Source organism: Eublepharis macularius, chromosome 16 (genome assembly GCF_028583425.1).
Source record: "Eublepharis macularius isolate TG4126 chromosome 16, MPM_Emac_v1.0, whole genome shotgun sequence".
Lineage (NCBI taxonomy): Eukaryota > Metazoa > Chordata > Lepidosauria > Squamata > Eublepharidae > Eublepharis > Eublepharis macularius.
Genome location: NC_072805.1, coordinates 42,262,314 through 42,381,077, shown reverse-complemented (window position 1 = coordinate 42,381,077; position 118,764 = coordinate 42,262,314). Strand labels below are relative to the sequence as shown.

At 44.5% G+C, this 118,764-nt stretch overlaps 1 protein-coding gene across 1 annotated transcript; it reads right to left on the bottom strand.

Annotated features, from left to right (window-relative positions):
• Window positions 1-21,316: 21,316 nt before the first annotated feature.
• On the bottom strand, window positions 21,317-79,947 carry MMP2 (matrix metallopeptidase 2). The gene is made up of 13 exons (XM_055000368.1): window positions 79,582-79,947; window positions 75,264-75,490; window positions 70,641-70,789; window positions 67,433-67,561; window positions 66,248-66,421; window positions 56,550-56,723; window positions 55,168-55,341; window positions 52,526-52,681; window positions 51,865-51,994; window positions 46,654-46,790; window positions 42,150-42,309; window positions 38,630-38,739; window positions 21,317-23,029 (listed from the first exon to the last, which is right to left on the bottom strand). The coding sequence occupies exons 1-13, from the start codon at window positions 79,777-79,779 to the stop codon at window positions 22,926-22,928; spliced, it is 2,022 nt and encodes a 673-aa protein (XP_054856343.1). The 5' UTR covers window positions 79,780-79,947; the 3' UTR covers window positions 21,317-22,925.
• Window positions 79,948-118,764: the final 38,817 nt, after the last annotated feature.

The following is a 118,764-nucleotide window of genomic DNA, read 5'->3' as shown; positions in this document are numbered from 1 at the left end:
AACTCTGTATTGGATTCCAGCTAGTTGCAATATTGGCAAATTGCAATGCACCCTATCCCGTCGTTAATTGAAATGCCTTTGAAACTGACTGTAGTGACTCACCCTGTGTAACCCCCTTGAGTCTCAGAGAAAAAGGCGGGCTATAAATAAATAAATAAAAATAAATGGATAAGTGTAAGTGAAGGGTTGACCCTGTGGCTCTCTCTTGCTACCTTTTCCTTCCAAGAGAGAATGACTTTTTCCCCCCTCCAATGGAAATAGACTTCCTCAGATGGAGAAAAATCTTGCTTTGTTGAAGGAAGTCTGTCTCTGGAAGAGTCATAAAATCCAACCCTAGGAGTCCTGGAAAGGGTTGCCAAACTCAAGGTAGTGGCTGGAGGTCTCCTGGAATTGGAACTGATCTCCAGGCCAGAGAGATCAGTTCCCCTGGAGAAAATGGCTGCTTGGGAGAGTAGATGTTATGGCATTATACCCCACTGAGGTCCCTCCCCAAATCTTACCCTGTCCAGGCTCCACCCCTGAAATCTCCAGGAATATCCCAACCTGGAGCTGACAATCCTAGTCCAAGTTGTTGGGGGATAGGAGAACAGAATGGGGAAATTGCTTCTTATCTGATTCCTTTTAAAGGTGTTAAAGTCTGGCCTTTTGTTGTTTTTAACATCAAGCCTACCGCTAGGTAAGCAGATGGCAGCTGCAGCCAGGGTTTCCTTTTTCCAGGCTGGGAAAAGGATGCATGCCCTGGTTATATCTAGATTAGATTACTGCAATGTGCTCTACTTGGGGCTGCCCTTGAAAAGTATTTGGAAACTTCAGTTGGTGCAGAATGCTGCAGCCAAGATGTTGATTGGAGTGAGTTATAGGGTCCATATCACTCCAGTCTTGGCCCATCCACACTGGCTCTTGATCTGGGCACAATTCAAGGTGCTAGTGCCAATCTTTAAAGCCACCTGCAGTTTGAGATCAACATACCTGAAGGACCTCTTACGCCCCTTTGAACCTACCAGGCCACTAAGATCGTTTTCAAAGGTCCTATGTCGAGGGCCTCTGCCTTCTGAGATTAGGCAGTTTGCCATATAAAAATTCTGGACCTCATTCTCCAAAGAGACACACCCATCCCCTTCTGTTGCGATCTTTTGCCAGCCGGTGAAGTAGTTTTTGATTAGTCTCGTGCACCTGCCCTGATCTTCCTTCTTGCCCTGCATTTAATCACGGTTTTTTATCTAACAGAAACCTTTCAAAAACAAAATCCAACGGGAGGCTGCTGAATTGGAATTCATATGCAAATTTGACTCTGTCAAGCTGGGACTGAATAGGGACTATGAATGGTTATTATCACATTATCACAGGTAACAGTTTTCCTTTACAGAGGCATGGTCTGGGGGAGCCCAGTGACGCCTGGTGTGGGCTTTCGGGGACCACAGTTCTCCTTGTCAGATGCATCTGGCAGGGAGAGCTGTGGTTATCGAAGGCTTATACTACATAGGAATTTGATGCTTTTACTGCTGCAAACTAACACGGCAAACTGACTCCACACCAAAAGGAGATGTTTACATTTACTAGCAAAGGAATGTTTTGGTTGCCTCCCCGCTAATTGCATCCTGTCCCCTTCTGATATATGTCTCCTTCTCTCCCCTATCTCCCCTCCTCTTCTGTATTTGACCAGTTTGGATCATGCATCTGATGAAGAGAACTTGATTCTCAAAAGCTTATGCTACAGTAAAATTGGTTAGTCTTAAAGGTGCTACTGGACTCTTTTTGATTTTGCTACTACAGACTAACACGGCTAACTCCTCTGGACTTTACTGTACTGTATGTGTATTTTAACTTGGTTTTTATTATTTGAACAATGAGGTTTTTTATTTGGTTTTAAAGAAGTGTTTTTTATCATGCATGTTTTTAATCTGGCTGCCTTGGTGGCCCAGATGAGGGCAAAAAAAATGTTGGGAAACAAATAATAAATTTTCTGAAAGAAGAATTTTCCTCTCTCTCATCCTTTCTTTTATTGTTTTTAACATACAGCCTGATTCTGAGTTACAAAAGCTTGCACAATATGCTGAGTTTTATGATTGGTCACAGTAACACAAGATTTTTCATTCTCATTATCATGATTTTGACTGAGGCAACTCTGGTGCGATACTCCAGGAGAAACCCCACAGATATCAATAGACTGGAGAAGTTCCATTGCATCTATAAGATGTCGGCTTGTAGACTGAGGGCCAAGCTACACATGACGAATGACACTTGAACAGCAAGTGGATTGAGTGGAGGGCAAGTGAACAGGGAGAAATACACTTGCTGTTCAAGTGTCATTCGTCATGTGTAGCTTGGCCCTCAGAATAGCTGGAACAGAATCCACGATGGGAAAATTTAGTCTTAGCAATTGTGTCATTGGTGCCCCATAGGGCCTGACTGTGGAACAGAAGTCCATGGGTCCAATGGAGGGCCAGCAAGCAAGTTTTAGATTTGCATTTGAAGCGCTCCATTGGTGCATTGTTATCTCACCGTTCCTCCAGGATAATGTCTATTGTTCTCACCGCCCCATTTAATCCTCCCAACAACCTTGTGAGGTAGGCTAGACTGAGAGAGATTGATTAACACAAGGTCACCCAAGAAGTTTCATGGCAAGGAGGGACACAACAACAACAACAACAACACTTATAATATCACTCTTCTAGACAGATTAGTGCCTCACCCAGAGCGGTGAACAAGTTAGTGTTATTATTATCCCCACAATACAGCCAGGGAGCTGGGGCTGAGAGAAGTGGCTTCCCCAAGGCCACCTGCTGAGCTCATGGCAGTCATGGGATTCGAACCAGCAGACTGTTGATTCACAGCTGAACCACTTAACCACTGTGCTATAGCGGCTCTCTTAAACCTGGGTTCGCCGACTCTTAGTTCAACAATGCTCTAAGTGTTACACCAAAGTGGGTGTCTATTATTCATTAGAAGCAGGGACAACCCAAGGATCTTTGACCCTCTAGATGAATAACTTTGCTGCCGCTGCTCCATGTTGCAGGGAAGCCACAGCCTGCCCTTTTCCCCGACACACTACCACTCATGGCACCCTCAGTGTGGCTTTTGCTGTGGTGTCGCACCTCCCAACAGCAGCAAGGTACTGCCATAGGCAGGGTACTGCCCTTGCCGATGGGCCCACTCCCTAGTAGAAGGGAAGGAAAGAGGGCTGCAGCTGGCCCACTGGAAGGAGGGAAAGAACAGGCTCACCAAGGACCACCCACTGGGGCCGGCGTCACCTCCTATGGATGCTACTGGCAATAGAAGACCACGACACGGTTGCCAGCCTTCAGTTGGTAGCTGGGGATATCCCAGAATCACAACTGATCTCCAGGCAACAGAGATTAGTTCTGCTGGAGAAAATGGCTGCTATGAAGAGTGAACTCGGAAATATAGGAACGTTTAAACATTGCTGGTGGGAATGCCCCCGAATAGAACCTTTTTGGAATGATATATTATGTTATATAAAAGAAATAACGGGCTACAAAATCCCCCTTGATCCAAAGATCATATTCTTGAATGTATGGGATACTTTCGAAATTCCACAAATAAGAAAAGATCTAATTAGCAACCTTTTGGTTGTAGCTAAGAACTTGCTAGCTTTACACTGGAAATCAAAGACGGTTCCCACAGCAGAAAAATGGTTAGAAAAAATATGGGACCACTATATACAAGAAAAAATACATGACGAATTATACCAGAGTGAACACTATTTGAAAGAAACTGATTTTATTGCAAAATGGTTACCATTCATTGAATTCATTTCCAATACAAATCACTCTCCACCTAAGCATTTACTTTTTGTTACTCAGATTTGAAGCAACGACTATCAAATAATTGAAAAAAAAAATGCTAGTTGTCTTTGTTTTAACTATATTGGCATGACGTTTATTGTATATAGTTCACTAAGACTTTGTTGTTGTTCTATTTTACTTCTGTACATTGTTTTTGTTTGTTTGTTTGGTTTAAAAAAATAAAAGAAAAAAATAATAATGAAAAAAAAAAGAGTGAACTCTATAGCATTATACCCCACTTAGGCTCCTCCCCTCCCAAATCCCACCCTCTCCAGGCTCCACTCCCTAAATCTCTAGAAATTTCCCAACCTGGGCCTGGCAACTCTAGACCACGATGGTGTTGCTAGACAAAGTGGCAATAGGGTTGCCAGCCTCCAGGTGGTGGCTGGAGGTCTCCTGGGATTACAGCTAATCTCCAGGTGACAGAGATCAGTTGCCCTGGAGAAAATGGCAGCCTTAGAAGGTGGACCCTATAGCATTATACCCATTGAGGTAGCCCCCCTCCTCAAATCACACCCTTCCCAGGCTCCACCCCCAAAATCTTCAAGAATTTCCCAACCTGGAGCTGGCAACCCCAGATGGCAGCAGAATTCTCTTGGGTGCCTCTCAACCTCTGGTGCCCTTGGAAATTGCCTAGTTGCACCTGACGGACAGGCTAGACCGGATTGGAAATATTGGAAGGATGCTGCATCTAAACAGGAGTCCTCATAAGACTATTTAAGTACAGAGGAGTTAGCCGTGTTAGTCTGTAGTAGCAAAATCAAAAAGAGTCCAGTAGCACCTTTAAGACTAACTAACTTTATTGTAGCATAAGCTTTCGAGAATCACAGTTCTCGAACTGCATCTGACGAAGAGAACTGTGGCTCTCGAAAATTTATGCTACAATAAAGTTGGTTAGTCTTAAAGGTGCTACTGGACTCTTTTTGATTTTGCTATTTAAGTACGTAGTCTAAAGGTACCAGACTACACCGCTGAGCCAAGCACTCAAATGCCCATTCAAAATAATATGATGATGATGATGATGATAGTAATAAACAACATTTGATTTATATACTACCCTTCAGGTCAACCTCATGCCCACTCAGAGCAGTTTTCAAAGTATGTCATTATTATCCCCACAATAATCACCCTGTGAGGTGGGTGGGGCTGAGAGAGCTCTGAGAGAGCTGTGACTGACTCAAGGCCACCCAGCTGGCTTCAAGCAGAAGAGTGGAGAATCAAACCCAGTTCTCCATATTAGAGTCCCATTGCTCTTAACCACTACACCAAACTGGCTCTCAAAATACGGTGTCTCGGTGTACACAGTAGTGACTTTTTTGGCTGGAAATATAAAGGTTGGTGAGTATCTTACCAGAACCTCCCCATTGGAAACCTATCCACTTTCTCCTTTCTCTAAGGATGAACATTGCTTGGTATTAACTGGAGTGTGGTCAGTTCTATGTGGAGAACCAAAAGGGATAACTTTACTTTTGGTTGATCACAGAAAAGTCTTAATGCAAGAGGACCTTACTGTGGAATCCGGTTTGCCCTCCTTCAAGCTACAGGAAGGACTTTATGTCACCTGTCTTTTCTCTTGTATTCAATGAGGTGAGGGATTCTAGGTATTCCAAAGATGGTATATCAGTTCATTGCTTTTAAAAAGGCAGTACTTTCACAGGCAGTGAATTCCAGAAAAACAGGAATGGTTTTGTGCAAGGAAAAGCCCACCTTGGTTGCGGGAACAGTTATCTCAGAATACTGGATGGTGTCATTTTTGGAACACAACCCAACTTTTAGATATATTTTGATGTTTTTAGGGATTTTCTCCATGTTTTCAAGAGCGATAGCTATCATATCTGTGTCTGTAGAGCAGAACCACAAGTGACAAAAGGCACAGATTGGACACTTGTCAGCTTCCCTCAAGTTTTGATGGGAAATGTAGGCAGCTTGGCGGAATGTTGGACACGTGACAGTTGAAAAGTCCATTGGACAGCAGTCAGAGAGCGAAGCTGCGAGACCAGGATGCCTACATTTCCCATCAAAACTTGAGGGAAGCTGACAAGTGTCCAATCTGTGCCTTTTGTCACTTGTGGTTCTGCTCATAGTCTGATGTTCAAAATCACAGTGTTCTTTGGAGGCCAAAAAAGGACCCAACCATACATAAGCCAGGCTCTGCAAATGCAGTCCTCTTCCGTTTGAGCGATACAATACCTTGTGATTAGACATGGGCACAAACCCAAAAAAAGTAACAAACCCACGGTTCATGGTTTGGTGCTGCCAACGAACCCGAACTAACGAACCGTAACGAACATTTCCCATTGACGAACCTGTTTGTGGTTCGTGGGGCTCCGAACGGCCCCCATTGGACTTAGAGAGCCCATATTCACAGGGAGTGTTTAGCAGGCTCTCCTCCAGCCAGCACCGAAGTTTGGTCAAGATTGCAATAGGAATCTTGGTGTCTATCAGAGTCTGCAGGGATGAGATTGGAGTGTCCATGGCTACAGAACACCCCCTCCCCCCTCCCTTCCTCCGGGTGTCTTCTCCCATGTAACCAATTGTAACCAATTTGCAGCTCCATGGTTGGAAGGAAGACCTGCCAATCAAGGTAAGCAGGGCTTCAATTCAGGTTTCCAGTGCGACAGAAGGAGTGCAGATAGAGTTCAGGCATTCCCCCGGCTCCGTTTCTAAGGGAATTGATTGATGGTGCCTGACTGTCTGGCTTCATGAACCATGGACGACCGCAATGAACTGGGCTTCCAACGAATGCTGGTTCATTGGCCATGGACCCTAATGAACTGCCAGATCATGAACAGACGATCAGGCGGTTTGTGGGTTTTTTGCGTTCGTAATGCGGTTCATGCCCATGTCTACTTGTGATGCTTCCCTACCTTGTGGCCAAACATGGTTCTATTCTAGCAGCTATTAGCCAACTATGAACCCCAGGACTGACTGAAATTCTCTTCCTAAGAACCCTAAGGGAGTCGGCTCAGCTGTGTGAAATCCTCTGTCTTCCATGTAACTGCTTTTGGTTTTCTGCAGTTCTTTGGTAGGTGATGAAACAGTTGTGTCAAACCCCATGCCCCTTAGTTCAGTAGGTGAAGGGTGAAGTTTCCCCAAAATATGGATTTCTAAATCTAATTAAAAAATCTTCAGGGAGATGTAGGGGGGTGGGACAGCCAACGTATGGCAACCTGGTAGGGTTTTCAAGGCAACAAATGTTCAGCAGTCGTATGCTTTTGCCTTCCTCTACATAGCCAGATCTTTCTTGGAGGTCTCCCATCTAATTTACCAACAAAGACCAACCTTGCTTAGCTTCCAAGATCAGACAAGATTGGGTTAGTCTCAGCTATCCAGGTCAGGGCAGGTTTCTCCCCACACCGTCTCCCTCCCCCTCCCCCTCTCATCCTCTCCCCTCCCCCTCCCTCTCCCTCTCCCTCCCCCTCCCTCTCCCTCTCCCATGTTCACAGTTCTCTCCATGGAGTCATGAGGCATATGTTCATGCATGTATGATACTGGACCAGCTGGTCATGTGATAGAGAAAGCACATTTCTAGCTCAGGTTTTTCCTTGCCTTTCTTCTTCAAGAAACACTGTGAATGGGAACCACCTCAACAAATGTTAAGTTTAATCTTTTTTTTACAATTTTCTCATCTGAAGAGCGGTTATTGTGTGTGGTCCCATACTTTCCCAGCCGCGGAACTCTGCTGTAATGAATTAAGTCATATTTCCAATAATTTCTCCCATACTCTATCTTTAAAAACAAACAAATCCAAACTATTAATGAAACAGTTCCTGGAGTTAAGAAGGAAGAAAGGAGAGAAACCTACATACTGCTGCACTGGAAAGAAAAGCAGTCATAACACTTCTGCTGAATAACATCATTTCCTTTGTCTTATTGATGAAGAAATCAAAAAGAGTCCAGTAGCACCTTTAAGACTAACCAAGGTGCTACTGGACTCTTTTTGATTTTGCTACTACAGACTAACACGGCTAACTCCTCTGGATCTATGATGAAGAAATGTGAGAGATCCATTCTTTTAAAGCACCCATATAGCTGCTTTACAAATCAGCATCCAATTATTATGGGTTGTGTAATTGGATATAACTATGGGCCAAGCTACAAGTGACGAATGACACTTGAACAGCAAGTGTATTTCTCCCAGTTCACTTGCCCTCCACTCAATCCACTTGCCATTCAAGTGTCATTCGTCACTTGTAGCTTGGCCAAATCTCTCCAGCTCCTGAAGAACTGTCAATCAGATTTAAACATTCACAGTTTGGAGAAACTCACTGTACACCCACCGAAGCTAATCACATGGTGTTTGATAGACTTATTTCATCCCCCCCCCCAAAGAACTAGAGCAAGACAAAAAGGTACTTCTGCCCCATGTGTGTGTGTGGTGCCCTCAAGTCATAGTGGACTTATGACAGCCACTGGTGAGGTTTTCATGGCAAGAGACTAACAGAGGTGGTTTGCCATTGCCTGCCTCTTCAGCCCTGGTCTTCATTGGTCTCCCATCCAATTACTAACCAAGGCCAACCCTGCTTAGCTTCTGAGATTTAATGAGATCAGGCTCACCTGGGATATCCAGGTCAGCTTCTGCCCATAGTCTGGCCTTAATGGCATCAATGACCGTGGTTGCATAAAATATTACTTTCCCCCAATGTAGAAACATAGACCTGGAAGCAATCCTAAGGGTCATTTAGTCCAGCCCCTTGCAAAATGCAGAAAAAATCACAGTTATCTTCCCCCCTGACCCCCCCCCCCGAGTGACCCCTGCTCTGTGCTCAGAAGCAGAAAGCCTCAGGGATACCCAGCCAACCTGGCCTGGAGGAAAATTCCTTCCTGACTCTAAAGTGGGGATAGGTATTACTTTGGGCATATAAAAAGGGACCACGAGTGCTAAGCATCAGCTCATCCCTTGATGCACTCCCTCTCTTGACCTGTGTACAGATCAGAGAATCATCATAGCTGTCAGGTGACCATCTAACCTCTTCTTAAACACCTCCAAAGAAGCAGAGCCCACCACCTCCCGAGAAAGCCTGTCCCACTGAGGAATCTCTCTAACTGTAAGGAAGTTCTTCCTACTGTTTAGCTGAAAACGCTTTTGCTTTAATTTTAACCCATTGTTTCTGGTCGAACCTGCTGGGGCAACATATGCTGAGGACTATATTCTGTTCCAGCTATTTCAAGTCTACATTCCAACCTCTCAAGAATGCAGTTGACAGTGCAATCCTATGCTGTGTTACTTTAAATCAATGCATTTAGACTGGAGTATCTTGGTATCGAAATGCATCGGAATTTGTATGATTTTTTATACGTTGCTCATCAAAATGCATTTTACATCATCTGTGGACTGCTGCTGGCTAATGCCGCATGCAGAAGTAGGCTGTATTCACAGTAATGGTGGTGGAAAGTGCCCTCAAGTCATAACTGATTTATGGAGGCCCCTGTGGAGTTTTCAAGGCAAGAGATGAACAGAGGTGGTTTACCATTGCCTGTCCCTGCAGTCTTCTTTGGAGGTCTCCCATCCAATTATGAACCAAAGCTGATTCTGCTTAGCTTCTGAGATCTGACAAGATTGGGCTTGCCTAGGCTACCCAGGTCAGGGAAGTCACAGTAATAGCAATTTTCATAAAGAAACAAAACAAAAAACCCTTACAAGACTTTCTAGTGGCATAGAAGGGAAAATGGTAGCTGCAAGGCATAAACAGAAGAAAAATGGCACCAATGTGAGTAGGACCTTCAAAAATGTACACCTGCCTGTGCCAGACAGCATGCTAATGTGCTCGGTATGAATTGAGTTTACATGCCATTGCCATTCTGTTTCCCTTAAAACTGTGAGATGTTGACCAGTCCTCTGCACAGATTTTCTGTTTAAAAAGTTGATCCCCACCTGGTGGTTATAATGTCACAATACAATTATAGTCTGTAGCGAAAGCATGGACTTCCATGACTGCTAAAACCAGGGCTTTTTTTCTGGGAAAAGAGGTGGTGGAACTCAGCGGGTTGCCCTCATTGAAAATGGTCACATGGCTGGAGGCCCCACACCCTGATCTCCAGACAGAGGGGAGTTTAGATCTAAACTCCCCTCTGTCTGGAGATCAGGGGGCAGGGCCACCAGCCATGTGACCATTTTCAAGAGGTTCCGGAACTCCGTTCCCCCGCGTTCCCCCTGAAAAAAAGCCCTGGCTAAAACCACCATGCCCTCATTTATTTTATTTTGATTTACGTTATTTATAGTTCGTCTTTCTCACTGGGACTCAAGGCTGATTACATAAAATAAGTCAATATAAGCACCAGGATGGGACAGCCAGTAAATAGGGCAATAGGGTTTGAAATCAGGAACAAAGCAGAAATCTGCAACAGAACTGAAGCAAAGCATAACTTCTAAGAGTCTCTCTACACAATACATCTTACATGGGGACGCTCAAGTGTAGTGAGATGCAATGTTAGCCAGGAAGCGTAGTTTAAAAAGACAGAGCGGGTGGAGATTGCTCCTCGGAGGGTTTGTTAATTTCATCTTCCCCTCTGGAAGAGATCCAGAGGAGTTAGCCGTGTTAGTCTGTAGTAGCAAAATCAAAAAGAGTCCAGTAGCACCTTTAAGACTAACCGACTTTATTGTAGCATAAGCTTTCGAGAATCACAGTTCTCTTCATCAGATGCATCTGACGAAGATAACTGTGATTCTCGAAAGCTTATGCTACAATAAAGTTGGTTAGTCTTAAAGGTGCTACTGGACTCTTTTTGATTTTACCTCTGGAAGAGGAAGTGAAATTGACAGAGCCTTCAAGAAGGTGAAGATGAAATTAACAGATCCTCTGAGGAGCGATCTCTGACTCTTTTTAAACTATGCTTCCCTGCTAACATTGCATCTCCCTACACTTGAGCATCCCCGTGTAAGATGTCTCATACAGAGAGTCTCTAAGTGTCAGAAGCAAGATGAATAAGCATGGGGGACAGGACTCTTCCTTTGTATGTGTATGGGTGTAGAGATAGATTTATAGAATGCATAAAGGCAAAAAAAATTATATCAGCATATAGAAAAGGTAATTACAAACACATGCCATAATCATAAGAATAATTAAAAGAATATGAAACTCCTTCAAGTCAAATATAACAAAAATATATAGCATCATCTTAAGCAGGTCTATTCACAGTCCTGCTCAAGTCTACTGTATGGCGCTTTCTTCCAGAACATAATGTTCTTAGGATTGAAGATGCTCCCAAGCCTTTGCACCACAATAGAAAAAAATCCTGTTCTTTTCTTCTTGTTGCTACATAGACAATCTGATTGGCGGTACAACAGCATGCTGTCTGTTACTATAGGATCCCTGACTGGCTATACCATGGAGTGATATGACCTCACTTGCGAAGTGATCTTTGGTTGTCATGAAGGGATCATGTAGTGAGGAAGAAGAGGAACTGGCACCAGAGGACAGAGAAAACCGCCACTGTGAGCAGCTATGAAGAAAGTTGGGCAGTAGGGCAGACTTTATTATTTATTTATATATTAAGAACACTTCTATTCTGCCCCTTTAGAAACATGATCATAGTGGCTTTTGCAGTAAAAAAAATAAAATCATAAAATCATAAAACTGTAGACTCATCAAGATGAAAGCAATCCATAAAAACAGGGTAGTAAAAAAAAAAAAGCACTCAGCAGCCTAAAATGATACCCATAAAACAACAACAAATCTAGAAGCAGACTATAAAAAATCAGCTTTTAAAGACCCCCAAATTAAAATCCATGTAATATCTTCCATTAAGAACAGCCACAGTAACACAACACATTGGCTTGTGGCTAGATAAGGCTCTTCCTACAGGTTCCCTTTCAAAAGCAAACAAGAGTCCATTGATTGAATAAGGAAACTTTACTGCAGAAAAGGTCCATTATAGTCCACTGTCCTGAATAGGAGACTCAGGATGGTACACAGTCATTGTTACCAATGAAGGGCAAAGCATGAGGTACAGAGTAACAGTTCCCATCTGCATCAGCCTCCCCCCACAGTTCTCAAAACAACATCTTTCAGTCTTGGGAAGCTGCTCTCCTTCAAGGCCAATGCCTGGTGGAACGGTGTTAGACAAAACAGTCTCCTCCGGTGGGAAAGCTGCCTGGGAACTGGTGCACCTGCGGGGAAAGCACTTAGACACTAGAAACATTAGAAAAGCAAGGGCTAAACCCGAGACTTCTGGACAGAGCCCTTATGCAGGACAATCTCCCTACGTTGTTAGGTTGGATCCAACTTGCATGCGAAGTTGAAAATCGCATCTTGGAAGTCCGTTTGGTTGAACAACAACAACAAACGGGACAAAGAAGACCCTTGACTTTACAGAAGGGAGGACGGGGAGCTGGGTATGCCACCCGTGGAGCGAGAGATGCTAGATGGCAACAAGGGCTGTGTTTGCAATGCGGACAAGCCGGTCACTTTGCAGCACAATGCCCCTACCGGCCTGTGCAAAGACCTCCGCTTCAACTACGGCGCCCAACCCTTGCTCCATTTCCTACTCTCCAACGCCCGATTCCCGCGCCACGCGCGAACAGAGGTCGCGGCGCTTCCCAAAGGCCCGCCTCAGAGAGAGGACTGGAAGCGGAAGAAGTTATGGAATACGACCCCGCTTCCCCAAACGCAGAGGTAAATCCAGAAAGCCCCCAGTCGGGAAACGAGATGGATCTGTCGTAAAAGGGCCCAAACGACAGATCCGCCCCAAGCCCGTCCCTGCACGGAACCGGCCACCTGGGTCCGTCTTATTCATGCCAGTGACTTTACTTAACCCGGAGAGGAAGATGCACATCCGAGTGCAAGCCCTCATCGACTCGGGTTGCTCAAGAGACATTATTGCCCCGGCCCTAGTCAACGGACTAGTGCTACCAACTCGTGAATTGCAAAACCCAGTGATTTTTGAACAAATGGATGGCACCAATATGAACCCTGTGACCACTGAAACCATCCCAATAATCACCGGCATGGGCCAGCACTGGGAGAAAAGGTCTTTTGTCATCAGCTCCACTGCCAAATACCCGTTAATTTTAGGCAGCAAGTGGCTATGTGATCACAACCCCTACATAAATTGGGCAGAGGGGTGCATCACCTTCTCTTACTCCAACTGTAAAAACCACCGCTGGAACCAAAACTGGGGTAGTGATCCAACTCACACCAAGAAGGCTCTTCTCACCCAAGAAGAAATAAACCAAATTCCCGAACCATACTGGCCCTTTCTGAATGCCTTCTCCGAAGAGGAAGCTGATACTCTACCCCCGCACCGACGTACTGACTGTGCGGTGGAAATTGTACCTGGAGCCTCATTGCCCAAAGGACGACTCTATCCCATGAGTCTCCATGAACGAGAGGAGCTCCGAAAATTCATCGACACCAATCTTCAAAGAGGGTTCATCCGCCCAGCCAATAGCCCCCATGCCGCTCCGGTACTCTTCGTGAAGAAAAAAGATGGGGGACTTCGACTGTGCACGGACTTTAGAGGACTTAATGCTGTGTCTACCAACAACGCCTATCCCATCCCACTCATCCGAGATCTTCTCAACGTCGTGGCCCAAGGTAAGATCTTTACAAAATTAGACTTAAAAGATGCTTACTTCCACGTTCGTATCAGGGCGGGGGATGAGTGGAAAGCCGCATTTAATACACCCCTCGGACAGTATGAATATTTAGTTATGCCCTTTGGATTGGCGGGAGCCCCGTCTGTATTCATGTCCATGATAAATGAAGTTCTACACGAATTCCTCTATAAAGATGTAGTGGTGTACCTTGATGACGTATTAATTTATTCAGACTCGGAGGAGGAACACGTTCAAATGGTACAAAAAATCCTGTCCACTTTGATGAACAATAAACTTCCCATTAAGCTGTCCAAATGTGAATTCCACAAAACTGAACTCACTTACCTTGGGTACTGTATCTCCCAAGAGGGGTTAAAAATGGATCCAGCCAAAATACAAGCGATCCAAGAATGGCAAACTCCCACCACCCGCAAAGAAGTGCAGTCCTTCCTGGGCTTTGCCAACTTCTATAGAGACTTTATAGCAAACTTTGCTCAAATCACGCTCCCCTTAACCAAATTGTTACGGACGAAAAATAAAGGGGACCAGGCTAAAAAACCCTCCTCCAAAATACAGTGGACATCCGACTGCCAAACTGCTTTCGAATGCCTAAAAGAACAATTCGTAACGGAACCCATCCTCTGCCACCCCAACGAAAATTACCCTTTCGTAGTGCAAGTCGACGCCAGCAATGCGGCGATAGGAGGGGTATTATTGCAGAAGGGGGAGGATGGGAAGTTACGGCCTTGTGCATTCCTGTCAAGGAAATTTTCAGAGGCAGAAAAGGTCCATTATAGTCCACTGTCCTGAATAGGAGACTCAGGATGGTACACAGTCATTGTTACCAATGAAGGGCAAAGCATGAGGTACAGAGTAACAGTTCCCATCTGCATCAGCCTCCCCCCACAGTTCTCAAAACAACATCTTTCAGTCTTGGGAAGCTGCTCTCCTTCAAGGCCAATGCCTGGTGGAACGGTGTTAGACAAAACAGTCTCCTCTGGTGGGAAAGCTGCCTGGGAACTGGTGCACCTGCGGGGAAAGCACTTAGACACTAGAAACATTAGAAAATGGAGTCAGTACAGTTTAAATACACACTGGACCTGACAGCCGTTTCCACACGGCTCCCCGCTGCTCGTAACAACCTGGAATATCGTGAAAAAACGCGGAATATCGGGTTTTCTCATGCGAGATTTGTGCGACGTCACGTGACGTCATGCAAATCTCGCGTGAGAAAATGCGATCTTCCACGTTTTTCTCGCGATATTCCGGGTTGTTACGAGCAGCGGGGAGCCGTGTGGAAACGGCCATTGTGTACTTTTTTGAGTTCTCCATCAAGCTAGATGTTAAGAAGAAGGCAGAGAATCTTCCAGGCTTCTGTGTCTGCAACACTTGTAAGATATGTAGCTTACTTCATCGGGCACAGGGTATAGTTGAACTGGTATCAGTTCCCCAAATTCTTTTTCCTTTGGTTGAAATCTCCCTTTGTTTCAGCAGCTCAAATTCAGTACTTCTAAACCCGGGGGGAAGGGTTGTGCTTTGTAGCCTTATTGCTCCATAGCATTATCCAGAATCAAACCCCATGAAAATAACAACAAGAATAACACAACACATTGTGTAAGCTTTTGAGTTCTGCAGAACTCTTCATCAGGCTACGGTGTGTCTCTGCATCATAATGACTTCATTGGCCACAGGGCATAACTAGCTGGTATCAGATTGCACCCTGGTATGCTGATTGGCTATAAAAGATGGCCATATTATACCATGTAACCCCCTTTCTTTTGCCCATAAAAAAAATTGCTACAATAACTTTACTTAGGCACATATGACTCTTTTTAATGGTGCCATAACAGATCACAAAACTACTTTGCACAAATTTCTTGTCTTGTAAATTAGGTGAATTATACATATAAACTAGAGAAAATTCCTATTTGCTTGGGAGGAGAGTTTTAGTGGGGAGCTAATTGCTCTTGTTTTATGGGACTTGCAAAAGACCTGACAGCTGATTCTTATCTGAGAGTGATTTATGATCTGCAGAACTCATTACTAACTTGAGGATGAGGGAGGTCCATTCTCAGGGGGAGCCTCTTGCCCTTCGAGAGGCGGGGTCGTGTTATTCTTGGAGCAGTGGCGCTGGAACCCACAGCAAAGCTTTCCCTTGCTGGCAGAACTGCACACACATTTGTGTGCAACCAGAAACACACAGAATAAATCAGTTGTATATTATGGCTGTTTCACCCATGACATTTTCCTTGCACATGAGTGCAAGGAGGGAGAGAAATCCATATTCACAGTAATGTGCATAGAGCACATAAATACTTGTTTTACTACATAATCATTCCAGAAGAGAAGCTGTATTAGCTGGCTGCAGCAAAATTAAACAAGAGTCTTGTGGCTAGTCACTATTTATTTATATGCTTGCTTGCTTATTTCACTTACTTACTTACTCCATTTATACCTCACCTTTGTCCCCAATGGAGACCCAAGATGACTTATATCATTCTCCTCTCTGAAAACTTCTGCAAGGATCATCATAAGTCATAACAGCTTTGTTCTAATGCTTGGTGGATGTGCAAGATGGGTGTGACTATCTAATTTAGATTTTATTGTACTGATGCAGGGCTCATTTTGAGGGGGAACGCACAGGAACGCAGTTCCAGCAGTTCCCCAAAGAGGTCACATGACAGGTGGCCCTGCCCACCTGACTCTCAGCCATTTGGGGCCCCTTTTCAGCCTGGATTGGGGCTGAAATGGCTCGGATCGAGCCTCTGACGGGTGGTGAATCACTCTCCCACTCAGCAGCGGCCCAATCCTGACCATTTTGGGCCCCTTTTTGCCATTTCGGGCCCAATTTCAGCCCTGAATGGCCAGGATTGGGTCCAAAACAGCCAGGATAGGTGATGTCAGGGGGTGTGGCATACGCAAATCAGTTATGCCAATGACACACTTCCGGTGATGGCAAGGGGTGTGGCATATGCTAATGAGTTATGCTAATGAGTTCCTCCAGCTCTTTTTCTACGAAATGACCCCTGTACTGACTGATATGTTTTAATCTAATTTATGCTGTTTCTCTTGTATTTATTACCCCCTGTGATCCGCTCTGAGCCTGCTTGTGGAGAGAGCGGAATATAAATTGAATAAAATAAATGAGTTAGTGGCACTTTCCTCCACCACTACTGCTATGTTATCCATACAACAACCCTGTGCAGTAGGTTAGGCTGAGAGTATGTGACTGGTCCAATGTCACCCAGTGAGCTTTCATGGCAGAGTGGGAATTCGAACCCGGTTCTCCATAAAGGCTAGCAAATGCTTTAATTGTAACACAAGGTTTCATTGATTGCGGGCGTTATGTGCCATCAAGTTGCCTCCAACCTATGGTGACTCTGTGAATTAAAAACCTCCCAAACATCCTATCATTAACAGACTTGCTCAGATCCAGCAAACTAGAAGACGTGGCTTCTTTTATTGAGTCAAACCATCTCGTTTTAGGTCTTCCACTTTTCCTACTGCCTTCCACTTTTCCTAGCATTTTTGACTTTTCCAGAGAATCTTGTCTTCTCATGATGTGACCAAAGTACAATAACCTTAGTTTTGTCAGAGACCACTGTATCAGACTCTTGTCCACAAAAACTTATGTTAAAATAAAATGTGTTGGTTTATAAGGTGCCACAAGAGTCATGTTTGTCTTGCAGTGACAGCACGAGGTGGGACACTGAGATCTGGTTAGCTGAGACCATGTGGATTTCCTCCGTCTGATGGGTTTGGTCTCCTTGCACAGTTGGGAGAACTGGTGGAGGGTAACTTCTTGGTGCATTGCCCCGCTATTTGAATACTAGTTCTCAATTTTTAAAAATGAAAAGGAAATTTAGAAGGCAAAAGAAGATGTAAATTTTGACCACAGGGCTGCCAAGAAATGGCATGCTATCAAGTGTGTGCTGATCCATAAAAGAAGCCCAGACAAAAATTCATTGCTAAAAATCAGTACCAAGGAAGGCAAAGCAGCACTTTCTTTATCCTGCCTCTAAGTGGCACTGTTTGTCCATTTTCCTATGTCATGCCTGCTAAGAATTTGTTCCAACTATAGTCTTTTTATGCAACCATAAGAACGTAATATATACAAAACAGCCCTCACAGATTGGATCAAAGATTTCTAGGCTGTTAATCTAGTATTGATCCCCCCCTAGTGGACTTCAAAATGTCCCAGAGAAACCCATAAAAAGATGGTGAAAACAGCAGCGGTGCCCTGCTTTTTAGTTGTTGGAAAGTGATATTCAGAGGTATACTGCCTCGGAATGTGGAGGCTCCACATAGGTATCATGGCTAAGATCAGTTCATAGAGTTATATTCCACGACTGTCTCCTTGCCTCTTTTTAAAATCAATGGTCAACTCCACATGTGGTGGCAGTGAATTTCCGTAAATCAATCACGGGTCATGGGAGAAATACCTTCACTTGTCTGCCCATAGTCTGCTGTCATTCAGTAGTTTAAGTAGCTCCAGTTATGGGGGAAGAGGGAGAGTTATCTTATCTGTGCCGTGCATGATTTTATTAATTCCTAGAATGTCCATTAATGTCCAATTTACTGAACACGTTTTGACCTCAGGTGGTCCCCCAGAAGACTCTTACAACATCACTTTCCAGCCAGCAATGCCAGGATGTAATATACTTTGCCACAGCCCTTATGAACGGCTCTCTGGAGCTCATTCTAAAGTCCCTCAAGGACATTCCATAGGTGGAAGGCAGCAGTGGAAAATGCTCTCCCAGCTGAGCTTCAGATAATGTCAGTCCTAGGGTGGCAGTCCCTGGCAGTTAGATCCCCAAGCCCCTCACAGCAAGCAGACAGGTGCATTGGTTGAAGAAACTTTATTCAGAGATCTATTCAGTTCAGGTATGCACTCATAGGTAGAAGTTGACAGAAGTGATTATTCAAACAAAGGGACAACTGATTATAGGGGACGTTCTCCCGCCCTTTGCATTCAGGCGGGAACACCCAAAAAGTTACATGGGAACAAATTAGTTTAGTCTAGACAAAGTACAGAGTGGGATCATTCCCTCCTGTGAAAAAGATACATTTCAGTACACAGCTGCAGCTCCGGTCCAAGCCACTCAGAAGTGAAAGCACACATTTCTAAGAGATAACAAAGAGGCCACTTGCTCCTCTGAAAATTAATATTAGCAGTCAAGACACCCTCAGGTGACTTATATAAAATGCATAAGATACAGTAATTAACTTTGGCATTATATCAGCATGAGTTTGAGATGCAGTGTAAGATGCAGAACACAACAATGGCCCCTTCTGCTGATCAGACATTAGAGAGGAAGATGGAGAGGAAGATGTACTGACTGCAGTTTCCAAACTGTCTTCAAGGGCAGTCGCATGTAGATCATGTCATAGTAGTCAAGTCACTAAGGTATGTGCAGCTATGGCAAGGTTGCAGGTTTTTATTGTCGTGACTTTGGGATATTGTTGAAGGAAGGAAATAGAATTGTTCTGGACGATGACTGGTGGTGGAAAGTGGCATCGAGTCATAGCTGATTTGTGGCTGGCTACCCCTGCTAGGATTTTCAAGGCAATAGCAACCCTGATCGTCATTGGATATCTCCCATTCAATTACTATCCAAGGCTGACCCTGCTTAGCTTCCAAGATCTGATGAGATTGGACTTGCCTGGGCTATTCAGGCCAGGGCCCAGACAATAACTAACGGAATGAAATTTGGGGACAGTAAAGACAAGTTACTGTTAGTGTGATCCAGGGATGGATCATGTGTGTTTCTGCAGCTTTGGTGCAGCTTAAAGCCGATTTGCTCTCCTGGTTGAAAATTTGAAGATGTAGCAACTTTGATCATCAAGGGAGGGCTGAAACCCCAGCTTTGCAAAATGAAAAGACCTCTGATGTTAGAACAACTCTTTCGTCAGTTATGGCCAACTTCCAGGTCGATGCAAATTAAAATCATTATTCTTTTAAAGAGGGAGTTTATTTTGGCTCTGTGGACATTGTCTTTGGAGCCCAACAGGTTAGTCACTGTCTGGAACAACTCTGTCTCTTTCCTTCAACAATATCCTGAAGGCACTGTATTGAAAAAGAGCAAACAATTGGAAAGTTCATGGAAGCTCTGTTCTATTCTATCGACTTCTGTCTTTTTGTCAGTGGGATATTGAAGAGGTTTAGGAGGGGCCGTGGTGCTATCTTCTTTTTGCACCTCCCCCCCTCCTATTTGCATTCTTTAGGCTAGCTGGCATTAAAAACAGAAAAGGATTGTCTGGTGACCAGTTTTGGATCTTGTCCTGAAATAACTGCATTCAGATTCAGCTATAGCAGAACTTTCCATGTGACCTTAACCAAGGGTACAAATAAGATTAAGATCTCTTCTAGTCTTAACAATGTTCGAGGCAGTGTTGTATAGTGGTTGACATGTCTTATTAGGACCTGAGTGACCCAGATTCATTTTCCCTGTGTGCTTCTGCACTGGTGTGGCCCTCCAGGCATCATGGGAGCTGTGATTTCTCAGTGGTGTATACAACTATATTTTTAAAGTTCTTTCAAATCTAATTTGGTTCATGAAGTTCAGCCCAAAATGACTGTTTGAACTTGCCCTATCTGGGTGCCTATGGTGGGTCCCTGCTGGGAGAAAAGTGGGATAGAAGATTTCAAAATCAACCAGACAAGAGGGACTGGTTCACCTGGTCAAGGAAACTTTAAGTCTGGACTATTGAAGTAATTTTCAAGACATCTGATGTAGGAAAAGCTGTCCAGAACATACCACAAGGGATTGTTGCCTCCCTCCAATAGGCAATGCCTTTTTGCCTTTTGTTTTTGGTTTACTTTGGAGGAGTCCATTTTGGGGCTAACCTCCAGACGGTAGCTGGAGCTCTTCTGGAATTACAACTGATCTCCAGGCAACAGAGATCAGTTTGGCTGTTGTGGGTTTTCCGGGCTGTATTGCCGTGGTCTTGGCATTGTAGTTCCTGACGTTTTGCCAGCAGCTGTGGCTGGCATCTTCAGAGGTGTAGCACCAAAAGACAGAGATCTCTCAGTGATCTCTCTCAGAGATCTCTCAGTTTCCCTGGAGAAAATGGCTGCTATGAAGAATGATAATGATAATGATAATGATAATGATAATGTTCGATTTATATACCACCCTTCAGGACAACTTAATGCCCACTCAGAATGGTTTACTAAGTATGCCGCTATTATCACCACAACAAAACACTCTGTGACGTGGGTGGGGCTGAGAGAGCTGGAGAGAGCTGTGACTAGCCCAAGGTCACCCAGCTTGCTTCAAGCGGAGGAGTGGGGAATCAAACTCGGCTCTCCAGATTAGAGTCCCACGCTCTTAACCACTATACCAAACGGATTCTCCAGCATTATACCCACTGAGGTCCCTCCCCTCCCCAAACTTTACCTTCTCCAGGCTCCACCCCCCAAATCTCCAGGAATTTCCCAACCTGGGCCTGGCAGTGAGTAATCTTCACAACAGCCCAGTAGGGTATTCTTGTTTTCACATTGCAGATGGGGAATTGGAGCTGAGTGGTTTACCTTTGGCTGGCTGGTGGCTGTGATGAAATTTGAACCCACGGCCTCTTGTATCACAGCTCAGGCCCAACTGGATGTGATGTTAGAAAGTTCAAGATCTGATATTCCCAGCCTGTTAAAAGGCTAATAGAGGTGATGTGAGAGCTTGAGTGGGAAAAGGTCTGTGACAGCAAAGAATGGGATGGGGAGAGGGGAATATAGTAGATTCTTCCCACGTGTGATTTTACTGATTTGCTCCCTTTTCCCTGTGCTGTTACGTTGCAAAAAGAAAATGTGATAGCATCCACCCTGTTGATCTGAGGACTGATAAAGGTCTGGTTCTGACCAGCCACACTGTTACACCATCTCAGAGACTAAACACTGAGAACTAGGCCACAAGAAATGATCTCAGACACTCTGTAAATACTGATTATTTAAAATATTGACCGTCTGCAAAGAACCAACACTGTAATTTCTTTATTTATGCCACTGATGTTTCAGGTATGCAATTATTCCTCTTTAAAAAAAAAAATCTTTGTATGAACTTAACAATCCACCAGGTTCTAGAGTGAAAACCTTTTAAGTAGGAAAAGGCAAAAGTCTGCAACAAAAAAACACCTTGATATAGTTAAGAACGGGGTAAAAAAATAACACAAATTAAATGTCCAAATTTGGTATTTCTAAATAACATAATTGATCACTGGAGTTATGCCACCCACGTAAAACACGTTATGGTGGATAACAAAGTGCATGAAGCAAACTGCTGGCTTTGACTAAAGGTATTTCAAAGTACTTTAAAACAATACTTTTAATACAGTTCCTTGTCATGATCCCATCAAGTATCAACACTTCGGTCAAATCCCCAGGCAACCTGTGCCTTTCTGCATTGCTTTCTAAAGAAACTGACACAAAACCATCAAGGAAGGAATTACAAGGATGTACTAATTCAAAGTAAGAGGCTCAGTTCGGTAAACACCAAATGGAGGATGAATATATATGAAAGAGAGAAACTCAAGACATACACAAAACACCTAAATTATTGATTCTAAAGTTTCAGTTCTGAAAATGCAAGTTACATTTTCACTTTTGAGGATCCATTTGGAGGATATCCCGTTAGAACATCTGATTCTGGCAACTAAATCTGATTTTTGAAGCCAAAATCCAAACACATCAATTTTGGAATTAAGATTTTGTGTCTGGAATATTCACATTAGGAAGCAATAATTGTTTTTGCTCCTAAAATTCATGATTTTTTCTAGGGACTGAGCTACGCTACATAATCAACAGGTCTATGTGATGTAAGTATCGCAGGATAGTACCACTTCAGATTGCGCACAAATGTGTGACTGTACATTTGTATATACAAAAAGTCTCCCTGCATATACAAAGCTATCATGTTAGGTGGGAAAACTGAGCCTAATGTAACTTGCTTCCTGATAATGTGCATTTCAAATTTGCAGGGAGATTGTATTAATTTGAGGGTGAATTTAAAGTGTTGGACCCTCCTTCCACTTGAATAAGTCCCAGAGAAACAGAATCCCAGCTGTTCTTCAGCTAGCACCAATCTGTAGACAGGGAAAACTGAACGTTGCATGATATTTCAGGTTACTGAAGTAAACATCTTTTATTGTACGCCTAAAGGTTCCAAAAATCTTAAATTAAGCAACGGGGAGGAAAAAGTCCAATTATGTATCTGGTAGCCTCAGTCCTAAATACATTGACTTAAAATCAAAGTTCCTGGTTCAGATGAAACTGAGGGCCAAGCTACACATGACGAATGACACTTGAACGGCAAGTGGGTTGAGTGGAGGGCAAGTGAACAGGGAGAAATACACTTGCTGTTCAAGTGTCATTTGTCATGTGTAGCTTGGCCCTTACTCTCAAGTAAGTGTGCTTCATCACACAATTTAATACATAGTTGTGTAAAGAAATAGTAATTGAGCAACTTGACGCCAGTTCCAGACTGGCTCATCATGAATTAACATACAGATCTATCTCTAACTTCAGGCAAGACATAGGATTTGTACCCCAAAAAGTGTACATGATTTTGGTTATTAAGATGTTGATCAGTTCAGCAGCCCAGCCAATCAGATTTCACATTTCCAACTTTAACAATCTTCAGACTCTGGTCTTCCAGTTTGAGATAATACCAGTCCTTGAAGAAGTAGCTGAAACCTGCAATAAGAAAATAAGTCTTCAGTTTACATAAAATAAACTTGCTCGGGCAAGCTACTTGTTAGAAGAGAAGGGTTCAGCTCTGTCCCTTTCCTCAAGTTTCAGAGGGGGACAAACCAAAGAGTTAGAAAGATAGAGTGGTCAGGGCACTCTGTTTACTGTTTACTGCTCTGACTGTCCGTTGATATGTAGAGTGTTATTCACAGGATTTCCTCCTCCCGACTTCCTCCCTCTCTCTTCTTCTCTTCCTGGCATTGTTCCAGGCAACACCTCTTTCCTTCTCCTCCCTCCATCTTTGCAGCATGGATGAAGGCCTTGTCCTGCCCTCCATGTCCATCCTTAGACTAGATAGGTAGTTAGTATCTGTCTCTCCTTTCCTATCAGAGTATAGAGTTCCTACAATAAAGAACTCTTATTTTCTTTTCTAAATATAAGCAAGTGTATGCTTTTGTTATTTTCATTCATGCACACACACCAGCCAGCAGAACCATCTCACAACCACCTATAATCACGCTTCGTGCTAATGGCCCGAACATGAAATCCTTTAATTAGGTTCTGGGGCCTACATAACAATTTATTTATCACTATAGTGATAAGGGAGAGAACTTATTAATCACAGAGCTGAGCAGAGGCTGCTGAATTTTGGTCGACCTGCAAATAGTTTTCATGACCCAACCATTCTGTATAGGATTGCCTTTTCTGGCTGGGAAAGTTCCAGGAAATTTCTTGGGGGTTGATGGGCAACCCCCTGGACTTTGCCTTTGGGGAAAAGGTTTGACCAAAAAATAACAGTCCTGAATTTTCAGAACCCCTCCCCCCCCATACCCCAAAACCCAGCCCACACCTTTAACAAGCATTCCGAAAAATCAGGATAATGGAAACGGTGAAATCTAGATTCAAAATTATTACAAAAATGTTTGAAGTGTACACTCCTACCAAGCTTGCCATTTCGTCCCTGAAAGATGATCACTATAATCTGGAGATCTGGGACAATTCTTGGTTCCACCTGGAGGTTGGCAAACCTAACTCTTCACCATGTATCTCCATATATAACTTCAGCTTGCATTAGACATATGTGCATTAGACATAAGGGGGGGAAGCATTCTAAAGCTACTTCTGGACCAGAAGCAGAAACCAATTTAACAGTTTTGACTGCTCTACAAGGATTCTGGGAATTGTAGTTCTATACAAAGGCTGAAGACTTCTATCTAAGCATTAAGTTACTGTGAATCTACCCCTCTCCTGTTTCAATGGGGTTTAAGATTGAGAATATGGATCTAAATGTAAAGATTAAATCCAGTTGTTAATCTTTATTTTTTCCAAAGAAAGATCCTCGGTCATTCACGAGACACAGTAGAAAAGGAGCAGCGGTAATGATTACTCTAGGGATGTGCGTTTCGGCATTCTGAATGCCGAAAGAATGCCGAAACAAAAGTGTTTCGGCATTCTTCAAGAATCCCGAAACGTTTCGGGGAATGCCGAAACGTTTCGGGATTGCCGAAAGAAAAACCCGAAACGTTTCGGGATTCTTTCGGCATTCTTTCGGCATTCGAGAATCGCCATTTTGATTTTGCTAGCCGTTTGCCTTAGCAAGCGGCTAGCAAAATCCTGCTGGAAGCAAAGGCTTCCTGCAGGCTCTTAGAAGAGGGGAGGGGGGGAGAAGGAGTGAATCACTCACTCCTTCTGTCACCCCCCACCCCTCTTGCAAAGGAGGATAGGGAATCCTGCTTTGCCTTGCAAATGCAAGGTGCAAGCATTGCATTGCACTTTGCATTTGCAAAGCAGCAGAGATTCCCGCCAAAACTAACAGGTAGGGGAGGGGGAGCAGGAGGAGGGTGGCTCTTGGAGTGTGGGTGGGGAAAGGCAGGGGACTGGGGACTTTAGGAGTCACCAATCCCACTGCTGCATTCTCATGCCAGCCAATAGATTTAAATCTTTGGCTGAGGCTGCAGCAGGGGATTTAAATTTGGAGCAAGACTGTCTGGAACACTTCTGTTGCTGCTGCTGCTGAGCTGTGACCGAGAGAGGAGAAGAAGAGAGACTGCACCTGGAGCCTGGAGGACATCTGCCTGGAGGATCAACTGTGCTGGACATCCTGAGAGGACACCTGGTAGGCCTTTCTAAAATTTTTGTAAATTTTTTTGATGCCGGGCAATGTGCTGCTGTGGCCTGCCTCTGCAAAAAGGTGTTGCAGTTTATTCTTGGCATGGCCTGGGGGACAGGTTGGGCAGACAATGTTTGATGGTGGGGTGGGGGTTTCAGCATTGGTTGTTGTGCTTGCCTTCTTAAAGCTCGATCCACTGTTTTAAGATTAAAACAAGAGTGTGCCAGCTTTGGGCCTACACAGACCAGAAGCCTTTCTTCTGGCTGGCTCTCACAGTTGTGCTCCACAATCTGGAATGGTGTGGCTTGCTTTTCTGTGTCTGGTCCCCTGCTTGCAAGGATTCCCAACAGGCTCCGTCCTGATCAACTGTGCCAGCCTGTGGGCCACACACAGGTATGGCCTGGGGGACAGGTTGGGCAGACAATGTTTGATGGTGGGGGGGGGGGTTTCAGCATTGGTTGTTGTGCTTGCCTTCTTTAAGCTTGATCCACTGTTTTAAGATTAAAACAAGAGTGTGCCAGCTTTGGGCCCACACAGGCCAGAAGCCTTTCTTCTGGCTGGCTCTCACAGTTGTGCTTCACAATCTGGAATGGTGTGGCTTGCCTTTCTGTGTCTGGTCCCCTGCTTGCAAGGATTCCCAACAGGCTCCGTCCTGATCAACTGTGCCAGCCTGTGGGCCACACACAGGTATGGCCTGGGGGACAGGTTGGGCAGACAATGTTTGATGGTGGGGGGGGGGGTTTCAGCATTGGTTGTTGTGCTTGCCTTCTTTAAGCTTGATCCACTGTTTTAAGATTAAAACCAGAGTGTGCCAGCTTTGGGCCTACACAGGCCAGAAGCCTTTCTTCTGGCTGGCTCTCACAGTTGTGCCTCACAATCTGGAATGGTGTGGCTTGCCTTTCTGTGTCTGGTCCCCTGCTAGCAAGGATTCCCAACAGGCTCCGTCCTGATCAACTGTGCCAGCCTGTGGGCCACACACAGGTATGGCCTGGGGGACAGGTTGGGCAGACAATGTTTGATGGTGGGGGGGGGGGGTTCAGCATTGGTTGTTGTGCTTGCCTTCTTTAAGCTTGATCCACTGTTTGAAGATTAAAACCAGAGTGTGCCAGCTTCGGGCCTACACAGGCCAGAAGCCTTTCTTCTGGCTGGCTCTCACAGTTGTGCTTCACAATCTGGAATGGTGTGGCTTGCCTTTCTGTGTCTGGTCCCCTGCTAGCAAGGATTCCCAACAGGCTCCGTCCTGATCAACTGTGCCAGCCTGTGGGCCACACACAGGTATGGCCTGGGGGACAGGTTGGGCAGACAATCTTTGATGGTGGGGGGGGGGGTTTCAGCATTGGTTGTTGTGCTTGCCTTCTTTAAGCTTGATCCACTGTTTGAAGATTAAAACCAGAGTGTGCCAGCTTTGGGCCTACACAGGCCAGAAGCCTTTCTTCTGGCTGGCTCTCACAGTTGTGCTTCACAATCTGGAATGGTGTGGCTTGCCTTTCTGTGTCTGGTCCCCTGCTAGCAAGGATTCCCAACAGGCTCCGTCCTGATCAACTGTGCCAGCCTGTGGGCCACACACAGGTATGGCCTGGGGGACAGGTTGGGCAGACAATCTTTGATGGTGGGGGGGGGGGGGGTTCAGCATTGGTTGTTGTGCTTGCCTTCTTTAAGCTTGATCCACTGTTTGAAGATTAAAACCAGAGTGTGCCAGCTTTGGGCCTACACAGGCCAGAAGCCTTTCTTCTGGCTGGCTCTCACAGTTGTGCTTCACAATCTGGAATGGTGTGGCTTGCCTTTCTGTGTCTGGTCCCCTGCTAGCAAGGATTCCCAACAGGCTCCGTCCTGATCAACTGTGCCAGCCTGTGGGCCACACACAGGTATGGCCTGGGGGACAGGTTGGGCAGACAATCTTTGATGGTGGGGGGGGGGGGTTCAGCATTGGTTGTTGTGCTTGCCTTCTTTAAGCTTGATCCACTGTTTGAAGATTAAAACCAGAGTGTGCCAGCTTCGGGCCTACACAGGCCAGAAGCCTTTCTTCTGGCTGGCTCTCACAGTTGTGCTTCACAATCTGGAATGGTGTGGCTTGCCTTTCTGTGTCTGGTCCCCTGCTAGCAAGGATTCCCAACAGGCTCCGTCCTGATCAACTGTGCCAGCCTGTGGGCCACACACAGGTATGGCCTGGGGGACAGGTTGGGCAGACAATCTTTGATGGTGGGGGGGGGGGTTTCAGCATTGGTTGTTGTGCTTGCCTTCTTTAAGCTTGATCCACTGTTTGAAGATTAAAACCAGAGTGTGCCAGCTTTGGGCCTACACAGGCCAGAAGCCTTTCTTCTGGCTGGCTCTCACAGTTGTGCTTCACAATCTGGAATGGTGTGGCTTGCCTTTCTGTGTCTGGTCCCCTGCTAGCAAGGATTCCCAACAGGCTCCGTCCTGATCAACTGTGCCAGCCTGTGGGCCACACACAGGTATGGCCTGGGGGACAGGTTGGGCAGACAATCTTTGATGGTGGGGGGGGGGGTTCAGCATTGGTTGTTGTGCTTGCCTTCTTTAAGCTTGATCCACTGTTTTAAGATTAAAACCAGAGTGTGCCAGCTTCGGGCCTACACAGGCCAGAAGCCTTTCTTCTGGCTGGCTCTCACAGTTGTGCTTCACAATCTGGAATGGTGTGGCTTGCCTTTCTGTGTCTGGTCCCCTGCTAGCAAGGATTCCCAACAGGCTCCGTCCTGATCAACTGTGCCAGCCTGTGGGCCACACACAGGTATGGCCTGGGGGACAGGTTGGGCAGACAATCTTTGATGGTGGGGGGGGGGGGGGTTCAGCATTGGTTGTTGTGCTTGCCTTCTTTAAGCTTGATCCACTGTTTTAAGATTAAAACAAGAGTGTGCCAGCTTCGGGCCTACACAGGCCAGAAGCCTTTCTTCTGGCTGGCTCTCACAGTTGTGCTTCACAATCTGGAATGGTGTGGCTTGCTGTTCTGTGTCTGGTCCCCTGCTAGCAAGGATTCCCAACAGGCTCCGTCCTGATCAACTGTGCCAGCCTGTGGGCCACACACAGGTATGCTGCTTTGGCCAAGGTAACCCTTTTTGGTTGCTGGCCTGGCACTCACAGTTGTGCTCCACAATCTGGAATGGTGTGGCTTGCGTTTCTGTGTCTGGTCCCCTGCTTGCAAGGATTCCCAACAGGCTCCGTCCTGATCAACTGTGCCAGCCTTCGGCCCACACACAGGCCTGCTGCTCCGGCTTTGGTAACCCTTCCCGTTTGCTGGCCTGGCACTCACTGTTTTGCTTCACATTCAGGTTGTTTATCGTTGGTGGACCTCTTCTGGACTGGACTGCACTTGGTGGACATCGGCCTGCAGATCTCTGCGTGGAGGATCAACATTGCTGGACATCTGCACTGGTGGACTGGTAGGGTTGTTGTTAAATTTGGTTTTTGAGCTTATGTCTGCTGCTGTGCCTACCTGCGAGCATATGCTTTGGCTCTGTCTTTATGGCTTGGGCCGGGGGGGGGGGCATTTTCTGGTTGGGCAAGAGGATATTGTTTGGGGGTTAGGGGGGCCAGCATTGATCGCAGTGCCTGCTTTCTTTCATGTTTCATTTTTCAAGTTTGAGTGTGGGGTGGGCATGAACTGCTGTTTCACAGGACTAAAAAATGAGTGTGCCAGCTTCTGGCCTGCACAGGCCAGAAACTCTGCTGGGTGGATGTGTTTTGTTTTGCTGCTGGTTGGCCCTAGCCTTTAAGGGGGGGGGGCTGACTTGGCTTGTGCAACGGGGCCTTGAATTTTGGGGTTGCGTGTGCGGCGTGTGGTGTTGACTCTGCTAACATTTCCAATTTTCTTGACAGCATCGTGGAGGAGAGGAGGACCAGCTGCAAGACCGCCTGAACATCGCTGGACTGCAGGACTGGTGTTAGTGTGAGCGAGTCCGGGTTCACATTTGGGTGGCCTTGGGGGTGGGTTCTTGCTAGCTTGGGAGGGGGGAGGCTCATCTTCAAAACACCACATCCACACCCCACACCGACATACCACAGATACATCGGTCCCGCTAAATAGTGTCTCTTAGGTAGGTAGGCCAGTTGGTAGGTGATCAGTGGATAATTGCCCTCAACATAATTATTAGGGAAACCGAGCCTAGTTTTTTTTAAAAAACTAAATAGGGACTCAGCAGGGAAAGCATTAGTGAGTGAGTGTTAGGTTTGAATTCTATATATATATATATATATATATAAAAATTTGTAATAGCTGTCAATAGGCTTCCCATTAGTGCCCCCATAACTAGGGTTCCACTGCCCATCTCTGGCACACGTGGTGGTGCCAGGCCGGCCCGGGCATACTAGTGTGTGAGTGTTTAAGGCTTTGTCACCTGTTATTGGGGTTTAGGGCCAGCTCAATTCCAGAGGAATTCAGCTGATTGGCAGGCTCAGGTTCCCTGACATAAATAGGGTTGCTTAAAAAGGCACTTGATTGTTCATCTCCAAGTCACAGAGCCACTAGAAACACAGATTTATAGCAGGTTAGTTAGGTCTTGAAAACAAAGTTGACCTTTGTTTTCTAAATCTTTTCTGATTAGTTAGGGTTGAATTTGGGAGGGGAAAGTATGTCAGAGAGGAAAGCAGAGAGGGGACCCGGGGGAAAGGCTAGGGAGAAATCTAGAGGGGAGGAGGGGAGGGGGAGGGGGACTGCTGCGGCAGCCCCTCCATCTGAGCGGAGGAGGCCCTCCCCTGCGCTGCTGCCGTTCACCAGCCTGGCTTCTGGTGACAGGAAGAGGGTTCGCAAGACTCTCTTTCCTGAGGCAGCTGCTGGAGGGCCACCCCCAACCCGGGTGCGTGAGGCAGGGGCTGGCACTGGGCAGGGGCCTGCTGCTGAGGCTCCTCCTCCTCCAGTGGTTGCGAGCCAGCTGCTGGAGGAGGGGCAGCATGTGGTGTCTCCTGGGATGGGCGCGGAGCACATGACTTTCCCTGCGCTCCCGCTCACCCCAGGAACCCGGAGGATGTTGGAGGAACTGCCCGTGAGACCCCCCCTGGGGCGGTCCACCCCAGTTTCCTCTGAGGCCAGCAGCAGGCCTCTCGCGGCTGTGCAGGAGGAGAGGACGCGGGAGGAAGAGGCAGAGACTGTGGTGGAAGAGCCCACATCTCTGCCCCTTCAGCCTCGTCCATCCCCACCTGCCCGGCCGAGAGTGGGACACGGTGTGTCCGGCCAGAGCACCTCACAGGAGGTGCCGCAGGGTGGTCCCGAACGCGCTTCTCCTGGGAAGCGTGGGATGCCCTTTTCCTCCGAACTCTGGAAGCACTTCCAGACAACGGAGGATCCCCGAGCAGCCCTGTGCCTGCATTGTAGGCAGCGCGTCAGCCGTGGCAAAGATGTGTGGCATCTCTCCACGTCTGGGATGAGGTACCATATGAAGAGGCACCACCAGGCGGTGCTTCTTCGGGAGGAGGGTTCGAGTGGCGCCGCACGGCCGCCAGCTAGCCAGAAGGAGGCAGGCTCCTCTGGTGCTCTCCCCCCAAGGGTACCTGCAGGAAAGGGACGCCAAGCCTCTCTCCCGGAGATGCTTGGTATGCAGGGCGCTAGTGTGCCCAGAGAGGGGATCCGGAGGGCGAGCAGGCGCATCACGCGCCACATCGTCAACATGATAGCAGTGGATGGGCAACCGTATTCCGTAGTTGAAGACTTCGGCTTCTCAGGGCTGCTCCAAGATTGCTTTCCCTGGTACGCCGTCCCTGCTCGCACGTCGTTGAGCAGATCGGTGGTGCCCTCGTTTTACAGGGCTGCCAGGGATCATGTGAAGGCACAGCTGTCCCGGGTTGCCGGGAGAACTGTGCACTTCACATCGGACATCTGGACCTGCCCAAGTGTGCAGCAAGCGTACCTCTCGCTTACTGCTCACTGGTGGGAACCCGAGTCGGTTCTGGGTGGGGGCCGGGGGGAGGTGCCTAGCACAGCTAGACAGGGAAGGATGCGAGACCGCCAGGCCGGCTACTGCAAGGCCTTGCTTCACGCCGAGGTGCTCGACGTGTCCCACACGGCGGAGAACATCGCTGCCACCTTAAGGAGACAGTTGGACGAGTGGATAGGCCAGGGACCCGCCACCGTGGGATGCATGGTGACGGACGGTGGCAAGAACATGAGGGCAGCGGCGCATCTAGTGAGCCGAGAGAGCGTCTACTGTGCCGCTCACAAGCTTCACCTAGTGGTGAGAGATGCGCTGGGGTTGGGCTCCTCGAAGGAACCCGTGGATACCCGGACCCGTGAACTCCAGTTACTTGTCCAGAAATGTCGGAGGCTCACGGGTCACTTCTCGCGCAGCGTGAAGGCCACGCACGAACTGCGCCAGACACAGGTCAGGACAGGTGTGCCAGAGCACGCTCTGATCACTGACGTCAGCACTCGCTGGAACTCCACCTGCGCCATGCTTGAGCGCTTGGTGGATCAGCAGGCCGCACTCCACGCGTGGCTCTCCGAGCACCGCGGTGCGAGTCAGGTGGGTGAGTTCAACCGGGAGGATTGGCTCACCATCACCCAGACAGTGGAGGTCCTGAAGCCCTTCAAGGACTTCACTGTGGCGGTCTCGTCAGACACGGCGACCCTCGGTCTGGTCATTCCCCTGGTGCACACGCTCCAGAGGAATCTGGCCACCCTTGCAGACCGGGTCGCGCCCCGTGCTGACCTTGTTCCAGCGGTGCGCGCATTAGTGAGAAGGCTGCAGCAGGGCATAGCTGCCAGGCTAACTCCTCTCACTAAGGAAGAGTCATACATGTTGGCGACCATGTGTGACCCGCGCATAAAGGGCACTTTCGCCGAGCGGGACGGGAACCTCACCCAAGCCAGAGACGGGCTCTGCTCTTGGGTGAGGCGCAGGCAGGCCAAGAGGGGACGCCTGTCGACAGGGGGGACGCAAGAGGGGCCCTGCCGTGCGGGTCCCTCTGACGCCCCCTCTGCGCAGGCCCCCCCCGAGGCCACCACCGGAGTGCCGATGGAGATGGAGATGCTCCGGTGGGCCCTCGTCCCCTCTGGGGTCGTGAGGACCGTGAGAGAGGATCCGGCGGAGGCGATGGTCAGGGACTACCTCGCGGAGCCCTGCGAGTCGCTCTCCACCGATCCGCTCAGCTACTGGGCCAGGAAGGAGTCGGTCTGGCCGGACCTCTCCCTCGAGGCGCAGCGGCTGCTCTCATGCCCTCCGACGAGCGTGGAGAGCGAGCGCGTCTTTTCACATGCGGGCGACATTGTCGGCCCACATCGCACTCGCCTTCTCCCATGGAGAGTCGAGCAGTTGACCTTCCTGAAGGTCAACTCTCGCCTCTTCGATTTCTCAGGACTGGACTTCCAGAGTGACTGAGGTGAGCCCAACTTGTGGCCTGCATCCTCTATGAGTCCAATCCTTTGGAATCGCGCTCTCCCCTGTATAAAACCCTGTATATACAGTTAAAACCGGCCAGTAGAGGGAGGGTGGTTAGGAACCAGTGGCAAAGGGAAAACACCCAGCAATTTGAAAGCCCCCCCCCCCAGGGTATTCAAAACATCTCCCATCACTGAGACATACCCTGTGGGACCAAATTTATTATGAAAAATAATGCCCCAGAAACATGGATTGCTACTGGAGGGAGAAACAGGTTAGATAGGGATTGCTTAGGTGTTTTTATCAGATGAAATCATTGTAAAAAAAATTGTAGAAGAATTGTTGTACTGTTTTTTGAAAGTTGATGTTCTGTTCATGTAAAAAAAAGGAAAAAAAACCAAAAAAAAATGTTGTGATTATGTTTTTTAAAAGTTGATGTTCTGCTCATGTAAAAAAAAGGAAAAAAAACCCAAAAAAATGTTGTGATTATGTTTTTTAAAAGTTGATGTTCTGTTCATGTAAAAAAAAGGAAAAAAACCCAAAAAAAAATGTTGTGATTATGTTTTTTAAAAGTTGATTGAATGTTCATGTTTAAAAAAAAAAATTTGATGTTAATGTTGGGTTTGCATGGTTGGGGGATGCGGGAAGAGTGGTGGATGGGCACCGGCCAATGATGATCTCTCACAGATGTTCCCAGGTAAATTCTGAGGCTGGTGTGGGGGTGGGGGGAGACCTCTGCAGAACTGCTCCAGAAATACCATTGTCCAGTGCCTTGGAAGTGCCCAGTTCAGCTTTGTGTGTCTGAACTGAAAGCACAGCCACAGGAAATGACATAGGTTCTGCTGGACCCTGTTGCAGTGGTTCCCCCCCATTAAGTCGTTTTATGGAGGGAGAGTTGTATTAGGCTGGTAGTTATTATGATCATCTTCTGTTTCCATGCCCTGTTGTGCCCGCTCACTATGTAACCTGTTGTAATGTTCAAAACTTTACTGTTTGTCCATTTCAAAAAAAAAATTGTGTTTAAGATTCTCTGATGTGTAGTTAATTGTGTTGTGTTGTGCTATGAGGGACAATAAGTGTAATATGTTGTGATTTGTTGACCACTTGTAATTTGAAAATGAGAAAATAAAGGTTTTTTAAACTTAATGATTGTGTGTCTGTGTTCCCTTCTTTGATGGGAGGTTGGTTCCCAGCATAGGGAACAATGGGGCAGGCTGGCCAGCCTGTTCCTGGGGTACTCGGTGTGGGGCAGCTGAGGGTGGTTTTGGTTCTGAGAGGGGCTGAGTGGAGGATTTGGGTCTGTGTGTGGCAGCTGGGGTGGGGGAACTGGGTTTGTGTGGGGCTGTAAGGAGTGGACTATGGGGGATGAGAGCACTGGTCGTCCCTTTTGCCCAAGTAGGCCCCTGCTACTGTCCTGGTGTGGGCTTCCATGCCTCTATCAGTTGCTGGCCCTCCTTTGCCATCTTTTTCAGAAATTTTCCTAGGGCTGCCAAACTCCTGGTTGGGCTTGAGTTCAGGTTAGAGAGAGTAGTTCCCTACAGATAAACTGGCTGCTTCCAAGGGCAATCTCTTTAGAGGGCAAATGCGGACCATGGATTCTGGGGGAGATCCCTACTCAGATTTTCCTTTGCACAAGTCCCACCCCCAAATTGCCAGTAACTTCCAAGGCCAGAGTTTGCCACCCCAGAGAGATCCCGTTCCCACCCTCTTAGCCTTGGCATGAAAGTTGTAGCCCCCATGGAACGCTTCCAGGTTCCTGATTCCAAGCCCAATGACACCAATGTAAGACAATCCAGACCTCCATCAAAAATGGATTTTAAGTAGCAGTGGGATTGGGCTGCATTTCAGTCATTCACATATCTGGTTGTGTTCCCAAACATTTAGCTTATGGTTTTTTAAATCGGCGTATGGCACTTAAGGACACTTTTAAATGGTTCTAAAAACATATTTTTATTATGAAGTATTTAATGTGGCATTGATCAAGGGCAGGCCTTTTGGCCAAATGAGCAGTATCAGTACAGTAAAATTTAGACAAAGCTCATAGGAGGAAAAAGCATTCACACTGTGAAGTGGGAAGAAAGTTTCAATTTACATGTACCATGGACTCCGAAAAAGACATGTCCAGACCAAATCAGGCCTGCTTTCTCCCTTGAAGATATCAATTGATGATAGTGCTTATGTCACATCATGAGAAGACAAGGTTCACTAGAAAAGACAATAATGCTAAGAAAAATTGAAGGCAGTAGGGAAAAGAAGAATACCCTAGATGTGGTAGATTGACTTCGGTTTGCAATACATGGACAAGGTTTTTGGGATACTGTGGAGCTCAATATAATTCTAAAGTACACCACAAGTGATTTGAATGCATAAAACATACAGACACATACACATAAAATGTATATACCCCCTCCCCACCAAATTAAAGGTTTATCTTATGCCCCGGTTTTCTCCCCCATGGGAACCTAGAGTGGTTTACACATTGCTGTTCTCCCTTGATTTGTTTCACCCTCATCACAACCAGGCTAACAATAGACAGCTGCTCCATGCCTCACATTGGAGTGACTCCACCGATGGCCTTCTTAGTTGTATGAGGGGGTGGAGGGGGGGGGAGGAAGGAAACAACGCACTCCTGCCCACTCTATCTGGGGCCTAGGTTACCAAATTGCTTGGCCTTGGCAAGGAGCCAGTGGTGGGGCGGCACTGGTTCTGGGGCCCCGTCAAGAACATTTGTCCAGGGCCCCAAAATCACCTAGACTGCCTCTGGAAAACACAACACAATTGTTTACTTAGGCTGAGCCAAGAACATCCATCAAGCCTACAAGGCACAGAATCAGAGTCTGCCAGATTCTAGACCAACTCTCTAGCCATTGCACTACAGTGGATATCTAAAAATTGTTCATACCCCCACCAGCAACTTGAACATTTTTCTCCAAAAGGCACACAACTTGGCTGGGTCTCAAAAAGGACTATGATGCATGGGCCTGTCAATGCATACTGGTACTAAGGCTCTGGCCGGGGGGAGGGGGGCATTGTGCCAATGCCACCCTGGCTTTGGAAGGAGACAGTAAAATAGAAGAAATAATCTAGTTTCAGTGCCTCCCCCCCTTCTCTGTCTCTCTCTCTCTCTATAATGTGAGTGAAAACATTACTATACCATCACTGAAGCCTACAGGATACTTAGGGTCTGTTCACACACGCATGATCATTTAATGGCAATGCTCTGGCATGATGATGTCTGTTCTAGGAAGTGATGTGATCATCACACAAGGCTGGGGAGCACGCACAATTCACAGCAGGCAGATTTGGGCCACAAGGGATCCTGCTTTGGCCTGCAGGGCCCAAATCAGCCCACTGCAAAGCACAGGCATACTCTCAGGGCAGCCAGATGACATCAGTGACATCACGGCAGCAGCCCCTGGAGCGTACCTTGAAGGCTCATTCACTGACTTTCCCCCTTCGGGGTGATAGGTGAGAGTGGGGGATCCCCCACCAAGGGGAAACGGATCCCTAATTGTGTCTGAGGTTGTGGAAATCAAATGGGTCATATTGCTTCTGTCTTTGAGGGACTTACATGCACATTATATTTAACTCCAGATTTCTTGATTGTCAAGGAATGCATGTGGTGGGGGGTGGGGGGAAGGGTGGGAGAAGGGCCCCTGAGGGTGAGGGTGGCATTTGGCATGCAAAATGCCACCCCTGGCAAGACAAGCCTCTCCCAGCTGTCAGTGGTAGAGATGAGAGCAGAGCACCCACTTGGGGAGGCCATGAAATGGCCCCCCCAAGTGGGAGCAGGCTGAGCCTTGGTGGGGGGATGGGAGGAAGGGTGGGAGAAGGGCCCCAGAGGGTTGGGGGGGGGATTTTGATGCAGTGGTTCCCCCCCATTAAGTCATGTTATGGAGGGAGAGTTGTATTAGGCTGGTAGTTATTATGATCATCTTCTGTTTCCATGCCCTGTTGTGCCCGCTCACTATGTGACCTGTTGTAATGTTCAAAACTTTACTGTTTGTCCATTTCAAAAAAAAAATTGTGTTTAAGATTCTCTGATGTGTAGTTAATTGTGTTGTGTTGTGCTATGAGGGACAATAAGTGTAATATGTTGTGATTTGTTGACCACTTGTAATTTGAAAATGAGAAAATAAAGGTTTTTTAAACTTAATGATTGTGTGTCTGTGTTCCCTTCTTTGATGGGAGGTTGGTTCCCAGCATAGGGAACAATGGGGCAGGCTGGCCAGCCTTCTCTGCGGGTGGTGGGGGGGTCAGGGGGGTGGTTGTCTGTGTGCCAGGGCAGGTGCTCTTTCCCAGGGACGATTTGGCACTGCCACCATTGTGGCACCCCTTGTCTGTGCAGAACTGCCCTGGGAAAGAGAGTTTAGGGGTTCCCAAAAGGGGAGGGCAGGCCAGCCTGTTCCTGGGGTTATGGTGGGTGTGGGGCAGGTGGGGTTTGATTTGGGTCTGTGAGGGGCTACTGGGGGGATTTGGGTCTGTGTGTGGCAGCTGGGGGGGAATTGGGTTTGTGTGGGGCTGTGAAGGGTGGACTTTAGGGGCTGAGAGCACCTACTTGGGGAGGCCATGAAATGGCCCCCCCAAGTGGGAGCAGGCTGAGCCTTGGTGGGGGGTGGGAGGAGGGGTGGGAGAAGGGCCCCAGAGGGTTGGGGGGCATTTTGCATGCAAAATGCCACCCCTGGCAACACAAGCCTCCCCCAGCTGTCAGTGGTAGAGATTAGAGCACCTACTTGGGGAGGCCATGAAATGGCCCCCCCAAGTGGGAGCAGGCTGAGCCTTGGTGGGGGGTGGGAGGAGGGGTGGGAGAAGGGCCCCTGAGGGCTGGGGGGCATTTTGCATGCAAAATGCCACCCCTGGCAAAGGAAGCCTGCTTCTTCATTTTTTCCCCATAGGAAATAATGAAGAAGATGCTCCTTTATGGGAGGATGGGGGGACCTGCTTTGGGGGGCCATAACATGGCCCCCCAAAGTCCAATCTGTCTGAAACTTGGGTGGGTGTTAGAGAAGGGTTAGAGGAAGGTCCCCACCAATTTTGGGCTTATTTGGTGGGAAAATGCCTCCTCCAGGCGTCCTGAAAGACGGAGGCATTTTCCCAGCAAAAAAACCCGAAAGAATCCCGAAATAATGCCGAAATAATGCCGAATCCCGAATCCCGAAAGAGATTCTTGTTTCGGCATTCGGCTAATGCCGGTAGAGAATCTTGTTTCGGGTAATCCCGAAACAAGAAAGCCGAAAGTTTTTTCCTTGCACACCCCTAGATTACTCTTCTGGAGACAAGTAATTCAGACAGCCCACAAAAGTTCACGAAAGGATACACTTCCTAAATTTTCTTATAGCAGTGGGATATTTTAATTGAAGGGAAAAACCTATTGTGGCTGTAAGCAACATGGCTGCCAAGTCAACTACCTATTTGGTAAACACTACGAAAAACTATGTCCTTCGACATTTATATAATAACCTTGGGCTTATATATCACTCTTCAGAACAGACTAGAGATGGGTACGGACCAAAATATGAATAAAAATTAAGCATGAACCAGGCCAGTTCATAGTTCGCAAACCACGGTTCGTCAGATCCCATTTTTGATGCACTGCCATGAACTTTTAGGCTGGTTCGTTTGGTTCGTTTTTTGGTTTGTCACTGCAGACAGCCTGGTGCCAATCAATCAGTTTCTTAGGCAACAGGGGATGGACTTCCTGCAGACCTTCTGCTGCCTTGGAAGTGACCATCTGCTGACCCGGAAGTGACAATTTTCTGACCTAGATGTGATATTTTCACAAACCAAATGAACCGGTTTGCAAACTTGGGGCAGGTTCGTGAAAGTTCATGAAATTTGACGAACCATGAACCACATGGTCCGTTTTTTCCAGTTCATGCCCATCTCTATAACAGACTACTGCCGCACTAGGAGTGATTAACAAGTCAATGTCATCATTATCCCCACAACAGACACCCTGTGAGGTCAGTGGGGCTGAGAGAGCTCTGAGAAGCTGTGACTGACCCAAGGTCACCTAGTTGGCTTCAAGCGGAGGAGTGGGGAATCAAACCTGGTTCTTCAGATTAGAGGCCTGCCACTCTTAACCACTACACCAAACTGGCTCTCATGTATCAGGCTGGAGTAAAAGATCAGGGGGGTTGTCCTCCATATATAAAATGGCAGCTGCCAACTTACCTGTTCCGCTCACATCAAGAACAGCATCTAAACTATCTGGGACACCATTCCAAGCATCTGCAATTAATTTGGGGAAACCAGGATCCATTTTCTTCTTTACTTCATTGTACCTGTAAAAGATTTTTTTTAAAAAAATCCAATGTCATCATTGTACAGATTTTGAAACACGTTTCCAAACAGCCATCACGCCAAAATTGTACATAGAGATTCAATAATAATAATAATAATAATAATAATAATAATAATAATAATAATAATAATAATAAAATTGATATATATACTCCCCTTCAGGACAATTTAACACCCACTCAGAATGGTTTACAAAATATGTTATTACTATCCCCACAACAAATACCCTGTGAGGTGGGTGGGGCTGAGAGAGCTCTGAGAGAGTTGTGACTGAGCCAACCTGAGATATGCCAATAAAGGCTTTGTTGTTGTTGTTGTTGTTGACTGAGCCAAGGTCACTCTGCTGGCTTCAAGTGGAGGAGTGGGGAATCAAACCTGGCTCTCCAGATTAGAGTACAGCGCTCTTAACCACTACACCAAACTGGCTCTAATGATGAATGAATGAGAGAACCAGTTATAGAGAGAGAGACTCTTTTTTTGCTTGAGGCCTCAAAGCAGAGGTTGGACAGCCATCTACCAGGAGTGCTCTAGATTGGGATCTCCTGTAAGTGCCCTGCTGACCCTAAAACCATACACATATAATACAAAATGGCTGCCATGCACAAATAGGGCTGTTGAAAATAAAGCCTAAGAGATGGCCATTGAAAGTAAAGCCTATTTTCAAGTAAATGTGTGCATGTATCTTTAAATGCTTGGTGTGAGATAGGTGAAGAGTGGGGTTGAAAGAGAGGGATGAGTGAGTGATATGATTGGTTGATGACTGAAAGTGTGGGCGGAGTGAATGCAGTTTAGACTCAGAGGAGTTAGCCGTGTTAGTCTGTAGTAGCAAAATCAAAAAGAGTCCAGTAGCACCTTTAAGACTAACCAATTTTATTATAGCATAAGCTTTTGAGAATCAAGTTCTCTTCATCAGATGCCTGATGTTTTGATCAGGCATCTGATGAAGAGAACTTGATTCTCGAAAGCTTATGCTATAATAAAATTGGTTAGTCTTAAAGGTGCTACTGGACTCTTTTTGATTTTGCAGTTTAGACTGAGAGCGAGACCACAAGTGACGCCTGACACAGGTTGGACACTTGTCAGCTTCCCTCAAGTTTTGATGGGAAATGTAGGCAGCTTGGCGGAATGTTGGACAAGTGACAGTTGAAAAGTCCATTGGACAGCAGTCAGAGAGTCAAGCTGCAAGACCAGGACGCCTACATTTCCCATCAAAACTTGAGGGAAGCTGACTAGTGTCCAACCTGTGTCAGGCGTCACTTGTGGTCCCGCTCTGAGAGTGGAGAGAGCAACGTTTCAGTCAGAAGAAAGCAGGCCAGCTGTGTGCAGCCTGAGCAGTTTAAGCATTTCTGTGAAAAATATTCAGTGAGGAAAAGAGAGGCTAGCTGTGTGCTGCCTAAGTAACTTTGAGCACGTCTGTGAGAAATGTTGAGTCAAAGAAAGAGGCTAACTGTGTGTGAAGCCTTAGAAGAGATCTGTGTGAATGAGTTTAAATGAAATAACTTTAAGATCCGAGAACTACTTTTATGAAACCAACACGCTTCTTGAGAAAATAAAAGTTTATTTTGTTTTTGTTAAAAAAAAGAAAAAGTAAAGCCTATGAGCTGGTCTGGGCTGAATTCTCAATTGTCCAATAGGAAAGTGTAGAAAATGGCAATATGAGTGACTGAAGGCTTGCAATGAACACCAGCTGTGTGGGCTTTTGAAAGGATTAGACACATTTATGGAGGATAGGTCTACCAAAGGTCTGAAAACAGAACTTCCATATACTGTCATGATCTGCCTTGGCCTGCCTAGATGTAGAATGATTCTTCAGAAGGAGGAGGAGGAGCCGGGTCAAGTCTCGACATTTTCAGAACTAGCCAATACACTTGAATGAACTGAGACCAAATAAAAGGAGATAATAACAAGAATAATAACATTCGATTTATATACCGCCCTTCAGGATGACTTAATACCCACTCAGAGTGGTTTACAAAGTATGTCATTATTCACAACAACAATCACCTTGTGTGGTGGGTGGGGCTAAGAGAGCTCCGAGAAGCTGTGACTGACTCATGGTCACCCAGCTGGCTTCAAGTGGAGGAGTGGAGAATCAAACCTGGTTCTCCAGATTAGAGTCCTGCTGCTCTTAACCTCTACACCAAACTGGCTCCTGTCCTACAATTCTTATGCAGAGTTTGCATAGCTTTGCATAAGATTGCATTGTTATTCTTTTGGCTAAATCGTGTTTTGATCTGTGTTTCTCCAAAACATACCAATTTCCCTCACTGCCAGGCACTTTGGCGTCTCTTCTTTGTTTCTTCTATGTCCATCTGTGTGTGCTCATACATCAGCGGGTGGTGGCTCATAAAAGTCCTGCTACAATGCACTTTCACACTTAAATATAAGATTTGAAATGGCAGCAAGAGCCTGTTTGGTCATGCAAATCAGGGCCAAGAGAGACACAGTGGTGGACTTATGTGATTAGAACCAGGCTTTGTTATTTGGCTCTGAAAAAATAACTGCGGAGGAGGATTGGAGGAGGATACAAGGACTGCATCTCTGGGAAAGGAGTAATATTTCTTCCCCACATACCATTCCTCTATTAAAATATGGCTTCCCTGGCTGACATTTTCCTAGGTAAGGAAAATGGACCTATAGTATCTTGCTGGATGAGGAAGCCACTGAATTTTCTCTTCATTGTTATTGAATCCCAAACTCATGGCAGCCCAACATGGAGAAGGTTGTCTATGTGCCAGAACTAAGCACTGATTGCATACATGCATGCCATCAAGTCACAACTGACTTAATGGCAACCCCTGCTGGGGCTGCCAAGGCAAGTGAGAAGCAGAGGTGGTTTGCCATTGCCTTCTTTTGCAGAGTCTTTCTTGGTGGTCTCCTATCCAAGTACTGACTGGGGTTAACCCTGATTAGCTTCCAAGATCTGACGAAATAAGATTATACCATGCCTAGAGATGGGCACGAACCAAAATACAAACAAAAATTCATGACGAACCAGGCCAGTTCGTGGTTCACAAATCAGCAGTTCATCAGATCCCTTCTCTGACCAGCCATCACAAACTTTAGGCTGGTTTGTTTGGTTCATTTTGTGGTTTGTCACTGCAAACAGCCTGGTGCCAATCAATCAGTTTCCTAGGCAACAGGGGATGGACTTCCTACAGACCCGGAAGTGACCTTCTGCTGGCATGGAAATGATGATTTTCTGACCTGGATGGGACATTTTCATGAACCAAATGAACCAGTTTGCGAACCGAGAGCAGGTTTGTGAAATTTCATGGTTTGTGGTTCGTGAAATCTGACGAACCACGAACCACATGGTTCATGCTCATCTCTAACCATGCCTTTTTCTCACCAAGGCATTGATATACTGAAACAACAACCAACATCTTACCTCCAAAATTTGTCTCCTACAAAAATGTAAGTCTTCTTGTTTTTGCTCCAGTTGAAAGCTGCATTGACCTGTTGCACGTCAGGAGGCAGTCCCAAGCTAGTCAGCCTCTTTGGATAACCTCTCTCCAAAGTGCTAGCTGAATAGACCCAATATTCATTTCCTACGAAAACAAGGCATCAGGCAATAATCATATCCTGGTTAGCAATGAGTCAGATGGAAAGAAAATATTTTCCTAGATTAGAGGTTCTCAAATTCCATCACTGCAAAAACCAGGAGAGAAATGATAACTGTGAGCTTGATCCAGGGGTTGCTCCTCCAAAAGAAAGTGGCTCCTTACTGTAGCCGTTTTGGTTCTTGGATTTATTAATGGTTGCATCCCACCAGGGGTCATTTCGCAGAAAAAGAGCTGGAGGAACTCATTAGCATAACTCATTAGTACAACTCATTAGCATATGTCACGCCCCTTGACATCACCAGAAGTGTATCATGAGCATAACTGATTTGCATATGCCACACACTCTGACATCACCTATCCTGGCTGTTTTGGACCCAATCCTGGCCATTCAGGGCCAAAATTGGGCTCAAAATGACCGAAAGTGGCCATTTGGGGCCCTTTGGGGACTGGTTTGGGGCTGAAACGGCCCGGATCGGGTCAGTGCTGGGCAGGGGAGGGTTCCCCCACCTGGCTCCGATATGATCCAGGCTGTTTCGGCCCCAATCCAGGCCGAAAGTCAGGTGGGCGGATGAGGGATGATTTTTTAAAGAGGTTAAAAAAATAGATATACAAGGGAAACGGCAATTTCTTTTTAAAATCATGCATGAGCAACCCCCCCTTCTAAACTGCATATCAAAGGATATTCAGAATTTGGTTATGGGAAAAGTGAAAGGTGACATTCTCTTAAAAATATTTTTGTTGTAGAAGTTAACACATTATAGATTAAACTTTTTGCTCCTGAGCGAACCAGGAAGACAACACCATCGGGCTGTGTAACAATGTACATGTGTGAAAGTTGACTGTGCTTTTCCAAAATGTGATCATTTTAAAGCTAACTCATGAATTCCCCTTTTAGAGTCTCTCTACACGAGACACTTCGGCCCATGTTGGTCAAGTGCAGGGAGATGCAATGTTAGCCGGGAAGCATAGTTTTAAAAGATAGAGCCAGCAGAGATCACTCCTCAGAGGGTTTGTTAACTTCATCTTTGCCTCCTTTAAAGCTCTGTCAGTTTTACCTCTCCAGTCTAAAACTGTGTGGGATTGCAACCAGAGGGCAGCCAGGAATGGAAATGGGCTAGAGCTGCCTTCCAGAGCCAGGGTTGGACCTGGAGAGGTTATAATGGGCATTTCGCACCCCCTTCACTCAGCTCCAGTGTATAGTTAACCCTTTGCCCTGCCACTGGCTCTGTTTTTTTCAAACTACCCTTCCTAGTTAACGCTGCATCTCCCAACACGTGTTCTTCACATGTCAGATGTCTCGTGTAGAGAGACTCTTAGAGGGAGGGCTTTCGAATCACTTGGAATTTGAACTGTGGGAGTTTTCATTAGAGAGAATATCAGGCCACTTTGCCTGTTGACCTTTTTAGCAATTTGCATTGTTTGGAATTTTTCTTATAGTGGACTAATTACATTTCTACGGAAAACAACATTGGAGCCTTTTTTCTCCCAATAGTCCCTAGCTGGGGTGGGGGGACTGGAGAGGGAAGAGAATGTAATGCTTGGACAGACAAACGAGGTGTTTTGGCTGCATTCACTTTATCATGTAATCCAAACTTAGCTGCCATTCAGACATGTGGGATTCATTATCCATCTTTTCTCCGCCCTTTAAAGAAATCACACAGCAGCGTGCAGCCATAGTCACTTTCTTTTTAGTGTGGCTGGAGATGTTTAGTCATGTTTCAGTGGACAGATTTTGCTGGTTATTTAAAACATGGAAAACAACTTCCCAGCTCTGATACCCCAGCCAAGGCAGCTGCAAGAAATTCATGTAAACACACACACACACACACACACACACACACACACACACACACACACACACACACACACACACACACACGGTGCTTTAATGGGCAGCAACTTCTTTTCTTTCTGTTTTCATTGCTGTTTCATTGCTGCAATGTTAGATTCTTGGAGAGAATGTGGTTTTGGATTTTGCAAATAACAAGTGCCCACTGAGGGCCAAGCTACAAGTGATGAATGACAGTTGAATGGCAAGTGGATTGAGTGGAGGGCAAGTGAACAGGGAGAAATACACTCGCCGTTCAAGTGTCATTCGTCACGTGTAGCTTGGCCCTGAGACACTGAGAGCCAAGCTACAAGTGACGAATTACACTTGCCTGGCAAGTGAACAGGCTCACGTGTATTCCTCCCTGTTCACTTGCCATTCACTTGCTCTCTGCTCGATCAAGTGGAGCGCAAGTGAATGGCAAGTGAACAGGGAGGAATACACGCGAGTCTGTTCACTTGCCAGGCAAGTGTAATTCGTCACTTGTAGCTTGACTCTGAGGGCCAAGCTACACATGACGAATGACAATTGAACGGCAAGTGTATTTCTCCCTGTTCACTTGCCCTCCACTCAATCCACTTGCCGTTCAAGTGTCATTCGTCATGTGTAGCTTGGCCCTGAGAGATCTCTGTCTTTTGGTGCTACACCTCTGAAGATTCCTGTCACAGCTTCTGGCGAAACATCAGGAACTACAATGCCAAGACCACGGCTATACAACCCGGAAAATCCACAACAACCAACAAGTGCACACTTCCCAAAACTCTAATTCTTAATAGGTGGCCGATAGCATGATTAGGTATGGGCAAAACTCAGCCTTACATTTGCACCGTGGCTATTTCTGACTTCTCACAGTGGCTATCGCCTGTTCAAAACACCCGTCTGCAAAAGCAGGAACACTGTTTTCATAATGCAGATCCAAATCATCCAACACACGTGTCTTATCTGCAATATGCTGAACTGCATGATGTGTTCGCCATTTGAAAACTCAAAGTTAATGAGAACATCATGATGGAAATTGGACTGTATGAGGTGCACTCCTTCTACAGCTGGCTTTATTGTACATCCTCACAGGTGTCTCGTTTTTGCTTTTTCGATTTTAATGTGAAACCAGAAACAATGTTCTCAGCTATGCAGCCTGTTGGAACCGCTCATCGCCAAAGATGACTTTTTTAGAGCCCCAACTGAAAAGTGTTTGACATCCCTCCCTCCCTCCCTCCCCATCACATCCCTGCTCCTGAGCTTGTCATGGATCAGCTGAGCTTCTGCCTTTATCTGTTGCTAGTGCTTATCAACGTCCAGTGATGGAAGCTGCTCTAATCCAGACTGCCACACTCTCTTATAATATTATGCATCACAGAGAAGCACTTTTAGAACAGAAAGGTGGTCAAGATGGGGTGAAGTCAATCACATAAGCAGAATATATACATAGGTGACCATTAACAACTTCCAAGAGGTGAGTGGACTGTACCAAAACTGAGGGTCCTTCTAAAATCATCTTGACAGCATGGGAGCTCCAGAAGCATGACTCCTTCTCATCACACTAGGATAATATGGAAAGTTCAGGCCACAAGAGGATGCCCACACTGTGATTTCTCCTTATGTCATCATTCCCCCGTGTCTGAAAGGTGCATGGGAAAAGTCATAACATAAGCTCCTCCTACACAGGATATGGGAGGAGCCATAGCATAAGCTCCTCCCACATGGGGGAGGGCTTCTCACATTACCATGAAATTCAAAGATGCTGCAGTGCTCTACACCACTGGGGTAACATAAAAGGGGCTGGGAAGCTTAATTAACCCTATTCTTCAAGAAGTATACGATCTCATTGATTGAAGAACAACATAATTCTTTCAAACAAGATGCAACACTATTCTATATAATTGTGTGTGCACAATGGATGTGAGAAAGCAGGATCTTTGGAAGAGAAAAATATTACTTGTGAATTGTGTTACAGCGCAAGATTTCACAAAAGCAATGAAGAAAGCTGACAGGAAGAAAACTGATTTGTTTGAAATGTGATGTTGGAGGAGAGTTTTACACTTACCATGGATGGCCCAAGAGACAAAAAAGTGGGTTCTAGATCACATCAAGCCTGAACTCTCCCTAGAAGCTAAAATGACAACACTGAGGCTATCGTACTTTGGTCACATCACGAGAAGACAAGATTCTCTGGAAAACTCAATAATGCTAGGAAAAGGCGAAGGCAGTAGGAAAAGAGGAAAACTCAATAAAAGATGCAACACCCTCTAGTTTTCAAGCTCTGAGCAAGTCTGTTAATAATAGTACGTTTTGGAGGCCTTTCATTCATAGGGTCGCCATAGGTCAGAAGCATCTTGACAACACATAACACACACAATCCCTTTTATCGCTGCAACAGGTGCAATTCATCTTCCCCAGCCTTTGGACTGGTCGATTGATACCCTTTCAGGATGTCATTTAAGAGGGAGAAACAAAATACTGTGATTCGGCTTGCTGCGTTTTCGTCTACAAGTTGATCCTACCTGAGAAGAAGACCGTTTTCTCTTCTTGGGGGGCCTCATAAACAGCATCAATTTTTTCTGGTACTTCAGCCCAGAACGTTGCGACAAGCAGTGGCCCTGTGGGTCTGTTCCGTTGGTTTGCAGTCCTCCAGATGAATCTAGACAGAAGGATCACGGAGGATTTACAAAGAGGTGATTCATCAGCACATCTGTTTCTCATTATTGCTGGCAAAAGCGCATGCGTGTATTTAATGTGTACGTACATCCACACACATAAAATCGCACAGCGATGCAAACCTATAATTACCTGGGGATGTGTTTTAAAGACAAACTCAGCGCCCCCTCTTTCCTTCCAGCACTAATTCTCCCGCACTCCAACAGGCACATTCAAGTGCCGTGTGCAGCGTTAACTGTTTATAACAATTGCTCTAGCGCTCGCATTAATTCTTAGCACAGTACCCCAAATGTATTTGCTGCTTCAATTATCCCAGCAAATAAACCCATTTACAAGGCTCTTAAATTCTCTTCGCCGTCCCCATCATGGCACGTTGAACAGATGGATATGCATTTGGCAACTGCCAGCGTTTGTATGGGGCACATTACTTGGGACAATTATGATTATAGCAACTAAAAAGATCAAATCTAATGACCATCTATCAAACAGCTTGGCTGTAAATGAAACCTAGAGCATTCAAACCATTCATCAGAGGAATAAAAGAGGGTAATTTAGTAGCTGTTTTCTGTACGGGCAGTATCCTCTTCCAATTTATGAGCATTAAAAAAAAACCCTGCTTTTTGATTTCAGTGGCGGTACTCAAGGGGAGAAGGCACCAGATATTAACAAAGGCACTATTGTGGATTGGGGTGCCGTTTCACCTTTTCCATAAGCACTTTTTGATGAACAGGGCATTTTGTTCGAAGTACAAAGAGCCTTACAGCAGCTGGGCAGTTTCACAAGCAACAAGTTTGCGAGATTCCTGGTAATAAGAGGAGGCTGCCATTTGGAAGATGTCGAGCAAATTGGCTGCCTCCATTAACACTTTTTTTACTGGCGCTATCTAATTTTAGACTCAATGAAATGGCAGCTGGATCTCGAGAGGAGTGACAAAAGAACAATGTCGCCACTAACAGGAACATGGCCCTCATGGGAGTTTCGAGCACATTATGCGCAAGGGATGTCCCTTGAGCTCAAACGCTGCTGCATCTGTCACCTCCTCTGCATCTACAGTTCCCCACTGAACTACTGAAAAGAGGCTAAATCTACACAGTTGGCCCCAACTTTTTCTCTGGTGTCTTAGGGCCAAGCTACACATGACGAATGACACTTGAACAGCAAGTGTATTTCTCCCTGTTCACTTGCCCTCCACTCAATCCACTTGCCGTTCAAGTGTCATTCGTCATGTGTAGCTTGGCCCTTAGATGCATACCACAGATGTTTAGGACCATAGGGGCGCTTCTGCCACTACAAACATATGTTTGGAAGAAGCTTATGATAGAAGTCTCTCCTCTGAGTGCAGGACGTCAGGATGAACAGCCTGCCTGAGGAGGTCAGGAGAGCCCCCACTCTCCTAGCTTTCTGCAAATGACGCAAAACTGAATTATTCAAAAAGGCTTTTGTATTGTAGGGAGGGGTCTCGGATGCTCCGCTAATGCATTAAGGACCACAGACTTTGCCCATAGACTTCACCACTATGTTGCCTTACGTATGATCTGCTGCTTTAAATATGTGCTCCTATGTCAGATCTCAGAACTAAGCTGGCAGTACTTGGATGGGAGAACATGAAGGAAGACCCTCCAGGAGAAGACACTGGCAAAACCACCTCTGCTTCTCACTTGCCTTGAAAGCCCCTTGCTGGGGTCGCCATACATTGGTTGCAACTTGACAGCACATAGATACACAATTGGATCCTCAGAGATGAATTTTAGCTACATAAAGCAATCATGGGGCTATAGATTGGGGCCTTGGATGGATGTAACATTTTTGCCCCTGCAACATTCTTTTAGTCAAAAATCCCCCACCCTGGAGTGGAAAAAGACCTGCACTTGTCTTTTCCCCAACAATGCCTGTCTTTGTTGTGACTTCCATGTTACTTCCTTCCTAACAGAGCTTAAAACAGTCTAGGGGGCTATTTCTTATTGGGAAAATATAGTGGAGGGGACCAAGGAGCCAAAAAAGCCACCCGTTCCTCAGCTCCTATGACCTCGATCTATATTTATGTCCCCCTGGGCTACCTTATACAGTGAAAATAACACTTCTGGCAATCCGAACATGGCCTCCCAACGTTATGTGTGGTGGCTTGGTTCATAGAACATAACTGTGTTGAAACGAGAGCGGAACGAGTTCACAGTGCCTATCCATTTACTTTCTGAGCTAGAGTTAATGCGTTAGAAAGCAGAATTTCAGTCCTGCAGGGAAATCCAAGACCTGAAACTTCAATAAGGGAGAGATGTCTGGGCATGCTGCCACCACCAATGACTATTAAGTGGATGGATATTTGGAAGTTCCTGTTCTGAGTATGCCTGGATGAGTTCTTTGGTTTTAGTCAAAGCATGCAAAGCTCTTATGTTTCAGCACATAACTGGGGCAGCTTCCAAAACAATTGGAACAGATGCAGCCACTTAAAAATGTATACAATTTTTAACCAACTGCAACAACACAATATCCGCTGACATCTTCATCAGTGCTGATTTCTGATCACTGGATAAGCAGCAAGTTCAAGAAAGTGTGGGTTTCCTCCCCTCTTCTTCAGAAAAATTAAATATAAGGCCTTTAACATACTTTCTACTGTTAGAAGATGTGTGTGTGAAGTGCCTTCAAGTTACAGCCACCCCCTGCTGGGGTTTTCAAGGCAAGAGATTAACAGAGGTGGTTTACCATTGCCGGCCTCTGCATAGTGACCCTGGACTTCCTTGGTGGTCTCCCGTTCAAGTACTAACCAGGCCCAACCCTACTTAGCTTCTGAGATTTGATGAGATTGGGGTAGTCTGGCTAAGACATGGGCACGAACAGCATTACAAACAGGAAAAACCCATGAACAGCCCAATCTGCTGTTCGCGAGCAAGCTGTTCATGAGGCCCCATCCTAAACGAACAGGTGGTTGTTAAAAGCCATGTTTGTTGCCTTTGGCAGCCGTTCAGCAGCCCTTCGGCAAGCCAGACAGTCTGGCGCCTGCTGCAATCAGTCCCCTTGGCAACTGGAGACAGGGAGGGACTGAACTCTGTCTGAACTCCTTCTGGCTTTCTTTCTGGCTTTAACCCTACAAAGTACCTCCAGCAGCGAGTCCCGTTTCTGCCCATGTGAAGAGAAAATGACAGCCAACGGGGAGACCCATGGATCATGCCTTTCCCAGGGTGCAATCTCTCTGAAACTTGTGGGGGGGGGTCTTCAGAGGACAGTGAGGACTATGTCCCCTGAAAATTTGGTGGGTATTAGACATTGGGAAGGTCAGTTTGTGGCAGGAAAGGGCCCTTTAAATTATCAGCTGGCAGGCGGCAGGGGGGAATCCCCCCTTCCGCCTGCCAGCTGATAGTTTAAAGAGATCTTTAAAAGGCCAGGTAAGTGCGTTTGAGGGGAGGGGGGTCTAAGTGGGGTGGCTGGGGGTGGGGGTGGTTCTGGCCCCCTTGAACAATGAACATGTCCATGAAAAGTCCATGTTCGTCCATGTTTGTTGTTTATTGTTCGTGAATGGCACCGAATGATGAACAGGGCGTTCGGGGTTTTTTTTCCCATTCGTGCCCATGTCTAGTCTGGCTCATCCAGGTGAAAGGCTAATTCAAAAACAGAAGCAAAAGAAAACAAGATCCAGAGTGATGCAGTAGTTAAGAGTGTTGGTCTAGGACCTGAAAGTCCCAGGTACAAATTCTCTACAGCAGAAGCTTGCTGGGTGACCTTGGGCCAAGTCACACATTCTCAGGCTAAACTATCTCACATCAAATCACCCCCTGTAAGCTTATCACATTACCAAAACAGACCGCACACAATCCCTTGTAATACAGTTCCTTGGCAGCCGTATATTGCACAGGAAGGTTGTTAAATGGTTCATTTGTTTAAATTATTTTACCCTGCCTATCAACTGTGGTTTTGGAAGCTGCTTAAAATGTTTTAAAAAAACAAAGATAAAAAAATGCAGTAATACAATGCAATAATAATAAAACTAAAACTAAATAAAACAAGGTTTGGAGCAGATAAAAATAGCACAAGGTTTGCTCAATGGTCACTTAAACACTATTAAAAGTTTGGATAAAAACAAAATTTTTTTTTTTAAATAGCACTTTTCAATCATCCAAGTTGCTGCTATTAATCTTGTGTCTATCAGCATCTCATATCTTCCATCCGTCTGCCCACCTATCTGTATGTCTGCACTAACTCCATCCATCCATCCATCCATCCATCCATCCATCCATCCATCCATCCATCCATCCATCCATCCATCCATCCATCCATCTGCTACTATCTGGAGGCACTCTCTACCATCACAAATAATAACACTACTAGTGGAAGATACACCTGTCAATAACTATAGACCATGATAGCTGAACAGGATGTTCATATTCAAAGAAAGTATATCTCCAAACTCTCATTGTCGAACAAGCAACAACAGAGGAGGAATTTGCCTTCACAGCTTTTTGATAGGTTCCCAACGTTATGTGAACAGCAACTCCAGTGATACAAGTTTGGTGTAATGGTTAAGAGCGGTAGGACTCTAATCTGGAGAACTGGGTTTGATTCCCCACTTTTCTGCTTGAAGCCAGCTGGGTGACCTTGGGCCAGTCACAGCTCTTCCAGAGCTCTCTCAGCCCCACGTACCTCACAGAGTGATTGTCTAGGACAATAATAACACACTTTGTAAACCGCTCTGAGTGTGACATTAAATTGTCCTGAAGGGCAGTACATAAATTGAATGTTGCTATTATTATTATTATACCTTAAAGGCCAACAAGATTTTCAGGGAATAAGCTTCCAAGAGTCAAAGGTCCCTTCTTCAGCTCCTTCAAAGCTCCCTTCTTCAGTATCTTTCTAGAAAGCTTATACCCTGAAAACTTATAACCTGAAATTCTTGTTGGTCTTTAAGGGGTCATAGGACTCAAATCTTGCTGTTCTACTGTAGACCAGCATGGCTACCTACCTGAAACCAAAGTCATGTGGTTAACCTGGCCACAGCGGGCAACAGGAACCTTCAGTGTGACCTAACACGAATGTTATGTCCCAACATCTCCTATTTATCTTCTTACCGATCTTTGAAGAAGAATATTTCCCCTCTTATTTGTGCGATGGCATCAAAGACAAGATCTTGCTTGCAGAGTTCAGGTGTGACTGGTCCAAGGGTAGGACTTGGGCCTGGTCCAACATCTGGAGAACCCCCTGCAAATGAGTAAGTAAATAAATAAGAAAGGTTAGGAAAGTAAATAATTTAGGCCACAACATAGGCAGGAGTATTATGCCGGTGAGACTACTCAGGACGCCATCTTGTATCATCTGCCCGAAAGGTTAGGAAAGGAACAGTGCCTTATTGAGAGAGGAAGGTGGGCATTCCTTTAAAACTGAGATGCCGATAAGAGGGGGGGGGCACTTCATTTTCATTTTGTGAGCTGCCTCAAACAGATTTCTGGAGAGGGGGACGTATAGATTTTCTAAATAATAATTTTAAAAAACTGGATGTCTACTTTTATGTATTTCTACAGGTAGAAAGGGAAATTACTAGTCAGGATTTTTAAAAAAAGATTACAATGTGTTTAAGGTTGTCCCAGATTCTTCACAACAAAAAAAAGATAAATACATGGAGCTATGTTATTGGTTGGTCTAGCTCAGCGTTGTTTTCTGTCAGCAGTGGGATAGGAAGGAAGAAGACTGTAAGCGATGGAGATCAAAAGGTGTACTGCAGAATGACTTTACCATAAAGTTCCTGGATTCCTTGAATATCATCTTGGGAGAGACGGAAATGCTTGGTGTAGGTATAGATAGGAGCCATCAGTGCTCCGGGGTCCTCAGAGTGTTCAAGTCCCATGGCATGGCCAAATTCATGAGCAGCAACCAGGAAAAGGCTGTAGCCTGGAAGAAATCAAGTCAGTTTTTAAGTTATCCAAACGTTGCATTATTGAGACACTTATTGGTGAAGTGAGATTTATGGAACTGAGTCACAGTTGGCCATTAGACAGCAGGATTCAGAACACTGGAATCAGATCTCCCCAGTCAATGACCAATTTACTGAGGGGTTAAGGAATGCTTATAAACATTACAACTTCCCAGGGACTTATAAACAAAATGTCCAGAAGAGAAACCACAGGGACACATGAGTTTGTGCTGCTTTTACAAACAGGTCCATTAGAGAAAGGAACAGGCACGTCTAGTACAGTGCTGATCAACTGTTAGATTATGTAAATTTTGTGTGAGAGACAGTAGTAGTAGAATGGAGGTTGAGTAACACGCTTATGCATATTGTGTGTGTTTAGTATGAATGGGTGTCAGAGGAAATTCTGGGTAGGGCTGCTGAGCTGAACAGAACAATATTCTGGGGTTTCAGTGAAAAACAGGTTCTCTAGAACAACACTACCACATCTATATAGAAGCTTTTTTTTAAAAAAAAAACCACATTAGCAAATGTGTACAGGCCTCAGTCCTAATCCCTGCCTCAGATATTGATTGCCCTCCCATCTCTACCTTCCGAAGTCAAAGTCAGATGTCTGTCAAGAGGTGGCTCACTCTTCTTTGTTACATATATGGATTGCCAGCTCTTAGGAAATTTCTTGAGATTGAAAGATTAGCTCTTCATCTTATTGCACAGTTACTGACTCACTCGCAATCTTCTCTACAGACCTTAATGTTCCAAATCGTATTTCTGAGAATAGAGGAAATGGCTGAGGGAGATGTTTTGGTTAATCCAGGGCAAATTTAATCATTTTCTGAACAGCTAACCTATTTTGCAAGATTTCCAAAATGAGGAAATTCCTAGGGAGGCCTCATTTAGAGATATGTTTACAAAGAAGAGTGTTTATCAGGCTTCCCAGTTGTCCTGGCTGGGGAAAGGATCCCCCACTTCCAGGGGGCCCTTCCTGCTTTTGCTGAACTGGGCAGTGGGAGAAAAATAAAGGAGGGGGGAATGGGGGGCAACAGGCAGCTTTCCAACATGCTGACATCACTCCCTGTGTGACCAGAAGCGATATCAGTGCATTGCCTACAAGATCATTATGTTAAGGGCCTGTGAGGGCTCCGTTGCCTGGAGAGTCTCCTACCAGCTGTGCTGGCCACCTGAAGGATGGAGTGGGCATGAAAGGACATCAAACGGTAAATGGCAAAATGAAGCAAGACAACGTCTCATCTTTCTGAGCCTGTTTGAAAAGATGGAGTTGTATGCCTCTGCCATCCCAGCAGGCCAGTCACTCTTTTAATCACATTTTATCCCACGCTTGCTCCAAGGAGCATACATACTTATTCTTGCTAGCAGTACATGTACTACAAAGTGATCAAGATGGGTAGCCATGTTAGTCTGTCTTTAGCAGTAGAAAAGAACAAGAGTCCAGTGGCACCTGTAATTTGCATACCTCACTGCAAATTTTGTTAGATTTATAGGCGCTACCATTCTAGAAACTGGTGTTTTCTCCCTCATTGATACATCGGGGTATATGCACTTCTCCCATCTTAGACTAAGAAGGTCTGTCCAGGACCTTAAAGCCCTTGGAGGACAATATGTATAGAGGTGAAGATTGTTAAATCTTAAAGGAAAGTGGGAAAATAATTGCCTAGGAGGATAGCAATAGGGTAGGTAAAAACGGGAAAGGAGCAACTTAGCCCATGAGAGTATCAATAACAGAGAGTAACAGAGCTCAGACATTCCCCTGGATCCGTTGCCAGGGCAATATATTGCTGGCACCTGAGCATCTGGCTTCCCGATCTGAGCACGATCACCCTGATCAAGCCCCGATCCAGCCCCCCTCCCGACCGCTGGATCATTGGCCGTGCCGGAGCACGATCTGCCGGGGCCCGAGCACGATCTGCCGGGTCCCGATCACGTGATTGCCATTATTGTGGGTTTTTTCCAATCGTAACGTGGATTGTGCCCATCTCTAGTTATTATTATCCACGCAACAATTACCCTGTGAGGTTGGTGAGGCTGAGAGAGCTTTGAGAGAGCTGTGACTGACCCAAGGTCACCCAGCTGGCTTCAAATGGAGGAGTGGGGAATCAAACCTGGCTCTCCAGATTAGAGTCCCGTGGTCTTAACCACTACACCAAACTGGCCATTAAAACCAGCACATCAATGCACCATTAAAACAATTTAAAATCAGAATTTAAAATAAATACAAGATAAAAAAAACATTGGGGAGGGAAGTGGAATCACTGGGGAAATGTCAAACAAACAAACAAAACATCTTCACCTGCTGGCAGAAGATGGCAATAGAAAGGGACAAGCAAATCTCTCTAGGGAGAGAGTTACAGAGATCTGGTGCTGCTACTGAGGATTGGTCCCGCTCCAGGACTGCCACCCACCTAATCTTGGAATTTTGTCTTATATACATATTTATGAGCAAAGCAACTACCTTGGTCTGGACAAAAGCCCCACTTGCGGTCCTCGTCATAATTGCTAGTTGTGGAGCACCACATTTTCCCATCTTGACGTCCGGAACTGGTACAAGACTCGTATTTATTCCCAAGGAACGTGAACGGAAAGACACAGGGCTCTCCTTCAGAATTTCCACCAACAGTGGACAGTGCTGTGCGGAAGAACATGAAAGAGTAGTCGTTAGAAAATACATTTATTTATACCTCTGAGATCAATCCCTCGGTTCTCCCATAGGATCCATACAGCTGATAAAAAAGTCAACTACCTTAGAAAGCTTTATAATGGCAACTGGCAGTGACCCACCAATATGTGGAGGAAGACACCAGGGAACTCATTCTCTAAAGCACAGCAGTTAGCTGCTGTAGCATAATGGTTAAGTGGTTGGGATGTGAGTCAGCACTCTGCTGGTTCAAATCCCGCTACTGCCATGAGCTCAACAGGTGACCTTAGGTAATCTACTCCTCTCATCCCCAGCTCCCCAGCTATATTGTGGGGTAATAATAACATTGAGTTTGTTCATCACTCTGAGTGGAGCACTAATCTGTCCAGAAGGATGGTATGTAAGTGCACTATTATTGTTATCCTGGGGTGGGGGGGGCTGTTCAAACATTCATCTTTAGCACTTGATTCTGACTGGATAGCATCAAATTTCAGCCAACTAACTTTCATCAGCGTAAAAAATATAACACTATCTGATATCTAGTGTGATGTAGCAGTTAGCATGTCAAGCCAAGATTGGGGAGAAGCAGGTTCAAATCTCCATTCTGTCATGCAACTCATGGCTTAACCATAGGACAATCAGGCTCTTCTCTCACAAGGGGTCTCTCTACATGAGACACCTCAGTGTGTTTTTGTCAAGTGTAAGGAGACACAATGTTAGCCGGGAAGTGTAGTTTAAAAAGACAGAGCCGGTGGAGTTAGCTCCTCAGAGGGTTTGTCAATTTCATCTTTGCCTTCCCAAAGGCTCTGTCAATTTCACCTCTCTAGAGTCTAAAACTGTGTGGGATCGCAATCAGAGGGCAGCGAGGAATGGGATGGAACTGCCTTCCAGAGCTGAGCTTGGACCTGGAGAGGTTCTAATGGGCTGAAGTTTCCCTTCTAGCATTTCACATCACTCAGCTCCAGGCCTTTGCCCTGCCACTGGCTTTGTTTTTTTAAACTACCCTTCCCAGCTAACATTGCATCTCCCAACACGTGTTCTTCACATATCAAATGTCTCATGTAGAGAGACTCAAAGTGACGACATGACAAAAACAAGACCAATAGGGCACTTGCTTCCCATAATATTAAATAAAATCGACACAGCAAAGAGTTTGCTTTCCATTGAATATAAATTCGCAAAAGCCATAGGAAAGGTACCTGTTTCTGGGCAAAAGCCAAATTTCTTGTCGCGGTCATAATCTTCAGTAGTGCCGCACCATCTATATCCATCTGTCCTTCCTTCTGTGGTGCAGCTGTCATAAGAGGTACCTTGAAATCTAAATGGGAGCTTGCAGGGTTTTCCCTCGGAATTTCCACCCATTGTGAAAAGTGCTGAAGAAGAAAGAAAGAAAGAAAGAAAGAAAGAAAGAAAGAAAGAAAGAAAGAAAGAAAGAGAGAGAGAGAGAAAGAAAGAGAGAGAGAAAGAAAGAGAGAAAGAAAGAAAAGAAAAAGAAATAAATGACTTTTGCTATTATATGTGTGGCTCTGTATCTACACATTGACAATGAGATAACATTCCCAGTTATTATTGTTATGTGGATTACCTGCATCACACACAGGCTATTTCACATGGCTTACCTTCCCTCGGAAGGACCCGGAACATCGCGCAAAAAACGCGGAAGATCGCGCTTTCTCGCATGAGATTTGTACTAGAAAATGCTACCTTCCACAGTTTTTGCGCGATGTTCCAGGTCGTTCCGAGGGAAGGTAAGCCATGTGGAAACGGTCACAAACATTTATAGTTTATTCTACACCACAGCCTCTTTTAGACGCTTCCATTATTGAAAAGCACAAACTCCCACTAGCTCCAAATGCAAAGAGACAGAAGGAAGCCACAAATTGCCAGCTTGAGCTCAAAGTGAAAACTCCTGTTCCTCAGTTAAAAACCAGTCAGCTTCACTCTGATTTATTCGGCAGTGCCACTGACTCTCCAACCATGGGCTCTTGGCACTACTGCCAGGGGGAAGTGAAGACAACCCAAGGGAGATAAGAAATGCACCAAAGTTCCCTAGGAGAGTGTCCTTGAAGGTGCAAAATCCAAACAAACTGCAACTTTATCAAAGTACAAAGTTCAGCACAGACACCTATACTGGAGTGTCTACTCAGGATGCCATCTTGCCTCCTCTCCTATTATTTGTTATTTATAGTCATCCTTTCTTACTGACAGTGAAATCCTAAACAGATTGAAATCAGTAGGTTTAGACTGGTGTAACTCTTCTTAGGGTTTCACTGTAAGACTCAATATGGATTACAATTTAATCCACAGAACAGGACATAAATAAACAATGCAATAGGATTTGTATCATAAAAATCTGAAACCAACCAGAAATCTGAAAACAGAACTGAAGCAAAATATTGAGTTTCATTGGCCCTCTGTTTAACTGGGAGAAGTTCTAAAATTAATTTTGATATTTGATAGATATGCACTTTGCAGTTGTGGTTTCATTTGTTCCTGAAAGGTTATTAGAATATTGATTGATCAAAATCAGATTTCTTCACTGTGATTCGGGGATTGCATCAAGACCCCTGTCTCTTTTGCACAGCATTTTAATCAACGTATTCATGCACATGGATAACCCACAAGAAGTAACAAAGATCCATATCCTGTTTCATTTTTTATTGACTGTCTCAGCCATTAATCCCATTGACTGACACAGTGTAATCTGCCTGGAATCTCAGCGAGAAAGGCGGACTATAAATAGCATAAATAAATAAAAATAAAGACGTAAATGGAAAACTGCGGATAATTGTGCATATGCAGTTGTTTGCACAAAGTTCAGAAATTACAAAAAAAAATGAAGTGGTGTCAGTGCCATTCCACAAACAAGGTTAGTTCATCCTAACAGGGCTAGATCGAGGGGGGCAGGGGGTAGTCTGCCCCTGGTACTGCCAGGGAGGGGGCGCCGGGAGCACTGCCAGCTGCCGGGAGCGCGCGGGCAGCAGCGCGGGCAGCCTTGCAGCCCCCCGCGCTGCCTTTCACCTGCCCTGCAGGACAGGGGGCGTGCGGCATGCCTGCTGCCCCCTGTCCTGCGGGGCAAGCAAAAGGCAGCATGGGGGGCTGTGAGGCCGCCCGCGCCATTTGGCTCCCCACAGGACGGAGGGCGGCTGCCCACCCCCTGTCCTGTGGGGAGGTGAATGGCATGGTTGGCTTCCCAGCCCCGCACGCTGCCTCCGTCGGCACACCATATGGGCAGCACGCTCCGCCCTGTGTGATGACATCACAGAAGTGATGTCATCACGCAGCTCTGGGAGTGCGTGCGCGCTCTGGGCACCGGCAACCCTAGATCTGGCCCTGCATCCTAATTCGTTTCCTAACCATTGCTAGCCTGCACTCATGTACACCTTTGCAAACTGGGCACTTTTCCTATGCTTTTGCTTACATGCTGTGAAAGCCACTATATGTATGCCCTTCTTTTCCTCTGTCGCTGCTTGAAGTGAATGGATCACGACAGTTACTATATATGTCAGTGCATTTTTTAGGGAGACAAGGGAGAGGATTTTGAGAGCCAGTTTGGTGTAGTGGTTAAGAGCGGCAGGACTCTAATCTGGAGAACCGGGTTTGATTCCCACTCCTCTGCCTGAAGCCGGCTGGGTGACCTTGGGCCAGTCACAGCGATTGCCAATTTCATGAGTTTTTGAAGTTCGTAATGCAGTTTGTGCCTATCTCTAGTCACAGCTTCTCAGAGCTCTCTCAGCCCCACCCACCTCACAGGGAGATTGTTGCGGGGATAATAATAACATACTTTGTAAACCACTGGGTGGGTGTTAAGTTGTCCTGAAGGGCAGGATATAAATTGAATGTTATTATTTATTGTTGTCCAAATGCATCTAATGACAAAAGCATTTGGAGTGGAGATATCAAGGTAAAAAATGGTATTTAAGTTTGAATTTCCGTTCATTCTTCAGGAAGTCTTGCCCTAAAGAACCAAGGGGAATGGGCTGATAGATGGATGACTCACATGCTACTTAAGTTTCTTTCACCCCATTGCCTGATTGTGTCTGTATTTTAACAGCAAATTTTATTAGTTTAACTATAAACAAGTTGTGCAAAACAACTTAGCATGGCATTGCTTCACACAGGAATAATTATTGCATCAGTCCCAAAATAAGTTTGCTGGTAACAAATGAAACACAAGGGGAACAAAGTTCTGAATGATTGTTTTTCTAATCATTTTCTTTAGCTCTCTTTGCAACTTTTGTAGCACAGGCTTTTTGAGTGACATGGTTGATGCCATTATTATTCTAGTAAGTAAGTATCATTCTAGTAAGTATTTTTCTAGAGCAAGCTGTGCTGGATCACACCATTTAGCACAGCATCCTTTCCCACAAAGTGACCTGCTAGATACCCCCAGAAGGCCTATAAACAAACCACAAAGACCAAGGCCTCTCTCTGTCATTGCTCTTTAGCATTACTGTTCAGGGACTGGTTTTCTCTGGACATGAAGTTTCCATTTAGTCAACACCAGGGCTTTTTTTTCTGGGAAAAGAGGTGGTGGAACTCAGTGGGTTGCCCTCGGAGGAAATGGTCACATGGCTGGTGGCCCCGCCCCCTGATCTCCAGACAGAGGGGAGTTTAGATTGCCCTCCGTGCCAAGGGCAATCTAAACTCCCCTCTGTCTGGAGATCAGGGGGTGGGGCCACCAGCCATGTGACCATTTTCAAGAGGTTCCGGAACTCTGTTCCACTGCGTTCCTGCTGAAAATTCGCCCTGGTCAACACGGCTAACAGCCATTGATTAACCCTTCAATCAGGAACTTGTCTAATCCCTTTGACAATTAACTCAACAATTAAGGAAGAAACTGTGGCATTTAGTCAAAACAACAACTATATGTTCATTCAAAGTGTAAGGGCCACAAAGTTGTCTTAAGGTTTCCAGGGCCGAACAAGGAATTCACCCATCATGTTGGTGGTTGAGACAGTTATTCATTTCTAACATTCAACATGTTTATGCACATCAGGACATTCTTGGAGTCTTCCCACTCGCCAGACAGAAGATAACCACAGCTCTCGAAACAACAAGAAGGATCAAACATCTGCCAAAAATAGGCAGGGGGACAACAGCTGTGAAGGAAAAGGCAACGTCCTTTATTCCATCTAGACATAAACTCTCTTGAGGAAAGTTGTTGTTGCAATTTTGAAATGAACTAATTAAAAGAGCAGACCAATGCCTGTGTTTCCCAACACAGCTGTTGCTGATCTTTTCCCTGCCCCAATTCACCTTGGCTGTTTTTTGGTTATGGGTATTAATCAAGGAAAGCTATGAACCTAAAAGTGGAATTATAAGGTCCAAAGAATTTTTTTTCACATGTGCTTTCCTTCCATATAAGGAAAACTATCAGCGAACAAGCACCTATAGGCATAAGGTAAACTATCAGGAAACATGGTCATATGTAAATTTCAATAAAAAATCTCTTTAATTCATTAGGATGGGCACCCGGTACAGTCTTAATCAAGCATACTCTAGCTTGTTAGTTTTTAGCATTTCCTTTTGTAAAAAAACCTTATTTTTTCATTAAGTTCTACAGAACTTAGGAGAAAGAGTAAGAGTAGGAATCGTCTCATATGAGAAACTTGTTTGGTGGTGGTAGGAAAAGTTAGAAGTCTCACTCAACAGACTACATGATACAACCCCCCCGCCCCCGTTCTTCCAGCATCTGTATTTACAGAGTTTTAAAGAAAATGGTTTACTGGAATAATCTAATGAACAAAGCTGCAAAGTGTTTAACAAGAGCCATCTGGGCGTGTTGCTATTCAATGCTTCTGGCAAACAACTGCATTACAGACAAAAGGATGAAGCTCTCCTTGGTTTGTTTACAAAATCCAAGCACTGATATTTCTGGGAGTTCAGGCTATCAAAATACAATAGTCTCAGGATGGCTGAGAATCCTCTTACCTATAATATTACTGCACTTTAAAAAATAATAATAATTGAGGTTGTCTTGGGAACCTTTGCACCAAGAAAACAGATATTTTTACAAAGAAACAATCATCCACATTCATGGGCACGAACTGCAAAAATTCTGAACTGTGCAGTTCGTGGTTCATTACGTTTCACGTTTCACGCACCACAAACTTTCACGAACTTGCCCTGGTTCGTGAACCGGTTTTTTCGTTTTGTGAAAACATCACTTCCAGGTCAGCAGAAGGTTTGCAAAGAGCCCATCCCCCCACTGACTAGGAAACTGATTGATCAGTGCCAGGCTGTCTGCAGAGATGAACTGAAATAAGAACCAAACAAACTCAGCTAAAATTCATTGCTGTTCATGAGAAATGAGCTCCCACAAACCGCCGGTTTGCAAACCACAAACCAGCCCAGTTCGTGACAAATTTTGGGTTGTATCCACTACCACTATATACAGTCAGCATATGTAGAAATAGTAACTCAAACAGAGGTGCTACACCTCTGAAGATGCCAGCCACAGCTGCTGGCGAAACGTCAGGAACTACAATGCCAAGACCACGGCAATACAGCCCGGAAAACCCACAACAACCATAGTTTACAGAGTTGCTGCTTTTATAAACATACCAAGCTACGTTCTCAGCTCCTGCTAGCCAAGAACCTTCAGTTAAGAACCAGAGCTACCAGCTGTTGCAATGCAAAACAAGAACTCAGCTACTGAGAGCCAAGCTACAAGTGACACCTTACACAGGTTGGACACTTGTCAGCTTCCCTCAAGTTTTGATGGGAAATGTAGGCATCCTGGTCTTGCAGCTGTAATGGAGAGCCAAACTGTAAAACCAGGACGCCTACATTTCCCATCAAAACTTGAAGGGAAGCTGACAAGTGTCCAACCTGTGTAAGGCATCACTTGTAGCTTGGCTCTGAGCCATGGTTTCTCCCCAAAGTCTGTGGGTTTAGCCTTACATTTAAAGGTTTTAGCCTCCTCAAAGTAGTTCAGGAAAGGAGTAAAAATCTCAGCCCAAGAAGCCAGAATCTAGGAGGCTTAAGAGCACTTTTGTTTTTGCTCTGCCATCATGTCAATTTGGATTTACCCCCAAGACATCAAATTCAGTCACAATCTTCACCTGTCCCACAACTTTCTGTTCTGGGCCTTCATTGGAAACCAGCAGGCTCCACTCATCAATCTGTCAGGTGCTACCTTTAAGCTCCCAGGTTCTGTCTCAGATTGAAATCACCTGCACATTGTAAAAAAACCCAAAAACCCAGGGAGGATAAAATGTGATTGTGAAAGTCAAATTAGTAGACTCGGCATTGGGCATTCTGTGTAAATGGCTAGACAGCCTTCAGGCTAAGGTTGCCAGCCTCCAGGTGGGGCTTGGAGTTGGAGATATCCCAGAATTAAAGCTGATCTCCTTGGAGAAAATGTCTCTTTGGAGGGTGGACTTTCTGGCATTATATCCACAGTGAGGTGTTCCCCTTCCCAAACCCCATCCTTCCCAGGCTTCATTCCCAAATCTTACAGAACTTTCCCAGTCCAGAATTGGTGAGGGGAATCAAATATCTCTTCAGACCTAATCTGAGTCAGTGTTGTACATGTTTGCTATTTTTCAAAACCAAAGCAAAACTCTTGGGAATGTTATACATGGAATTCTCAACATATATGTGTTGAATCAACCTTTCTACATAGCTGTCTATTGATTCAGAAATCTGACATAAGTACATCTTTTTTTAAAAAGAAACACCTTGTTCTTCACATGTACACACTAACAACAGGACTGACGGTTTCAAAAGTGCTCAATATGGCACAATATATAAATTTTGACTTGAGACTATAGTTTAGGACACAGTTAAGTCTGAGAGTCTGGTTTTAAATGTTTGTGTAAATCTGCAAACATTCATTTTTTCTATTGTTCTAGCTAACTTACAGTTTTCGGCCTTGAGAAGAACAACATATGAATCAATGGCTTTATGCCCAGAATCAACACTAGAACAAATGCTAGCAACAATTATTCTTTTGAATATTTGCAGCTATCTAACATCACACGTTTAGAGAAAATGAATTAGATGGTTTAATAAAGTCAGGTGAAATTCATGTAATTATGTCTGTATAAGATAGCCACACTTTAAAATGCTTGAATCTCTCAAATCTAGGGTTGCCAGGTCCCCCAGTGAGGATGAGGGATGCCCCACTCCCAACCTCTGCCACTCACTTGGCCAGCTGTAACACCTTTCCATCAGTGGTAACTAGAGATGAGCACGAAACGAACCACGGAACAAAATTCCGTACGGAACGGCTGCTTCGTTTGCACCGAATGCGTGTTTATGGAACAAACAAATTTTTACAGCCATTCCGTGGCTGAGTTCAGAGTTTCACAGACCCCGCACCAGTTTCAGCCTATCGGCTGAGCCTAACATGGAATCTGTGAAAGTTACAGCCCCTGCGCAGGAGAAAGTGGCTATTAGTTTCACAGACCCTGCGCTGGGTTCAGCCGATGGGCTGAACCCGACATGGGGTCTGTGAAACTGACAGCCTCTTTCTCCTGCTGCCCGAGCTGTCAGTTTGTCAGTTTCACAGACCCCGCACTGGAACAGTGCGGGGTCTGTAAAACTGACAGCCCCAGCAGCAGGAGAAAGAAGCTGTTATTTCACAGACCCCGTGCCTGAACTGGCACGGGGGCTGTGAAATGACAGCCTCTTTTCCTGCTGCTCCTGCAACAGGAGAAAGAAGCTGTCGTTTCACCGACCCTGTGCCGGTTCAGTGGAGGGGATGTGAAACTGGCAGCCTGTTTCTCCTGCTTCCCGGGCTGTCCTGATCTGCTCTTCTGGGGCAACGGGAAACAACTCCATGCCATCTTCTATATGACAGCCCTTCAAGTTTTTGCTCTATAGGTTTTTTCCAAACTTCTAAGATTTGGCCTGCAAATCTTCTTGTCTCTTAATGAACAGCTCACAAACAGAGCCACTAAATATAACCTCAGCCTTCCAGATTCTGCTAGAACATTGTCCCGGTAATACGGATTCATGTGTGTGGTTTCTAAAGTATAGAGCGTCACTTTTTCTGTGCCTAAACTGGGCAGCTCCATATAAAAAAGAGGCCCAAGATATTTTCTGAACATAAAAAGAATTCTCCACCTCTGAAAACTTAAAGGGTTTCCCTGAATGAAGATTACTGGGATTTGAGAGTCTGTTATTGTTGACAGATAACATTTGTATAGCTTTCATCCCATGTATATAGCAATCATTTTAGCCTCTCTTTTCTCCACAAGAAATACAAGGAAATGTATAGAGTTCTTCTCTGCTTCATTTTATCCTTACAACAACCTTGAGAGGTAGGTTAGACATAGAGACGACAACTGTGAGGGAAGAGACAATAGGGGGAAATTTGGCTATTGGATGCTTTTGCAACCACAAGCATGAGAGAGAAGGGATATCCTTCCCTCCCGTATTCAGCTTGAAATTAGGGGGCTGCGCTGAGATAAGGACGTTCTCTGTTAAGGAGGCGGGGCCTGGGCATTTGGCACATAGTTTGCCACTGCCTGTTCTGAAATGACTGACTTTATGCGATCACCAAATGATAGGGGACCATGTGGATTTATGGTTTTAGCAACTCCTGCTCAGTAAAGATAGCCATCTGCCAGCCCTCTCTGTGATCGTCCTGTGCTTCTTCAATCACCACTTCCAAAATCACCGCTGAGCATCAAAAGACTCCCCCAATCACCATCACCATCTTTCTGAGCCAGCCGTTGCAGCAACCAGCTGCAACATCTGCTTTACATCACCATATCAATACTCGACTGCTTTCTGGCAATGTTCAGACTGTCGAGGGACTCAGCTACCTTCTATTAAGCACCTTTTCTTTTTATTACAGATCTCAGCCCCATCTTCACCATATAACTGGTTCTAGGGTTGTCAACTCCGGGTTGGGAAATTCCTGGAGATTTGGGGGTGGAGCCTAGGGAGGGTGGGGTGGGAACTGAGCAGGGTATATTGCTGTGTTGTGGATCTTCAAAAGCAGCCGTTATCTCCAGGGAAATTGATTGGTGTCACCTGGAGATTAGTTGTAATTCTGGGAGATTTCCAGGCCCCAACAGGGGGTTAAAACTAAGCCAAACAAGGGGAGAAAACCGGATAGTGAGGAGTACAAGCAACAAGTCCGGAAATATGCAATTAATGCTGACTTTTATATAAATGTTTCAATAGTGCAAACGTGCAAAGTGCAAAGTGCAAATAAATAACATGCAATGAATACAATAAATATAGTTAATACAATTCAGTTGTCCAAGTCATAATTCTGGCACCTGTGGATTTTACATCTCATTGGACTTGAGCCACCACCATAAGACTGCCTTGTGACTTCCTCTTTAGTATATCCCCATTGTGGGTCTGTTTCGGACATTTATATTATGACTTGGACAACTGAATTGTATTAACTATATTTATTGTATTCATTGCATGTTATTTATTTGCACTTTGCACGTTTGCACTATTGAAACATTTATATAAAAGTCAGCATTAATTGCATATTTCCGGACTTGTTGCTTGTGTGCCCAACAGGGGGTTAGCAACCTTAATTGGTCCACCCAACACCCCCACCTCTGTTTTGAAACCAAGTCCTCAGTAGGTTCTAGAACATAAGCACCACATCCACCTTTCTGATGCATCCGAAGGAAATCTCAGGGCCAAGCTACACGTGACGAATGACACTTGAACGGCAAGTGTATTTCTCCCTGTTCACTTGCCCTCCACTCAATCCACTTGCCATTCAAGTGTCATTCATCATGTGTAGCTTGGCCCTCAGTGCAAGAGATCTAGGCAACTTCACCATCTAAAGAAGTTTCAGTCTGTCCACCAGAAACAATACAAATGGTTGTGCGTTCCCTGCAGAAAAGCTACAACACTCAATTAAAACACCCCCTTTTAAAGATGGGTCCTTCAGCCCTATCATACCACTTACATTCATGAGGGCAGAATCCATATTTGCCGTCAACGTCAAAGTTGTATGTCGTTGAGCACCAAAGGAACCCATCGCTGCGTCCTGCGTCAGTACAACTGTTGTATTCCTTATCGTTGAAAAGGAATGGGAACTTGCAAAACTCACCATCGGCATTTCCATATTTCACTCTAACAACTTGGGAGGAAGGAAGAGAGAGAATTCATGAGCAGGAGCCAAAATATAATGTGCATACTATATAAAAGCCCTTTCGTGGGAGAATGTAAAGTGAACAGAAAATATTTCCTCAAACTGACTTCTATTTCTGGGCAACTGTGACCTGGCCTAGCTATAATTACTTCCAGGTCAGGAAGTAACAGATAGCTTTGCTCTTGTCTGTTTGGCTCAGTATCAGTGGCCGGTGTGTAAGCTCCACTTTTCTATTTCCCAGCCCTCTGATTCCTTCTTCGCAAGGCCTGGTTCCTTTCCCCTTTCAGCACCTGAATTATTTTCAGCATCACCATACAAGCAAAATAAAGTCACCATCAATGAAATGAATCAGTCTTGTATAAACACTATGAATTATCTGTTTTGATGCTTGCTTTGTAATACTGAAAAAGGTTAGTTGACTGAATAATAGGGTTTCCAGGTCCTCTTACCCTCCTGGCGTGTTGTGATGATGTCACTTCTGGGGTGATGTCATCATGCAGGACCAGAGAGTGCTCTCGGGCTTTGCACCAGGCTGATTTGAGCCCCCATATGGGCCAGATCGGTCCAGCATGAAGCCAAGGAGCACTCCTGGGACCTGCATGATGTTGGGACCTGGGAGTGATGTTGTCGAGCCACACCTGGACCGTGCCTGTTCCCACGCCTGTTCCCATGCCAGCCAGGTGAGCAGTGGTGGAGGGAGAAGGAGGTTGGGAGCAGGGAATCCACTGCCCCCACAGAGGACCAACAGCCCTACCAAATAATGAAGTCTTGAATAAAGTTGTCATTGCAGGGCCCTCTGGGACAATGCTTAATTTTCTGGCTCGGCCATGATGGAGGGCACAGCCAGGCATGAACCCTCTGCCTGATTCAACAAAAGCCCCAGACCCAAATTGTTTCCCCAAACGAGGCCGGGGGCCCCTAACCTATTGGCTTCGTCTAGCCAATTTCTGAGGACATTTGACCTGCCCTTTACATTGAAGCAATCAGCCAGCGACATACCTTGTCCTTCACCCAAAGTCCAGAGCTCATCATCATCGAAATGGGAGTCGCCACCAACCCCTGGCCCCGGTGCAAAAGCGTGAGCCAGGAGGCCATCTTTGCCATCGAAAGGATACCCGTCGCCATGCTCTGTGCGAGATAAATTGAAACACGTGGCAAATATTAAAACATCTGAACTACAGAATTAAACTGATCCAATAACCATTCTTTTCTTCCAAAGGGATTCTCAGCAGATCACTAAACTACAATTTGAGACGGGCTGCAGGCCCTGTTCCTAGGCTTGCCAACTCTGGATTGGGAAATTCCTGGAGAAATGGGGGTGGAGCCTAGGGAGGGCGGGGTTTGTGGATGGGAAAGATCTCTGATTGGTATAATGCCAGGTTGCCCATCCTTCAAAGCTGCTAGTTCCTCCAGGGGAACCAATCTCTGTAGCCTGGAGGTCTGTTGTAATTAGGGTTCCAAGCCTCCAGGTGAGAAGCTCTATTAAAGGGAACTACGGAATCTAATCACCTACCATAAGATACAAGATCTTCCATGGAAAACAATTATGTACTATTTCTTGATTTACTAATGAAAGTGCACAGTGCTCATAAGTGAATAAACTTACATATACAACAATATCACAATACATCCAGTAAATAGTTGTAATAAATATTGATAAAAATGTCCACATCCTACGATTATTCAAGTCCCAATTCATTATTTCTAAGGACCATTCAAGCTCTTGATCTCTCAACATCAAAGTGCTTCAAGGTGCTGAGAAGCAAGTGACAAGAAACCTGCTCCAATATTGATATTGATATTATATTGCTCCAGATTCAGAGATAAGTCCAGTACCAGGTAAGCGGTAATGTCCTCCTTACTTCCCTTATATTTATGCTTGTCTTTACAGTTTCCTCACTGGTATTTCACCACTGGCCAGACTGACCAATTGATCAGCAAGGAGCGTATCTCTACAACCCGTGTTCCCAACCGTTGTTTGAATAAGTCCAAAATTAGATTCTATAATGTCCAACAGGCTGCCACCTCCAATCTTGTTTTGGGTTATCTTTTTCAAGGACATCATGGATACACAAGCATTATCAACACTGTCGTCTGTATTTTCTCTTGCAGTGTCTCTCATAGTGAACAGCCTACATTCATTCAGGGTGTACAACTGATCTCCAGGTCATAGAGATTGATTCCCCTGGAGGAAACGGTGGCTTTGGAGGGTGGACCTTATGACATTATATCCTAATGTGGCCCCTCCCTTCCCCAAATCCCACCCTCTCCAGGCTCCACCCCCCAAATCTCCAGGAATTTCCCAACTTGAAGCTGGCAACCCTAGTTGTAATTCCAGAAGATCTCCAGACCGGGCTCCACCTGGAGGTTGGCAAGCCTACCTGCTCCCCCCTGTTCAAAATGTAGAAACCTCCTTTGCCCCGGCAATTCCCTTCTCCCCTTCCCTAGCCGTGCTTACGCTGTTGCAGTGAGCAAAGAATATCTTTCTCAGCACCAAACAGACAATATGCAGTGGGATACGCTATCAGATCCTTTAAAGGACAATTACAGCTGTGTAGGGCTTGATGCAAAAATGCCAAAGATAGAAGACATTTTAACTCTCGCATCCCTACACCGTTTTGCAAATCAGCACCACGTTCTTCATACTGTTACGGTCCTTTTTAAGACAAGCAAACTGCTGGATAATAAATGCAGCAAAAACATATGGGACTAGTAGCCTTCTCCCCTTCCTGCATGGCCCTAGTCCAAATTAGATTCCTGTGTGGCTGCAATGTCCTTGTAAAAGAATGATGGAGGTCTGTGATGTCCATCATTTCTACTTGGACCTTCACATTCCTTTTAGCCCTTTCGATGTTGGCGGATCTGAAAGGAGAAACAGTTGCCAGTTGTGATTCTCTTGTGCTCTGCTTCTTCCATTGCCTGAGAAAGAAATGTCTTTCCCATCATTCTCGTTTTGGGAGGGCTTTGCCAGGTGCTCAGCTATGCCAGCCCTGGACCATCACCCTTGTTCAGAAAATCCCTGTCTTTGAGAGTATCTCTGAATGAGCCCTACGCATGTTTTCCACCAAGTTGTAGCCTTCTCAGAGGATGACATCCATTCCTTGGCTTCTCCCGTTACTTTGCTGGTTTTATTTTTCTTGGAAAGACTCTTACCTGGCAAGGGCATAACCTTGTTATTCATCAGTTTCTCGCCACTGGCCTGGCCATCAAAGCTTTTTGCATCACTAAGAGGCTGCTTGGTTTGAGATGCTGCCATTTGAAATAAATGCTGGATATGCAAAACCTAGTCCGCAATTTGGCTACGGGCACCGCTCGTCAGATTAATGCCAGGAAAAGTCAGTACACTCCTGCTTGGAAAGCAGAGTCAAGGACAGCATCCTTTTCTTGTGCAGGGAACGGTCCTAGCTGTTGGGTTTTGCTTTAATAATAGTAACAAGAACAACAACAGTGTTCTTATATAACGTCCTTCTGGACGTCCCCCACTCAGTCCCCCACTCAGATTAGTCCCCCACTCAGAGCAGTGAACGAAGTCAGTACTATTATTATCCCCACAATACAGCTGGGGAGCTGGGCTGAAAAGAGTGGCTGACCCAAAGCCACCTGAGCACAAGACAGTAGTGGGAGTCGAACCAGCAGAGTACAGATTCGCAGCCCAACCACTTAACCACTTTGCTAAGACATATTTGTTTCTCTCTTTGCTCTCTAGAAAAGTAAGGCTGTTCCTCTACCCCAGCTTAACTGCACCTCCTCTCCCAAGCCTCATAATCAGAGTATTTTGAAGGACCATTTTTTTCAATGCCTACACTATTCCTAATAGTGGACTCCCTATGCAAGCCAACTATGACAATTTGTAGTGTCAAGAACTGGCACTCCTATTTCCACTCCTGTGTTCTTATTTCTGCTAACATCTCCTCTTCCAAATGAGCTTCAACACGTTGACCAACTGTATAGGGCTGTCTTCAGGATACACATAACATACAAAATGCTTTTGAACTCTTGAAATCAACAACATAAATGCTGTTGGGACGATCACGTCAGTTTGCGAGCAACGTACACGTCCTGCCCCTTTGCACATGCAGCTTTTCATATACCAGAAGGAAGAGAATCATTGAGCGGGTAAGAATAAGTTATGTGGGTGAAAGAGGGAAGGGTCATCCCCGTTGTCATGTCTATGCCTGCAAAACCACTTCTCTTTTGAGATACGTACCCCATCGTCCAAAATTGATCATGATATCTGCTTCCCCATCGTTAATGCGGGAAAACTCCAGGGGTGTGACATCACTCCAGACTTTAAAGGCTCGGGCAAAAGCATCGTCCACAGTTTCAGAATCCAAATCTGGGGTGTAACCTAAAATCCTTAACAAGGAAAGTGGAGAGGGGAAAGTGAAAGACAAAAAGTTACTGATCACTCCAGGTTAAGACAGCGAATGGTTTTCAGGTTTATCGAAATGGATTCTTATTAGAAAAAAATCATGACTCCTGGGAGAGCAGCAGAGGCCGATGGCGCCTTTCCACAGTTCTCTCTAGCCGCAGCGGTTTGTAGCAGATAAGGGCCTAGTCATGGTAACTCATAACCCGTAATGAGCTGTATGGAAGGCTGCTTTCAAAAATGTTACACTGATGCTAGTTCAAAAGGTGGTGGTTGGATTACTCCACAGAGATGATGACCTTATAGATCATGTCATGCTAACATTATAGTACCACCACTGGAGTCTAATCTTCCTTCCTTCCTTCTTTCCTTCCCACTCTTTCTAGCTTTCTTTTCCCTCCTTCTGATGGAAGTGAATTTAATGGACCAGAATATTTTTATGTGCTTTTTCTATCTTTATTCAACTTTACTCTATTTTCAGGTGCTTTTATAGTATTTTTACTGTGCCAAGCAGAAGATGAACACTGGAACAAAATAAGTCAGGCAAAAGACACATGAATATATGTTAGTTGCTGTGAATGCTGAGGCCAATCATTGTGAAGTTCCTGCTGTTTGTAGTCTATATTCCTCCCTCCCTCCTCTTTCTAGCATTCTTTTCCTTCCTTCCTTCCTTCCTTCCTTCCTTCCTTCCTTCCTTCCTTCCTTCCTTCCTTCCTTCCTTCCTTCTTTCCCCCCTACTTTTTTCCCTAGGGGGAACCCAAAATGGCTTACAACGCTCCTTCTCTATTTTATCCCCTTAACAAGATCTGCATGAAGTAGGCTAGGCTGAGAGCCAATGTCTGATGATCCAACGTCACCCATCAAGCTTCCACGGCACAGCAGGCATTCAAACCTGGGTCTCCTCATTTCTACACTGTAACCTCTACACTAGGAACTGGGGATGGGAGAGAGCTCATTGAGAATGCCAGCAGAACTGATCTCTGTGATGCCAGCAGAACTGCGATGCCAGCAGAACTGATCTCTGTGATGCCAGCAGAACTGCGATGCCAGCAGAACTGATCTCTGTGATGCCAGCAGAACTGCGATGCCAGCAGAACTGATCTCTGTGATGCCAGCAGAACTGCGATGCCAGCAGAACTGATCTCTGTGATCTAGAGTGTTGGGAGAACTCCACGCCCCACTTTAATGCTGATAATGGTAACCCAACCACCAGATGATTCGTTCAGATGCCATCAGTGTCTGTGGCTGGAGAAATAAAACCGAAATTGCTCTCTGGAGCCCACAAATAGATACTGCACATTTCTTTTATTCTCTCTGTTCTTGTGACTACAGTCTCGAACATCAACCGTTCAACAAGAAATAAACAAAAGCAATGATCGTAACGGCAGCAACTAATAATGAAAAGCGAAAAAATACAACCATTTCCACTAAAACACCAGATTGTCCAGATCTGGCTATCTGTTAGATTTGATTACATCTGGGAAAAAAATTGGCTCCTGCCAAAGTAATGCTATAATCACTTCCAGCCACTAAAATCTGTAACTTACGGTGAGCTAGGACACAAATCAGATCTTTTAAAAAGGAAGAAACAAACATGATTCTATACCTTTGGAATTTTGGACAGTCCACTAGACAGTGGAGCAAGGTGCCAAAACTTCTCGCAGGGCAGTTACAACATCCATCCGCTAATAGAATCCTTCCTAAACGGCCAAATAGCTCCGTCATCGGGGTCAAATTAAAACAAGCCAGCATAAAGGCTCACCAATACTGCACCTTTTAAATGAAATTTCTTTCAAAACGTAAGAGTCTGATCCTATGCATTTTTCTTAGGAGTGGCTCCCATGATGTTTACTGGCCCCCAAGGAAGTCTTATTAGGATTGCCACCTTTGGCTTGTGTGCTTTGGCCTTCCAGCCAGCGATGCTGGCCGTAGGAGGGACCGGAATAAAAAGAGAGAGAAAGAACAATGCTGAACACCAAGCCACAGGACTTAAATAGATGTGGAAACAATTAAAAAGCAACCCTGCTGTATGCTTTTGCTGTGCTTCTTTAGCCCTTTTAATGCACACTGAACTGTATGCTACAAAAAAAAAAGTCCCACTGGCTTGCTCTGTAAATTCTGGTCTGTTTTGTGGCTGAAAACATTGCTGTGGGGTTAATATCTTCTCCAGCTAGAAGTGCCAGATCAAAAAGAGAGTGAGGGAGAGAGGCTGAGACTCTATGGAGCCTGCGGTGTTTTGTTCCATGGAGTTCTGCAGAGTCTCAGCATACGGAAGAAAGGAATAGCCATTATCCGTTCAGGAGTTGTGGTGTTCTAGAATAACCAGGGCAAGCTTTTTTGCCAAGGAAACAGGCCGGTTAATATGGAACATTAAGCATCAAAATTTCTCCAGCTGTGTGCTCTTAGCATTGAAACATTCATCCAGGAAGCTTGCCAACCTCCAGGAGATCTCCCAGAATTACAACTGATCTCCAGACTAGAGAGATCAGTTCTCTTGTAGAAAATGGCTGCATTGGAGGGTGAACTCTATGGAATTATACCCTGCTGAGGTCCCTCCCCTCCCCAAATTCTACCCTCCCCGTGCTCTTTCTCCAAGTCTCCAGATGTTTAACATTTGATTTATATACCACCCTTCAGGACAACTTAATGCCACACTCAGAGTGGCTTACAAAGTCAGTGTTATTATTATCCTTTTGACAATCACCCTGTAAGGTAGATGGGGCCAAGAGAGCTCTGAGAGAACTGTGGCTGATCCAAGGTCACTCAGCTGGCTTCAAGCGGAGGAGTGGGGATTCAAACCCAGTTCTCCAGATTAGAGTCCTGCCGCTCTTAACTGCTACACCAAACTAGACCTCGAATGCTAAGTCTCCAAATGTTTACCAACCTGGCATTGCATGTCCAGTGCTCATAGTCTGTTCAAAGTGCACTCCTAAGCAAAGCTACGTTCTTCTAAGCCCATTGACTTTGGTGAATTCTGAAAGGTGTACCACTGCTAAGGAATATACTGTGAGGCTTCAAAGCCATTAACTGGTATACAGGGCTGGCTCCAGTGTTGCCGGCACCTGAGGCTGCTTAAGGGCTGCCTCTGTGCACGCACCCACCCAACTGCATGATGACATCACTAAGTGTGATGTCATCACATAGGGGCTGGGTGCACACATGGGGGAGGTCTTCCAGCCCTCCCGTTCAGTTGCTCTGCGGGCCAGGCGCAGCCAGCCACCTTGGCCACTGGCTGTACCTGGCCCGCAGAGCAACTGAACAGGAGGCTGCCTGCTCAGCTGCCCCACACTGCCACCACCAGCATGCGCTCCTGGCTGGTGGCAGTGGTGGCAGCTCCATAGTGTGTGCCCCTGCTCCTGGGCTGGCGCCCTTCTGGCACCTTAGCGCCCTGAGGCGGCTGCCTCGCTGGCCTCAATGGGCAGGCAGGCCCTGCTGGTATAGCATATTGACTAAGATCTAAGATCTGTCATCTAGGAGATTGTGATTCAAATGTACTTGTGTACAAGTCAGTTTCTCAGCCCTACAGCTACAAAAATGGGAGGTACTAAAACTCATCCACCATAAATGGCTTTTGTAAGAATTACCATAAGATAACGTGTGGAGAGTTGTATTATTAGTATTACCAATCGTTATCCCATTTCTTTCTTTCTCCTCTTCTATCTCATTCTGTATATTCGAAGTAATGGTGCTGAGATGTTTGGAAGCCACCCTTGCAAAGTCTTATCACAGCTCTTCCTCTCTCTGGGTTAATGAACTATCATTTTTGTTGCTGTTTTGCTTTTTGACAGTCAACAATTCAACAGATTCAGCTGTACCAACCGCTGACTAAAAGTCCCAGAACATCAGCAGCTGTTGAACTCTGACCTCTTCTGCAGCTGTTGAAACTGAACTGGTGGCCATTTCATTTGGGCCAGGTCCCCAAATTATGTCAATATATATATATATACTATAGTAATGTATTGGCTTGAATTTGGAAATCCCAGATTCAACCCCCATCTCTTCTGTGAAGCCTGATGGGTGATCAGTGATCAGTCATTCTTAACCAGCAGGTTGTTGTGAGGACAAAATGGGGAAAGAAAGCTCATTTATTCCACTGTGGGTTGCTTAGAGGAAAGGCATGATAAAACAGATATATTCCACGTGGAAGGGCCACCATGAAATGATGGATTTGAGTCCAGTGGCACTTTAGAATCCAACAATATTTTCAGGGAATAAGCTTTCGAGAGTCAGAGCTGCCTTGGATTAGCAACTCCAGAGTTTACACCCTGAAAATATTGTTGGGCTCTAAAGTGCCCCTGGACTCAGTTGCTACCATCCTACTGCAGATCAACACAGCTACACACTAAAATTATCCTTATGAAATGACCATTTTGCTTCAAATGGATCTAACTGAAGGCCTACAACTTAACAGCTTTATTCTTGGGGAAATTGGTTTACAAAGAAAGCGTTTCCAGACCGTACCTGTATGTCACCAGGTTTTTTTCCCATTTTGGTTTCCTTGGAAAGAAATTATAATTGGCCACATCTGGGTTTCCACATCGGGGCTTCTTCATTGTTTCTATCGTGTTCTGATCCAGTTCTCCCGTTTCAGGAAGGCCAAAAAATTTCTGCATTTTCTTCAGAGTGTCTTTCAGCACAAACAAATTGCAGTTGTCTTTGGGGCACCCGTAATATTTGTTCAGGTATTGCTTGAGGAGAGGAAGAGACAATACACTCACCATCCAACCAGCTTTAAATCAGGCTTGTTAAAACACACACACACACACAATTCCTCTGATCAGCTGCAACGAGTAAGAATTGTCTGTAGGTGACCAAGCAAGGGCCCTGACCTGGATAGCCCAAGTAAGCCCAATGTCAGCAGCTAAGCAGGATTGGGTTTCATTAGTAATTGGATGAGAGATCTCCAAAGACGACCAGAGTTGCAGAGGCAGGCAATGACAAACCATCTTGGTTAATCTTTTACCTAAAAACTCCCAGTAGGGGGGTCACCATAAGTCAGTTGGCACTTTCCACCACCAACCAAGCAAGGAAGACCCCTTTGATGGTCACTGAAAAAAGTGAGATCCATAGAATTTCTCGGAAAGCCAATCTTTTCCAAATAATGGAATATTTGTTTATTAGAATATTTATATCCTGCTTCCCTCCATTCAAGGAGGATAAAACCATCTTAAAAAAACAAGGTTTGCTAGAGTAAGCCTAGCACTCAAGTCATTAAAAACAAAACTGTACATTTGTATCTTAGCAGCCCATAGTTTAATTTGACCTCTATAAAACCCCTCTAAAGAGCATGCACAGGTCTTGGAAGGTAGTCTCACAGGGACAGCAACGGGCTTCAGTGGATCTAGTTCAGGATGCTGAGAACGTCACTTTGAACATGCTCATCAGGCAAGCATAACATTTTCCATAATCTCACCTTCTCACATTAAGAAAGCATCTCATATCTCCTCCTCTGCTGCTGTCCAACTCGAGCATGATCTACACTGGTGTGACTATGGAATAGAGGTGGTTGCTAACTTTCAGTTCCTTTATCCTTTCTAACCTTGCTTTGGTTCCTGTGCAGGAGGGGACATCCAACATCCGATGATGTGTGGATGCAGCCAACATTATGCTTAATATATAAAATGCTTCCTCTTACCGCTGCATAACCACCATTAAAACATCTGAGTATAGGAGGAGGAGCTTCCAGGACAAGGTTGTTACTTCCAGACAGCACCTCTCATTTCATCAGTATAAGAAGCCCACATCTGCCAGTTACATTAAAGAACCAGCTGACAGAGCTCACGGGCAATTACAGCCTGCATGAGAATACTTGTAGGTAGTAGACTTCTGAGGATAGAGTGGCAGCTTTGGATTGAGAAATTCCTGGAGATTTGGGGGTGGAGCCTCAGAAAGGCAGGTCTGGAGGATGGGAGGAGCCAGAAAAACATCTAATGGCATGGAGTCCATCATCCAAAGCACCATTTTCTCCAGAGGGACAGATTTCTGTCATCTAGAGACCAAGTGTAATTCCAGGAGATCTCCAGGCCCCACCTGGTGGCTGGCAACCCTATCTGAGGATCAGTGCCCCCCCTCACAGTAGTCTCTAAGGAATACTCAGCCCTGACTTGGCACACAAAGGCATCTGAGAACATAATTCAAAGATATAATACTTAGGTTTGATGGGGAAAAGCGAATATTCATTTTGTTGAATGAATTTTTCCCTTCTAAGAAACTGGAGGTATTTCCATTTTGAAAAGAAAAGCAATAATGTATCAATGTGTCTAAGGTTTAAAATATCCACTTTTTTTTTTTTTTGGTGTGGGGAGATGTCTGTTTCTTCATGTTTTTTTGCCTACCTAAACAAATCTCCTAAAATCCTCAACAAGAATTTCAGACACTTTCATTCCAGGGCAACTTGTGCTATCATTACCTATATCTGCTTATGGTGATGACTAGAGATGGGCACAAACTAAAATACAAACCAAAGTTCATCATGAACTGAGTTGGTTCATGGTTTGCGAACCAGCAGTTCATCAGAGCCCATTTCTGACAAACTGCCACGAACTTTAGGCTGGTTCGTTTGGTTTGTTTTTTGGTTCATCACTGCAGACAGCATGGTGCCAATCAATCAGTTTCCTAGGCAACGGGGGTTGGGCTTTCTGCACACCCTTCTGCTACCCTGGAAGTAACGTTTTCATGTACCAAACAAACCGGTTCATGAACCGGGGCAAGTTCATGAAAGTTCATGGTTTGTGGTTCATGAAATGCGATGAACCACAAACCGCAGATTTTGGTATTTTTCTGGTTCATACACATCTCTAGTGATGACCACTTCAGCACTTCTTGTTCAGAATAATCAGTTGCTTGGGGAAATTGGAAGTTTGCAATCCAGCTTCTGTGAGGCAAAGCTGTCAGTTTGCTTGGGAATCTTTAAAATTCCACATGGAGGCAGGCTGAGCACTGGGAAAGGTGGTGTCTCAGATGCAGGGAATTTGAGATAAGGAATAGGCAATGAAGGACTGAGAACTTTAAAATCTGACATACAGTAACTGAGAATGGGGCAGATTAAGTGACTGGAGGAAATGTGGAAAGAAGACAGAGAATGAGGCAAGAAGAAAGTGGATTAAAGAGGTGGCTGTGAAGAACCTTCATCACACTTAAGAGAGGTTGTCTGCTAAGGTGAATGAGGGAAAGACATCCAAATGCTAGAAGGCTGTCAAGAGACAGGGCGACTAAAAGAAGTGGTTGCTAGATCAACAGTCTAGACTCTGACCTGGGAATCTAGCCAGCTACAGTTTCTTCTTTTTCTGAAGCATTATGATCTGGCAGTAGAGATGGGCACGAACCGGAAAAAACCCAAACCATGTGGTTCGTGGTTCGTCAAATTTCACAAACCATGAACTTTCACAAACCTGCCCTGGTTCACAAACCGGTTTGTTTGATTCGTGAAAACGTCACATCCAGGTCAGAAAATCATCACTTCTGGGTCAGCAGAAGGTCACTTCCTGGCCAGCAGAAGTTCACTTCGGGGTTAGCAGAAGGTCTGCAGGAAGTCCATCCCCTGTTGCCTAGGAAACTGATTGATTGGCACCAGGCTGTCTGCAGTGACGAACCAAAAAACAAAACAAATGAACCAGCCTAAAAGTTCGTGGCGGTTCATCAGAAATGGGATTTGATGAACCATGGTTCACGAACCATGAACCGGCCTGGTTCATGCTTAATTTTGGTTTGTATTTCAGTTCGTGCCCATCTCTATCTGGCAGTCCTGATGGGAAACCAAGGCCAAAAGCCCATCGTGGGAGTAGGTGGGTTTAATTTCAAATACTGATTTGAAATAACTAGCTAATATTTTGGCTGCAGGCTCCTAGACTGCATTTTAACCCAAGAACCACGTCCCAGTATCTTTTTACATATTGACGCTTTTAAAAGATGGGTGATATGTAAGAGCACATCTCAGAAAGCAATGTGTGAATCCAGCAGCATAATCTATGACACTTGCTCGCTAGGGAGCTATGACTGGCTGCAGTTCCTTGGGTGGCAAACTCGGACATCCTGCCAGATCATGTGTCAAGTCGCTCACATCACTTTTTCGACAGCAGTACCCTTGAAAAATAAAAGTTTTCTTCATTTCCAAACTTGGGGAAAAGAAAAGCTTTCTGTTTTCTTTAAAAATCCTATTTCTGTAAGGTCATGGTCACAGAAGACCCAGGATAAAAACCTTCAGTCAGCTATAAAAGTGTAATATTTTGAGTTCATCCAAGCTCTTTGCATAATGCTTTGGATTGGGTTGCAGCACACTGCTCAGTTGTGGCTTTCAGGGGTATTATTTAAGCAAGCTGTTCTGCATTCAGACTAGTCATTATATATTCTGAAAAATCGAGGCAACATTAAGCTGTAATTATTCCTTCAAGCTATACTTAAACAACGCTTTGTGAGCAACGGGAAAACAATATCTCGAGAGAGGAAAAGATGGATCTTTATTAATGGCAATATTTATGCAACCAAACCCTACTATGAAAAATGTTTACTCTTTCTGTTTTCCATTAAAGGCTCAGCAATTTCATGAAATTGTTTGTGCAGCAAAAGGTCAAAAGCACCTTTTCCTGAACTGGCTTTCCAAGATTTGAGAGGAAGCAGAGTTTGCTTTAATATTTGAAAGCTGATGTGCTTGCCAGATGCTTTTCCCATCCAGAGACAGAACATTACAGTGATTGTCCCAGATTTGGTTGGTTTAGCAAGACAGACATTGCGGAATATATATCCAAACTGAAGAGGAAAACATTTTTAAAATCCCACTTACCAGTGCCAGTTCTTTATCTGATTTGGGAGAAATGTCACCTGGGAAGCGAATGATGGGGGACGGTATCAGATCTCTGCTGGATTCTGGATGCCTGGAGGTGGGTGGTGGAGGAGCAGAAGTTGGTCGGAAAAAGGAGAGCTGGATGAAGAAGATTTTTAAAATGCAGCCAACAATGGTGAAGGAAATATGGGTCTCCATTCTGCTTAAAGCCGTAATGTTTCCCTACAGCCCCTTTGTGTAAAGAAGAGCTTTGCGCCGCTCAGTTTCTTGAGCTGTAATGTCCCACCAGTTGCTTATCAGCACATCATAACTCTTCCGAAAGCTCGCTTCCTTCTGCTTGCTCTAGCAATTCCTTTGTATGCTTAAAGCATCCAGATGCGCAGCCTCCAAACCACGGCGAGAGGAAGTCTGAAAACCAGTGGAACCTTGAGGGGGGGAAAGGGCAGTTACCAGATGTGTGTTGTACTGGCATTTTAAGGTAGCAACAGACAGATAGCCGGTTTAGCCGAGCAAGAGCAAAGACCAAACAACGTCCTTCCACAGCACTTTAATTTTAATGAAATTGTCGCTAGGGAAAAGCTGATTATATCAGATGTATATTTACAAACGTAAGGCAAGGAAATTTAGTAACATTTCGGGGACTGAATTATAAGGCCTACCACGCAGCTTGAACGGAAATGTTCTTTGGATTGTAGCTTCAGCTAAAGGAGAGCCAAGCTAAAGGCAACCAAGTATACAAGCTTTTGTGTCCTCCTCGGCTCCGATCTGGAAAGCACCCCAGACTTTAAAAGTCATTGGGCCACAGAGGGGTGGAAAACTGTATTCTGGGTCTCCTTAAATCCCTGAATGCCTTATGCTGCAAACCAAAGTAAAGAGATGGTTGGCTCACAGGGTAACTTGCCCTGAATTGTGTGTGTGTGTGTGTGTGTGTGTGTAGGTTGGGACTGTTTGGATTTCAAACTCTGAATTATGAAATGCCAGTTTTTTATTCTAGGTGACAGTTAAAAGATTTTGATGAACTAAGACTGGGACTGACTAGATCTATCTAACAGGTCTACTGGCAGGCATTGAAAACAGGAATAAATGGGCCATTCATGTAGGTTTGCCAGTTTTCAGAATGTGGCTGGAGATCTCCCGGAACTACGAGCGGAACTACAAGTGACAAAAGGCACAGGTTGGACACTTGTCAGCTTCACTCAAGTTTTGATGGGAAATGTAGGCGTCCTGGTCTTGCAGCTTGGCTCTCTGACTGCTGTCCAATGGACTTTTCAACTGTCACTTGTCCAACATTCCGCCAAGCTGCCTACATTTCCCATCAAAACTTGAGGGACGCTGACAAGTGTCCAACCTGTGCCTTTTGTCACTTGTAGTTCCGCTCTACAATTGCTAGATCAGTTCCCCTGGAGAAAATGTCTACTTTGGAAGGTGGGCTCCATGGCCTTATGCCCCGCTGAGGCCCCTCCCCTCCTGAAAGCCCACACTCTCCAGACTCCACCCCCCAAATCTCCAGGAATTTCCCAACCTGAGGCCGGAAAACCTACATTCATGTGCTTTTGAGCAGTTTTGCACATATAATGATATTTTCAGCATAAAGTATATCTCAGTGTCTGCAAAGTTTGATCTCTTGAGCACCTAGTCTGTGCTTAGCTGCTACATATCAGGTATAGACAAGAGAACAAATAAAGCGCCCCCCCCCCCCCGGAATAAAAACAACAAGTAAAGCACAAGGACAACCTGCCAGAGGGAATCACTCCGTCGATACCACACCAACTTGGTGACATGAGACTGACTAGTTAAAAGTTGTATTGGATGTTCTGTTATTTTGGGAGCCTTTGATAAAGTTTGATCACGAAACAGGAAGTAGATGCTGGCAATGCCCATTAGGCTCCGCCCATCTGCAACTATGAATTTTTCATGATTTTTTTTTCATCTTGGAGAATCCCTGGGAAGTTTTCCTAGTGGTTTGAGTAACATCCATATACCTGCAAAAGGAGAAAAGACAGTGAATAAAGATTTGGAAATAGTGACTTACCTTTATAAGTTCCTTCGGATGGTGTCTTCACCAGCTGAACTTTAAAAATTGGACTTTATAGTATTATTATTGTATCCAATTGCGGTTCTAAGTAGTGTATTTATTGTTGATAAGGACCTTTGTAATAGTTTGTATTCATAGTATTTATGATATTTATTGTTGATTGCACTTTCAGCGGTTAGCACTTTTCATATAAGAAAATATATATAAAAAGAAAATAGAAATCCAATAATATATATTTCAGCATTAGATATAGTAATATTGTGTTCTACCTTCTGGCAGGTTGTTCCTTTGCTTTACATATCAAGTATAGGAAATGACTTTGTTTCAGCATCTAAGGGCCAAGCTACACATGATGAATGACACTTGAACAGCAAGTGTATTTCTCCCTGTTCACTTGCCCTCCACTCAATCCACTTGCCGTTCAAGTGTCATTCGTCATGTGTAGCTTGGCCCTAAGACATCTCCAAGAATCCTGAAAATCACTGAAGGCCTCAGCATATATCCAATGACCAATGGGCCGAATTCTTGTTCGTTATGCTGCGATGTGCAGAACCCCCTGAAATTTTCAGAAGCAGCCGCACATCTCCTCTAATCTTGTTTTTATTCCAAAATTCTTTAATTGGGGTTTCTGGGGACTGAATGAAATTCCCACTTGGCTATGAAACTCAATTGATGGCTTTGGGCCAGCCATTCTTTCTCAGCCTTACCTACATTGCAGAGATGTGAGGACAATAAGGCTGCCAATTCTGGCTTGGGAAATTCCTGGAGATTTGGGGGCAGTGCTTGGTGTAGGGTTGTCTGCCTCCAGGTGGTGCAAAAACAAAGAGAGGCCACTCCAGGAAAGCTAAACCAAAGATAGGATGGGGCATCAGCCCACCCAAATGTCTCTGCAACAGAAGAGAAGAGAACTTTTCACTGGACTCTATAAGATGTATTAAGTGACTTTGCATAGCAGCCATAATATATATTGGGCATTTATATGTATTTATTGTATTTATGGTTGTCTATTTATTACATTGATTGCATTTACTGACTGCATAGGAACATTGTTGGGTCCATAGGATTATATCTATAGTCCTATAGTGACTGTTTTTATTACAGTAGATTCGATGATTATTTGACACACTTGATACTTTATAGCATATACATTTCATATGAATACTTAAGGAGCCTCCAGGTGGTAGCTGGAGATCTCCAGGCCACAGAGATCAGTTCACCTGGAGAAAATGGCTGCTTTGGAGGGGGGGGGGGATCTATGGAATTATACCTTGCTGAAGTTCTTCCCCTCCTCAAACCCTGCTTTCCCTAGCTTCCTCCCCCCCCCCAATCTCCAGGAATTTCCCAACTTGGAGCTGGAAACCCTATGCTTGGGGAAGGTGGAGTTTGGGGAGTGGAGGACGCTCAGTGGCTATGTGATGCTACGGAGTCCACTCTTTGAAGCTCCCATTTATTCCAGGGGTGCTGATCTCTGTAGTTTTGGAGATGAGTTGTAATTCCAGGACGACACCAGCCCCCACCTGGAAGTTGGCAATGCTAGAGAAGAAGAAAACCAAGTTTATAGTACTTGATCGGAGAGGAGAATATGGGATAAATAAAATAATTAACCTTACATCGGGGACCTGTTCCCCTTCTGTGATTCCTTGCAGGCCCCTAATCCGTAAAGAATATTTATAAGTAACAGTGAAGAAACCATTGAAAAAGTGCCAGAGCAAACAAAGGAAAGGGACGTCACAGCAAACAGAATGGCCAAGTGTTTGTGGGAAACAAAAGTTAGCTGTAATTTTAACATTTCCCTTCTTCTGTGGAGTCTTGGTTGGTTGCTCATGCATTCTTAAACACGGATATTCCAAACTGACTCAACAAAAGAGCAAAGCTCTCTAAAGGTCAGGACTCTTTGCACACGGGCCAACTTACTTCAGCTGTGGGTCTGGATAGTTTCAGATGGAAGTCGTATAAGAGGCAGTTTAAAAATGCTGACCCAGTTAATTGAACTGATATGCCAAAAGCTCGCATGCAACTCGCTGATAAGCCGACAACATAAATCCACTGGCCGGAGTGACTTCTTCACTTTACAAACTGACAGAATCACAATGTGTTTGTGGCTATGATGGGGAGGCTATTTTCTGATCTCCTGTAGCAGTCCTTTTATTTTACGGAGAATCTATTCATTCCAGAAACCCATCATGTGAATAATTTGGATCTTGGAATACTGAGATATGCAACAGCAAAGGTATGACGTGGCCAAAGGGAGAGCAGAGGAAAGGTTGATCAGGAAAAAAAGGGGACAAATAAAGGAACAAATAAGGGGACAAATAAAGGAAAGTTTGAGCTTCCCTAAAGAGCAGGAAAAGTTCAATCTGTTCTTGGATGTTGTGGCAAAGGGCTCTTTAAGGACAGTTGCTCTTCCGACTGACCTCATTTCATCATAGCCTGGAAGAAGGGAACTTGAGGCATTAGAGCATCTGTTTTGCATGAAGGAGGCCCCAGGTTCAATCTCCAGCATCCGCTTCTTAGGTAGTAGATGATGCAAAAGAACTGCATCTCATAGCTTCAAGAGTTGTCGGTCAGAGTAGACAAGATAGGCATAGGTACAGCTGAGGAAGCTCTGCGAAACTGGCCACCCGCTAGCAGCCTGTTGGGGCCAGCTTTGATTTACCCAGCTTCGTTTGGACCTGGGGGTGACCTACAAAACAAGAATTATTATTGTAATTATTAACAGGACTTTCTCATATGAATTAATCACTTACCTTGGTCCTTTGTCATAGCATTATCTGCAGTTACACTGTACCTTTAAGGATTATACATTGTAAATAGGATTATATTTATTGTTATTGAATACTTCCCGGTATATCTTGGCCATCATTCTTCATTGATTTGTTTATTTATATATGACTTGTTGATACTGTTATTTGTCCTTGACACTAATTGTACTAATCTCACACTATGTAATCCGCCTTGAGTCTCAGTGAGAAAGGTGGAATATAAATAACAAATGGCAAATGGCTACTCCAGAAATGAAATCCGAAGAGCAATCAAACCCAGGATGAATCAAACAACCAAGGAAAAACAGTCTCCTACAGGAAAAGTGTTTTTGCCATATATCAAAGGAATTACTGATCAGATGGGAAAGCTTATGAAAAAGCATAACCTTCAAGCAGTATTCAGACCCACCCAAAAATACAACAGATGCTACGATCAGCAAAAGACAGTAGAGACCCCCTCACCTCTGCAGGAGTATACCGTATACCCTGCAGCTGTGGACAAGTTTACATCAGGACCACAAAGCGTAGCATCCAGACAAGAATAAAAGAACATGAAAGACACTGCAGACTTGGACAACCTGAAAAATCAGCAGTGGCTGAACATAGCCTAACTCAAACAGGGCACAGTATCTTATTCCAGGACACCAAAATACTGGACAACACTTCCAACTACTTTGTCAGACTGCACAGGGAAGCCATTGAAATTCACAAGCATAAGCAAAACTTCAACAGGAAAGAAGAAACCTTAAGAATGAACAGAACATGGTTTCCAGTTCTGAAAAACACCAGGCTAACAAAACACTCTATACTCAACAATAGCCCTGCAGAGAAGATTAGCATATCAAGCACCAATCCATATGCAAAAGAACCTCCTCAGAATACAGTGAAGCCTCCCGCCATTAGCATTCCACACCCTGGGAAACTCTTACAGGATGACTCAGCTCAACCCCACCCCTCCTGAGTAGATACAAATGACCTGCCAACATCTTTTCCACACTGTGACACTGAGAGATCTCTGTCTTTTGGTGCTACACCTCTGAAGATGCCAGCCACAGCTGCTGGCGAAACGTCAGGAACTACAATGCCAAGACCACGGCAATACAGCCCGGAAAACCCACAACAACCATCAGGGTGATACTCTAGGATTTCCCCCAAACTTTATAGTTCATCCATGGAGTTTTGGGTGAATCCTAGAGTGTCTCCCATTATGATGTTGCTTTCATTTTGCCAATAGAAGTGGTGTTGTGTGCTGGCATGACAAAGGTCCATTTATTTTCACACCCCAATTACTTCTACGGGGTAGCCAGGTGCAGCTAGCAACCCTACTAACTACATTTAATGCCAAATGCTAACAAGACTAGGTCTAACATCATAAACTGAAAAAAAAATCTGCTTTTTTCCTTCTTATTTTGTAACTAATGACCTAACAAAGAGTTCTGGTGAGCTCAAAAGCTTCCACGGTGTTTTGTGTTATTTTGATAGGCCTTAATAAAAAGAATTATATGGATTTTAGGAGTGGTTTATTATTTATTTATTTAAAACATTTCACACTGACTTTCCTCACAGCTCCGAGTCCTTAAGGTGGCAAACAAAAAATGTTAAAACAAGCTTTTAAAATGCATGATATAAAAACAATTAAAAAACAGAAATTAAGCAATGCACACAGTTAAAATACATGCTCAACTAAAATCCATTCACAGGACCACGAGTCAGTGAGTGAATGCCAGATGAAAGAAGTCTTCACCTGTTTGTAGAAGACAATGATAGAGCAGAGCGAATTCAATAATTTTTTTTCTAGATTTTGCCTTTCCAGTAGGAATGGCCCTTTTTGACCACAACTTGATTAGCTAAGTGAGATGGGGTATTCAGTTAGGACAGAATGCAACTGGATGAGATGGAATCGGGAAAGTTGGTAGGATCCAATTTTGACCCTTCTACTTTAAGAGATTCACATTGAGAAGTTGTTCACCGAATGACCTATTTTAAAAGCGATGCTCCTTGGAGGTGCGAGCTATTCCCAGTCTGAACAAATGCCCATTGTAGGCCTGTCTTGATTCACAGGAGATGTCTTTTCTCTGACAATTGGAAGTGCAATGCCTAGCATGTCAGAATAATAGTTCTGCATGCGTTGCGGTAGCTGCCACTCCGCCACGTGCGGAGAGCACCGTGCAGATCTCACTTGTCATTATAACATTAGCACAAAGACACCAAGGGGGCTTTAATTAACGACTTTGAAGATCTCCTCTTTTATAATTCATGGCAGGGCTTTAATTAAAATCAAATGGATAGCAGTTGGAAATAGCAAAGGATTTCAGAGTGCTCTGTCTTGGATGGGAAAACCAATTCCCTCTGACCATCGGTGTTACAGGCAGCATGCAAATTATTCTTCATTAGGGCCAACGAGGAGAGGAGAATGCACTTTTCTTCTGGCAAACAAGTCCTGATTGTCTCGGTCTTGACAGGCACAAGCCACTCCAAGGACCTCCTAATCATCACCATCTATTCTTCTCTTTAAAGAGTTCACTGCCACATTTTGGGGGGGGGATCTAATCATAAAGACAGATTGGCTTCACATTTTTAAGAGAGTAAGTTTACACACTCTTCCTCCCTATATATTGATATAATAAAATAATGATTGGATGGTCAGTACAGAACTACATTACAAGTGGGATGTTTCTTTAGTGTGTGAGCTTAAGTATTGCTTGTAATTAGAGATGGGCACGAACCAAAATACGAACCAAAGTTCAGCATGAACTGGGCCGGTTCATGGTTCACAAACCAGTGGTTCGTCAGAGCCCATTTCTGACGAACTGTTATGAAATTTAGGCTTGTTTGTTTGGGTTGGTTTTCGTTTCATCACTGCAGACAACCTGGCACCGATCAATCAGTTTCCTAGGCAACAGGGGATGGGCTTTCTGCAGACCTTCTGCTGACCTGGAAGTGACCTTCTGTTGACCAGAAATGATGGTTTGCTGACCTGGAAGTGACGTTTTCACAAACCAAACAAACCAGTTTGCGAACTGGGGCAGGTTCATGAAAGTTCGTGATTCATGAACCACAGTTTTTTTCCTGGTTCATGCCCATCACTATTCATAATTCTGCATAACTCAGAGAAAGAGGAGAAAGGAAGCACCTTGTATCCAGCTCCTGCCCTTGACTCTTTAATATAAAAAAGCTACCAGTTGGTCTCTGGCAGAAGTCAAGAAGCAATGGGCAACACTTGTCATATTCTGATGGGTCAAAGGTGGACATTGATGCTTTTGAGGAGAACTATGAACTTGCCCTGATGAGGTTTGGTGGGGCCATGATAGGAAGTGTAGTTCAAAATAACAACAACTACTACTACTAAACTTATATACCATTCTTTTAGACAGTTTAGTGCCCCATTCAGAGTGGTGAACAAGTCAGTGTCATCATTATCCTCACAATACAGCTGGGAAGCTGGAGCTGAGATGAGTGGCTTGGCCAAGGCCATCTGCTGAACCCTTGGCAGTAGTGGGTTTTGGACCAGCAGAGTGTTGATTAGCAGCCCAACCATTTAACTACAATGCAAGATCTGATAATGATAATAATAACATTTGTTTTATATATCACCCTTTAGGACAACTTAATGCCCTCTCAGAGCAGTTTACAAAATATGTTATTCTTATCCCCACAACAATCACCCTGTGAAGTGGGTGGGGCTGAGAGAGCTCTGAAAGAGCTGTGACTAACCCAAGGTCACCCAGCTGGCTTCAAGCAGAGGAGTGGAGAATCAAACCTGGCTCTCCGGATTAGAGTCCTGCCGCTCTTAACCTCTCCACCAAACTGATACTGGAACAAAGGCCAAAATATTGAATGGGTGGTGAAATGCCTGCCTGTCGACAACCGTAGATACACCCAGAACCATATCTCCTCTATTAGATGAAGAGGACGTTCCCACTGCTAACAAATGTTTGACAAGCTTTCAGTTTATAAAAAAAAGCAATGTATCGATCTTATTAATAAAATAAAGGTGTTATTTTCATGAAGGGGTTAGGAGCAGACATGGATCCTCTGTGTATGAGAATATGTATGTGATTTGGAGGTGGAGGGTTGTTTATGCGACCAGAGCATTATTTTATAAGCCAGGCCATTATGGTCAAAAGAAGCACCTGCAGATAATACTGTGCCAATGGATGGGACGCAGGTATTATTTGCGGCAGAATGTTGCCCAGTTCTCACCAGAATCTCCCTCCAATGGGACCAGAGGGCTGATCCAGTATTAGATATAAAGTCCCCTGATTTTGCTGTCTTCCTTCAATCGGGGCAACGAGGGAGATCAGCGGGGCCTCTTTCTCTCTCTCTTTCTTCCTGGTGTTTGGTCCTTATTACTTTGGACCTGGCATCTCCTGGCTTTCCTAACATAGGAGAGAAATCAGAGAGAAGTTTCTGTTTTTGAAGCACTCCTTCAAAAACTGTCTGCCGTTTGGGCAGGCATCTTTCTCTATGCTAGAAGAAAACACACATCAGGAACCCGTAGGGAGAAAGCCAGTCAAAGGCCAAGACTTCAGAGCTGAAGGGATGCAAAGGAAAAGCAGCACCTCTGACCCTGAAGTGGTTAAAACAGCAAGACCCAGAGTCTGCACTAGAAAGAGCAAATGGAAAAGTAGGAATTGTCCCCAGCTGTGTATATAAAGTCTGACACAAAGTGCTTATGAAATGAACAGATGCTGCTTCGTGGCTTGGAGTGAGTCACGAGGGTAACAGTCCAAGCCGCCAAGGATAATATTGGAGGGTTTTTCCAGGACTTCCCTGGCATGACTGAAAAATTAAGGTAAAACGGTGGATATACAGTTAGCCTGACTGCTGTTTTCCTTAAGGCTGAGATTGAATTTTAACCCCAAAACAGATCAGGTGTGGAGGTCGGGGGGGGCAGCTTACCAAGGTGAACATATAAAGCTGCCTTAGATTGAGACCCAAGCTACAAGTGACGCCTGACACAGGTTGGACACTTGTCAGCTTCCCTCAAGTTTTGATGGGAAATGTAGGCCGCTTGGCGGAACGTTGGACAAGTGACAGTTGAAAGGTCCATCGGACAGCAGTTGGAGAGCCAAGCTGCAAGACCAGGATGCCTACATTTCCCATCAAAATTTGAGGGAAACTGACAAGTGTCCAACTAGTGTCAGGCATCACTTGTAGTTTGGCTCGTCGTCACAATGACTGTCCCCTTAGCTCACTGACTGTGGCTGTTGGGAGGAGAAAGGTCTTTCCCACTTCCTGTTGCCTGATACAAGTACCACCAATTTCACAGGAAGCATATTTAGCAGATGAACAGGCTGTTTTTGACAGCTGTGATCACTCAAGAGCTGAGGGCCAAGCTACACATGACAAATGACACTTGAACGGCAAGTGGATTGAGTGGAGGGCAAGTGAACAGGGAGAAATACACTTGCTGTTCAAGTGTCATTCGTCATGTGTAGCTTGGCCCTGAGTCTGGGCTCTCCTTGGCTGTGCAGTCGCTGTGACCATGGCATTTCATGTCCGTTTTATTGGTGAAGAAATGTATTGAAATTACTGATGGTCCAAGGAGGCCACTTGTTGAAACTCTCTATGGCTTGCTTTTGCAGCTGTACGTAAACAAAAGGTAGGAGATCCATGGACTGTAGGGAATATCAACTCATCTGCACTTTGGTTTTACGTATGTATGTGCCATCAAGTCACAAGTGAATTACGGCGACCCCAACAAAGGGCTTTCAAGGCAAGTGAGAAGAAAAGGTGATTTACTGTTGCCTTCTTCTGCAGAGTTTTCCTTGGTGGTCCTTCATTCAAGTATTGATCCTGCTTAGTTTCCAAAATATGACGCGATGGGGCTATACTAGGTTGCCTTCCCTCGACACTTTGGTTTCATTTCATAAAACACCACCTGAAAACATAGGTGAACTATAGGAAGTTTGGAAACATTTGCCTGGTCTTAATGCTCATGAATAGAGATGGGCATGAACCGGGTAAAAACCAAACCATGTGGTTCGTGGTTCATCAAATTTCACAAACCATGAACCATGAACTTTCACGAACCTGCCCCTGGTTCATGAAATGGTTCATTTGGCTCGTGAAAACATCACATCTGGGTCAGAAAATCATCACTTCCAGGCCAGCAGAAGGTCTGCAGGAAGTCCATCCCCTGTTGCCTAGGAAACTGATTGATTGGCACCAGGCTGCCTGCAGTGACGAACCCAAAATTGAATCAAATGAACCAGCCTAAAAGTTTGTGGTGATTAGTCAGAAATGGGATCTGACGAACCGTGGTTTGTGAATCACAAACCGGCCTGGTTTGTGCTTAATTGTGGTTTGCATTTCGGTTCATGCATACGAACCCCTTATCTATGTTGATGAGCAATAATATTTTTGTTTGGCATGTCTTTTGATCACCAGCTGTGAGCCACATTCTTGCACGACACCCTGTTCTTAGTGGTGCAATGTTCAAAACAGTTTTAAGTTGGACGGCAGGATGTTTGGTGCATGCATGTTCTCACACAACTTTCCCGTGGCTATCCCTTGTCCCTATTCTACAAAACTTACTGTATTATTGGAAAGTATTCAGCTATTCTCATTGCTTTTGGAGGCTGTTGTAACAGTCTGGGTCATCGTTTTAATCCGATGTGTGATGTTGATGTCTTAACTTTGGCAAGAGTAACTGGTCCACCTCATTTTTTATGACTTAGGCTTTAAATTTTTAATTCCAAGTCATCTTATTAAACACAGAGACTCATGGAATCACAACCCTAGCCATAATTATTGTATGCATGGAAGATTATCTTCCCTCTGTCTACTTCCCCTCATCATTCATTAATGATGCACACAGCTTTGTCGTTTGTCGCTCTGATTCTATTGAATTCGTTTTATTGCTTATGAGTTATGACACACAGAATGCTTGGATTGCGAGTATCTTTCAGATTCCCGTGATTATAAAAGATGGAAAGACTTCTTGTTGGATAATTTCAGGCAAATATTCTTTATTCTTTATTAGAGACCTGTATTCCCCACCTGCGGAAATTCTTCAGAATTCCTTCAAATTCTGCATATCTTTCACCCGAGTGAGTGCCTTCAAATTCCCCTTGCATTTCTCGCAGGACAAAAAAGAGAATAAGATCCAATGGCCCCAAATGGCATGATTTTATATGTGTGTATTCAGAAGGAAGGCCCAAGTCCTACAGAATGCAGTGGGGTTTAATCCCTGTGAGTGAGCAGAGAATTAGAGATAAGGAGAACCATTGAGACCATTTATTTATATGGAAAGAAAAATGGAGAGGCTTACACACTGAGAAGGGACAAACAAAATAACAACAGACAGTTTATCAATCATGGTGGATCCTTGTGTGTGTGGTACCCTCAAGTCATAGCTGACTTATGGCGACCCCTGGTGGGGTTTTCATGGCAAGAGACTAAGAGAGGTGGTTTGCCATTGCCTGCCTCTGCAGCCCTGGTCTTTGTTGGAGGTCTCCCATCCAATTACTATCCAAGGCCGACCCTGCTTAGCTTCTGAGATCTGATGAGATCTGGCTCACCTGGGCTATCCAGTTCAGGACTGGTGGACCATTAGGAACTTGATATCTGTTTTGGGGACTAAGGAAAAAGTGCATTTGTCAAATACATTAAATATTATTTATTTAACAACAACAACAATAATATTATATTTATATACTGCCCTTCAGGACAACTTAATGCCCATTTAGAGTGGTTTACAAAGTATGTTATTATTGATGGTTGTTGTGGATTTTCCAGGCTATATAGCCGTGGTCTTGGCATTGTAGTTCCTGACATTTCGCCAGCAGCTGTGACTGGCATCTTCAGAGGTGTAGCACCAAAATTGAAGATGCCAGTCACAGCTGTTGGCGAAACATCAGGAACTACAATGCCAAGATCACAGCCATGCAGCTCAGAAAATCCACAACAACCATCATTCTCTGGCCATGAATGCCTCCGACAATATATGTTATTATTATTCCCACAACAAACACATTGTGAAGTGGGTGGAGCTGAGAGAGCTGCAAGAAGCTGTGACTGACCCAAGGTCACCCAGCTGACTTCAAGTGGAGGAGTGGGGAATCAAACCTGGCTCTCCAGATTAAAGTCCTGCGCTCTTAACCACTACACCAAACTGGCTCTCATCCCTCATTATCTTATTCCTCGTTCAATGAGCTCAAGACAAAATACATAGTTCTTCTTTCTCTCATTTTATCTTCCCAGCTACCTTGTGTTAGACTAAGAGATACCCAGCACAATCCAAAAATATACATTCCTGGAATTATCCCATTGAATAATGTTTATTTGAGTAGACCTGTTAGGATTGCTCTCACCCAGTGAGCTTCATAACAGAGTAGGTATTTCAAGCCTGGTTTCCCTGCCCAGTTTGACCCACTAACCAATACCCCGCACTGTCCATCTTGGCAGGTCTACAACTAAATACGCAAAAAAGGACCAGTGTTCTGTAGCATGTTTGGTTGCTGGGGGGCTGGGAGATCTCTTCAGGAAGAAGGAAATATAAACAACAAGAGACTCTAGCAATCCTGATACTTACCTTTGTAGTGCTGTACTATGCCTTTAAAGAATTGTGTATCTTTGTGAGAATTACATTTGGAATGGTAGGCTACTATTAAAAATAGTTGAAATTTTAGGTCTACAGCTACAACAGTACCAAGATCATTTAAAGATCAAGGAGTATGTCCATGTGAGAGGCAGTGGCATATGTTCCTCTCCAACGTAATGCAAAAAAGCCCACCACACACGCTGAAAGGAAAGGAGGGTGGGGTAACCGTGCATGCAGGGGGTGCCTGCCTCCCCGAAGCCAGAACCAGGGGGCGGCACTGATAAATGCCCTCTTACAGCCTAACAACATCCTGCCTTTATAGAGCACTTTCATGCAGGGGAGTGAAACAGTCCATGCGAAGAATCCACAGTTACGTCCAAGCCTCCAGTAGCAGGTAAGAGGGATTTGGGAACTGTGGCCTTGAGTACCAGCCCCCCTATACCTGCATGAAGATAGGGATTGAGGACATCCATCAATCAAGAGAAATGGTTCTTGCAGGATGGACAAGAGCAGCACACCTCCATTGTGGAAAATGGTGCGTGTACGCCGGGGGCAACTGTCCGACTCAACAGCCTTGCACCCATGGCATTGCTCTGTCTCCACCGTCCTCCACCTGACGCTGGGGCCGTTTCGCCACCCCTCATTGCATCCCAACTCAAATGGTACTCCCCTCCACCCCTCGTCCCATCCACGACCTGAAATAATAAATTAAATCAACACTTACCATGACACACCAGCAGTCGGGCACCCTCCTTAATGCACCCAAATCAAAATCAGTGAGCTTAGATTGGAGCCCCTCTGCATAAACCCACCTTGTTAGATTCCTTTGCCAACATTGGTTGTTTTTGTTGCTAAGTGCATTGCTGCTTAAATTGTGGATTACATATTCATTTTCATTTTGTATCTCACAGAGTCTGTCATTGATATTTTGAGTTATCTAATTACGGCGGGATTTCCACTTATTTGGCTGACATCTTACCGTAACTCTCTTTTGTTTTTGTTACGTTTCCTTTGGCAGGGAATGAAGTAACAGAAAACTGAGGTGGGCAATTGGGTGGGATGGAAAGGAAAATACTCACAGGATCCAGTGGGAAATCCAGGACTGACAGAACGGATTCTGGAACACCCCAGAATAATCCCCCACAATGCTATTTTTGGTATCTTTCACAATCTATAGTCTCTGCTCTATATATTCACCCTTGCATTCCCAGAGTCAGTAAATTAATCATTAGAGTCACTAAAGTAGCCATTGAGTGTAATGCTAAGTGGAGCTGATTTGCCTCATACGTTGTATATTACCAGGCCTGGCTCCTCAATTCCTCCCGTTTCTCCTTGGCTCGCATTTGGACATGTGTTTTTAATTAACCAACTATGAATGTTCCTTATATAAATCCTACACCTAAGAGAAACAGACTTTTACAACCCGATGGCCAGATCCAAGAGCATAAATCCCATTTAATCCTATGTCAGACATAGCTGTGCACCCAGCTAGGCAAGAGGTGACCTACCTTTTCAATGTTTGGAAACCAAACATTTGTGGTTCTCCGCCTACTCTTAAGAAAATGAAAATAAAGATATTCAACAGGGTTGATTTTCTATTTTAACCTTGCCTTGGACCTTAAATTCAGCTCCTCCTTACATTACCTTAAACTTTTACCTCAGGAGGAAACAAGTCACAACCTACATTCATTTTTTTCTCCACATAGAGAGCTTCAGGTGTTTTCTACTTTACAGAGGCTTATGCTTCAAGAACACCTTCTCTTTGGGGTTTGAATCCCACTGCTAACTTCATCTGCGATGTTTTGCCCCCATTGAGTGACTGATATATTGCTGCCTACTAGGTTTCCTCAGAGTTCCCAACAGGTTTTTACTGCCACCAAAATCTTTCACCTTAGATCTCTTCAGTTTAACTAGTATTACAGGAAAGCTTATTTATAGATAGTAGTATGATAGAATGGTCAGCACATGGGGGTGGCTATGAGGTAAAATAAAGACATCAATTTTTGCTTAACCAAAAGTAGAATTTATTTCTAAGTACATAAGTATGATGGTTATAGAGTACTGGTAAGTGTATTGGTTTCAGATTAGTTCATAAGATTGGTAGTTTCAAAAAATAGTTATCTATTCTTAGGGGTATGTTCACAGACCCAGTCACACTGACTGATTTTCTACACAGCCCTTCACTAACAGAGCAAACACTCCTCTTATCTTCACATACAGAGATTACTTCAGGCTTTTCTACACCGCTTGCATGACCTAGATATAATAACCTCTTTTTGGAATATACACAGATTGACCCAGGCTCTCACACAATCTGCCTTAGACAGAATTTCTCAGAACTCCACACAAATTCACTGAATTTAGCAGAATGAACCTTTTGCACTCTGATGAAAAACTGCAGTTCCCTCTGTCCACCCCCCCCCCGAGTATAACCATCAACCTTTTACTGCACACTCCATTCACCCATCCAGCTCCCCTCCTTTTGTCATGCAATTCAACCTACAATAAATCCACATTAACCAGCAGAAATAAAATACAAAAACTTATTTATATGCAAAACATTACATGAAGTGAGCTGAAAGACGTCCAAAAATAGCCCGAAGGTTATTTACCAAAATGGCCTAAATGTTTGGTGGTAGAGAACTAGATTTGACAATAATGGGTTGGGTCTTATAAGTCCCTTCCACCAAATCATATCCAAACTCTTTTCCTTCTGTGGAGGAAGTCTTCCAATGAAGAAAGAATTTTTCTGTCAGAGGAAATCTTTCTCTATTGGAGGAAATCTTCCCCTTGTTGGTTGGAATCCTTCTAGGTCAGAGAAAGGTCCAGCATAAGAGAGGCAAGAGATCCAACTTGAAAGACCCATACCATAAACTGTTTTTCTTCTAGGGGGCACTGGGAAGGAAATGCGACGGTGGTTTCAGGTGGGTGGGGAGCTAAGCACTCTTTCTCTTCACCTCTGCCAAATTGCATTCCTTTCCTCAGTTTTTTGGATATTTGGTGAAGACACAAGTTCACAGCCTTGGTTTTTAGCTGAACCAATTTTTCATTGAGTTGGTCTGTTACACAATGGGGAGGGGGCAGAACATAAGAAGGTATTTTGCATAGTAGTAGTTCGACTTAGGATCTGATTAAGATCTGAATTTTACTAGATGCCCTTTGACCAGTCAAACCCTAATCTTACCTCATAGGATGAGGATAAAATGGGAACGGAAGAACCATGTTCATCAACCTGACCTGCTTGGAAGAAAGATGAGAAGAAAAAATGTAGCAGATAAGAGGTGGTAAGACTCAAAGAACATAGACTCCAACACTCTGGGCATTTTTACCCAGGAAGATACACATGGCTGTTGCATTGCTCAGGTTTATTATATGAATGAAAAACTAGCATTATCCATTTGCCCCCCTGTTCGGAATGAAGAGATGGACACAAGGCTTGGGTGAAAACAGGGCCATTTATTGACCAACAACACTGTAAGAATGACAAGGGTTATAACTAGCGGTACAGGTTAAGCCAAGGGGTCAACTGGACCTTCTCCTCACCTGCCTGGGTGAGCGCCCCCTGCCCCAGGCACGAGCCGTCCAAGTGCATGGCTGTGACCCGGCCGGCCAGGCAAATGGCTCCCCCCCTTAAAGCTCCATACACCCCAGCTGTAAAGCCCAAGGGAAGGACTTGTACAAGGGGACCCACGGGCAGTCTGCCCTCTCAGCTGGCAGCTGTACAGCCCACCAGCCGATCCAAGACAGACCCCCGTTCCCCACCAATGGGGAGGTGCCACTGGGTGCTCACCGGCCCGCTCTGCCTACCCAAACTAACCTGCCAGGAACCTCAACAACAGCTAACAATAAAACATTAACTCTGTAAATAGCAGTACAAGGTAGGCCAAAAACACCCCTTGCCAAGGAGCCAAGCAGGAAAGAGATGAAAAAATTCCTACCTGGCCTTGTCAAAAAGCAACCGGCTAATCCTGTACTGCAAAATTAAAGGGGGTGAGGAGAGCGGGTCGAGCTTTCAGGGGCAAGTGCTGCAAGGAGGGAGGCGGAGCTGGCCTATATATGACCGGGCCCCACCCCCCAACAAATGCCTGGATGCCCAGGAAGTGGAGCCCTCTCTCCCTCCATGCAGGAGGGCAAATGGTGGCACCCGGGTAAGCACGCTGCGCTCGTACCGGGAGTGTTATTATTCTTCATTCTGCATTACAGTTACATGCCCTCTGTTCTGTTTTCCATGCATAGACAATGAAAGTGCAAAAGATTATCATTTAACTGGGGTGGTGAAAAGTGCCATCAAGTCAGAGCTATGCTCTCTCTCTCTCTCTCTCTCATACACACACACACAGACACACCCTACTGGGGTTTTTAAGGCAAGAGACTAACAGAGGTGGTTTGCCATTGCCTACCTCTACATAGAAACCCTGGTCTGCCTTGGAGGTCTCCCAGCCAATTATTAACCAAGGCTGAGCCTCTTAGCTTCCAAGATCTGACAAGACTGGGCTTGCCTGGCCTCTCCAAGTGAGGACATAATTTAGCTATCTCATGAGAAATATACCCAATATGCCCATCTTGCCTGGTTATAACTACAACCAAAACCTCAGAATAGGGCAAATGGATGCCCTGCCTTTTTCACCAATTCAGGAACTTGGCAAAATCTATATGCCAGTCTAAGGAAAGAGACATGCAATAAGACACAGACAGCCAAATAGATGCAGTCAGGGCTCATTTCGAGGGGGAACGCACAGGAACGCAGTTCCGGCAGTTCCCAAAAGAGGTCACATGTCAGGTAGCCCCGCCCACCTGACTCTCGGCCATTTTGGGCTCGTTTCGGCCTGGATTGGGGCTGAAACAGCCCAGATCGAGACTCTGATGGGTGGTGGATCACTCTCCTGCTTATCAGCGGCCTGATCCTGACCATTTTGGCCCCTTTTTCGGCCATCTTCATCCCCTTTTTGCCATTTTGGGTCCAATTTCGGCCCTGAATGGCCAGGATTGGGTCCAAAACAGCCAGAATAGGTGATGTCAGGGGGTGTGGCATATGCAAATCAATTATACTAATAACACACTTCCGGTGATGGCAAGAGGTATGGCATATGCTAATGAGTTATGCTAATGAGTTCCTCCTGCTCTTTTTCTACGAAATGACCCCTGGATGCAGTTAATATCAAAGAATATTCATGTAATATAAACGGTCATCCGACTTGTAATATCCATGCTGCAAAAAATTCCAAATTCAGAAAGTGTTAAAATGGAAAACTGAGTTTTGTCAAGTCTTTTTTTTAAAAAAACTTACTTTGCCCTCTTCAGAGATAAAAGAAAGCAAGGTCATCTAAATGAATTCTGAGAACTTATTATAACAAAGAGATAGATCAAAGCATCACAGAACTTCATCTTCACGATATTTGTAAAATTCAGTATTAAAGTCATTCAACTTAGGGAATAAAAATTGATGAGCGCTCATGTCAAGGACAGTAATTTCTCATACGAAATCGTGAAACTCAGTTTTCACAGCCTTTGATCAAACATTAACTGCACATATTTCTCCATGTTTTTTGATTAAGAGGAGCTTTTAAATTCATAGCATGATGTCTGGGGCTTCTCTGTTTTAAGCCCCCAGTATAATAATGGGTATGAAGATGACAAATCTAGTCATTTTTCTCCTTTAACAATCTTCACGTAAAACCTCATTTTAATGTGCCTCCTGTAAAATGAAATGAAACTCTTTCCTGGAAGGTTGAGGAAACAGATCTTCCCCATTCCATTCATGGATTTGCTCTCTCTTAGGTCTTATTCCTTGTGAACAGGGATTTACCTAGAAGAATTCCTTAAATAAATTCCAAAATTGGAGCATGATCAGTTTGTCGCATCATTTGGTTCCTTTGGCTCATTTCCATCTTTAAATCACGGATGTTCTTATACGCATTAATAAGACCTAGAAATGCCCCTAATTGTGATCTTAACTCTCATTGCATCAGCATAAATTCTGTGTGGTAGCATACCTGTTCAAAAGTTCATATTCTTTGGAGTTTAAGGTCTATTCTCTGAAAAATGGCAGATCATGTCATAAAACACATTGGTTGTTGTGGGTTTTCCGGGCTGTATTGCCGTGGTCTTGGCACTGTAGTTCCTGACGTTTCGCCAGCAGCTGTGGCTGGCATCTTCAGAGGTGTAGCACCAAAAGATAGAGATCTCTCAGTGTCACAGTGTGGAAAAGATGTGGCAGGTCATTTACTCAGGAGGGGTGGGACTGAGTAGATATAAATGACCTGCCACATCTTTTCCACACTGTGACACTGAGAGATCTCTATCTTTTGGTGCTACACCTCTGAAGATGCCAGCCACAGCTGCTGGCGAAACGTCAGGAACTACAATGCCAAGACCACGGCAATACAGCCCGGAAAACCCACAACAACCATCGTTCTCTGGCCGTGAAAGCCTTCGACAATACATAAAACACATTCCTCTCTGAAGAAAGTGCAGATATGCGCATAAAATCAGCTCTTTGCACATAACAAGGAGAACAGGGTTCTTGCTTGTTTCTAAATGGCAGATTCATTCTTCCCAGTGGAATCTCTTTGTCAGTACCTCCCTTGTCCAAGTTGTTACCTGGATAGCCCAGGTGAACCAGATCTCATCAGATCTCAGACAGGGTCAGATCTCAGACAGCTAAACAGGGTCAGCCTTGGTTAGTAATTGGATGGGAGACCTCCAGTGAAGACCAAGGTTGCAGAGGCAGAGGTAAACTGCCTCTGATAGTCTCTTGCCATGAAAACCCCACCTGAGGTCACCTTGAGGGCACTCTCCACCACCACCCTTGTCCAAAGCACGTTCAGCAACAGTCTAGACTTGAGGCTCCTCAGTGGTCATCCCTTGCCTCTGGAACCAACTCCCAGAAGAAGTCAGAAGGCTGCTAAACTGTTCTGAGGAGCTTGTGAAGCAGTCCGAGCCAGGGCAAAGCAGGGATATCTCAAGTGGGTGGCATAAGGTTTTAATGGTTTTAATGATCTTATACCTACAGTTTTTAATGTTTGCTTTATTAAATTTTATTTCCCTTCCTTGCAGGGCTGCCAGGTCTTCCAGAATGGTGGGAGACAGTCAACAACTGTCTTTCTTTGCTACTGCTCAGTGGGTCAGCAGGGGGAAATGGGGGGGGGAGGATTTCCATCGCCAGTGATGTTGTGATGTCACTTCCGGCATGAGCCACAAGTGATGCCATCACATAGAAGTGACGTTCTAGCAGTCATCCTAAACTATGTGGTTAAACCATAGAGTTTTGGGCAAATGCTAGACTGTTGCTCCTATGTGACGATGTCACTTGCAGGTCATGCTGGAAGTGTTCTCACCATGTGATGTTTCCATAGACCACCCCCCTCCCCATGCTGGTAAGAGTCCTACTGGTAACTATCTTTGGGCTGGCAACCTTCCAGGAGAAAGGAACTAATGAGATGCTCAGGAGAAAGGTGGACATATAAATATTTTAAATGAATGAAGAATGTGTGTGGAGTGGACCTTGCTAAGTGCAGAAACCGATGCTTCATCCTTTTTGATTTACAAAGGATATTGCTGTCTAACTGATCCCCATCAAAGAAGGGCACTAATGCTGGCCAGATTCAACATGGCCTTCGTCCATTTTTGTTGGCAGATGCCAAGGGACCCCTTATGAACTCAGAAAATGCCCTTGTGGCCTGGGTGTCATTGAATCTGTTTCCCATGTTCTATTATACTGTTTATTTTATTCTAAGATCCGAGATGAACTTTTGAACTCCCTTCTTTATTCATGGTGCGGCCTTTCTGATAATGTCAGGGTCCAGCGATTACTCTCTGGTCACAACTTTTCTATAACCTCTAACGTGGCTAGTTTTCTTCAATCTGCAATCCGTATCAGGGAAGCTATCAACTAATTTTATTGTACCTTTTTTCTCTCTGACATGCCAATAAAGGTTGTGTGTGTGTGTGTGTACACAAAGGATATTTCCTGTTTTCTGTTCCTGATAATCCATGGCCCCTACTTTTGCCTTCCTATTTCATGAGAGTGATCATGGTAGGCCTTACTAAAGCACAAATCCCTGTAGATTCTGATAGCAGGGCTGTGACTTGGGGATGAACGTAGTCCATCACTGCAAACCTTCATAGAGAACATGCAAAGATTTGTTCGCACCTTCACGTATTTGGTCACAGGTATATCTATACTGCAGATATGCTGATGCTTTCAACCGATTATCTAGGTTGCCCACTTTATGATTTTTTTCCAAGTATTGTGTTGCATCTGTGTCTCATGATTTGTGAGTGACCTACCTTGCAAATCCTTAGCACAGATGGAGGAAATGGGGTGATGTTTAGGGCACCTGGAGGAGCCGGTGGTTACAGCCGGATACTTTGTTTTACAAAAATGAGTCTGAGAAGCCTTCTCGGTTAAGAATATTTAGCAAGCAAAACAGGATTTGGTATCAAAGGACTGCCAATTATCATGCTTTATGGTGTAAGCTGGAAATGAGGAGAACATTTCATTATGGCATATTATAGAACTGTTTAGCCGAGAGAATAATGGGGTGGTGGTTGCCTCTCACCAAGATATCCATCAGGAGGGAGAGCTGCAGACAGGCCACCTGAGATTTTGCGGTTTCGTTCTGTTCTTATTTGCACCCTCATTCCACCCATGTTGGGGCAGGTGCCAAAAGAGGAAGTGGTGGGTGTTCTCCACCAGGATCGAAATTCCTCATTCCTGCAAACAGAACAACTGAACAGTGGGAGATGTGCCAAGAAACGGAGGTGTTATGAAGTCTTGAATATGTGTAAAGGTGTTTTTGCTCGTTTTAGTTCCCTTTTGGGGAAGCCGGACCAGTCTCTGAAGGTTACTCAGAGCATGCTGATGTTATTTTTTTTAAAGTCTCCCTCCGGTCAAGTTTGAATGACGCTGTACACCACCCTCCGTGTACATATTATCGTAGGCGTTCTGCCAGCACAGCCTTTTCTTCTCAGAGTATCGAAGTCTACAATTCATTTGCCTGGAAACTTTGCAGGGCTATATATGATGCGAGTGTTTTACGCTATAGCAACATGAAAACAAAAGAGCTCTGGGTTGCATTAGCATGCGCTAACAGGCATTTTGGAATGAAGAACCGCATCCTGGTGTGAAAGAGATTTTTTAAAAAATGCCTTCCTCCCTACGTGAAGGAGACCTGTTCTACCAACAAATGTACAGAAACAAGAAAAAATAGGCAGGAATTTGGGAATGCATAAAAAAAAAGTGAATAATTTCCCTTGTTGGTTGTTGGGGGTTTTCCGGGCTGTATTGCCGTGGTCTTGGCATTGTAGTTCCTGACGTTTCGCCAGCAGCTGTGGCTGGCATCTTCAGAGGTGTAGCACCAAAAGACAGAGATCTCTCAGTGTCACAGTGTGGAAAAGATGTTGGCAGGTCATTTATATCTGCTCAGGAAGGTGGGTTTGGGCTGAGTCATCCATAGTGCCACACCTCTGAAGATGCCAGCCACAGCTGCTGGCGAAACGTCAGGAACTACAATGCCAAGACCACGGCAATACAGCCCGGAAAACCCCCAACAACCATCGTTCTCCGGCCGTGAAAGCCTTCGACAATACAATTTCCCTTGTTGTTTCAAACGTGGGTTATGACGGTTGTTTTGTGGAAGGTCTTTCTTTGGAAAGGGTCAGTAAAAATGGTCCTCGACTCCATGCACAATGTTTGGTGTGGTCAACGCCCACCCACAATGTAGATTGGACAGGTCCCAACCAGACTGAAAAGGTAAAAAGACGGAGTGAAGGTAGAAAGGCCACACACTCCTAGCAAGAAAGGTAATAATTCTTTATATCCATTCGTCTTCCCTTCTCTATTTCCCTTTACCATTTTAATTTGAAGAGACAGCTTAGTATAAAGTGCCCCCTGGTGGTGACGGAGATTTCTTTTGTGCAATTAAATTTCATCATCCTTCCAATGTGCTCATTAACATTTGGTCAGGCTACCCTGGGAAGCTGTATTGGGAGGGGACTGGTGCAATTGATCACTCATAAGTTAATTGCAGTCGGGGGACAGAGGTTTCATCAGCTGCTCTGAGTCCTAAATGGTACCTCCATATTCACATGTAGTGTACCTTTATAACAACAACAACATTCAATTTATATACCACCCTTCAGGACAATTTAATTCCCACTCAGAGTGGTTTAAAAGGTATGTCGTTATTATCCCCACAACAATAATCACCCTGTGAGGTGGGTGAGGCTGAGAGAGCTCTGAGAGAGCTGTGACTGCCCCAAGGTTCGACTGACCCAGCTGGCTTCAAAGTGGAGGAGTGGGGAATCGAGCCCGGTTCTCCAGCTTAGAATCGCGCGCTCTTAACTACTATAACAAACTGGCTCAATTGCTCAATGTGCCCAGTTGTGGAGACAAATAACAGGGGAGAGTTGATACCTTCACATGCTGCTTTTGGATGTCCAAGAAACATCTAATGGGCCAAAATAGGAAACATGATGCTGAAATAAATGGATGCAGGGTCTAATACAGCAAGGTTCTTCTAGAATAAAAAAGCAAAACAAATTATTTGTTATTATTTGTGTCATTTATAGTCCACCTTTCTCATTTAGATTCAAGGTGGATTACATAGTGTGAGATTAGAACAGTCAATATCAAGGACATTTCAATTTAAAAAAATAGGGTATGTTACTGCAAATTTACAAAAGACATACCATCAGCAAAAGTCTAATACAGAGCTGAAGAAATACTGAAACAGAGCATAAGCAATTCTAGGACTGACATTAGAACTACCCAATAGGTTCATATTTAAAGCAACTGCAACGTAGTATTTGGCTCTAGCATAATCTTTACCTCTCTTGCAAATGAGAGTTAACATGACTTTGTTTGCCACAAATGCTCCCCCCTTCCCTTGTTTGAAGCTTTGCGTTGGACAGTTGTCTATTAAAAATATAATAAAACAGCTGTGTAAAGATCGAAAACGAAATTGTGCATGACACTTAACTTAGGTGTTTGGCTGAGAAAGCCAGGGATATATTGAAGAGGAAATAAGAAAAAGAGCACTGGAAACTTCTATACATCCCACCTGTTATAGCCATTTACCTGTTATTTCCATTCAGTAACAAGGAAAAGGCTTCAGTGCGGATGGCACTGTGTCGTTTTTCTGATATTTCTGTATGGAGAAATCTTCAGAATTCTAGATAATAGCTGCCATGTTTAAACCGGAGTACAAAATGCACTCCAAATAATAACAACAAATAGTTCTGGAACTGTTCTCACTTTAACTAAATAAAATATTGGTAGTGGCTGGGATCCTGGGAGCTAGGTATCATTCTTGTGCCCTGGCTACCCATCTAGAAGTAAGAACAGATAAAATAGAAGTGGAACAATGCTGGCAGTGGTGAGAGGAGGACACGGCTCTCTCACTTCCTGGCTTAATAAAAGTCAAGGGGTTGTCATAAGACAAAGTGACATTTCTCCAGGGTAAATAGATATCTACGCTCCCGTTCAGTTCGTCATCATGATACATTTAGAAGTGTCACAAAATAGCATGCTTTAGTCAGATGGGTGAATTTGCACCCATTTTGCCTTCAACAGTGAAGGAAAATCCAATTTAATCTTTTTGATTACTATTATGATTTTATTTGCGCCATCTAGTGGACACATGTAGTGCAACATCAAAGCGAACATGTTTCGCTCACGAATTAAGACATGCTTCTAGAAATCTTCTATCACCGGTGTTGCGAGGGTCTGCATTTTGGAAAAGTATTGAAGATTAGTTTGGAATTAAAAACAACAACAAAAATGAGGCCCATATTCTTAGCCATACTTGAAAGTGCTTGTCACATTCCCTTCTTTAAAGTCAGCAAAGCTTCTGGAATATTAGATGGCCAGTGTGTGTGTGTGTGTGTGTGTGTGTGTGTCCTTTCTTCCTGTTCCACCCATTGTAAACCTTAAGCCAACTTGCAAAATAAGACTAAAATTCATGACACTACTTTGAACGCACAATGTCAATTATTGTAAAAGTAGAAAAGAGCAAGAGTCCAGTAGCACCAATAATACTTAACAACATTTGTGATAGGGTATGAGCTTTTGTGAGTCGCAGCTCACTTTTCCTGAAGAAGTGACCTGTGACTTACGAAAGCTCATACCCTGCCACAAATATCGTTAGTCTTCTAGGTGCTACTGGACTCTTGCTCTTTTCTACTGGTATGGACAGACTAACACAGCTGTCCATCTTGAATTATTGTAAAAGTTAATCTTTAAAAATAATCTTAAATAGATCATTTTGTTTACCTTCTGCATTGCCATCTACAGCTGCTACATTCAGATATGCTATATCTGATATTTTATAAATTAGTTTTATTGTAAATTTTTATTGTATGTATTGTATATTTAATCTTGTTACCTGACCTGAGCCTGTTTGCAGGGCGGGTGGGCTATAAATCAAACAAATAAAATAATATAAAATAAATAGAACTGCATTACTTTCTCGTAGTATTATGTCTTGAGGACTACAGTGAAAGGATCTGGTTCAGTTCTGAGGATATGAACACTTCTTTCAAACCAACAAATCTTTAATTCTATGATGCAGACCGTTTTGGCCAACACAAAGTTACTTAAAAAGTCAGTCTCTGAATTTGGAAATACTTTGCTAGCTGCCTTTCCTCTCTTTTGTGCGGTGCTTGGGCCTTTCTCTTAAAATTTGGGGGAAGAACATCCCCCCCCCCCAAAATCTTATTCCTGCAGCTTCCCTTTTCTGGCACAATCAACCAAAACAATGTCCAGAGTTCCCCAGCAGAGTTCTGGCTAAGAAGGCTTTCTGTACCACTTGGAGAAGCGCAAAGCCTCAAGACATGCCTCCGTCTATGTACATGGATGGCAAGTGTCCATCTAAAAGGCATGTTACAGGATTAGCCACTTGCTTAGAGGAAGGCTCTTCCAAATTTGACTAACAATGCAGGGTAGCTGGATGGGAGTCACCTCTGGAAGGAGTTGGCTGGTGTTTTGGCTCGTGGCCCTTTTGCTACTTCAAGACGTTCAGAGCTCTGGCATGGAAACAACCAAAGCAAGAGGCCCGTTGGGAAGCGAGAGGCTCAAACCTGATGGGACGAAAGCACCAGCTGTTTGAAGGGGATAAGGGGCGGATAAAGAACTCTATGGAAATGACCCAGAAGAGAACAGCCAAATGTGAACGGGATGCCTTCTTACATCTGCGTTAACGTTGGACTAAGCAAACATAATACTCAATGTGGCTAAAGTTTGGTGTACCAGTCATTTCTCTAGGAGAAGATTACATGCTTGGGGGCTTTGAAGAAATGCCATGAGCTTATGGACTTCGCTCTTTTTATGTGGTCCTCCTTTGCCAGGGACAACAGCCTGAGCAAAATTTGTGATAGGGTAATGAGCATTCGTGATCGTGAGCCACAGCTCACTTCTTCAGATCCTTGGAAAAACAGTTCAGATTGGTAATATTCCTATTCTTGCACTGCCTCATGGGACATGTAGTTATTTCTTGAGGGAAGACCTACTGTTCAACCAATCACAGTTGAGTTTGAATGTTGATCGTGTTCATGTTTAAGTTCTTGGGCCTTGTTGCCCATAAGACTTGGTGGCCAATGGGTTTGTCAGGCTACAGCCACTGATTTAAGTTGACTTTTGACCTGATTCAGCTTGCTAGACCTTTATATGGTGGCTGACATCTGCGTCTGCTGTCCCTTGAGGTGTGTTTAAGGACCACTGCTTGCCATACCTCTTTTCCCTTTGTTAGGAAAAGCTTCTGGTCTTGACTTTACTACCCATAGCTCAGGCTGTTGTCCCTGGCTAAGGAGGATCACATAAAAAGAGCAAAGTCCATACGCTCATGGCATTTCCTCAAAGCCCCCAAGGATGTAGGACTAGCAAAATTTGTGGTAGGGTATGAGCATTTGTGAGCCACAGCTCACTTCTTCAGATACCAACGAGCTGTGGCTCACAAAAGCTCATAGCCTTCCACAAATTTTGCTAGTCCTATGGTTACTACTGGACTCTTGCTCTTTTCTACTGTGAAAATACTGTGATTTCCCCCCTCCTCTAACTTTAATAATGTAGGGAATTGTAGATAGGGAATCAGCCAGGAAGGCTGTGTCTGCAGCACCAACCAATGGGGAGACCTGCAAGAGAGCAACTTGGGTTCACACATGCACAACTGGCTTTTTTTGAACAAGGAAACACATTCAGTTCCTGGCAAACAATATGTCAGATGTTGAACTCTACTGATGGCCGCTGGTAAACAGACCACAAACCAAAGCAGTGGGCGATCAGGAATAGTACTTTTCATAATACTCGTCAGTAGAGTTAACAATAAACATCTTACTGAACATTTGCTACACTGGCTGTGCTCACTGGTCGCAGTAGGAGGAAACCTGGGGCCCGCCAGGTGGCTCGAGAGAAAGATGCTCTGTGCAGCTTTTTACACATTAAAGACGCATCATCAGCCAGTGGTGTTTGGATGAACATTGCGATGTGGATGATATGGATGGAGTTGCCCGCCAGCGCCTGCTACGCACATGCAGAAAGCTTTTTTTCCTGCACAGATCGCCCTTGCCGGCTTGGGACAACTTACTGGAAGCAACCGTTTCAGAGGCCAACGCTTCTGCCAGCAAGAGCTCGTTCCAAGTTCTGATTATGTAGACCAGATTTAAATTCCTTTATCGCTGATGATCCTTATTAAGTTGCTGGCATGGTGTAGATTACAGCTCAGTCCTGAAATTCCTCACCGTTTATGCTTCTTGCTTTGATATCCAGCCCGTTTTAATGGAGAACAGGGCGTGCCAATGGTGAGTGACTTACGGCAGTGCTTTGACAAGAAGTTATGCTGCAAATACGCACAGTAAGCCCTTCGTACCGAATCGGCTCTCTTGCAAAATAAGCATGTGAAAGTTGCATTTGAGATACGAAGTATTTCTCATTTTTGGTGTTTTTTGAGGGAAAGGTCATAATAATGCGGTCACGCGGCCATATCAGAAACAGCTCCCATTTGGTAAAGAGCTTAGAGAAGACAGTGGTTGTTTCTACACTACTTACCCTCATCTGGAATGCTGTGGAATGTCACGAAAAAAACGCAGAAGATAGCGTCTTCTCGCATGAGTTTTGTGCGTTGTCGTGCAAAATTCACACGAGAAGACACTCTCTTCCGTGTTTTTTTCGCGATGTTCTGCAGCATTCCAAATGAAGGTGAATAGTGTGGAAATGGCCAGTGTCAAATCCCATATTGAACCCAGCTGCTTTGCTCTTGATGTCAGAATTTCTTCCTGCAGATATGCATCAAATTAAATTCTTTACTAAGCTCACAATGCTGTGTGTTTTTTCCCTTTAAGCAGAAAAGCAATGCTCACCTGAATGAAATATTTTCTCCTCTAAATTGCTTCCAAGTCCCAACTGAGCATTAGAAAGGCGGGGCGGGAATGTTAAGTTGGAGAGGGCGAGGAATATTTGACATGGATTTGGATTGCTATAATTTCCAAAATCACATTGCATTAATAAAACAAGTTATCGGTTTGTCACCGTGGTGATGCATTCAGCCTCGGGGAAGGAGAAACATTTAAATGGATTGAATTGACTGGTGGCTGCCAACCAATATCTGTAATAGGTATGCATTAGCAAAAATGCTGACTTAGAGGTGTACCAGGTAGGAATGACTGATGCTGCTAGCATGTGCTGTTCACGCTGGACAGAGGAGACAGAATGGGATGTGTTTAACAGATAGAGAAGAAAAATACAGGCCACTAACTCCATAGCCGATGGGAGTGGGGATAAAAAAGGAACTAAAAAGGAAGCTGGAAGTCAGTTAAGCTTTGACAGGTGGGTTTTTGACAGTTAAAATCTGGGGATTGAAAGGAGAGCTTGATTAAGGGGTTACTGACCAGATTTGTAATTGCTCCTTTTTACTATCCTGGAACCAAGTGAGAACCGAGTGAAGTTACATCAGGGAGCTGTGTATATTTGAAATGATTTAACCAGCGTGTAAATCATATTAAAGCCTGCCAGGAAAGGGGTTTGGGGTTTTTTCTCTTGGCATATGCAGCTTAAAAGCTGAAACCTAGTTAGCATTTGCATCAGTTTTGTGTTATCACTAATAAATTTCATTCTTCTTCACCTTTAAAAAGAAGGAAAAAAAGTACTTGTCTCTGTAAGCTTTCTTCACACCATAGCTATCAGCTTCAGTCTTCAAATTCACATTAATGCTAAATTCTGTCTCAGAATATTTTCCCCATAGGTATCCCCAGTGCAGTGGGGAGGTGGGAATGTCAGAATGCTGATGTGGTGTCTGGTGAAGTACAGCAGGGTCTTGCCCCTGGAAACACCACAATATTCAGTTTCACAGGCTGCATAGACTCTGATCCAGTTCCTTCAATTAGATGCCAAAAGGCAGGGACAGACTTCTTGTGAATGTAGCATTCCACTAGGTATGGCCAAACATTTTTTTTCCATTTCTTGCCACTATGAAACTGCAGGAAAAGAGGAAGACCTAAAACGAGGTGGCTTGACTCAATAAAAGAAGCCACGTCCTCCAGTTTGCAGGATCTGAGTAGGTCTGTTAGAGAGAGAACATTTTGGAGGTCTTTCATTCATAGTCAAAAAGAGTCCAGTAGCACCTTTAAGACTAACCAATTTTATTGTAGCATAAGCTTTTGAGAATCAAGTTCTCTTCGTCAGATGCATGGTACAGAAACAGTTTCTGTACCATGCATCTGACGAAGAGAACTGTGGTTCTCGAAAGCTTATGCTACAATAAAATTGGTTAGTCTTAAAGGTGCTACTGGACTCTTTTTGATTTTGCTACCACAGACTAACACGGCTAACTCCTTTTCATTCATAGGGTCGCCATAGGTGGGAAACGACTTGACGGCACATAACACACAAACTTCTCCTTCATTTGTATACCATTTTCATGCCACTTATATGCAATTGATGTCCAAATGTGACAATTTTAATGAAAAGCGTTCAACAGGTGGAGGTCTTGAGACCAAGTCTTATGAGGAAAGGTTGAAGGAGCTTGGTATGTTTAGCTTGGAGAGGAGATGACTGAGAGGGGATATGATAACCATCATCAAGTACTTGAAGGGCTGTCATATAGAGGATGGCACGGAGTGGCCCTGCTGCTGCCCCTGACAGTTGGACCTGAACCAATGGGTTGAATTTAAATCAAAAGAGATTTCGGCTAAACATTAGGAAGAACTTCCTGACAGTTAGAACGGTCCCTCAGTGGAATAGGCTTCCTCAGGAGGTGGTGGGCTCTCCTTCTTTGGAGGTTTTTAAGCAGAGGCTAGATTCTGTGAACCTGGGCAGATCATGAGAGGGAGGGCAGGAAGGGCTACATCGGTGTTTAGTTCTCATGGCTCCTTCTTACATGCCCAGGTTAAGGCCGATTGCCACCTTGGGGTCAAGTAGCAATTTTCCCCAGGCCAGTTTAGCTTGGATTTTGATGGTGTTTTGCCATCTTCTGGGCATGGAGCAAGGGTCGCTGGGTGTATGTGGGGTGGGGGGTGGGGGGGAGGTATTTGAGAATTTCCTGCATTGTGCAAGGGATTGGACTAGATGACCTTGTAAGTCCCTTCCAACCCTATGATTCTAGGAAGAAGTAGAAGATGTCACGAAAACAAAGGCTCACATGGTCAATTTGCACAAGAGAAACTGACACAGGAATCTTCAACTCAATCCAGCACAGATAAGAGAATCTCTATTATCCAGTAGCAGGAAGTCTGCTAGTAGGTGAGGGAGCTGCCAATAGAAAAGAAACATCTCTGTATGTTTCTTCTGAATTCCTGGAAACCAATAGCTCAGAAACCAATAGCACAAGAACACACATGAATCTACTTTATACTGAATCAGAACTTTCGCCCATCTAGTTCAGTATCACCTACTCAGACAGGCTTTCCAAAGTTTTATGTAGAGGTCTTTCCCATCACGTCCTACCTAGTCCTTTTAACTGGAGAGGCCAGGAATTGAACCTGACACATCTGTTGTTTCATGAGTAGTAGGGATTTCGACAAAGTGAATATTGAATAAGCCCTCCTCACTATATGTTTTCTGTTTTTAATATTTGTACTTCTCATCTTCATGTTTTTGTATAATATAATTTTCAATAAAAAGAACCACACAGAAAAAGGACCACATATAGATAACCGTGAAAGCTGATTTACTGTTTAGGAACCCTCCTTTATCTTACTGCATACAAAGCAACCTCTATTGAGACCAATCTAAAGCCTTTATTCAGTACTGGAAATATGTGCAAAGTATCTTTTTGCCAACGCTCCCTGGGAATCTCTGTCTAGCAATGACTTAATCCCCTCTAATCCCCAGTTGAAAAATTACACAGATACCACATACTTTGAAGAAAGAATATATTAAACGAAGATCTAGCGGGGGGGGGGGACTCCAACATGCATATTTCCTGGGTCAAGACTCGTCCAGATGTTAAAAGAATATCTTATTTGTGCTTGCAATTTTTGCTGCTTCAAGTGTGGAGTAGTTCCATGTACATTTTTTTTTTTAAAAAAGACTCCAAAATATGTCTGGTACACAAGCTCTCTGTTTCCCATTATAGAGGGGTATTCGTGTGTGTGTGTGAAAGGATAAAGATAATGTTCTGCATAACGGCAAGCCTAGCAAATGTTTGATTTCAGTTCATAGGTGGGAGGCAAGTGGCTAAAGAATACCTGGTAGAAAGCAGGATTTTAAGTACCCCAGCCATTTAGGGCCTTGAAATAAAAACCAGCACATTGAATTGTCCCCGGAATTGGATGGGCAACCAACGCAGATCTTTCAGCAAAAGGTTGATCTCTGTAACCAACCCCTGATTACAGCCTGGCTGCAACATTTTGAACCAGCTGAAGTTTCCAGAGAATTTTCAAAAGCAACTTCCTGTAGAGCGCATTATAGTAATTTGACCTGGACGTACGAGTGGTGAAGTGGTTGGGCTGCGAATCAGCACTCTGCTGGTTTGACTCCCACCATTGCCATGAGCTCAGCAGGTGGCCTCAAGTAAGCTGTCCCAGCTCCCCAGCTGTATTGTGGGGATAATAATAACACTGACCTTGTTCACTGCCCTGAGTGAGCGCTAATCTGTCTAGAAGAGTGGAATATAAACTGCTGTAGCATAGTGGTTAAGTGGTTGGGCTATGAATCGCCACTCTGCTAGTTCGACTCCTGCTACTGGCATGAGCTTCTTAGGTGGCCTTGGGTAAGCCATTCGTCTTACCTCCAGCTCTCCAGCTGTATTGTGGGGACACTAACAATACTGACTTTATTCACCACTCTGAATGGGACACTAATCTGTCCAGAATCGTGGTATATAAGGACACTATTGTTGTTGTTATTATGGGATCAGAGCTTGGATCATTATGTCCACATCATGCTTTTTGAGGAATGGCCATTGCCAGTGTGCCAGCCAAAGTTGATAAAAGGTGTTCCATGCTGTGGAGAAGACCTGAGCTTCCAATCATAGCCAGGATCCGGCAGCATCTCCAAGTTTGAACCTGCTCCTTTCAGGAAATCCAACCTCCATCAGCAGGACAGGCTGGCTCCTCAATCCTTGAGCAGCTTTGCCGCTGTGAAACAACTTCGTTTTATTGATGCTCATCCATTGCGTTTCCTTCTCCAGGCACTTATTTGCAACATCTACAAGTTAAGCTGCTCGGGAGAAATACAGCTCATGTGATTTTCAAAGGCTGCATCACCTGTCCATGGAAACTATGAGAGATGCCCAATCCTAGCAAACAGTGTGCCTGGGAGCAAATGTGAGCAATCCAGAGCGAATAGATTTTATCACTGCGCAGAAGTAAAACTACTAAATACTGCTGTTCAATTTGAAATGCAAGCCCATCATTAAGATGTTTAGATGAGGTATTTGACTTGACTTAATGCAAGTACTGCAAACGAGAAAGAGGGAAAGAAGCAAGGTGCAGTGGAAGAGTTGTTTCATTTAAAATGATAGATCCCAGTTCAAATACTGATCATATTTTATAAAAAGGGCTTGCAGCATCCCTGATATATGTCCCGCATAGGCATTTGCTGTAGAGTTTGACCCACCTTCCCTCTGTGAGCACATCACGGGACTAGCTGGTTGCCAGTTAGTGCCGAGCAGGAATTTGGGTATTTTTTGTTAAATTGGAAGAAGTGGGACCTGTTTTCCACCTGCTCCCTGATGTATTGGGTGGCAGGAGTTAAACAGGTCTGGTTAGACACTGGGCAGGTCATAACTAGTTTGGGCAGGAATAGGGCAGGTTGTGCTGGAAAGGTTCAGTTAATCGGCAAACACTCTCAGGCATTTCGGTGATGGGTGTGTGTCCAGAACAGACTATCACATGCCAGGGGGCTGGGTGCCCTGTGAAAGAGTGCCCAGGTGCTGAGTGGCATCTCTCAAACCTGGTAGGTATCTTTCAGCCCATCGGAGAGGCGGATGAAGCTGTGTGCCTCTCGGCATGGGAGGGCTATGCAGGCTATGAAAAACAAGGCGGGTGAAACCACCAGCCAAATTTGGAGCCAGAGTGGACTTGCCTGGTCGGCATCTAAGGAGAAGGCCTATCGCAGCCCATCCTCAAATTGTCAACTTATGTTATGTACGTATTGATGAAATTCAGCAGTTTAAAGTTAAATGGTTAAATAAATACAGAGTTGACCCCATGCATCCTTGTTTGGGTAAGTATTGCCTTGAGTCATATTTGAGTGCTGGGGCAATGCAAGTATTGCAAACACGGTCAGTTCCAATGTTGTGGAAGAGAAAAAGAAGCAAGGAGCAGTGGCAGAGTTGTTTTGTTTATAATTATAGATCCTGGTTCATATTTTATAAAAAGTGTTTGGAGCATCCCTGATATATGTCTTGCCCTAGATACCCCACCCCCCTCAAAAAACCTAGCTATGCCACCACGGAGCAAAGACACAGCTTATGTACCATGTCTTTTCTTCCTTCAGAGAGATTATCAGCATATTTTATCTGCTATAGTCCTCTAAGAATATAAGCAATTTGTCCTACGTCTCTCGAATGGCTCCAATTTTTGCAGGCATCTGCTTGACGATGTTCTCCATTGTTGAGGTTTCGTTTTTCTCCCCCCGTCCCTGCCTAAAGAACTCCTGTTGCAGCAGCTGCAGATGATATACAAAGCCCTGGCACATGGTTACATTTGCAATCCTGCCGCTTTTGTGACTTTGACTCCATTGTCAGTAATAATAAGGCCTGTGGAAGGGCTTTTGGAAGAAATCCAAGTACTTACTTGGTCTTTAGGCTTCGCTAGCACACTGGCAGCTGGGTGATCTTTGTTGAATTCCAAAATGCAAAAGAAGTTGCTTGTTCCTATGAATCAGACGCGACGCCGGAGCCAGATGCTCAACACAACGGCATCCAGCGAGGCACGACACCCATGTAAATGGAGGGGTTTTTCTCCCTTGTCCAGATATTATATTGACACAGACACTTGGTGGCTGACTGTTTAATTAAGTTGGGATTCATTTGGGTTACAGAAATGTGACATTGTAGGAGCCCTTTGAGAACAGGCAATGAAAACATTTCCACAAAACCCAGTGGGGATTAAAAAAAAAGAAACCCATTCTCTTTTGAACTGTTAGATACTGGTAACGCCACTGGTACCAGGCTCTGGTGGGATTAATCTCTTGTGAAGTGCTTTGCTGATATTTTTATTTATTTATTTGTTCGATATTTAGCCTGCCTTCCTTGCAAGCAGTCTCAGGGTGGGATACAACATCAAGTAACATACAATAGAATACATCATAAAATTAAAATTAAAATATTAATCTACAAAAATCTAAAATACCAAGATAAACAGTACTAAACATTTGATGGCATCTGATACTCATATCTAAATATGGTAGCTGTGAATGACAGGGCAGATAGGCAGGTGAGATCTGCCAAAATGACTAAGCAGAAAGAAATGAAAAACAGACTCAAAAGAGAGGCCGAAAGAGATAACAACAACAACAACAACAACAACAACATTTGATTTATATACTGCCCTTCGGGACATCTTAATGCCCACTCAGAGCAGTTTACAAAGTATGTCATTATTATCCCCACAACAACAATAATCATCCTGTGAGGTGGGTGGGGGTGAGAGCTCCAGAGAACTCTGACTAGCCCAAGGTCACCCAGCTGGCTTCAAGTGGAGGAGTGGGGAATCAAACCTAGTTCTCCAGATTAGAGTCCCGCTGCTCCCGCACTCTTAACCACTACACCAAACTGGCTACACCAAACTAGATGAGGTGCCATTGCCTCAACCATAGGCCTGTCGGAACATCTCTGTTTTACAGGCCCTGCGGAATTGCAACTGATCCCACAGGGCCCGAATCTCAACTGGGAGAGTGTCCCATAAGGTTGGGGCCAGAGCTGAAAAGTTCTGGTCAAGGCCAGGCAAATATCTTTTGGGCCAGGAATATCCAGAAGATGTTGCTAGGAGGAACATATGGTCCTCCGAGGGACATATTGGGAGAGTCACGTTTCCCTCAGGAAAGTTGGATCCACTGCTGGATATGTTCATGATACCAAGTACATTTCTTCCACTAGTTTGGGCTATCTCTTCCACTCAACCATATAAAATGCAAGGGTATTTATCACAGTGTGTTGTGTGTGTTATGTGCCATCAAGATGCTTCCAACTTACGGCGACCCTATGAATGAACAACCTCCAAATCCTTGCTCAGATCTTGCAAACTGGTGGCTGAGGTTTCCTTTACTGAGTCAAGTCATCTCATTTGAGGTCTTCCTCTTTCCCTACCATCCACCTTTCCTAGCATTATTATCATTTTCAGAAAGTCTTGTCTTCTTATGATGTATAATAGCCTCATAGCTAAACTACAAGAGTTGGCTTACAAGAGGATGCTCATGTGAAGGGAGTCACAATGTTAGCTGGGAAGCTGAGTTTTAAAAGAGATTGGAAGTCTCTGTCAATTTCCCCTCTCTACAGAGCCAGCAAAGATCACTCCTCAAAGTGTTTGTTAATTTCCTCTTCGCCTCCTGATGGCTCTGTCAGTTTCACCTCCCCTTCTAGGAGGCGAAGAGGGAATAAACAAACCCTCTGAGGAGGGATCTTTGCTGGCTCTGCGGAGAGGGGAAATTGACAAAGCTGTCCTATCTCTTTTAAAACTCGGCTTCCCAGCTAACACTGCGATGCCCTTCACCGGAGCATCCTTGTGTAATTCATCTCTTGTAGTTTAGCTCTAAGAAGTGTTGTCTTTCATTGGGGGATTTTGCTGGTTTGTGCACCGAAACAATAGCTGAGAGACTATGAAAAATGGTTAGGGTTTTTATTAGTTATCTATTTATTTATGTTATTTATCGTCCACCTTTTTCACTGAGAGTTTGAGTCAGTACAGTTAATTTCAAATACATTTCAATAAAACACATAATGGATATATACATGCAAATTTGCAAAGATTTAAATAACTTGCAGAAATCCATTATAGAGTTGACGAAATGTTGAAACAGAGCACAAGCAATTCTACGGCTTATGAACTACCCACTAGGATAATATTCATAGCCAGGGCTCATTTTGAGGGGGAACGTGCAGGAAAGCAGTTACGGCAGTTCCCCAAAGAGGTCACATGTCAGGTGGCCCCGCCCACCTGACTCGACCATTTTGGGCCTGTTTCAGCCTGGATTGGGGCCAAAATGGCCTGGATTGGGCCTCTGACAGGTGGTGGATCACTCTCCCACTTAGCAGAGGCCTGATCCTGACCATTTTGGGCCCCTTTTTGGCAATTTTCAGCCCCTTTTTGCCCAATTTCGGCCCAATTTCGGCCCTGAATGGTCAGGATTGGGTCCAAAACAGCCAGGTTAGGTGAAGTCACAGGGTGCGGCATATGCAACTCAGTTATGCTAATGACACATTTCTGGTGATGTCAAGGGGCGTGGCATACACTAATGAGATGCTAATAAGTTATGCTAATGAGTTCCTCCAGCTCTTTTTCTACGAAATGACCCCTGCTCATAGCAATAGTACAGTCTATCATTCTTACATCAATAGTAGTAAAGTCTATGGTCCCACCTATCCCTTTATTGAAGCATCTTATCAGAAACCAACAAGGGAGAGAAAATGAAACAAAGTTTGCTTCTTCTAATTTTCTTTAAAAGCTATAGCTCCTTGTGAGGGAGACCATAAACATCTGCGGTTGGCTTGTACGGACTGGAAAAAAGAAGAACTCGCAAAGCCTTGCTAAATGTAAACTTCAATATCAACAATAAATACAATCTACATAACCATTTACTCAAGTGTCATAAATCAATAATTCATGTATAGTCACACCATTTTCTGAAGGAACAAACAAAATACTTAATCTCCATACCAACAAAGAACAACCTTCTTAAAGTGGCATGTGCCAATTAAACTGTTATTGTCAGAATCGTTGAAATATTGTATTCTATTGATAATAAAGTGCAAGGACTCCAATATTGTTCTAAATAGAGCATTCACAATTTGTATGTAACATATTGCACTATTCCATAAGCAGATTCAAACCAATCATATTGCACAAGTCGTTATTAAAGTGCAAGTTGGTTCATGATGTATACAAAGTAATACACCTCACAAATCCATGCACACTCTGTCCTTGTAGGGGTGACAAGTCCAACAATAGTTATTGTTTTATGACACTTGAGCAAATGGTTATGTAGATTGTATTTATTGCTGATATTGAAATTTACATTTAGTAAGACTTCACGAGTTCTTTTTTGCCGGGTTACCTGAGATTGTGATACTCTCTGATTTTGTTTGTTTGGCATTGATTGGAGGCACAACTGTTCCGAAATAAACTGAACAGTGTCAGAATACTTTATGACTGTGGGTTTTTTCTTACCGATCTTAATCTTTCTACAAACATGTTCCCACTGCAGTACTCTGTGCCCAGTATATTAGTCAGTGGATACACAAATGTGAAGCTGTAATTACAGCTACAGAACGTTGATCACCCGGGAGCAAAATTTGGCAAGGAAAGGCCTGGCTTGCCATTTGCCCAGTTGATTTGGAAGCAAAGATACCATGAAGGCTCCTGCCAATATTTTGATGTGGGAACTTTGGTCTTTTTTCCCTGGCTATATCTGAAGCAATGGATCTTTGCCAGCCATCTTCGATCTGGCATCCTTCATTCAATGGAGTGCCACTGCTTTGTTGCAAGTTGGAAGCTTTATTTCGGCTTTTATAATGTTCAAGTTTCCTGACTCGGCGAATGGAGGTCCCTGTGGACAACTTGGGTTGATTTGGAGAAATTGGGGGTCCTGATTCAATATATCATGAACTGCTTGGCCTTGGCTAGAAGTAAGGTCTGATGCACGTACTGGCCTGTTTGTAACGGTGATATGAATGCGGGCTATTGGGCTTCTCCTTCATAAAGTGATCTTGGGTTATTTTCAGTGTTCAGCTAGAATCATCGTGTTCTGCAGTACTATTTATTACTTACTAGTTAAAACTTTTCTTTGTCACCTTTCCACCCAAATGGGGTCCTCAAAGCAGCGATCATCAAAATATTAAAACATTTCAATATAAAACAACATTTAAAATAATATATATATAAAGTAATTCAGTACAAACACACAACACCAAAACCAGGTAAAATGGCCAATAATATTTATTGGGGGCATGTGTCTTGAGGCTCACCGGATAACCTGAGGACAGTCACAAATGGCCTCCGTGAAGAAGTTAGAAAAGCTCCCATTTTCCTGGCTTTCTGAAAACTATGCAAAACTGAATTATTAGAGATGAATAGCTGCATTGGTCTGTCTATAGCAGTAAAAAAGAACAAGAGTCCAGTAGCACCTATAAGACTAACAAAATTTGTGGTAGGGTGTGAGCTTTCATGAGTCACAACTCACTTCT

What these genes read in the sequence shown, in the direction of transcription:
- MMP2 (XM_055000368.1), bottom strand. Translation starts at nt 79,779, where the DNA reads ATGGAGACCCATATTTCCTTCACCATTGTTGGCTGCATTTTAAAAATC. An exon ending in GATCAATTTTGGACGATGGG is followed by an intron (nt 67,562 to 70,640) that starts GTACGTATCTCA and finishes TATCTCGCACAG; the next exon opens with AGCATGGCGACGGGTATCCT. An exon ending in GGGCTTTTGTCCAGACCAAG is followed by an intron (nt 52,682 to 55,167) that starts GTAGTTGCTTTG and finishes GATTTCTTCCAG; the next exon opens with GCTACAGCCTTTTCCTGGTT.